We start from the raw sequence: 144179 nt of genomic DNA on the forward strand, positions 1-144179 counted from the left end.
TTACATCGGTTATTTAAGTCAATTTTAGCTTAATAAATTCTCCTTGTTTTAAGTAAATCTTTTGTGTGGACTCCCTACTTAGGTCACATACACTGAGCCAGTTTGTGACAATGGATAAACAGAATTATTGTCCCGATGGTGCTACCCGAGAGTTAACAGAATGTTTTTGTAAATTATCATCTGTGGAACATGAAAGTCTACCAAATTTACTGGCAATCTATAACGTGAGATATTTCAGTAAATACCACAAATGTGAACATCATGGTAACGCTAGAGGAAAAGTCAGGGAATCAGTCAGTAGGATTCATCTTCTGGGAACCATGAATGTCTCTACAAAAATTCAGTGCAATCCATGAAATGGGTGTGGAGAATTTTCCAACATTGCCATCTTTAAAAATCCTCAAAAACCTTCTCACAAACCAAATTTTATTTTGATTCAAAATTGACATTCTTGAATCATCAATTTATGTATTGAAATGCCAAGAGTGTATATTTCTGTACATCAGTTACGCCCACTGATCATGTGTTACATTGACTTTGTAAAAACGGTGAACCAACAATCCAAAAACTGAAGAAATTCTTGATAAAATGAAGTTGAGGGGCCGCATTCAACAACAGCAACATCTGTTTTCAAACTCACACAACTCCTGCAATATAATCCATGTCTCATTTATCCAGTCGTATGATCAGTACTTCCCACACATCCCACATCACGTGCACTTTTCTTGTTGCTGAAACCATACTACCTAAAACACTTGCACATTAACAGTCTTAGGAATGGATGAGTAGCACACATGGGCGAGTGCATGAGTTTGAACTCTGCTCAATGGATGGCACGAGCAGAGTTAAAAAAACATGCGCTTGATTCACTCGTGGAGAAGTTTTTTGGGTTTTTTTTTTTGAATATATGTTTATTATTTTTCAAAGGACAGAGAGACAGAAGGAAAAGAAGAGCATAGAAAAGAAAGATAACATACAGAACATAGCACATCTAAAATTATGATATCAGTCCATGGTCATAGTTAGACAATAAGGCAAATGACTAAAGAAAAACATTTATGAACAAATAGAAGAATAAAGTGAAGTATATGCAAACTCATATACATCTGCGCACAGTGAAGCATTAAGTGTGCTCCTTAAGGTATCTCAGTACAGGGACCCATGTCTTGTCGAACACCTCTCCTCTATCTTCGTTATAAAGCCTCAGTCTCTCGAGATGTAGTGTGTTGGACATTTCTCCCAGCCACAAGTCATATGTCGGTACACAGTCCATTTTCCACAAACGTAAAATCAGTTTTTTCGCAATCACCATCCCGAACTGAATAGCCTTCTTCTCATATTTGTTGGTAGAAGGTAGAACACTTGTAGCTCCCAGAACCGCTACAAGCGGGCTGGGTGCCAGGCTTTTTCCAAAAGCCTCAGAAAAACAGTGAAAAATGCTTTTCCAGTAAGATTGAAGTTTACTGCATGACCAGAAGGAATGTGAAAGATTACCTAATATGGATTTACATCGATTACATATGGGTGAAACAGTAGGGTAAAATCTGTGTAGCTTCTCCTGTGAATAGTGGAGTCTGTGTAGTATTTTAAATTGTATAAGCTTGTGTCTCACGTTGACTGAACATTTATGAACATTACGAAGACATTCCCCCCAATTCTCGTCATTCAACTCAATATTCAACTCATCTGCCCATGCCTTTTTATAAACTTCCGTACTTGGCAGAGCTCTCTCATGAAGGATTCGATAAAAAAGGGAAACCGCCCCACATGTGGCTGGGTTAAATTGGTTCATTGCCTCGAGAATATCATGTTTGCTCAGAACTTCAAATTTTTTACAAAGTGATCGTTCTATACGTAGCCACGCAGGGCAGCAATATGATGAAGAGGGGGGGCCTCTTCTCCACCAAGCAAGTATAGACAGATGAGCCGCCCAGTAATACATTTTGAAATTTGGTAGAGAAAAGCCTCCAGAATTTTTAGGTTTACATAACTGTTTTTTGGAAATCCTAATGGCTTTGTAATTCCAAATAAAAGGTATAGTAATTGAATCCAATTGTTTAAAGTAAGACTGGGGAATAAAACATGGAATAGACTGAAAGAGATGTAGGAAACGTGGCAATACAATCATCTTAATTGCATTTATCTTTCCAGCTAGAGAAATAGGAAGAGTCTTCCAAAAATGTATACCCTGCTTAAGTTGCTCGATCTTATTATGCCAATTCTTCCGTAAGAGGTCCTCAGGATCTTTCGTCACTGTTACACCAAGATAAGAAAAATTCTCAAAAGCCTTTTTAAAGGGAGTGGATTGTATATATGTTATATCAACTTCCTCAGAAATTGGCATTATCTCACTTTTGTCCCACTTCACAGAAAATCCAGAGAATTTGCCAAAGTTACTGATTAATGTTAAAAGATGAGGTATTGATGTTTGAGGCTGGGAAACAAACAAAAGAATATCATCCGCATATAGCGAGATATGATGTTCCTGTCCATTCATGTCAATAGGAGATATTACACGGCTTTTTCTAATAGTGGTAGCTAATGGCTCAATAATTATAGAGAATAAAAAAGGAGAGAGGGGGCACCCCTGACGGGTCTCACGATTGATTGCAAAAGGGCATGAAATATTTTGGTTGGTGATAACAGAGGCCGTAGGGCGTGAATAAATGAGCTCAATCCACTTCATAAAGGAGGGTCCAAATCCAAATTATTTCAGCGTAAACAGCAAATATGGCCACTCCACCTGATCAAATGCGCGCTGTGCATCTAAAGAGATCACTACAGCCTCCTTTGTGTGTTCTGTAAACAACACATGGAATAAGCGGCGCAAGTTGAAATACATGTCTACCTGGCATGAAACCTGTTTGGTCAGGATGGATAATAGTACAAATGTACTCTTTTAATCTGTTAGCTAAGACTTTCCCTAGGATTTTGGTTTCAATAGGCAGCAAAGAAATAGGACGATGAGAAGAGACCAAATTAGGGTCACGACCAGGTGACCAAAATTGGGCCCATACACATTTATCAAAGTTACTGGTACTGAGTTTAGCTCCCCTTTAACTAATAAATATCTGTCTCTTTCATCAGAAATAGTTTGTGTATGAACAAAAGGTATTTTTTTCTTAATGAGGATTGCCACTCCTCTCGTTTTTGTACTGAAATTTGATTGGAAGACATGTGATGCCCAGGAAGGACATAATATTTTTGCTGCTGTTTTTTTAATATGTGTTTCTTGAAGGAAACAGATATTAGCTTTGAGTGTATGCAAATGCGCGTATACTTTTCCTCTCTTGAGTGGGGTATTCATCCCCCTAACATTCCAGCTGACTAATGTAATGTCACTGTGCTTACTTGGCTCAGCTAACATAAGTAATACCTAAAATGTAACATGACCATGGCAAAAAAGGAATATACAATAAACGCAAAAGACAGATGTGCTAAGAAAGAGAGAACATTGAACCAAACACACGAACACACTACAAAAGGAGAACACACCCCAGGAGCGGCGTTTCCATACCCCACACAAGAAGTCAAGGCTGAACATAGGCGCCGAATAAAGGCCCACGTTAGCGTATAACTGCTCACCTCCCTTCACTCAAAGGAGGGCTCCACCTCACGAATGAGTAATAATGAAATGAAAACACATTTAACCTCACCCAACTCTCAAAAAACAGTCCAATATTAGTCCACATCCTGCCCCGACCTGGTGTCTCAGTCCCAGTCCTGCACCTCTCGACTCAGGAATTTTTCAGCTTCGGCCGGGGTGTCGAACGTGCCTGTGCTGTCGTTCACCGTGACCACGAACCTCACTGGGTGCCTGAAACCGCACCGTATTTTCCTGGCTCTGCACTTCTCCCTGATGTGTTGAAAGGCCATTCGTTTCTTCATGGTCGCTGATGTTAGGTCAGGAAAAATGAACACAGGACGCCCGTCATACTGCAGCGGTGCCTTCTCCCTCGCCAGCCTCAATACCAGCTCTTTTACCTGGAAGCGGTGCAGCCTGGCGATGATAGCTCTCGGTTTCCCGTCTTTAGCTGGCGCTGCAAGTTGGTGGGCCCTTTTCACATCCACGGGTCGATCAAAATGCTCCTGTCCCAGCAGCTTTGGTAACAACTTGGCGACAAACTCAGTTGGCCTGCCATTTTCATCTTTCTCTTTTATCCCGATAATGCGGATATTTTGTCTGCGGGAGTGAGCCTCCAAATCGTCTAGCTTAGCCTCCTGTAGCTTACACTGGGATGCTAGGCTCTCGTGTCGCCTCTCCAGCTCGTCCAGTCGCTTCTCGTGTGATTCCACAGCAGCCTCGGTCGAAGACACACGCTCACTGACGACTGACAAAGCTGAATTAAGGCTGGATAGGGACTCTTTAAGTTTGTCAAACCTATCATCCACGGCGTTTTTCATCTTATGTATTGCTGCTAAAATATCTTCGTTTGTAGTCGGGGCTCTAGCGCTAGCAACAATGGTGCTAGCTGCCATAGCATCTGCCTCCTCAGTGATCTCCGTCTCGGAGTAATTTTCGACAGAATCTTCTCCGAAGGGCTTTTTTTCCGGTCGGAGCCCCTTGCCTTTTCTTGACATGTTGTATATATCGCTACTGCTCAGCTTATGACTGCAAAAATTAAGTCAAAATCTTTCGGGTGAGGTGAAATAATTGTGCGAAGGTGGAGCTCCCTACACACACGTCTACTCCATACCGAGGTCCGCCATCTTCCCACTCGTGGAGAAGTTTTAAAAAGTTTTATAGACAATACATGTGTTGGGGATGATGTTTAGGATGCTGACTATACTGCACAAGTTGTGTGAGAGTTTGTAAACAGATGTTTTGATATAGTTTTGCTGTTGTTAAATGTGGACCCCATTTAATTCAGTTCATCAAGAATGTTTGTCTTTGTTTGATTCTGCGTTTAACACGGAGGAAAGTGAGAAAACCAGTTTCCCTCATGAATTCAAGATAACATAGGATGAGTAATTGATCTACAAATGTTCATTTTGTGGGTGAAGTATTCCTTTAAAGAGTCCTAATTTAAGTTGTTGCTGTTGTATAGAGAGTGAAAGTAAAAAAACATGTATAGTTTTCCGACTTCCAGATATCCGAGGGCAAAGTTGGTACAATTTAGAAAACTTGAGGATGGATCTCACTGTGCCACATTATGCCATAAGCTTGCCTCCCATTCCCAGCCCGAGGGATAAAGTGCCCCTCTGTGTGGAATGAGCTAACAGTGGGCTACCATGAAGTGTGCCCCAGAAGCTCAAGTGTTTCTCTGTAGCCAGAGAGCTAGCAGGAAGTGCAGCTCGGGTGCCTCTCCACTCGTCTCATCAATGCAGCTTTCATTCTCCCTCGGTGGGGCAAGATGGAAGCTGTACAAAAGGACCACTGGTACTTCGTGGTACTCATCTTTCTTCCTTTTCTTAAAGGTATGGAGTTTGTATATCTTTTTATATTTTACAGTAGATTGTTTTTTATCTGGCAATATTTCACAGGACAACACTTTTATTGACTGTTGAAAGTGTCATTCACTGTTGTCTCAGAGTATTCAAAAAACACAGTGTAGATATTTTTAATGTAGTTTCATCTGTGCGTAATCTAATCAGTCTTTATTCCACAATTTCTTTTGCTTTAAACTGGCCGGGGAGATGGTGGAAAAGCTTGTTATTGTAAGTTTGGCGAGACATTATTATTCTAAACCTTCCAGAGCTCTCTCAGGGGCATCACTGGACTTGAAATCAGTTGTCATTCAGCTCGGATAAGAGGCTTTGAAAACTTGGAAGCTTGATCACCAACTATTGTCAGTTGTGTTTATGTGTACTGGCTCAAATTAGCCTAATTACCATTAACTGAGGGATGGCCTCCAAGCTGTGAATGGCTGTGTTAATCTTCAACTAGAGGAGATTTAGGGGGGAAAACATGGCCTTTTTTTGCTGTGTTGCAGAGATGTAAACAACATTTCTTAGAAGTTTATGACTCTGAACTGATACATGTAAAGTACGTGCCCTACGAACTGGTTGTTCTCGTGCAGTTGGATTACTGGTTTCATTTATGCATCTATATAGACGTCATGATTTCTAGATTCTGTCGAGACTGATAAATTTAATGAGCAGAGAAATGTGCTTTATCCAGTTGCTGTCCAGGAGATGGAGGCTGCCACAGTCCGTCTGGAGGAAGGGATGATCCTCGACTGCTTGTGCCCCTGGGACGGCAACCTCAGCATGGTGTCCTGGACCAAAGTACCAGACAAGGATCCGGTAGCTGTTTTCCATCCAGAGTACGGAGTGGCCTTTTCTCACCATTACCGCGAGAGGATAGAGTTCCTGAGGACCACACCTATGGATGGAAGTATTTCCATGAGGAACGTCACTCACCAGGATATCGGGGTTTACCACTGCTCTGTGCAGACCTTCCCACAGGGCCCCTGGACAAGGAACATTCAGGTGGAAGATTTAGGTAAATGACACGGCAGAAAATACTGAGGTGGAAATTTTGAGCTATATTAAATTACAACACCCCTGCTGAATGACTAAAAATAATTATGTTGTAACTTTTTATAGATTGTGTCACTTCCATCACACATTTAATTTTCATTCTCTCTGTGACGAGCTATTTCCTGTAAGCCCTCCATCTTCCTGTGTTCACAGACGAGCCCCCAGAAGAAGACAACAGCGCAGAGGCCCCCACTCCAGAGGTAATCAAGACGGACACAGAGCTGTCGGCGGAGCAGGACAACAACCTCACCATCAGCTGTAACCACGAGCACAATGGCACCGTCTACCAGGTCATTTTGGAGAAGATGCCGCACGGCCAGCCCTGGGGCATCATCGGAGTGTGTAAGAAGGTGGAAGGGGGCCTGGTGGGCGAGGACTACAGCGACAGGGGCAGGGTGAGCTGCGCCGACAGCCTGGATGTCAGTCTGCACCTGACAGGTGTGGTGCCGGAAGACGGTGGTTTCTATCGCTGTACCTTCAGCACAGATGCAGGGGTGCAGACCACCACTGTGCTGCTTACTGTGCCCCCTCCAGGTACAAACACAGAGGCTCAACGCTCAGTAGTTAACATACATATTCAGTATTATACAACCTGAAAGCTGGATGATAAATACTATCTTAAACTTAAATGATTTATGGATGTGAATACGTCTCAAAGAGTAGTTGATTAAACATAATGAATACATTAAAAGAATGTTAATCTAACACAACACAGCAGACTCAAACTCACACCTGCTAAAACCACAACATCCTGTGGAGCGTCTCTCGATACTGGGAGATGTGTGTGTGTGTATGTCTGCACACTGTGTATATGCATTATTGTGGTGTATCTATGAGTCACAAGCACACAGAACTCTGAAGTGTTGAGGTCATTCACCACAAATTAAGCTGCACCTTTTAACCTGTTACTGTGTTACATGGAAAACCCGTTCCTTCAGAGCGCTCTTCTTCTCTACGTTTTCAGGTGGAATCAGCTTGTCTCTGTACATGATGTATATTTACATCGGGGCTGGAGCTGCTGCACTTATTCTGCTCATTGTCATTATCATAGTAGTCATGAAGCACAGGTAAGATCCCACAGTGTGTTATATCTTTAGCAAACATACTCTAGAGCTAATTGACATAAAGTGCTCGGATATTTACAGTTTGAAACAAAGAGCTAAGTGACATTATCAAATAGCATTTAATTAAGTGATTTAACAAGAGTCAACAGCTATGCTAGCTCTCTGCTTTAAATTAAATGCTAACGTCAGCATGCTAACATGCTGATGTTTAGCAAGCAGTTAATGTTTACCATGTTCACCGTCTTAGTTTAGCAAGTGAGTATGTTAATATGTGCTAATTAGCACCAGATGCAAAGGACAGCTGAGGCTGACGGGAATGTGATTAGTTTTGCAAGTATTTCTTTATAAAGGAAGTCAAGCTTTGACCCAGTTATGGTGCCAGATGAAAAGTGGGGGAATCGCCAAAGTCAGTACGATATCTGTACCAAGTCTGATGGCAATTCATCCAGTAGATGTTGAGACATTTCACTAACAAAACAGAAACCCCTTAAAATGAAGCCAGTAGTATGTTCACAGATTTCAACCCCCGCAACCAAGGAGAAGTTTGTTTGTCTTGTTTTACTTAAAGAGTTTAAATACGCCAAAAGAGATCAAAATTACAGTTTCAAAAGAAAAACCCAAAATTAAAGGGATGTCTGAATAACAGAAATGACTGTGTTAATATAGTTTTTCCCTACTTTTCTGTCCTGTACACATCTTTCTCTTGGGATCCCTTGTGGGGGTTTGGAAACACTGCATGAGAAAAAACTCAGCAAAGATATTAGGATTCATCCTCTGGGGGCCTTGAATCACTGTACAATCCTGTGCAAACACTCCTCCAAGGTTCCCCTTGTTAAAGAGATCGTTGATCTCAACGTGACTCACCTGAGACCTGTACTACGAAGCAGGATTCTGAGTTAGTGAGGTAACTTCAGGGTTAACTCTGGGTTTTCAGCACTGTGAAGCTGGTTCTCCTTTTACCGGGATAAATCACCATAGCAACATATGCTGAACAGCTAACCTCATCATCAGATCACAGGCTGTCAGCATCCCGACCTCTGACCAATCAGATCACTGAAGAAAAAAGTATCCATGGACAAAAGAGAGGAGCCTATATGTTGTTGTTCCAGGGATCTATTTCCACTGGTTTTAAAACAGAGCTTCTAACAAACGGAGAGATTGTTTACAACACTAGACACATGATTGTAGCAGGATTTGAACTTTTAAATTTAACTCGCTGACTTTTACACTCTGATTCCATCACTACAGCTCAAAATAACATGAGACACCTGTGTGATGAGAACTAGGATAAAACAGATAATATTTTATTGGTAAAATAATCCACACACTGTTTATCAGCTCCTGTTATTATAAATGCCACATTCTGATCAGATAGACCTCATCAGCCATTAACTACGCTACTTTAACACCCTTTACTTCAGTAGCAGGAACAGTCTTTCAAACTTCAGCGATACCTGCACGTAATTTAAGTCTTAGCTGACAGTGAGTTTTTGGATGGTGCTTTCAGTGTCTCTAGATTTTCCGTTTTAAGATTACAGAGCATCATTTACATCCCACACCATTTCACTGTCTCACAGTCCTGGCACTTTTGGTATCGTTTCATCACGTATGCAGCCTACTTCATTCATGGTTCTCATGATGTCGCTCTCCATTAACACCCCCACCTCTTTCACATGAATGCACTGGTGGCTGTATAGGAAAACCCAGAGTTGACTGAACTAGATAACCAGCTTTGTAGTACCTGTTATCCGTTTAGAAACTCACACAGAAGAAATTATCAGGAGAGTGTGACATGTTCCTTTGTTGCACCTCCACTGTTATTTGCTTACTTGTTGTCCCTATAATCACCACAGGAAGAAGAGCAGGAGAGAGGAGTACAGAGTCAAACTGCACCCATCTCAGAGACAGGTGAGCCTCACATTAGTCATCATATCTACGCTTGTGTTTGCACTTGACACTTTTAAAGCCCTCCCATACCTTCTTGTTAGACATGCACTTAATTATAAACCTGTTCAACTTTATTAATACTAACAATTAATATTATTTGATACAGCACATCCTGTCATCATATAACCTGATACCCTGTATTTATGCTTGCTGACGTAACTAATGCTGCTTTACAATAACTGGCAGTGTGATGGCTTTTTGGTAACGTATAAGAGCAGCTTGTCAAGATGTCTCCAAACATATTAAATTGAATGAAAATATAATATTGTATCCTATAAACTATAATTGCAACACTTCTTTAAAGTGACGTTATATTCTTATTTCCGAAAAGGACATTCAGTTCTACTCAATATAACTAAATTAAAAGGAATTTGTCACCTATTTGATGTAATAAAATCCGTTTAATGTAATGAGCTAATTTTATATCATCATAAAAAGCATATTTCAGTCCATTCAGATAGACATCTTCTCACTTTCTGCCCAGCTCAGTCATTACTTTATCATCTGTCACACTGTCCTTGTCTAACACTTCATATACTAATCAAATCTACCTCATATTCACAGCCAAACCTCTATGAGAACATCTCTGTGTGTCCCAGGATGGCAAAGAAGTCCAGGCAGATAAAAAATTGCCCGGTCTATGCCAACCTACAGACTGTACGATCACACAAAACCAAACGCCAGCGTCATGATAAATGAGCATATGAAAATGTGACGTACTGCATAATGTCAGTGGGGATTTTTTTTGTTTTGTTTTGTTTTTTTACAGACAAAGCAGATGCATGTACGGTGGTGTCAGAGAGTATTCAGGCCGCCTACAATCTGCATCCATAATGACAAAGTGAAATCATGTTTTTAGAAACTTTTGTAAATTATTAAAGAACAAAAACTGAGATCTCTTATTTAAATAAGTATTCAGACCCTTAATTCAGTACTTTGTGGAAGTCTCTATGAGCTTTGCACACCTCAATTTGGGAAGTGTATCCCATTCTTCCTGGCAGCTCCTCTTAAGGTTCATGAGATTGGATGGACAGCATGAGTGAACTGCCTTCTTCAGGTTTCTCCACAGATGTTCTATGGGGTTTATTGGCTGGGCCGCTCAAGGACAGTCGCAGACTTGTCCCAATGCTTGGGGTCATTGTCATGCTGAAAGGTGAACCGTCGCCTTAGCTGCGCTCTGAAGCAGGGTTTCTTCAAGGACCTCTCTGTATTTGGATGCATTTATCCTTCCCCCGATTTTACGATGTTACCACCACCATGCTTGATCATAGGGATGGTATTAGCCAGGTGATGAGCAGTGTCTGGAGTTCGCCAGACAAAGTGCTTGGAGTTCTGCCCAGAGAGTTTAATTTGTGTCTCACCACACCAGAGAATCATTTCCTCATGCTCTCAGAGTCCTTTAAATGATGTTTGGCAAACTCCAAGCAACGTCATATGCCTTTGACTCAAGACTGGCCTCCATCTGGCCTGATAGATGACACTGAGATGGTCTTCCTTCCAACACGTTCTTCCATTTCTGCAGAAATTACGCCCAAAGCTCTCTAATACCACTTCTCCATCAAATCAGCTCTAGGTCTTGAACTGGTTATGTCAGGGTTCCTGGAACCTTTTTGTTAGCTACAGAACCAGCCCCGTTTCCACCAGTTTTGAGTGAAGCCATTATAATTCTGGATGCGTCATCAGTGGAGGACGTTGCACAATGCACAGGGAAAGTCAACAGTAGTAGCAAGACAGTGGATCACATTGATTACATGCAAGCTTTTGCTCTGCTGGACCAACTACTGATGATAAGAAGACAATTTCTAACTTGACTTCTCCATTGTTACCATCTCCATCTTCTCTGTCCAACCTGTAGAATGTGACACGCCCCCTGATTTTGTCAAAGTTTGCTCTTCAGGTCAAGGAGAACCTGCTATTTTTTGGCTTCAGCTGGGAACCAACTTCTCAGGTTCCAAACTAGTTTATTTTTCAGTAAAAATGCTCTCAACGTTTCATAATAAGGTGTGCAAACTGGAATGGAGCCCATCTCCTGTTGATGGAAATGGGGTATTGGAGTAACTGTTGGGCTCATGGTCATATCCGTGACCAAAGCTCATCTTGGGCTCCTCAGTTTGGCCAGCTGATCAGCTCTAGGAGTCCCAGTGCTTCCAAACATCTTCCATTTTACAGTTAACCTTTTGCTAAGCCCCGCCCCTTTAAGATGGTATGACAAGCTGCCGGAGCAAGCAAACCAGCCTGAAATGAAGGAAATCTGAAACGATTGCATTAGAGTCAATGGAGCACAGCTGTGTTGCTGAGCTGGCCCGGTGCTACGTTATGATTGGCCAGTCTGTGTCCAAGGGCGGGACTTAGCGATGCGTCAATTATTGAGGCTGCTGTGCTCCTGAGAACACTTGGAGCTTTAGAAATGGTTTTGATACTCTTGCCCTGATTGATGCCTCGCCACAGTTGTATCGTGGAGGTCAACAGAGAGTTCCTTGGACTTCATGGCTTGCTTTTTGTCCTGGCATGTAGTGTAAATTATGAGACCTTATATACAGAGGTGTGTTCTTTTCTAAACCACATGATGTGTGTCCAATCAATTCAATTTGCCACAGGTGGACTACAGTCAAGTTCTAGACACATCTGAAGCATAATTAAAGCAAACAAGATGCACCTGACCCCAATTTGGAGTGCTGCTGCAAACGATCTGAATGTAAATAAGAGATTGCAGTGTTTGATTTTTAATTAATTAGTAAAAATTGTTTAAAAAAAAAAAACATGCTTTCACGCTGTCATTATGCCTTTTTTTGGGAGTTGATATGTGGTCAAATATGGTAATTTTATCCATTTAAAATGACATTACAACATGATAAGGTGTGTAAAAAATTAAGGCGTCTGAATATTTTCTGAAGCTGCTGTTTGTATATATGAGCAAAAATAAGCATATATTGACAAGCACTGATTATAATTATTTGATTTTTTCTTTCAAATAAGATGCAGGGATCACACTGACACTGATTAATATTCACACTGTGAAATGAGTTAACAAGCCAGTGCTCATGTAAGTCTCACAGAGCTGACGGGTTTGTTTGTGTCCAACCCTGCTCCCAATAATTAAATGTAGTATGTACTTCATAATTACTGTTGAGGAAATATTTGTTTTTGGGCAAAACAATATTTGACAGTAACCGTCATGCTGAAAGAGCAGACAAAAGCCTGTATAATCATTCTTTTCACTTCCCTAACCCCCGAGTAAAACGATTGACAAAAGCCTGTGTAATTGCTCTCCTTTTACTTTCATCCCTCCTGGTTTCCATTCAAAGCTTGACAATGGTGTCTAATCATCTAACGGAAGAGAAAAGCAGTCACTCAGCACTGTACCATCACTTGAGACTGTTGCTTTCCCCAAAGGGCTCTCTGTCTGGGATGGCTGCATTCTAGTTACAGTGCGCTCTTATTATGAAAGCTAAACTCTAATTAGATAATCCTGTGCTTCTGTTTATAGCTCCTTACACTTTATCATTCCACTGTTTATTGATGAATGTGTTTGTTCTTTTTTTTCCCTGCGTTTTACGTAATTAAAAACACAAAGTCATTTTTTTATAAGCTGTCACAAGTTTTCCAAGTTGTATTTATTATTTTTTTTTATGATTTCTAAGATTGCCTGCTTGCTATATGCATCTGTGAGTCAATATTTAAGTTTTATGGTCGTACCCTGAAGCGGTGTGTTGTTTATGTTTAATGTGATTCATTTATCTCCATAGAAATGGAGGCAGTGGCTGAGGCAGTAATGGATATACAGGCTATTCTGCTAGAAAACAAGACAAATGTGGACAAGCTAGAAATGTGGAACATAAATGGACAATGTAGTTTGGAATCACACGTTTTTGCCTTCATTCTCTCATCTCGCTGTTCCTGGCAAAACAGTAGAAGCTGCAACTGTACATTTGACTGTGGTACTTGTGATGCTGTGTGTGCGACCAGCAATACTGAAACTGATGTGTGTGACTGTAAATGACTCACTGTGATACAAATAAAACAATGTCATAGCCATTGTTGCAGTGATTTCCTGTGATGGGGGAGTGTGATAAAAGGAAAGAGAAAGAATCATTGCACCGAAGACTACAAACTATTTTCTGGGAAACCAAAGTGTTTTGTGTGAGATGGAAGACGCTTTGTGTTTGTGCTTAAATTCTTCAGGTAGAAATTAAACATTTTGGAAAATTTGCTTTCTTGCCGAGAGTCAAACGAGAAAGATTGATACCACTCACCTGTAAATATGAAGCTACTGCTAGCAGTCGGTTAGCTTAGCTTAGCACAAAGACTGGAAACAGCTAGCCAGCTCTGTCCGAGGTTCACAGCAACATCGAGGCTCACTAATTAACATGTTATAAGTCGTTTGATTAATCTGTACAAAGTGTAAAAGCGACAATTAGTGATTTTATGGAGGGTTTGGCAGATTTTATGGACTAAATGCAACTTCCTAGAATCCTCCTGTGAGGTCTCCATGGTAACAGTAGGGACTACAGGAAGTTCCTGTGCCAGGCCAAGAAACAATCCTCCATAACACCACTAACTGTCATCATAGACTTCCTAAAAGAAGTGGACATAGCCACCATGTCGTCCTCCATTGGTTTGTGGACTACTGTTTTGAAGCCTTGAGTTTAGCATTTTGGCCGCTGCCATCTTGTTTTCTTGGAGCCACAAGTGACCATATTTGTACGAGATGGAGGATCTGACTGATAAGCACAGCTCAGCCTCGCTTCTCCATAGACCACCACTGTAAAACTGTTGACAGGACACACTGAACTTCAAACATGTACAACAGGTAAACACAAAGTAAGGTCTGTAAACTGAGCAGGAACTTGTGGGTGGGGCCAATTGGAGGAACACTACTGCACATATTCAGAGGGGGCGCCATACCGCCAATGTAAACCTGGAATGCCATATGCACCAAGCAAGCAATTCTATTGGATTTAATAGGTGCCATCTTGGGGTCCAGTATCTAGTTATTGTTATAGATCTGAAGCTGAAAAGCCATGGAAACTATGCACACAAGTTTTAGGCAACCAAAACCTTACAATTAACTTTTATGAACTGAAAACATACTTGAAAGGGTCAAAGTTCTTGGTCAAAGATAAGTACACGGGCAGCACCCAAATACGAGTTCAGGGTTATAGGCCTATATTGATGTAGTCGCAACTTCAATCAAAAGGTAGCCACGCCCCAAAGCATTCTTTAATTCGTTTATTTTCAGTACCTGCTTATCCTGTTGGAGGTCATGGGGGGGCTGGAGCCTATCCCAGCTGGCATTAGGTGAGGGGTGGGGTACACCCTGGACAGGTCACCAGACTATCACAGGGCTGACATATAAGGACAACCATTCACGCTCACATTCACATGTATGGACAATTTAGAGTCACCAATTAACCTGCATGTCTTTAGACCGTGGGAGGAAACTGGAGTACCTGGAGAAAACCCACGCTGAAGGAAAGAACATGCAAACTCCACACAGAAGGGCTCCCTCACCCCCGAGCTCGAAACAGGAACCCACTTACTGTGAGGCGACGATGCTAACCTCTGCCCACCATGCCGCCTCCCATAGGCATGCTGTGCTTTATTGTTAACTCTAAATGGGACTATAATCTACAAAATGAACATCATGTTGTATTGTAGAAGACTAAAAGCTAGCATTTACAACCCTAAAGTCATTAGGAAAATGTTTAGTGAGGAAAGAAATCAAGTGAGAAATAGGAGTCACCCCCTGCTGGCCATTAGGAAGAATGCATTAGCTTGACTTTTCAGCCCTTACTTATTTTATACACCCTATGATTGTCATTTTACATATGATTTTGGAACATTACTATATTGGTGCTGGTAGGTAGACTACATTACCTGTGAAAAGAGCCAGCCTAGCTATTTCTCCTCCATTTCTAGACTCTGTGCTGAAGTTAAGCTGGCTGCGGGCGTCAGTCTTCTTATTTAAGTGTCGAATAATCCTTCAATTGAATGTTACTTACCTTAATTCAACACTCCTATTTGGATAACGAAATATGTCGATACATGATAGAACATTCAATTTATTACCTTTTTTATCATCAAAAACATTACATATGTACATTTAGTGAAAACTGTAGTCCTACACTCAATGTATTCAAAGTGCTATTAACATATAACCTGACAGTAACAGAACACAAAACATGGCTGACAAAAACACAATCATATACTGTAGTAACAATAACAGAAATCATGACGACACGTCAAACCTACAAATAGGTGCATGGCTACAATAAACAACAAAACTTGCAAATGATAAACACAGTCAACTAGAACTCTCTCCAGTCGTCTCAGTTAGTACTGCTCTAACGCTCCAGATGTAGTGGAACTATTATACATACATTTATTAACCACACTTGAGCTAAGACTCAGGACAACTAGGGCAGAAATGTGGCCAGATATGTCGACAACTATCTGTTACTATGGGCTCTGTGATGCAGACACATTTGTAGATGGGCACTTTGAGGCTCAAATTAATGTGAAGGCTGAGATCTTTTAAATACAACATACAAAATAAAGTGACTGACTGCAAAACTTCAACACAAAATAAGTGTTTGTACTTGTACCTCCAGTTCAACAGGACTCTTTCAACAATTAAAACACATAAAAATAAAGTAATTAAGTTTGACTTTAAAGGACTGCTTTGCTGCCTCAGACTGATTGTCACTAGAATCAATTTCAGAGTTGTCGCTGGACTTTCTGGATTCATGCCTTTCTTTTAAAAAAAAATCATGTAACAAAAAGCACAAACACTTTGACCACAACCATTGCCAATAGACAACAAGTGTCATTCTCAGCTTTCTAAAAGAGCTCTGGTTAGGTCTCATGTTTCAGGTGTGACATTTCACAGCTGGGTTGACAGTATTTAAGAGGAACTTAAGACTTCTCAAAATGTTTTGAAGATACAGAGCTGAACTCTGCCCACAATGGTAAACTCAAAGCCCAAAGACAGCGCTTTGGTTAGGTCTCACACTCTGTGGTCTGTGTCGGAAGGCACTTCTTACTCGAAGAGGACAATGCAGAGAGCATTATCGTCACAGCGGTCATGAACTCAGTGACAAATGTCACGCACATGCTACAGAAAGCATTCACTGAAAATATTTGATGGGTTTTGTTTGTTGTGGATATTTCTTTGTAGTTTCTGTTGCTTGTGGATGGAAAACAATATAAGATAGGTCTCTTTGGACACTGGGAAATACACTTAAATGAGAAGATTGACATCACTCTCATGTTTGTATGCTAAATATAAAGTTACCACTAACAGCTTGTTATCTTGTACCCATTTTCCACCAAAGTTAGCACGTGTACACAAGTTTTTTAAACATGGGAAAGGCTGCTAAAACTGGACGATAGACTCTTTGACCATTACCGGTAGACCAGAGCTGTAAACATGACACTGAAGCAGATGACTATGATTTTCTGGGTGTTTTTTGTTTGTTTTTTGCTAGTGTGTCACATTCAATGTAACAGACAAACCAGAAAACAGGTTAGTACGAGCCCACGTAGAAAGTAAATAGCCTGACTAATGGGCCATATATGGGATTGTCCATGGGTTCCATATTAGCCCCTTGCCCATTACCCACACGGGAAGGTCTACCCAAGTGGGCCCCACATGAGTTATGCTAGGGCTACCTGGGTACCAAGTGGATATGAGCCTAAAATGGGCATCTTATCTGGGGCCCACTTAGGTAAACCCACCCATATGGGCAGTTGGCATGGGGCCGATAAAGAACTTGTAGACAATCCAAAATAGGGCCCATTTTTAAGCCCATTAACTACCAACATGGACCCTACATACCAATAGCCATGTTTCCATCAGCCTGTTTAGATGCACATCTAGAAGTATCGCATCGGAAAATTATGACACCAAAATTCAAATTAAAATCCCCTGATTCGCAAAAACTAAAATACATTCGCTTTAGCTGGGTTTTGGTTGATTGAAAAAAAATGTTGATTCGCAAAACGGGGGATGGAAACAGTTATGTTCAAATCAAGTCTGACGTAGCGCACCTCTCTCCATGGTGATATCAACACTCCGGGTCAGGAAGGCGGTAATGCATTTACAAGCTGGTTGCCAACTGCCAGAAAACGTAGAAGAAGAAGAAGAATGCAAGACTTGTTTTGTTTCCGGTTCTGCGGAAAACTCACACAAGTTCGTAGTTCTCACCAAAGTCCGTACATTTAACGTAAACACACAAGATTCGTATTTCTTTTAATGCGCATTTCCCAATGATTCGAATCCCTTTTGGATGGAAACATAGCTAATGTTTACTGGGTAAACAGTAGAAAGCAGCATGGAGGCCAGTTAAAATGTCGGTGCAGACTAAATTTGGAACAATGTTTCGCCACTGCTTGAATGGGGAAAGACGGTATTTTGTGGCGGCCTATCATTGCATTACTGGCAAAGGGGCAAAATTTGAAAAGCTAATCGGATCAGGGCTGATCGGCTGGGGCTGATAACTACCCGTGACTACTGCAGTCATTTGACCAAGAGTAACTGCCAATTATAACCTTTACCATCAAACAAAAAAGCCAGATGTTAGCAAGTGTTGTGTGGTTGGAAAGGGGCTGTAGTTAGCTTAGCACAAAAACTGAAACGGGGTGAACAGCTAGCCCAGAAATCCACCTACCAGCACCTCCTAAGCACACTAACATGTATCTCATTTGTTTATTCCGTACAAAAACCTAAGTGTAAAAACAAGTTGTGGTTTTACAGGTGCAGGTGGATGGACTTTGTTAGTTTTAGACAGAGCCAGGCTAGCAGTCTTTATAATAAGCTACGTTAGCTGAGCTAAGCTAAGCAGCTGCTATCTGTTGCTACATATTTAACATACAAACATAAGAGTGGTTTGGTTTTCTCATCTCAATCTTGGCAAGAAAGCAATTTCCCAAAATGCCAAACTATTCTTTTAATGCCTTTTTGTGTGTATTTCACTGAGCATAGATTTCCTCAGTGAAACATTAATGCTAAAATTTCTGTAAATTTAAATCTCGTATGAACATAATATACCAGCACGGCAAAAATTACCAAGATGTTTTGCCACAATAGGCCTTTGTGACAGCAAACAGTTTGACCTGTATTCATTCATGGCTCTGTTGTGTTCAAGTGCTCCAGCGTGAGTGAGCCAACATGTAGGACACCAGGAACCTGAAATTAAAGCAGCTGGCCATCATTAATTTCATTAATTACACTGCACTTCCCACTGTGACAAGTCAGAATGTCCTCTGTGAAAAAGGCCTATCTACATCTTGCATAAGTCGCCCCATCAGATCACCAACATCTCGCTTCCCTCCTTTTTGCTAACGAACCAGATACTGTATGTGAGGCTGGAGAGGAGCTGGGGAGCTATTAAACTCAAATAGCCCTGCTAGTGTAATGTAGGGTTGGCAGTTTAAAGCAGAGGCTGTGAGAAGGTTGCATTCGATCATTTCTGACATGACGGTCCACTCCTGTATCACTGAATTACACTTCTGAATGACTTTTTCCCTTTGCTGGTTGTAACCGATTAAGGGCTTTAGCTGATTCATCACTGCCATCAAAGTCAAGCTGCTCCTGTGTAAGGCATTGATCAATTTCACATTCTGGAGAGGGAGCGAAGTACAGTAAGTGTGGGAGGGTTATGTGTCAAAAATGGTGGCGTTTCTCTTGAAATGGCTGCTGAGGCTGCACAATGTTGGAACGAGCCGCGTGTGATTTCATCAACTTCAGAACAAAAAGCTTTTTTAGCATTGTTTTACAGTGGGCCTTGGTGTGTTTGTACCTCGAACTTCTTGTAGTGCAATGATTTAAAAAAAAAAAAAAAGAAAGAAAAAAGAGGGGGGTCCTGCTGGCTTCAACAGTAAAACGACAACATAAAACACTTTAAAACTACACTTACAGGATTTTTGGTGTGATCTTTGAAGCTACTGCTGCTGTCACACAACTCACACAGAAGAAGCTCCTCTTCAGGATCCTTTCCGTGCGCCACTCGCTCTACAGTTGACACTATAGTTTCGACAGGAAATGATATATTACACATGTCACTATACATATTTCTACATCCTCTCTACAGTGGTGGGTAAAGTGTCCAGTTTTGGTGGAGCAACTCTCTGTCATTGAAGGGGTCTCAGGCTGCAACTGGATTCACAGCCACTAGAGGGCGACGGCGCCTCTTCCTGGTGCTGGCTCTCCTCCTGCTCATCAGACAGAAAGCTGGGGAATGTCTGTGCTCGAGGGATAAAAGTCATTGTCAGGCCGCTTCCTGTGTGGGGAAAAAAAAGGATGGAGAGTCAGTGGAGCACTTAATTTTAGCAGGATCTGATTCACTCAACTGGACCTTACGTCAAAACAATATGTCCTGTTTTCTTCAGCAATATATTTATGGCACAACTGTTGCTTAGCTACTGTCCATGCTGAAATCTGTATATACAAATGAGGATTACAAGAATAATCCTGGCATTCTTCATTTGTGCAAAATTATCTTTTCTGGCGTGGGTGGTTCTCAGATAATACAAAAATATAAAGCCTTAGTTCATGGGAGGATGATGAGAGAATGGGCACAGATATGCAAAAGGCCACACCATCTCTTACAGAGGCAAGACACAGACTTTGTGGTGGTTTTGCCTCTTTTTTTGTGTCTTTTTGGGGCAACTCTGAGTCTTTTACTGGTCAGTCTCTTTCTGGTTGCGATGTGTTAATTTAAGTGACATTTCGCAGGTGAAGGCCCGTGACACTTTGGGCTCCCGGGCCTGTCAGCTCGTTCAATAATCCATCCATGCCTGAGATGCACAATAGCCTCAGATGTGATGGAAAATCACCCCCGAATAAACAACCTCATTCCAGAGTGATCTACGCTGTCTCATCTTTTTTGGACTGTCTGCCGTCTCCCCTCTTTCCCCTGCTCTCTCCCTCTCCACCTTAATTTTAATTAATTGGACCAATTTGTTCTGCAGTTCATATTGGTTAACTGCACTGAGAGGGAGTAATGGATACTTGTGGGTGGAGGGCCGTTCTGTGCAACTGTGAGACCATTAATAATATATTAGGATGCTGTTTGGAGATGTGCACGGCGAGGTAGGTTGAGGATAAAGTGGCTGGCAGGCTGCTGATCATGCACCGAACAAGGAGGAAGTGGCCTGTGATTAATATTTCAGGAGGTGCAAAAGCTAACACAACAGCGTTATCAACTCTAACCTATAGCATATATGGTGCCTACTGATACAGCTGGCTGCGAGGAGCTGCTGCGCGTCAATACGTTTCAACTCAGTTTACCTCCGGAGGTTAATTGAAATTTGATTAACAAATTAAAATTTGACTTTGTTCTCTGTAAGCCGTCTTCTTCCGGGGCTGCATCGACAAAATTGACAAAGAGATAATTTTCTCTTCTGCTGGAAGTGTTTGTTAACAAATATGATTTTAAGCTGTGCAAATCATTCCTACTACAGTATAGCGAACACACACACACACACACAGTCTTTTCTGTGTGTGTGTAGCCAGCAGCACCAGTCATGCTGCCACCAAAGGGAGTCAGGCTCAGACCAGGAGACGCACTGCCAACTCACTACGACGTGGAATATAAAACATGACCCAGTCAGCCTGGCAATCAATGTCAAGTGGCTGTGTGAACGCGTGTCAGAGCCACAGAGAGTTGAACAAGAAATGTGTGTGAGGAGAAGTAGTAGTCGACTAAAACGAAGACAACGAGAAGGAGAAACACAGAAAAAGCATTTTCCTGTGCGAGTTTAGGGAACAGCTTGCAGGAGGAAGCACAGAGGGGCTGGTGTGGGTGTGAGCCTGAGACCACAACAGTACCAGCCATAACAGGTGAGTCATACACACACACACACCTCTGTCCCCTAGTCTTCCACTACTCCCTGAAATAAAGAAAAACAAGATAAGGCTCCAGCTTAAGGTTTTAAATGCAGCTCAGTTCATGTTCTGGAGAAAAACACTGCAGGTAAAAAAAAAAAAAGGGGGGGACACTTTCTCTCCTCTCCACGTTGTGCTTAATAGATTGCTGAAACAAGTGGTGTGCAACCAGGCATATCCTTTTCAAATCTTTGCCAAGACAATCCCTCTCCCCAACCAAGGCCAATTTGGGTTGGAAAAAAAGAGGCAGGGAGCCCAGTGCAGACAGAGAGGGTGAAGCAGATCTCATCATCTCCTCGGCCATAAACAGCGGCGTTTGTGTGATGCCAGACCCCCGACGAGCGCCACAGTTTTTGGACGCAAATGTAGACACGCTCACGAGGAAAAAAAATAGTAATAAAAACGCAGAGAGGAGATGGTGTCAGCATCCCTCCTCCTCTTCTATCCCTATGAGAAGCAGACAGTGATTTGTCAGTGCCTTTTCATTACCAGGGAAGGTCATGTCATCCTATCTGGCCTGGGGTGGCAGCTGCTGGGCCGGAGCAGACAGGACAGGCAGGGAAGGCACTCACACACACACTCATACACGCACTGACAGATACAATAGTGGACCTGGACACACAAGCAGCTATTCATGCAAGCATGTACACACACACCTGTCTGCACCTTCCTTCACAGTGCGATAACCCAGATGGCATCCCAGTAACAGCTGTAACCAGAGAAAGAGGCTGCGTGTCTCATGAACTCTGGATTATGCAACGCTGCTGACATCCAGCTCTGTGTCGTTTGTGTGGTAAACCAGCCAAAGGAGCAACAATACAGTATAAAAGATCACTCCAAGTGCAGCCTTAAAGGTCCAGTGGGTAAGATTTCAGGGGATTTTGTGGCAGTAAGGTCTGCAGATCACACACACCTGAAAGAATTCCTTCAGTGTTCATTGTTCGGGAGGTTTTTTACCAGGCACCGAATTATCAAACCTAACACACAGGACCTTAAATATTGGGTCAGTTAATATCATCCCCAAATCATGCAAGACGAGAGCTGAGATTAAAAACTTTCCAAGCATCCGCCAGGAAAGAGACCAAAACACTTGAACTCAGTTTTACCTGGCTGCGATGAATTTTTCATGCGATTCACTTTTCCTTGCATCTACATCGACTATATTCCTTGTCGCCTGTTGCAGATAAGATAGTGTTATCATCCTGTTCTGCTATCATCTTGTCCCCGTGCCTTTGATACTTGCTCCCTCTCTGTAAAAAAACCCCTCTCGTATCACTCCCAGCCGATCAAACTAAGAACAGCGCTCCATTCCATTAGAATTGCTAATGCTACGGCACTAAACTGCGGAGCACAATGAAATGCAGGGAGAGAGCGAGAGTGTGTGCGAAATGGCAAAAGATTACATAAAAATGGGTCCAAGAAGAAATACAAGCATTCTTGTCCCCTTTCCATTCCACTATTAGAGCTGGTAATTGAACCATTTCCGACAGGCGTGGCGCCTTGCTTTTTCAACTCACGAAAACTTTAAAGTGCACTTATTTCTATGCATCAGCAAACTCGGAGAACACAGCAGTATCACTGAAATGCAAAAGAGTGAATAACATTAGGAGAGTAGAGGTGGAGCGCGGTAGAAAGTCGAAACATTGTCTTAGTGTGTAGTTTCTGGAGATTAAAACATCCATCTTTGGTTTTACTTAATTAGGTGAGCTCTGTGGGGGAGTTTTGTTTCATACAGCCACATGATCAAGGCTGAGTGTTAGTTTTTTTCCACACCACATCCCCCTCTGTTTCTCTTAAACAAAACACATTTGACAATTATTACTTTCAATTACGGCAAACAAGGCTTTTGGGGATGTATTTTTTGAGACATTTCCAAACAAATGAAAAGCAGATGTGAAATATATTGAAATAAAATAAAAGTTACAGTAGTGTACTTCACTGCCAGGTCCCCCGTTAACTGAGGCAAAGAAATAAACAAATAGGTGGATAAACCCTCGACGGGACAGGAAACTCTGTTCCTTAATTATTCCCCCGTACCCGCAGGGTATTTGAAAGCAACCCGAGCATGACTCAGCAAATTGACTGTGCTGATTGGATATTCATCATGCACGCAGTGATACAGCCAAGGAGCAAAGGCAGCCAGCCATCGTAATCTGAAGTCCTGATTTCTTACCTCTTTTTGCACCCAAATCATTATTACAGACAAATAAATGAATCTCTGAATTCCTGTTTAACTGCTGCTGTAAACTGGAAACATCATAATTTCACAAGGTGTTTATGCTTTCCTTGAGGAGATTTGCAACTATATACTGCATACTTAGACTGAGACTGTGGGGCAAAGTTATCTTTATCTGTTTGTTTTTGTGTCTTTAGTGTGGATTTGTGCCGATGTCAAAAGCTTTTCCTGTCTTTTTCACTCTGCTCTGTTCCCTGATATCAACAGTGTTTCTGTATCTGCTTAATTATTAATTTCAGTCCAACGTTTCAGTTTATTTGATGCATTATCAATCAGCTGTAGAAATGACACAAGCTTGTTTAGTTTGTATAATGGGTTCATAGGATTACGATCTGTGGAAAGGTGTTCACCCTGCTGTAAGTGTGTGTGTGTGTGTGTGTGTGTGATGTTTTTCTTTGTTGTTATTCTGCCTGGGATGTTGGAGTAGATCAGCTGCTCAGCAGCTCAATCAAGCATAGTGCAAACAGGTTTGCCTAATTACGTCCTCTTAGCAGGGAGGGGCTGGGCTCTGTTAAGTGTAGGAAGATATACACTCTTCCACTTTATTAGATACACCTGTTCCACTGCTCATTAATGCAAATAGCTACTCAGCCAATCATGAGGCAGCAACTCAATGCATTTAGGCATGTAGACATGGTCAAGACGACCTGCTGAAGTTCAAACTGAGCATCAGAATGAAGAAGAAAGGTGACTGAAGTGACTTTGAATGTGGCGTGTTTGTTGGTGCCAGACGGGCTGAGTGTGATCTACTAGGATGTTCACACACAACCATCTCTAGGGTTTACAGAGGATGGTCCCAAAAAGAGACAATATCCAGTGAGCAGCAGTTCTCTGGGTGAAAATGCCTTGTTGATGCCAGAGGTCAGAGGAGAGTGGCCAGACTGGTTCAAGATGATAGAAAGGCAACAGGAACTCAAATAACCACTGGTTACAACCAAGGTCTGCAGAAGACCATCTCTGAAGCAACAACACGTCCAACCTTGAAGCAGATGGGCTACAGCAGCAGAAGACCACACCAGGTGCCACTCCTGTCAGCTAACAACAGGAGACTGAGGCTACAGTTCACACATTGTTGGGGAGTAGTGAGAGACATGGAAGTGAATTTGTAATTTAACTACATTTTGGGGTGGCTTGTTGGTATTTCAACTGCATTCAACTACTAACACTACAATCAATTTTGGGCCACAAAAGGAAAGCACTGATTTTTGTTTTTATTTTACCATTGCTTCTCCACTGTAACTGAACCCCCTTTGACCAGCCCCATCCCCTCTTCTTTCACTCTGACCACTGTGACAACAAGCCCAAGCAAAACACCTTTGTGTGGTGCATGTGCAAAAGGATGGGCTTTACTCAGTGCTCACACAGCGACAGCGTCATCATGGATAAACCTCCTGAATGTCAGCCTGAGGAAGAATCACAACAGCCATACTTCAGCAAATACAACATGACATCGACTTGCTCCACTCCACCAACAGAATCTACGTTTTTACTGTGAGCTATGCAAGGTGAGAGACGGCAAACACAAATCTAAGAACACATATAAAGGCGAGTGTATTTACACTGACTTTGCTAGCCAAATTAGCAAAGTTTATGTGAGTGAGCCACTTTGTAATGACACATACAGGATGGACATTATATGCAAAACCAAAGCTGACACTCCTGCACTTTCCCATGAATACTTTTGCAATAAACTCAACTGTATTACTATTGTATTATATTTGTAATAGTTTCATAGTACATTTGCAGATTCATGGACAGACTCTCGAGGCGCAGCCGGGGGGAGGAAGGGGTCCGGTTTGGGGAGCTAAGAATTGCATCTCTGCTTTTCACTTATGATGTGGTTCTGTTGGCTTCATCGCAACATGACCTCCAGCATGCATTGGGGCGGTTTGTAGCCGAGTGTGAAACTGGTGGATTGCCGCCTCTGGGTTGGGAGACAGTTACTGCCTCAAGCGAGGGAGTTCAAGCATCTCTGGGTCTTCTTCATGAGTGAGGGTAGAATGGAGGGTGAGACGGATCGGTGGTTTGGTGAAGAGGGAGCTGAGCCTGAAGGCAAAGCTTTTGATTTACTGGTCCATCTAAGTCCCAACCCTCACCTATGGTCATGAGCTCTGAGTAGTAACTGAAAGAATGAGATCGTGGATACAAGCGGAGGAAATGAGTTTCCTCTGTGGGGTGTCTGGGCTCAGCCTTAGAGATAGGGGAAAGGAGCTCGGACATCTGGAGGGAGCTCAGAGTAGAGCCGCTGCTCCTTCGTGCTAAAAGGGGTCAGCTGAGGTGATTCGGGCATCTGATCAGGATCCTCCTGGGCGCCTCCTGTTCGAGGTGTTCCAGGCACGTCCCACTGGTAGGAGGCCCTGGGGCAGACCCAGAACATACTGGAGGGATTACATATCTCATCTGGCCTGGGAATGCCTTGGGGTCCCCCAGGAGGAGTGTCCCTGCAACCCGGCCCCAGATAAAGTGGATGAAAATGGATGGATGGATTTGCACTGTAGGTAAGATAGTCCTGCAGTAAATGACATATTATACTCGGTGTGTTTCTTGGAGCGCCCATGGATAAATTGTGATGTCAGCAGTGACAAATAAATGTTGTATCAATGATTTCTTAATTATTTTTGTGTGATCTGGATGCTTGCTTGTTTTGATCAGCCTATATTTACCTGGACAGGTGGTAGGTTATTTCATTGTAGTTCGATCGAAATTTACAGGTTTCTTTTTATCTCTTTGCTTCAGTATTTGTGTGTGTGTTAAATGCCACTTTTGTTTCACTACTCCTGCATATCTACTTGGCTCTTCAGCATCCCTTTTTAAAGTTTTCCGGTGCCAAGCCGCCTCATCTTTCCTTTATATGAGGTGGCAGTGCTACAGCCGGAAGTCTAATCTGTGAGTCTCAATAAAAGCTGCATGGCTGTTGATGAATAGTGGATTCAGAACAGATGGTTTTAACAGTAGGAAATTGCAAGTCAGACTTGCATTGGACCGTACTGCATGATTTCTCTTTAAAAACTGGAGGGTTGAGTGTGTGACAGGAGGAGGTCCAGAGAAATGTGAAGCTGGTCTGAAGTGTTTATGAAAACAAAGAGCTAGATTGGCAAGAATCTGAAAAGCTCTCTTGCCATTTCGCAGGCACTTTAGAGAATCAAAGCTGCAGAACAAATATGGTGAAAACTGACGGAAAGTTACTGAGGATGAACCTCAATACATGTCTGCATACTGAACTTAAAACCATCTATACGTCAGTGTTGTTAGCCTATAGCCTGTTTTATTTACATTTTGGTAGCCTGGTTCCAGACCATAGACCCCGCCCACTCAACTGAGTAGGCTTGCATCTCTGGTCTGGCATACTGCAATGAATTTGCGATTTATCTCATCCAAACGATGGACGGACCAATGAACGCCGGGGGTGTGGGCGGGTCTAGCGATTAGCCAATCAGCGCCACACTGATGTCAAGCTGTACGCCAGTGGGTAACTGGTGAGGATAGCAACAATGGCGACCGCTACAGATCCTACAGAGCACATTAACGATGCTATCGAGGTATTTCGCCACTACTCGCGTTAATGGAGGACCAAATTAAGGAAGCTGCTAAACTGGATTTAACAGCAATGCAGCCGGGCGTGCATGACAACGGAGACATTTTAAACGGGCAATTCTCGCTCGTTTTCGGCACCCCCGAGGCATGGATACTAATGACGTCAGATTCTGGGTGAGTTGTTGATCTCTACTGATTGGTTAGGGAAAAATCAAATTCCCTCCCCCTTGTAAATCGCCTTCAATGGAAGCCATGTCAGACTGAAGGTTCTGGGAGCTTCAGTCTGACACTCAGGCTAACATTTTGGCAAATGTGCATCATGAAAGTCATGCTGCTTTGGCTACCTCTGTTTTCACTGCACAGACAACAGTCAGTTATTGTTGGTACAGAAGGAAAAGTCTGATTCTGATAAGTATGAGCCAAGAATTGAAGTTTCTTTAATGATGTCTAAAAAGAGTTATGGAAGTGTATTCTTTATAGACAAAATCAATCCTGGTATCAGTGTAAAGACAGGGAGGTGTTAGCGGTGGGCATCACCAGACGCCTAGGATGCAATTTTATCACAATACTTAAGTCAGGAAGCAATAATATTTCAATTTAAAATGTTTTACAATAACATATATTGCAATATATTTACTTTTTAATTGTAAATTGTTTTTATTAAGGCTGCCCCTAAACGTTGCTGATTTGAATCATTAGTCGTGACCTCGCAGTCGACTGAGATTGTTTCAGGTCGAGCAGTCATTTTTTGTTTTGTTTTGTTTTGTTGCTAGTAACTGTGCTGTGCAGTGTACTTCTGGGGACATTTAGTTCCCCCGATTTTGCTACAGAGAGAGTGCTCTTGACTTTCATGCTACTCTTTGGCACAGACAGCTGCAGACACAATGCAACAGCACAGAGGAAGAGAGACGCTGCACTGTAAGGCTCCGAGATAACATTATCTTCTCTCGTCTGCTCAAAAATGGCGAATTTACAGCTCAATATAATACATTCTCTGGCTTTTTCTTTTTCATATATCTACTGTTGGCAAAAAATGTTGTTGCACTTTTCCGATCTGTCGTTAGCACAGTTAGCTTGTTTACTATATTACGTGATTGCACTGTCACACTGAGCCGTTCAAACTTTTAAAATCTTTATGGGAAAAAACTGAACTGTCGAATATTTGTTAAACATACAAATGTGATTCGACTGACATTATTCTGAGTCGGGTACCCCCAGACAAATTATGTCCCCAGAGGAAAATTTGTTAACTAATGTCTAATATCTAATGACACTGGTATATTTTTTATCTATAAAGCAATACTGGGCAAACTCCCGGCCCACCTCTGCACCCTTCTGTGTGTCAGCTCTGGTAGTTTCCAGCTACGCTCCTCCAGGTTGTTGCTTTTTAAAGTACCCCAGGTTTTTAACAGATCTGGGGAAAACTGCATTCTCCTACTCTGCGCCATGGACATGGAACAATCTTCAAAAGATCTAAAATTCGTAACACTTGTATCCATTGATGAATTTAAGGGCATCAAAAAGAATGTGGTGACGTGCTTGTTTTGCTTGAGAGGACACTCTGTTTGAATAGTTGTTGTTTTATGTTGTATTTGTTTCATTTTAAATGTGTTTTGATTGACTGCTACTTTGGCCAGGTCTCTCTTGTAAAATATTTTCAATCTCCGTGGGACATTCTGGTTAAACAAAGGTTAAATAAATACATAAAGTTTTCAGTCAGTACATCTCAATTCAATCATTTTTATTGCAGCAATGTAACTAGTGGACTGAGAGAAGAATTAATTTAATTATTCTAGTAGGCGACCAAAAGTTTAACTTGACTTTGGCATACTAATAATTTATGTGATAAAGAATCGACACTTTGCATCCATGTTTTGATGCAATATTGCAAGGGATAATATTGCGATCCTATGCTGTATTGAATTTTGTGAATTTTCTTCCACCCTTAAGTGGTGTGTGTGTGATGTCTGTGAAAAACCTGGACGAAGTCTGTGTACTTTCAGAATGCATATATAAACATATACATTCATATTTGTTAACATCCCTTCTAAAGACGCAGTGCTGTTGGAACATGTAAGGTTATGCTGAGCAGAGAGCAGCTCAGAGAGCAGAGGATGTAAAAGAGCTTCAGGGAGGTGGAGACCTTCTGCCAATGAAGAATCAATGCAATTACTCTGTATGGCTCTCCTCATCTAAGACTGGCTCACAGCCATGTTAAAAGCAGCAGCAGCAGCAGCACTCGACGTGTGTGAGCTCCTCCTGACATGCCTTTCACGGTCTGAACATCCCGTGTCACAATAGGAGTTAAACTCCTGTCGCTCCCCAGAATCACCTTGTCGCCCCCCTTGTCTGACGAGACCTTTTCGCTGCGTCCTCAAACACACTGATGCATTCAATTTATTCATGGGAAAGGAGGGGGGGGAGATAATGGTAGCGCTGAATGTGTATGAGTGGGAGAAGGTGGAGGGTTGTTCTGAATCGGGACAGACACGCGGAGAAAGTGTGGGAGGACCAGCGGAGATGCCAGGGTGATGGATGAGAGAGAAGCTCCTCTGCTCACCAGAGTTTGGAGAGGAAGAGTTGAAAAAGGAGAGTTTACAGAGACTGGGCCTATAAATAATGACCCTGAGGTGCACGCTTCTCTGTTTAGTGTAAATAAAAAAAAAAAAAAACATGTTGATGTTTGTAATGGAAGACATACTTTGCTTTTGAGCTTATCGTGCCATAATTAAATGATAATAATAATAATAATTAAAAAATTAATCCAGCCTTAGGTTTTCAAAAGAAAATTATGACGTCAGAGCAACTTTCATCTTCGCCTTGCGTTCTGTTTTGCTCTATCAGTGAAAGCCAAAAGGCCCATAATCCTCAGATAAGTCTACTAATCAACTAATACCATGGACAGAGTGTAATCTCATCAGCTCACTAATCACCTCTCTGCCTCTGGTTCTACATCAAGACGTTAACACACACACCCTTTATGTTTACAGTAAGTGCACGCAGGGGAATGAACGCTATAGGGCACCTGCTGCAATATTAATATATTTGGGGTGACATTGATCGCTCCTTCCCTCATGCACACACACAAACACACACATAGACATGAACTCATTTGCTTGCAAGAACACACACAAATTATTTTCCTCCCCCATGATTTAATTTTAATCACACAGTGCTGCAGTTCTCCCAAGTTTTGAGGGAGCATGCCACTGGCTGTTGCATGTGAACCCAATGTTCATTTCACTATCATAAGATAGCTCTAATGTCCCTTCCTGGAATTTGGCGGTACATCCAACCAGCCTCATATCTGCAGACCACATGTAACCACACCAGATCAGGACCTCCGTATCCAGCACTTTCACCTGCAAGATCATATGAGACCAGCCATCTGAACAGTTGATGCCGTATGGAAGCTCATGTGCATGCTCATTGTCCTCTCTGTGGTCTTGACCTGACAGCAGTTCATCATTGTTGTAGCAACTATACTATCGATGATAAAGCCACTAAGAGGCTGAGTAGGCTCTTTACTGTGACTCGTTCAATAAATCCATGCTGAAGTGGCGTTTTTATGATGATTTATTGAGCAAACATAACAATGTTTAAGCAAAATGAGATGAAACAAACTGTCATCTCACCAAACATAGGAACAGTGTTTGTGGGGGGTCGTTACAACACTAAATGAATAAATACTTATACCATAAAATAGACATCAATGAAATACAATTAGGGGCGGCACGGTGGTGTGGTGGTTAGCACTCTCGCCTCACAGCAAGAGGGTTGCCGGTTCGATCCCAGGCGTAGGAGTCCTTCTGTGTGGAGTTTGCATGTTCTCCCCGTGTCAGCATGGGTTTTCTCCGGGCACTCCGGCTTCCTCCCACAGTCCAAAGACATGCAGATTGGGGACTAGGTTAATTGATAACTCTAAATTGCCCGTAGGTGTGAATGTGAGCGTGAATGGTTGTCTGTCTCTATGTGTCAGCCCTGCGATAGTCTGGCGACCTGTCCAGGGTGTACCCTGCCTCTCGCCCGATGTTAGCTGGGATAGGCTCCAGCCCCCCCGCGACCCTCAAGAGGATGAAGCGGTTAGAAGATGAATGAATGAATGAAATACAATTAAACCTGAACTATCCAGCAATAAATCACAAACTTAAAGTCCACATCAAACATCAGCAGTGACCATTTTCAGAAAAAGTGACAATTGGCATTTGGCATTTATTTTCCTTACTGCCGTTAAAAGAAAATATCGGCGCCAAAAACTCACCATCTTTGTCTAAAAGCCGCCACACCAGTACATGAACAGGTAAAATAACGTGAAACCACACCCAACCCTGTGCCAGTTACAACTACCAGAAGTGAAAGTGACCAAAAGAATGCCTGCAGCCCAAACAGATTTGTGCAGTTGTGAGGCTGGTTGGATGTACTGCCAAATTCAGGGAAACAACGTTGGACACATCTTATGGGGGTTAACTGGACATTAAGTTCATTGCCAACATTTTTAGTGGACAATCCTGCAGTCAGCATGTCAGCATGCTCCTTCAGAACTAACACTTTAGAGTGTTCTTTTACTGTGACCATCCCAGGGTGCACCTGTGTAGTAGTGACACTGTTCAATCAGCATCTTGATATGCAACAGGTGGATGGATTATCTTGGAAAAGGAGAAGTGCTCACTAACACTGATTTTAACACATTAGCGACCAGAATTTGTGACAAGTTTTTGTATTGAATGCACAAATAAAGTCAGATGTTTAACTTAAACCTGTGAAAAATGGAGCAAAAACAAAAGTATTGCTTTTAAATGTTTGTTTGATGTATTGGGGATGACTTTTATCTCTCTCTCTCTCTCTCTCTCTGTCTCCCTCCCACACACACACACACACACACACACACACACACACACACACACACACATAGAGAGATATGAACCCACTGCTTTCAAGAACATACCAAATTATTTTTGTCCTTCATAATTTAATTTAGATTATGAGGATGTCTGTCTCTGTTTTTATTGTTTATCACAGAAAAAACGGCTCTGGCTCAATTCAAAACTATTTTTCAGTAAGTTCTTTCATTATTAAATTGAAGACGGAAACTAAGATTCTGCGCTAGTCTATTATGGGATGATTTCAGACTTCAAAGCTAAACACATTTAATTTGGAATTCAGAGGTTTCCATGTTATTCTCGTTTGAATAACAGCCCATATTTAGAAGGTTTATTTGTAGATGTAAACCAGCTCCTATGTCTCCCTGCCTCTCCACCTACCTGTCTGTCCTCCACCTCTTCCACAGTGCTCCACACATTACCACTGATAGGCAGGTAAAGAAATAGCAACACCGTGCATATGATAATTAGTGACTGCATGCCTGTACCTTGGTAACTGTAGAGATCTCCCACGCTGTTCTGACGCGTGATGTGCTGCCAGTAGGCGCTGCGTGGCAGGGAGATGGACTTGGTTAGCGTCTCTCTGGGGTGGATCTGAAACAAGACAGAGAAAGCTTACAGTGTCTCTCACTTCCTGTCACTCTCAGTCAGTCACTCACAACAGGGGAAATTGCTCTGGGTGTGTCAGTAAACAGAAAGCGCTCATAGTTTGGTATGGCATGTTTCCACTCTGGATGGCTGTTTGGCGGGCGAGATGAGGATTCATTTGGGATCATGATTATTGTTGTGGTGCTGGCTGATGTGTTTTAGAGTTTTATTTGTGGCGTGAAACTAAAGGCTTCATCGTAGAACCAGGCTACTTCTGGAAATATATGAAAAACGCCAATATTTTAGAGAAAGGAGCAGAGTGAAGCCGAGTGAATCTGCATTTTCTCACCCACTCTGCGGCGGCGAGTGGTCAGTTTTGTGTAGCTATCCGTGTGATTTATAGAGCTGAGGGTAAATGCTGCATTTGGAAACGTTCCCAAATGGTGGGGTCCAAGAGCATGGCCATATGGTCAAGGCTCATCAAACACTAGGCAGGCCTACATAAATAAAGAATACAGATGATAGTGGGGAGGGGAGGGGAGGAAGGACGGAAGGAAGGAGGGAGGAAGGAAAAGGATGGACGGGTGTTGTGATGGAAGGAGGGAGCGGAGGCCAAGACCGTGGGGTGTCAAGAGGGCTCCTGGTCCAAGGCGGCTCTTTGGGGAAAGACTGGACAGCGGTACCTTGAGAGAAAAGTGTATTCTTATGTGTGTGTGTGTGTGTGTGGGAACGTTGTGTGTGAAAATCATGATTTATTGCCTTTGTGTTCATTGGTTTCTAAAATTAATTCTGTGAACAGCCTCAGTGGCATTGTAGTTTGATCCGCCTAAACCAAACAAAGAAACCAGTGAAACAATACAGACATTTTTAAACAAAAAAAATAGATGTATATTTTAATATTTGTGTACGGATGCAGTCTTTGTACACAAGAGTCTTGCTCTGTGTTTCTACCAGGATTAGGAATAGCCGTATGTGACGCACGCTTTGCACGCATTCAATAATTATCCCCGGAACAATGGCGTGCTGACACTTGCACTCATTATTAGCTGTTTGTAATGTTGGCAGCACAAGAATAAAACCGATGGCCTCGTTGCGAGCTGCTGTGGGTGAATCAGACAAACAAGCAAAAATGTAAAAATGTACCTGGGAGCTCTTCTCCATCTCCTCCATCATCCTCTCATGCTGCTGGGCAATGGCCAGCGTGGCCGAGTGGACCCGCTGGTAGATCATCTCCCCCTCCCGCGTCTGGAACGTGAACAAACCCTCTCCTGTGTCACACATCCTGCGCCAGGAACACACACACAGAGACAGAGAGAAGTGCACACGCTTTGATCGTGCTCACTCTTGGATTGCTGATTTACAAAAATGCATGCTTGAATGTGCACTTACAGGGAGGCGCATTGATATAATAGCCCACTGAAGTCAAACACACACACACACACACACACATGCGTGAGTAGATATGGTACACAAACAAAGACACACATTCACAGAGACACCTGTCACATCAATGCCTGAAGGGCTCTGCGGCAAATGCTGATATCCTGGGATGTTTTCGATATCCAAACTTGCTTTGTTGAAGTTTTTATGACATTTCCAAAAGTTTTTTTTTCTACCCCTCCCACCGCTAACATTTCAATCACTGACACACACAAAACAACACAAGCACTTATCCTCATGCACACACACACCTTCCGGACTCAAAAGTGAACCAGGTGGAGTCTCGTCCGTATCTGCGCAGGGAGCTGAGGGGCCACATGACAAGTTTGAGGCGTGCGTTGTGAATGTCCCACAAGTAGATGTTTTCGTGGGTGATCTGCATGGTGCACTCCCCGTAGATGTCCAGATTTGGGGTGGGCATTAGGTACACGTTGAAACGCTCTGGAAAGATTCACAAAAAGACGATTTTAAAAAGGGAACAGTGGCAAACAATGTGGAGAACTCTGAGATGGCTATTTACATCCAGTGTTAAGGGGTTGGGTCACAATAGTTTTGGTTTTGTCCACGTTTCAAGACGTATGCCTCTATCTCAGCACAATGGAGGTGAATAGAATTTTACTTTTGGCACTTGCAGCACTTAAAGCTGACATTTGAACGATACATCTCTTTGCAGAAACATCGTCCCTGTTACCTTCGATAATCATCAGGACACACTGTGAAATGTTTTCAGGGAAATTAGGACAAAGCCTGACAGAAAGTATTCAGACCCCTTCACTCTCTGCGCATTTTATTGTGTTGTAGATGTAATTTTAAATGGATAAAATTGCCATTTTTGCCCATCTATCTACACTAAATAACCCATAATGACAAAGTGAAAGTATGTTTCTAGACATTGCACATTTATTAAAGAACAAAAACTAAAATCTCTTATTAGGTATTCAGACTCTTTGCTGTGGCACTTCAGATTGTGGTCAGGTGCATCCTGTTTGCTTTAATTATCCCCAAGATGTGTCTTGAACTTGATTGAAGTCCACCTGTGGCAAACTGCATTGATTGGACAAAGGCACACAACTGTGTGTATAAGGTCCCACAATTCACACAGCATGTACAGGACAAAAACCAAGCCATGAAGTCTTATGCCCAACATGCCATAGAAGACTTTTAAAGGATTAAAGTCTGACACCCTCTTGCATCCAAAGATAATATAAGTTTTTAGTGCTGCTATTACACCAAATTCCCTTTAAGAAATATGACATGTTAACAATTCCTTTAGTGTCCGCAAAAACACATAACTCTAAGAATGCTGCTGCTCTCCCTGCCTTAGAGTGCTTTCACACCTGCCCTGTATGGTTTGGTTGAATCAAATTCAAGTTCATTTGGTGTGCACCAAATAAACCGGACTTAGACTCTATTGAAGAGGTGGTCTCGGTCCAGTTACAAATGAACTCTGGTGCGGTTCGTTTGTGGTGAGAACATGTTCCGATCTCAATCTGAACCAACTGCAGTCACATGGCACATAGTTTAGGTTAAACATGAGCATGTTACAGTCCTGGAGGATTATTAATGTGCACCTCCTCCTGTACTGCTTTAATATGCACATTCAGCACATCCAGTGCATCAAAACATTGTTTTCTAGTTGGAGCCGCGCCTCGTTTTCAAACTGTATGGTTTGACTAAAATGAACAATGACAGCAATATAGTCCACGATGAGCAGCGCTAAAATCAACCTGCGTAGTTGTCCCTCCATTGTGACATTAGAAAGTGTCACATTTATCCTGCAAGTGTACTCTTCTTCAACGATTTGTTTACTTCCTGGATTTTTCCCACATGGAAATTCTGACCAATCAAGAGCAGCTTTATCGCGCACAGCATTTGTTCTGGTCCACTTGTAAATGCTGCTGTGAGAACACGAACCAACTCTAGGCAATTATACAACTTGGTAACACAATCAGTCCCTGATTCGGACCAAAGCAAGAAAACTCTAGGTCTGAAAGCACTCTGAGGCTTTCCGTGTAGGCGAATGGAAGGGCAGACAGGTGTGCTCTCTGCCTTAAGACTTTCCATACAGGCGCATGTAAGGGCGGAGAGGTGTGCTCTCTGCCTTAAGACTTTCCATACAGGCGCATGGAAGGGCAGACAGGTGTGCTCTCTGCCTTAAGACTTTCCATACAGGCGCATGGAAGGGCGGAGAGGTGTGCTCTCTCCACCTTAGGCTTTCTGCATAAGCCTAGGAAAAGCAAAGAGGCCCCAGAACAGAGCCATACTGCCAAATATAATACTGCAAATGGAAATAAAGTTTTCTTTGACTAAAGTGGTCCTGACTGAACTAAAATTTCTCACTGAAATGAGTACTGGTTGGTGGGTGAGGTACACACCAATTTAAAAACATACTTGTTTACCCCACAACTCCACCAGTTTCTCCTCCTTTTCTACAGTCCAAGAGAACAGAGACATGTTCATGTTCTTGCACCTCCCTAGAGTCCCCTCCATATTTAATGTCTACCCAGTTCTGCTGCTTTTGTTTGGTTCTGGAGAGACCACAGCTAATGGTTGCTGCTCACATCACTGAGCTCCAGTTTTTGTGTGGGCCAAGACAAAAAATTTACGATAACATTAAACGTGTGATTTTCAACGTCAAGATGATAAAAAGACTTAAGACAGCTCAGACTGAGTTTTATGACCACCTTAGACAAAAGGATTGAAATCACAGGAGCGTGCACCAACTGAGGTAAAACTCTCATGATTATATTCCAACTCTGAAAAATTGTCTGCGACCGTGTGATCGCATCTCAGGTCATTTGGTGTAAGGCCGGCATTAGGAATAGTGGCGAGGCATAGATCAGGGCAAAAGTCTGAACCCATTTCTAAAGCTCTGAGTGTTCCCAGGAGCACAGTGCCAAGTAGAGTATAACAACCCTTTAAAAAGGGTATTTTAAAAAGCACTTTACCTGACTTCACCTGCAGTGGGTCTAAGTAGCCATCCAGTGAGCTAGACTGGGATCAAGGAGCCAAATCTGCCCATTCACATTAAACTAACTCTGAGGCAGACGGAGAGGAAGAGAGGAGGAGAGACAGAGAGGGAGCGAGTTCTCCATAATCTAAATTAGTTCTCACTAATTACGCTTAATGATTCAAAATAAGCCATGTGTCTGCAGTGGATAGAAAATGGCAATGTCATAGTGTGGCGTATTTTTAGGGACAGTGAAAATGAACTCTGATCTAATTATCGGCCCCTGCTGTTTGGGGAGGGCTACTAATTGAAACATGGTTGCAGGCCGAAGCCTCTTGTTTCATTCAGTCATCCAGGCAGCAGAGAGGCACTGGCTCAGTGTGTCTCCGTAACACACTGCTGCAACTTTTGCACAAGCACCAAACTTCTACCACAACAGAAGGGAGAGGAATTGTGTTGTTACAGTTCAGTCAGCTCAGTCAAAAAAAAATGTGTATTGATATCTTTTAAAAAAAATGTGGCCAAGTTATGTTGAAGAATATAATTTCACTTCACGGCGGCGGTGATATGAAATGGGCTGAAATGACGGCAGATTCTTTTCAATTACTCGCCCTTTTACAACTTTAAACCGCTCTTCTTTGCCTGTTGCCTTTTCAATTTCCTCTGCGAGTTTACAAATTACACAGAGAATGAGCTCCAGTGTGATAGCAGCGCCCTGTTGTCTCCTCTCTTTTCCATTTCCATTTCCTGTGAGTGGAATATGTGGGGAAGCACATTTATTTCACATGGCTTCAGGAGCCATAATCTCATCCATCTCTGTGACAAGCTTCATTATGAGGGAAGCCAGTGATGCACAGCACTTCTCATTAGGGCTGGAACAGAGCCCCGACCACAGCCTGTGACCTGTGCTCTAACTCACACACACACACAGATTTCTTTCAACACACACACATCCGAATGTACCTCTGAAGTTGAACCAACATGTGCTAATGTAGCTAAAGACTGTTACAGGGGACTTCAGATCAGACATTGGCCTAATTGGACAGTGGCTGTTCTGCTCCCCTAACCCTCTGAGGACTCAGTTGCATTAACACATGCGGGCCTGGACTGCAACCGCTAACTGCTTGGTGGCGAGCTGAGTGTGAGAGATTGACCCTGAATGGCTGTCTGTGTTAGCAGGGACTAATTGGGCACTCACCGTTCTGCTCCCGCTGCACCCCCGCCGCTAACAGGTCTGGCTCTCCCAGGCTGATGTCGTTGAGACGGCTGCCCAGGCACTCCACGCACAGCAGCTTACACCATTCCTCTGCATCCAGCTCTGCACACAGCGACACAGCATTAAGGCATGTCCATAATCAAACACACACACACACACCTCCTCCATATCCAGACCTAATAAAACACAGATCATACCATACTACAACAACTGTGCCTTTAGTGTTTACACACGCACATAAATCAACGAAAGAATTTCAGAATAAAATGCCGCATGTTCAGAACATGAGTACTGCTAACAGTAACCAGGGGGGAGAAAAATCAATCCAATCGATCGGGTGCAGATTAAAAGAGGAGGTGGGTTCAGCAACAGCCAAAGACAGATGAAAGCGAGGTCTCTCCTCCCTCTCCTTTGCCAATACTCAGTTCTAAGGCTGCACATTATAAGTAGTTCTGCTGGAACAAAGTGGCCACAGCCGAAAATGAAACTGGTGATCACCTATTCAGTCGATCAATAAGCTATTTTCCAAACTGAAGCTGCTTGTTAAGTGGACAGGAAATGAAATGAAAAAAATAAATACTTCAACAGAATGAAATGATGAGAGGAAAATACACACTTATTTGCTTTGGTGTCAAAAGTTGGATGAGATAACTGACACCATGCTGATGTCTGTGCGTTAAATAGGAGGCTAGCATGAGTAGCCACTTAGCTTAGCTTAGCTTAGCACAAGGGTGTAACAGAGAGCCTGGTAACAAATCTGCACACCAGAAACAGCTCACTAATTAACACATTATTTCTTGCTTGATTAATCACTACTGAAGCCGGAGCACAACATGTTGGGGGTTCTAAAGGGGTTAGGGACTGTTGGAAGTAGCTGCGTATCTAGTGTCGGCCATTGGTTCCCAACTGGTCCAGCCACAGGGTCCAGATTTCATTAGTCATTAGTTTAAGGTCCACACAGTTTAATACATTCAGCTTCATACTTGTGTTTGGCCATGTCATCAAGCTACTTTGCTGTCTGTGTTAAGTAGCTGTTCCTTAGTCACTCACTCTACAGCAGGAAACTGCACTTGCGAGTTACTTGCGGTCCATTTAGAATAGACCTGCAACCCACTTTTGGACCCCCATCTGCCAGTTGGGAACCATTGGTGAAAGCTATGATATGAGAGTCATAAGTGTAGACTTTGGGGGAGACGCAGGTGACATGTTCCCCTCAACAGGGGTGTGGCACCATATTCTGGGCCCCTGCAGTTTTTGTGGGCCCCCTGTTGTTATGTCTCTCTCACGCACCTTCTGAACCTTTTCACACCTTTTTTTATTTTAAAGTCAGGTCCCGTTTATACGACAACGATTTCAACTGAAAACAGTAAACTTTAGTTTGGTTTTGGCCGATCGTTTACACAACAGCGGTGTTTTGGGTGCCTGAAAACGCAACATTTTGAAAACGGGTTCCAGAGTGCAATTCTTTGGAAACAGCACCGTCTCTGTTGTCATGTAAACTTGCAATACGCAGTTACTGTGAAAACGGAGACTTTTCGCACACGCGCATTACGGTTCCAGTCACTAGGCATGCGCGAGAAAGTCGACCATCACAACATGGCGGTCCTGAGCTCTGTTTGTGCCGCTCACCCTGTTGAATTTATCATCGCTTCCCCATCATAGTGTAGATTTATTGTAGCAACGCCACCTCGTCGTCCGTCCAGACAATCATTCGTGCTGTTGCCGTTTTGTTTGTTTATACATCGCCGCTCTGTAGAAGGAAGCATAAGTGTCACACCGCCAACTACTGGCCTGGCATGTATACTGCAGCGTTTTTGGTCATTTTTGCGGATCTGTGTGCACGGCGATTGTTATCAAAACGTTGTCGTCTAAACGCGGAACGCGGAAAATGAGAAATGATTCGTTTTTCAGTGGATCGTTTTCGTGTGAACATGGCCTTAGTTTGCTTTCTCTGATCTCCTTTTCATGGGGGAAAAACATGACAATGTATATTAAGAGCAGTCGCTCACTTGGCTATAGCTACATTTGGAGAAAAAAAAACCCCCAGTGTAAGGCTGGACTAAACCATTCTGCGTCTTTATGGGGTGAGAGGAGCCTCAGAGAGCTCCCCACTATTTCTTTTATACAAAGTTCGGCCTTTGAACTAATTTATTCAGCCAATTTTTTTTTTTTTTTTTTAATTAAGCTTTATTTAACCAGGAAGTCCCATTGAGATTGAAAGTATCTTTTACAAGAGAGACCTGGCCGAAAGTGGAAGCCAATAAAAATACATTTAAAATGCAACAAATACAACATATAATACTGTACAAAAACTATTCAAACATAGTGACCTCTCAAGAAAAAAAGCACGTCTCTGTCACTACATCCATTATGATGCCTTTCAATGGATATAAGTGTTTCTAATTTTAGATATTTTTGAAATTTTAATTTAGTTATGGCACTAATTACTAAAAAAAATAAAAATAAATAAATACATAAAGTTGCGAACTAAACTTTTTACTGCAGGCTTTTCAAAGGCCCCCCTCCCACATGGGCCCTGGGTATTCAGTCCCACTTTTGCCGCCACTACGACACCCCTGCCCCTCAATATTTAGAACATGTGCATTTGTCCCACCCCCCTATAAAAACATGGAGGTAGCAGAGGATTTTTTTGACAAAATGAAAGACATTTACACTATAATTTGATGCAGAAAAGGCACAAATTGGTGCGCAAAAAATCACCAGAATGCAGGAAATTAAGTGTTTGAAAATTTCCACCCCCCCCCAAATGTTGAAACCAATCCTATGCCCTTGATGACAGTGTTATCATTAAACTCTCTGCAAGAAAGCAAATGAAGCAACATGGAACTATTTGTTTAAGCGCTCACTGTATAGAATAAAGCAGAACAACTATGATTATATGAATATTAAAGCATCAATCTTGAGGAATTATATCTACAGTACAGCATAAAGGAGGGGGGTGGCATTCATTGTAAAATTAAATGTTTTAATTAGAGGCTAAGTGGAGACAGATGATTTCACAAGTCAAATCAGGAAGTCTCTGCAGCAGTCTGTTGTTTGTGAACACCATTTCACCTTCTTGTTAAGTCAGGAAAAAACAGTATTTACAATAGAGAGGATTTCCAATTGTCTCATGTGAGCATTTGGTGAGAGTCACTGAGGTATGAAATGAGGCAAATGCTGGAGTTGGTTATCTTTCTGAAGCTCCTTAACTCCAGGCCCTGTGGAATTCTGGGATATGTTAACTATGGCCAGTGATGTGTACAGACACACTTATGGAAGCACTTGAACAGCAGAGTGTTTCTGTGTCTATTAATCTAAAGGTGAATGCATGCTTGTGTAACATATGTGTGTGTGGAAGTATTTTCATTCCATTCACTTGAAACTAGCTTGTGTGATAGCTGACAGCCTGTTTGTCAGATCAACTGTAGTGTCCAATGGGACAGATCTACACAACTTTGCAGGGTGAAGGAAAGGTCTGCCGCTGCCTCAAGCACTTCATTCACACAACAGAAAGCAGAAATACAGATGCACACTCACACACACACACACACACACACACACACACACTGAGAGGCAGCAGCTCTGCACTTTAGCTCCTTGCTCATGCCTCCCCAGATTCGGCTTTCTCATTCAGAGTTGCCATGGCCTTTGAGTGCCTCTAAACTCCCACACTTTTAAGGCCAGTGAGTGGAAAATCGGCTAAACAAACACTTCATCAGCGCAGAGGCAGCCTCGCTCGTCTGTGTGCCATGCATGAAGAAATATGGTAGGAGGATGTCTCTGTGTGTGCGGAGGTGTAGGTGTGTGATAGAATAGGATGGAGTAGCATTTTTTTTGTTGCTGGAGAACAACAGAATGAGGCCGGAGTGAAAGAATAAGTGAGAATCCAATCAGGAGACTGTCAGGATGGAGTACAATCGTACGCAGCTGACACATTATTCAATCTGCAGGTCACACTGTCTTTATCTCTTTTTGCATATTTTGACAGACGCACCCAAAGCACACCTGTCAAAAAAATGTAAGCTCTGTTACCGTCTTTTGTTCAGCATTTCATTAACACTACACAACATGCCACTGCGTGGATGCAGGCATCAGAAGGTTATTTTTAAAAATAACATGTCATGATATCATCATACTCCTTTTTTTTTCCTCTTAAAAAACAACAACAACAAAAACAGTCACCACTTCAAAACTATTTGGCTTCGTTTGGATGGCAGCCCTCAAATAAGTTTGAGATTTGCTTTCTAACTGCCAGGTTCAGTTTTCAGATCCAAACTCCCATTGACATCGCACAGTAGTGGGAAGACTGCGTGCCAAATTAGCATCTGATGTAGGTAAGCTCTCATGTAACCTGACCCAGCTAGACCTGGCAAATAATTCAGCTCTGGAGTACATTTGTACTCTTTCACTATCATCACAAAAGGTCCTAGAAAGCAGAAAAATAAAGTATTTTACTACTAAAATAGATGGCAACCTCCTTCCTGGACTTATGACTTTTTAAAAACGTAACTTAAAGGTCCAGTGTGTAAGATTTAGAGGGATTTAGCGGCATCCAGCAGTGAGGACTGCAACCAGCTAAACTTGTTTAGAATTGCTTCAGTGTTTGTTGCTCAGGAGGTTTTTATCGTGGGCAGATTATCTGATTATCTGAGGCCAAATTATCTGCAGAGGTCTCCTCCTCCTCAAAACAAATGGACCAGGTGATTTAAACCGGTAAAAACACTAATAATGTTTCTCTGATGCTACCTGGCAAATGGAAGACAGGCCACTAGTCCAGCACCAGTTTTTTTGCTCACATTTTTCCTCTGATAACATAGGTTCCAAATGTTCAGAAGGTTTCATCGTGAGCCGAATTATCCACTGACTTCTCTTCTTCTCTAAAACAAACAGACCAGGGTTCTCATTTATAAAACAATGCATAGGATCCATACTAAAAATGTATGTAAGCGCATTCTTAGCTCCACTCCGCTCCACTCCATCATAAATTTTATCCCGCTCCACTTGCTCACCTAACCTGTAATCTTCTATTCACAAATAAAACATGAGCTTGGTAGATTCTCCGGGGAAGCCCTCTCCCCACAGTTAGGGACCATTCTACACGGTACCGCTGCTTCTCTTCTCAGTTTCTTTTCTGAAGTACACAGTAAACTCCTCGCTCAACACAAAATCCTTCCGCTCCCTGCTCAGCTCCGCTCACATGCTCTGACGTACGCCATGAACAAAAGCCAAAAATGGTGTGTGCCGAAAAATATTAGACAATTTCTACAATCAGGTTTCCACCTCACCATCTGTGTCATCAATTTCCCATCCCCAAAATGTTCGTAAGCATGCATCAAAGTTTCTCCTATGAAGTCTGTTTGTACGTCTCTTTCAGGCCTCGTTTTGTGCGTATACAATGTTTATTAATGAGACCCCTGGTAAATTAAACCGGTAAAAATAGTTTGATGTTACAAATCAGTGTTTCTCCGATGCTGTTTGGCAAGTGGAACATGAGCTACTAGCCCAGCACCTGCTAATCTTTGCTCACATTTTTCCTCTGATAACACAAGTCCCAAATGTTCAGGAGGTTTTCATCGTGAGCCAAATTATCTGCTGAGGTCTCTTCATCTCCAGAATTAGCAGACTAGGTTATTTAAACCAGTAAAAACATTGAATAAAGCGCTTTCACATAAAAAAAAAAAAAAGTCTGTGTTTTTCCTGACGCTCTCATCGTGGAGGGGCTGCCAACATGAATATGACGGCCATGCTAATACGCATAAAGCCCTGTCTAGAGTCAGAGCTTGGTTTGTCTGTTCTGGGCTACTGCACTCTAAAAAATGACTCTAAAAAATATATGTTTGTGGGGCGTCGGTAGCGTAGTGTATAGTGCCGGTGCCCCATGTACAGAGGCGACGCCTCGCTGCAGCGGTCGCAGGTTCGATTCAACCATTTGCTGCGTGTCACCCCCCGCTCTCTCTCTCTCACCCCATTTCACTCTGTCCTGTTCATTAAAGGCAAAAGCCTGAAAAAATAGTCTTTAAAAAATATATGTTTGTTTCATTAATGTGTTTAAGTCAAACTAAAAAACATTTTTGAGTAGGACGGAATTAAAATAAATAAGTTAGAATACCCTAAATAAAATAGTTTGACCACTAAATATCAACAGAACTTTTGGATAAATTGTCCATTTTTCAAGGTCAAAGCAAATCATGTTGGTTTGTCAGATTATAAAAGGTTCATGGGATTTACTCAATAATGCCAGAGTTGGAACTACTTAAAAAGATGCATGCAATTTGTCAATGTAATTTTTTTAGGTTTAGGTTGTAATTTGTAGTGTGTAGAAACAAGGCAGCACAACATGGCTGTCTCTGTAGACAAAGACCCACTCCGTATGTAGATATAAATAGCTCATTCTAAGGTACCGAAAACATAATGACTCTTGTTTTAAGGTGGTATTCAATTTCTAATATACCCCCCTAAATCCTACACATTGGATCTTTAAATAAAAAACAAGTTGCATGAAAATCCTTAACATCATGTATTTCCTCATACTGTGGTCATCATGTGGATGTCTAAACCAGGTGCTGAGTGCGGGGTGTAAATGTAAGGGGATTCCAGGAAGTGAAGGACTATGGGAGGTCATGGACGCAGAGTGATAGAGACATCCATATGGTGGTGTGAGTGGAGGGGGAGGCAGTGTGCATGGAAATGAGCCAAGAGAGAGAGGAAGAGAGAGTGAGTGATCATGGAAAAACAGAGTAAAGGCAAGGAAGAGTTCACCACTCCCAGTTCAATATTTCCCCTGAGGGTGACTGCTACACACGTGCGCACACGCATCCACGAGGCTGGAGTTAAAATGGAGACGTTCATCCTCGTCTGCTTATCGGTTGCATCCACCTTATCTAGCCCCCGGCTTCCTGTATGCCAGCTCCCTTTATTTGCACCTTAAGAACACACTGTTGAATCCCAACCAACCGTGTGCAGATCATGTGCCTCTTTGGCTTCCTGTCCACGTATTAGAGGCAATCTCTATTGTTACAGTCCATAATTGGGTTGCAACACACTGCAAACGATGCCCAATATCGTTTTTCATACCTGCAGTATGAAAATCAATATTTCGGAACAGATCCTCCCACTTCTTAATATAGCGGCAAATGAGCATCACTTGGCTAAACTCCAATTCTCCACTGCCTCTTTCACCTCTCCCTCTCTCTTCCTGCCTCTCACTGAAGTTGTTTCCTCCTCCGCTTCTTGACAAACTTTTTTTGCAAACCACACTCCACTTCTCATGCAGCATCTCCTGACACACATTCACATCTTTGCATGCAAAAAAAAGAAAAAAATCCCACAAACACCCTAGCAGCCAATGCTTTCCACACTCCACTGCTCCACTGTAGCTAAACAGGCTAATTTGAAATCTGAATTTGGGGGGGAAAAGGCGCTTACCTGATTCACAGGCAAATGTCTTGGATGTGTCGTCACAGAAGATGATCGCCACGGCGTGCTTTTTTGTCTCCCGTGGCATCCGGGTTATGTTCTTGATGTTATGGAGCTCAGTGATCTAAAGAGGAAGGAGAGAGTGGCAGCAGCACGTTACCTTGAACGAACACAGCCAGGAGCAGCAGCAGCAGCAGCAGCAAAGGCTTAATTGCCATCTTGCACCGACTTCGCTGAAAGTGCAATAGTAGTTAGAGGCTTAGCGTATAAAGGATGGCAAAGTGAAACAGAAATCTTAAGGGACAGATAAATAACAGCAGTTTTTTCCGCTGATTACAAAAAGCTCTTTTTTAAAAACTAAGAAATCATCCGCACTGTCAGCTGGTTGCAGCGCGGTGGTTGCTGCAGTGGTGTGTAATGTATTGCTGAAAGCACTTAAATGTGACCTGATGCTCGTACTGTATACTCTGTGCATCCACGGTCCCAGTGCCTCTCCTTGAAACTGATTTTCCAGTCAATAGCAGGGGGAGTGCGATCAAAAGCATCTAAATCACTTTACCAGGAGATTGATTGTGAATGGAAAAAAACGAGAAGATTACATTTAATTGAATATCACCCGCATTTACAGGCCATTTTGTTCAACAGTCTCCTCTGTGTTCACTCTGCCTGGGAGATAAGGCCCATTACATTATTGTAGTCCATTGTGCGCTAACTGTGGGCCCTTTGCCAGACTGTTGGGAATGAATTAGCTGGGCTCACTGCCCGTATAGTAAAGCATGGCTGTTTAAGGTTAAAAGACCAGACCTAATAACACACACAACATATGTGGACCACAGATTTCTTTGCTCGATAACATTACATATCATGCATTTCCCCTCTATTGTCAGATATCCTCTGCACAGCGTTCACGGACACTTTTAAAAGCAAGGAAATAAAAAAGGAAACGAGAAGGGAGAGGAGGTTATGGATATTGAAAGACAGCAGATATTTTTCATTTGTAACTTTTTATCCTCTTCAAAGATGGTATCTAAATATTTTATATAAGATGAGGTGATTTTTTTTTTCCTCCTGTGAGGAGGATACAGGATGTATTTGTCCTCGGGCAGGCCGTTCATACATATAACTGACACAAAGCAAGCATCAACTGTGGGAATTTCTGAGCCGTGAATTCCACCAGCCTCTCATCTTCTTCTCTGTTTGTGTAACTGTGCATGTTTTAGTCCCTCTTTGTGTGTATGTGTGTGTGTGTGTTTGTGAGGCCGTGTGTCTGAGGGAGAGATTTGGGTGCATTCCCAGCCCGAGGCGCGAGAGTCCGAGCAAAGTGAATCATTTGTGATGAGACCTATTCCTCGTCTCCTCTCGTCTTCCTCTCTCTCCGTCTTCCTTCGAGTTTATTCAGAGGTGTAAGTTAAATCCCAAACCAGGAAGACGATGAGTCTACAGCCGAGCTAGCAGCGGCTCTGTGAGGCTCTACGTAGGCACAGCAGTGCTCAAAGTTATACGCTAATGTCAGCTTGCTAACCAGTGCTAACATGCTGATGTTCAGCAGGTACTCTGTACGCTGCTGGTTCTCTTAGGGCTCTGGCAGACCAAGCCGACGGTCAGCTATCGGTCAATGTCAGGCCGTCAGTGAGCATCTGTCGCCCTAGTTTTTACTGTGTGTCCCGCATTGTTGGCACTAATTAGTCATTACCTGCTTTATTTCTGCCGATTTAGCATGTTGAATCAGCGTTAGAGCCCCAATCACTCTGACTGGCTCAGTGCACGAGAAGAGAGGTGGAAGTGAGGAAAGCAAACAAACAGCTAAAGTCAAGAGGGCATGACATAGAACCAAACTCATTATATGATCCAAGATTACTTGTTTTAGCCACTGAGCTCTGTAGTAAAACCTGTTTGCAATTGTCTGTGTTTCTGTTCACTAGCGCACAATTTGTTCTTTCAACATTGGCTTGTGTTGTTAATTTTCTAACTGGTGTCTTGAATCTGTCCTGTCTGCCTTTGCAAACCTTTTTGAATGACGAGTGCAGAGTACAGCGTTATTTCCTCTCACGCAGGCGCAGAATGCACGTGCAATTTGGCCGTTGGCTAGACTTTGCAGTGTGTTCAGGTGCAACTTTTTAGCTGAGACACAGGCGACGTGAGGCGACTCAACATTTGGCCTTCGTCGCCACTAGTTCTTTGATGTTGGTTTGGTTGTTGTTGGGCCTTTAGTTTAGTATATTAGCATGCTAACATCTGATCTGTAATTGAGGCTGATGGAAATGTTATTAGTTAACAAATATTTAGTTGTACACTAAAATACAGGGCAAATTTTGACTTGATGGTGTTAGATGAAAGTTAATGGACCAATACATTGATTACAGTAGATTCTGAGAGGTAGATGATTGTCGGTACCAAATTTCCTGCCAATCCCTCCTGAGATATGACACAACAAGGCTGAAATGTCAACCTGCTGGTGGCACTAGAGGAAAAGTCAGGTGATAATCAGTCATTAGGATTCATCCTCTGGGGAACATTAATGTCTGTACAACATTCAGTGCAAGCTATCCAGCAATTGTTGAGATATTTCACTCAAAACCAAAGATGTGGTCCAGCCGACCAACTGCGCTATATTCTTTGTTTTCATTCATTTTCCTTAACCGCTTATTCTGTTGGGAGTCGAGAGGGGGCTGGAGCCTATCCCAGCTGACATTGGGCGAGAGGCAGGTTACACCCTGGACAGGTCACCAGACTATCACAGGGCTGACACATAGAGACAGACAACCACTCGCACTCACATTCACACGGACAATTTAGAGTCACCAATTAACCTGCATGTCTTTGGACTGTGGGAGGAAGCTGGAGTACCCTGAGAAAACCCACCCTGGGTTCAACCCAGCAACCTCTTCTTGTGAGGCAACAATGCCAACCACTGCACCGTCATGCTGCTTTCCACTAGAGGAAAAGTGAGAAGATAATCAAAGTCATCAGGATTCATCCTCTGAGGACCATGAATCTCTGCACAAAATTCAGTGCAAGATATCCAACAGTTGTTGAGATATTTCTCTCAAAACCAAAGATGTGGTCCAGCTGACGAACTGCACTATAGTGTGACTGAAACCATCTACTTCCACATGCACATACTGTGTTTAGGCATTTAAATACAGATCCATCTCTCCACTTTAGCTGCCTCTGTCAGGAGCTCAGGAGAGCTCAAGAAGTGTAGCGCACACACACACAAGAAAACAACTTTTCGCAGGGCTAAAAATATTGCTAAAAATATTCAGGGATTGTTTTACTGTGTGGACCAGTGCTTCTCAGACAGAGAAAAAGGCACAGAGAAAGCGAGAGGGAGCGGAGGGGGAGTAAAGGGGATATGGAGAGAGAAATAAAAAAGTGGGATAGAAAGCCAATCCCCTTTGTGTTGATTCTGTAAATCAGCCACCAGTGCAGCCTATTTCCTCCCAAAGCACTGCAGCGTTGAATGAAGCCCTCAGACGGGACCTTTCTTGATCTTTGTGGCGATGCATTACCAGGTGCACTGGTGCATGCGTGCACTCATCGCTCACTCCGGCGCTGGGTGTATGAGATGCCTCTGGGAGGAGGTGGTGGTGGTGGAGGGGGGGGGGGGGGGGGGGTTACAGCCACACAGAACACCCCGTGTGACAGCATGATGCAGTAGGCAGGGAGAAGCTTCATTCACAATACACGGCTGGTACTGTAGCAGCGGGGGGATGCTAACAAAGTGGATCTTAAAATCTTCCGAGCTTGTGCGTGCATGCATTCAGGGAGAGACTGAGGTAATTTCCACAGTTTTGAGAAATCCCCAACCTAATTCATAATGACACGATAACAGACAGCCTGTTAAAGACTACGAGATCAGCTCTCCAACTACAGCAACATGGCAAACCTGGTGTCAGAGTCCCCTATTATCTGCTCTTATCTCCTCTCATTACTATAAAACACTGTTCACGGCGCTACTCCTTTAACATCGTCTCCTCTCACCATGATAATGAGCCATAATTGGAGTATTTCAAAGGGCTTAAGAGGCGGGGAGAGATATATATACTGGATTATTACTTTCAAAAGGGAGGGAAAGGCCCAGAGGAGAAGATAAGGTTGCAAAATGTGTCTTAATGGATCCTTAACTCCATCATCTGTGGCCAATGGATGGAACTTTTTATATAAAGATGAAAACAAGGTTCTTGGTAAGAGTGTGTAACACAGTTCAGTACTCAGGATCTACTCCATAGGTTTAATATTCTTTATTTTGTAATTGTAAACACCCACCTTGAGTAAGATAATCCTACAAAAATGCTGCGTTTTACTGCATCACATTCATTGAGATCAATTCAAATCATAACCTCACTGGAACGTGTTTTCTGATGTTTTAAGAGAATACATCTAATGCCCAAACACAATGCCAGGCTCCTCATTTTAGGTGGGCGACCATCGGCGTCAGATTTTATCAGCTAAAGCTAATTAATTCCACCAGTTGGCCAAATTGCAAAATGAAACTCTTGGCTGTTGTCTGGTGAATGTGCTCTGCATGCCAATGTCAGTAGCATTTAGACTCGGCCAGAGACTGTTCCCTGGGAAGTGACACACCAGGTTTAATCTCCTTTTGGTATTCAGGAAGACAAGCTCTAAAAATCGAGAACCACTGGAGACTATGAGTACCCACAGGAGACTGCATATATGGTGTTATTTATTAGTGGCATTATCAGACTTCAAACATGATAGGTGGTCTGATGTGGCATTAGACAAAAGGTCAGGGTGTTACCAGATCATTAGAGATCACACTGCGGAGATTATGAATATTGATTTCTAATTTCATGGCAATCTGGTCACTACAGGTTGATCGACTAAAAGGTTGACGGACGTTAATACCCTTAGGCATAACCACTAGCAAAATACATGTTAATTTAAACCTTTTGCTTGGTGAAACATGTCTTGTTTCCTACACATAAAATAAGTATTCATTAAGATGCATAAGGCTCAAGACAATAAAACAGCCACATACTTTATTTCATACTTGTTTTTTTCCAAGCACTATGTAACTTTGAGTTTAGAAATGTGCCTTAGTTACAACACAACATGTGGTTTAGACTTGCACCAAACAACACTGGTTTCTAGATCTACTTAAGGTCCAATGTGTAGGATTTAGGGAGATATATTGGTAGAAGCTGAATATAATAAGCATTTTTTCTTAAGTGTATAATGACCTGAAAATAAGGATTGTTGTTTGCAGTACCTTAGACTGAGCCGTTTATATCTATATAGGGAGTCTATAAAGATCGCCATGTTGCACAACCATGTTTCTACAGTAGCCCAGAAAGGAATACCACACACTGGCTCTAGATAGGCTCATTCACATTTTTGCATCGGCCACCATAGTTAGCAGCCCCTCTGCAGCAAGAGTGTTGGATATTTTACCAGTTTAAATCACCAGGTTTGTTTGTTTTGGCAAAGGAGACCTCTGCAGATAATTAAGCTCAAACCTCCAGAATGACTGGATCTTAACCTCTCAGAGAAAAAAGGTGACAACATATAAGCAGGTGCTGGGCAGGCGGCCTCTCTGTTGAAAAAATGTTAATTTGTAATGTGAACCTGCTTTATTCCATGTTATCACCGATTTAACTCACTAGGTTTGTTTGTTTTGGAGAGGAAGAAACCTCTGCGGATATTTTGCGGTAAAAACCTCCAATACTATGAATACTTACGAAATTTTAATCAGGAGAAATTTCAGTTGGTTGCAATCGGCAACCCTCACTGCTAGATGCCACTAAATCCCCTAAATTTCACGCATTGTTCCTTTAATGTGTGCGAAGACATCTTCAAAACATCTTAAGATGTTTAAGATTGATTTTTACACATTCTTTTTTTTAAATCTATGATGTTACCTTGGATAGGAGGATTATCAGTCATGATAATACAATAGACTGTATTAAAATTAATGGATGTAGCCACCGTTACCCATTGGTTTGTTGGACTCCCTTTTTGAAGTACTGAGTTTGGTATTTTGGCAGTTGCCATCTTGGATTTTTGGAGTCAGAAGTGGCCTAAGATTTGGACAAGAGTCTGGAGCCGTGGAGAAGCAAGGGGTGGATCTGATTGAGAGCCCGAGGTGACGCCTAGTAGACAGCCTGTCACTTAAAGCAGCCAAGCCTTTAATTATGCACAGCCCCCGTACAGCTGTCATTATGTTGAAATTATGGGCGGCTTTGGTTCAGAGATAGAGTGGGTCATCCACCAATCAGAAGATCGGCCATTCCATCCCCGGATCTTCCAGTCCGCATGCCGAAGTATCCTTGGGCAAGATACTGAACTCCAAATTGCTGGTTGTTCCATTGCTGTTAAAGCATGTGAAGGTGTAGAAGGTGGGACGGTGTATAAAAGCCTCGGCCACCAGTGTGTGTGAATGGGTGAATGTGACACGTAGCGTAAAAGTGCTTTGAGTGGTTGGAGGACTAGAAAGGCGCTATACAAGTGCAGTCCATTTACCACTTCCACCATTGGCTACAGAGACCAAAGCCCTTTTTTTTTTTGTATCAGTCTGTAAACATGTTTATTTCTGCTGCAAAGTTGGGTAGTTTAACATGGGGGTCTATGACTTGCTTTTGAAGCCTGCCTCAAGTGGCCATTAGAAAAACTGCAGTTTTTGGCACTTCGCATTGACTTCATTTTCCTGTCCTTGAGGTCACTGCTTGGAAAATATCAGTTGCAGCCATAAATTACAAAATGACTGCAGATTAATTTACTGTTTGTTATGTAATCCAACATCTAAATGAATCAGAATGATCAAAATTTAATCTGTATTGTGTTTCAGTCGTGTGTGTTTACCTTGTGGAAGCTCCTGAAATAGGCTGCCTTCTCATCTGGGTACTTCTCTAATCGTCGGGGTCCTTTACTGGAGGCCTTCTTGAACACCAGCCAACACCTCCGGAAGATCTGACAACAGAGAACAGTAGCCCCGTTACTGAAACACAAGTCTCCCGGAGCACAGACATATGTTTTAGTAACTGAAGATCCAGACAACAGCAGAACACAAACAGACTGCACAGAGAGGTCGACCCCCTGTAACCACAGAATAATAAATAAACCAGGAGAACCTGACATTGTACTAACAGGACAGAAAAATCAACTCCTGCTCTACCATAGCAAAAGAACAGAGAAATCAATGCCAGCTACCATCCTGGAAGTCAAACTCACTGCTAACTACTAAAATCCACCTCAGCAAAATGCCCGAACATCAAAGCAATTGAACTCTTTAAAGCAGCTGTGAATGTTTTTTCCATTGATCAAAATATATATTGGCCTCAGGGTTAATTCACGTCATTTACCAGTGGAAAACACTGACATAAAGTACATTAAAGTGATTCTCACCCTGATGAGAGTAAAAGCACCAAACAATAGATCTGAGAAAGGAAATGAAACTATTACGCCTCATGAATCAAATACATCCGACAATACATTTTTGGAATGTATCTTATTCAAATGTTATGATGTCGTTATTAATGGATTCAGATGATACACTGGTCTGTCTATGACAGCTGATCGTGCATTATCAGAGTTTTAGGACTTGAGTAAATGCTTTCATTTCAGTCAATGGCAACTGCAGTTACTCTGCCTTTGACTGTATGCATGGGGTCGATAATGCTGAAGTATTGTGGGCTCACAAGTTGTTCAGATCGCACGTACAGAATACGTTATTCTCAGTCTTCTGACAAATAAATCATGGGATGAAGGATTAGGAAAAATACTTCAGTGGTTGTGTGTTTATATTGAAGTTCTCAGTCTTGTCAGTCTTGTCAAGGCATGTACAGAATATTTTGACAAGCAAATGAATGAATTGAGAACAGAGAAAGGGGACACTCCTGCTGTTTGATGGTCTGATGCTGAGAATTTGGTTTGATTACATTAAAGTCAGAATCCTCACCAGTGCCCTGAATCTTATGCTGTGTCTCAAATCGCGTACTTCTGTACTTACACTTAATATTTTGAGTGCATAAGTGCTTTCACACTGAGAAGTATGGAAAAATGCTGTGCACCATGAGCACCCGGATGGTGCACTCAAAATGGTCAAGAAGTTGAGTGTGGAACTATGGACACTTCTCGCACTCAATGGTCGCCATCTTGGCCATGTAGAGGAAGGGGAGGGACCACTTTTTAAACTGGAAATCGCAACCGTGAACGTTGCTGCATTGTACAAATACATGTGTTTTTTGCACTGAGCACCACTATATTGTTGTGGGGTATAAGCCAGCAGTATGTTTACTGGGTTAATTTAGCAGTCTGTAATGAGTTGGTACCGCGAACAATAACGCGAATGCTAATGCTAGTTTGCTAACTAGCTAATCTGCGGTCGCCATTTCCAGTAAGTGCACAACAGCCGTGTTTGGTTTGAGACAACACTACCCTGTCGAAATTCGTGCACTGTGTCAATGAGTACATAGTGCACATAGTATACTACATGGAAGTGTACTGGAAGTACGCGATTTGAGACACACCATTAGAACTCAATAAGCTACAATCACCAATACTGCCTTACAGCATATGCTAAAGGAACATGGAAAACAATAAGTAAACTAGGGAAATAGATATCTACTTTTAGGAAATCTATATATTTTGCCAGGAGAGAATTTTGGGTAATAAAAAGAAATCATTTGATTTATTTACAGACTTTTTGTATAAATTAGAATCCAAACCCTGAATATTCCCTGAAATACCTCTAATGGGAGGTGCCCAGGAGGCATCCTGATCAGATGCCCGAAACACCTCAACTGACCCCTTTCAACGCAGAAGAGCAGCGGCTCCCTCCGGATGTCCGAGCTCCTTACCCTATCTCTAAGGCTGAGCCCAGCCAACCCACGGAGGAAACTCATTACGGACGCTTGTATCTACATTCTCATTCTTTCGGTCACTACCCAGAGCTCACAGGTGAGGGTTGGGACGAAGATGGACCAGGAAATTGAAATCTTCACCTTCCAGCTCAGCTCCCTCTTCACCACGACGGTCCAGCGCCCACATCACTGCAGAAGCCGCACCAAATGGCTGATCCATCTCACAGTCCATTCTACCATCACTCATGAACAACAATACAAGATACTTGAACTCCCTCACTTGAGGCAGTAAGTCTCCCCCAACCCGAAAGAGGGCAGTCCGCGTGTTTCCGGCAGAGAACCATGGCCTCAGATTTGGAGGCTAAGGGATGTTCTTTCTCTTACATTTACACGGAATTTTTAACTTTGAAAAGCTGACTATTCTAAAACTGCACAGAACATCAGACACCAACGGCTACCTGCCCTGGACAACATCTTCACCTCCCGGTGCCTGCAGAAAACACATAACATCCTAGAAGACTCCATCCTGCTCATCACCTGTTTGATTTATTTCATTGTATGTTTGTACAGTGACAATAAAGATATCTGACTCTGAATCTGAATAACCAAATCGTATTTTAAATTCAAGCTGTCATGATCCTGGGTTTATGTTCTGTTATCCTATGGCCTTAATTTAGGAGTTTCCTGTTTGTGTTCTTCCTTGTTTCATGTTATTCATTCATGTTTAATCTGTTTCCTGTATTATTTTCTAGATTCTCTCCTCATATGTCGTGTCTGGCTTTACTTCCTGTCTTTGTGTGTTTTCCCGCCTGTTTTCTGTCACACCTGTCTCGTTAGTCCTTCCCTGTTCCCACTTCCCAGAGTCTTCCCTTCACACCTGTTCTGTATTAGTCTTGTTTGCTCCACCCTTGTTGTTAGCCAATCCCCATTTCCCTCCTTTTGCCCATGTCTTCCTACTCCAGCTGTGTCCCATTCCTGTGATTAGTTTTCTGTGTACATACACCTGTGTGTTTCCCTTTGTTCTTTGTTAGTTCATCTGTGTCCCTCCTGGGTTCATCCTGTGTTTTTCCCGTGCTCATCCCTGTGTTCTTGACGTCGTCCATGCTGCGTGTCCTGCCTGATACCTTGTATTTGGATTTTTTTTTTTTTTTACCCGAGTTCATCATATTTTTCCCTGTTGGTTTTCAGTTTATTTTTGTTCTGCTTTCATTTGGACTTTCAATAACCTGCTGTTTTTTATCAGCTGTATTAAAGCTCGCTTTTTGTTGAAATCTCAACCGGCCTGTTAGTCTGCATTTGGGTCCTCCTTAAACTGCTACGTGACAGCAGCAGCCGTTATGAGCATTACACAATATCTTACAAAACATGACGACAACTCACTAAATGAAAGTTGATAAATAACATTTACTGAAAACAATTTTGGGGGAAATTCTTCATTCATTCATTGGGTGAATGCAATCTCATAAAATAATAATAAATGTAATATTTAATTTAACCGAGTGGTATTTCTACACTGCTACAGCAGTGTTCTCTTTTGAAAGCAAGCTAAAAACATATCTTTTTTCACAAGCTTTCCATTTGGTGTTAAAGTGTATTTTATTTGTGGTAGGAATTAGTAACAGTATAGTTATTATTTCCCCTTTTTTATGAATAATGATAATAATAGCTTCTTATATTGTTTTTTTTTTTATCATGTCCTTGTATATAGTATTTTGTTTGTCATGTATGATGTATCTTAAGCACATTGAGTTTATGCTTGCCAAATGTGCTATGTAAATAAAACTGACTTGACTTTTGATGCCGACTAGCAAGGGAAGCAACGTTCACTCGACTAATCAGCTAATGCGCACATTATTATTTGCAATAGAGCAGAAATGTGCTGTAACGGCAGGCCTTAAACTGCATTTCAGTATATGCAGGTACATAATAATGTTCCAGAACAGAAATGAGAGCAAATGTTCAAAACATCTCAAATTCAACCAAATAAGTCCTACCCCCCCGAGATGCTTTAGACAAACTACACTCTGCTGTACAAGCCTAACAACTTTATAACTGAGTTTCAACCTAGAGTAATGTGCTTCCATTTATTAAAGCCTGTGGAGCACACAGTCACTTTCTCTTCCTTGTTGCCACACAATGTGAACACACACACACACACACACACACACACAGACTCCGTCTCTCACTACAGCAGATTACTGTACATTGTATTGATTACTGGACCACAGTCTGGCCCATCGACAGGCTGAAGATGACACAAATACAGGGTGTTGTATATCGGACTGCTTCAAGGTCAAATCATGAAGAGGGACACAAATGAATGCATACAACACACACATATATGTGAACACACAAAACACTAACATATACAGTATCCCTCTCTGCAATTTTCTGCATTCTTATCACATGTAGACTACATATGCATGCACATGCTTGTTTAAACATCTGTCATTGTAACACTATCTATCATGGCAGTCCTGCGCAAGCCCTGCAATCATTATGAGAGAAGATGAACTGCCCTGTTTTCTGTACTGATACGTTTTCCAGCTTACACAATGGGTTTTTAAATGCTCCAGAAGAATTTCCTCAACCCATAAAGAAACACTTTATCCCTCAGTTTATATGAAACATTTAAAACCACCACAATGGGAGATACATAGTTTTCTCCGGACAGAAGCATCCCTGAGGATCAATGAAAAGAGCTGTTAATATCATTCCACTGTATTACCCCGCAGCAATGCTTTGGAAAAGCCAGGATTCCAGAGCGTAACCTTCCTCTTTACACTGCCAGTGTCAAGGTGTAAAAAGCCAATACAGACAGTGCAGTGCAGTTGAGAGGCAGAATAAGTGTGATGGCCAACAGCTTATGAGTCCTATGTGGTTGCCTATCTTTAATAGTGGGACCCTTCTATTTCCTGGCGCAGACAGCCGCTATCACTCTGCCTGATGTATGATTGCCCTGGGCTGCATGGTTGTGTTGGGGAACCATGGATGTACGATTAATTTGTTTACTCAGCTGGTGTACTTCATAAAAGGCCCACTGAGTTGAACTTGGCACTTTGCAGTAATTGACTAGAGTGGATCCCTAGGTCCTTATCGGTCTGCCTTGATGGGCCTCCATTCTAGTTAAGTGTTGCCCGGGCCCATTATAAACAGCAAACAACACAAAATAGCACACTACACACGCTCTAATGCACAGTGGATCATTCTCTACACCCACCATCCATAAAATGCTTTAAAGAAGTAAAGAAACAAAGGAGCGATAAAATCTTACTCAAAACTGAACACACTGTATTTATTTCCATATTGACGCTTAGGAAAATAAAACAAAACTGCAGCTTTGACACAAAAACAAGCACAGACGTGAATCCCTTTTGACGATGGCCATTACCACATTTGCGACTTTTAAACAGTAAAATTAAAGCTAGCCTCAATTCCCCTTTGGGAGCTTGAGTCAAAGCAATGCTGCCTGCTTGCCGCACACAAAGTAATTCACCCTAGGAGTGCTCAGATTAAGTAATTATACCAGCACAAAAGCAAGCTCAGTGAGATAGCTCGTGCATAATAAGAACTAGGGGGTATGAATGGAGAGGGCTTAATTTTGCCTGTTCCACAGTTGTCAATGCTTTGTCAAGGCAGTCCTATTCTCAGGCTGCTGGTGGGTCTTATTCAGAGGCACTCTAACACTGATTGTAATTACACAGACGTGAATGAGACTCTCTGCTGGTTTGGTGCAACTCATTTACTGCCAGAACAGTGTAGAGTACACTGTTTGGCACTGAAATCCAACTCACCAGTTCCAGAAAAAAACAAAAAAGTAACGATGAAGAGGACAGTTCTGGTGAAGATAAAATCCTGGTTTGTGCTTTGAGCTGTCCCCTGATTACTGTTTTGTGAGAGCAGTTCCACCTCCACCCACCCTGTAGTACACCTTTGGTCAATTAAGCAGAGCAGGCATAGCAAAGCTTTTAATACACAAAGTTTGGGGGAAAAACATACCCCTTGCATAAATTAATCTACAAACCAAATTGAATTTGGCATGTTTACAGAGGCAAAATGACAGGCTTGTGACCAAAAAGCAATGCTGCCTTTGGCTTTGATTACTGGCCAGTCGATCTGGTTTCCACAGCCTCTGTAATTCTGATTGCCCTGTAACTCATAGACAAAGTCATGTGTTTGATTACATTTTTCATGTTAGGTCCTTTGCACTGTGAATATTTGATGCTACTAATATATACTACTAATACTAAGTTAAAGTACTTCTTGTTTGTCGCCTAATTTATTTTACTTTGAAGGGTAGACCAGATAAAAGAGCTTAGCAATAGTCAATTCTGCCAGAAATAAAAGCCAGAATTTCTCTCTTTGTGTCACACTTTGGCTGTTTCATTTCTTAGTTCATAAAAAAAGCTGTGCTGGTGACATTTCCCACATGAGCCAGAGATTTTGGCTGTGGTCAAATAGTCTTTTTGTTCGCTTGAGGAAGGTTCCTAACTGGGTAAAATGACCCAAAAGTATCTAAGCAGCTGTGACAATAACAGCTAGTCGAATTATCTAAATGCTTTCAATGCTTTCTTTCTTACCTCCTTTAGCATAGGGTACACTGGACCTCCTTTACAAATGGAAAGGAGATGATGCGGACCATTCATTCTTTGCCACAGTATCATTTAATATGATGTACCATTCAGCTGTTCACAAAGAAAAGAGATATGTCTGTCTTGCATAAATTTTACAATTACTTTCATACAATTACACTACTGGGGATTCATGTAGATACATATGAGTGGGCAGGAGGGTAAGCATAAGCAGCCATTCTCAATGTGACAACCATTTCGTTTTACTTTTGTGACTTGTAGCCTTTATTCCTTTTTTTTTAAGTAATATTGGGTTGTCCACATTTGTAGAGCTGGTATCTCATTTCATTACTATTTTTAATTAGTTAACAATAAATTGCAAAAAAAAAAAAAAATATGAGTGACTCTTCAAATACTGTGTTGAAACTAAAAAACAAAACAGCATCTAAGATGAACTTTCAGTGATCCATCTTCTGAACAGTGTAGTTTTACCATGGCAGACCCAAGTCAGTAACATCCGCTGTTGTATAATTATATAGCCTCGTGTGAGTGCAGTCAGATTCTTGTAGCACCATGGTTGTCCTTTCGTAAGTTCTTCACATCTTTCCTTGACCCCATGACGTTTTTGATCGAGGTTGAGGATAAATGTTCAGGAAAAGACACAGGATACAATTTGACTATTCGACCGCAGTCTTAGTTCCTTGTCAGGGCGATCAAAAGTTGAGTTATATTCCATTAATCTGGTTGAGCTGTAAATGTATTGTGATCTCCAGTCACTGAAATACATCAAAAAAGGCATCAGAAGGTTCTGTGTCATCAGGAGACACAGCCACATAAAGCAGTATGTCATCAGCGTATGGGAAGAGATTCCATGTCGCCTAATGACTCCATCAGGGAGTACGTCTGTAGATTAAAAACTGCTACTCCCAAAATAGATTACTGAAGAAGTAATACAGAAATATATATGAGTTTTTTGAGAAATAAGCATCCAATTAAAAAGACGTTTTTTTTGCCAGAGAGATGTGTAGAAGACAGTCTACAGCTTAATCACTGGTATTTAAAAGAACTACCTTAAAAGCAGAACTCAGATCAAGTCTGCTGGCACAAGCTGCTCCATCTGGCATGGATGACTTCACTGACCTGGACTCACAGCTGCTCTGCTGATATTTGCTCACAGAAATCTGAGAATGCACCAAAATTTGAGTGAATCCATTGAACTCTATAGATAACAGTGAGCAGCAGGTCCACTCACCATGTCTCCATAATGTTTCCTCCTCAAATTAAACAGCCTCTCAGCAGGGGTCCTCTGAAAGACGAAATATGAAATACGAAACCTTTCCCATAAGCCTGATTGGCATGTCTCAGTCTCAAAGTCTGATTAATGAGTGAGAGGCTCATTAAAAATTAGTCAGAGAAGGCTGTCTCTTCGGCACACACGCACACAAACACACACACCTCACTTAACATGTATCTGCTTAGAAAGACACATACCCCCATCTCAACACTTCACAATGAGGAGTAAAATGTAGCCTCGATATGCAAGTCTCTTAAAGACAAAATTATTCATGCGATCCACTGGTCAAAATGGTGCTCTCAGTGAATGTCAAAACTCAGCGGGTCACGAGGATCACAAAAAACTCAGATGGCTCACATCAAAGGGAAGATTTTGAAAAGTCATTTTTATTGTGTATTCATTTAAATTCTAGGAGGTGGGATGAACCCACGGGGCCACTGGAATCCAAACGAGATTGGGTCATTAAAATTTAACACTTCATTAACACAATCTTAGAATGATTTATTAAAGAAAATTATTTTTTCAACACAAGTTGCCCACGATTGTGCCTGGTGTGTGTGCATGTGTGTCTCTGTCCTCTTCATTAATAAGTAAACAGACCAAAAACAGAAATGAATATGAGGAAAACAAAAATCCTTTCCTCTTTATGGTTTAAAAATGGGCCATGTCTTTGTATCCATGAATGTTTGTATGTGGATTAGCACAGCAATACAATATAATACAACCACAATGCAACTTTCAAGGACGAATTTAAGAATGAACTAAATGTAAAAACCTTGAATTACCCCAAGAAGAATTCAACTACTCAAAGCTTTGGGATTGTTCAAGTGATTGGACTTAATCAGAAGAGAACATATTTTTCTGAATCATGACATCACAAATGTGTGTGCCAGTAAATTGTGTTTGTGCTGTCAAACAGGACAACCAAGTGTGACAAGAGGATCAACATTTTTCAATAGCAGATTATGGAGAGCATCTCATGCCACGATATACAATGTGAATATGAAGAATATGTGTTTTACCATATTCTACTGTACCATATATGGACATCCTAAATATAGTGTGGATTATTATTATTAGTTTAAAAACATTTATGAGCGACCAGAAGGAAGCCATGTCTGATAAAAGGCACATGACAACATCAGAGGAGTGTGCATATAAGGCAGATAAAACAAAGACTGGACTCTCGGTTCCAATGCAAAACTCTGCATCTAAAAAAAAGCGAGGCTAAGCTCATAATCCATGTAAGCTCTCTTCCATGAAAAACAGCAGTGGTGACATCAGTTGTAGAAACTGAAAGACTTGTAAGGATACAGGAGAGACTGACTGGAGTGAAACTGTTGATGAGAACCTGCTTCAAAGAGCTCAAGATCTCTGCAGAAATCTTTTTTTTTTTTTTTTTTATGCTTTTATTATTTCATTGTACTTTGGTATAATCTAAATAAAGATAATTTATTCATCTTTGATTATGACAACCAACAGCATCAAGTGAATTCAGCACTGAAATGAATGTGTAGTGGCCCAAACAAAGCCACAGTTTGAATTCCATTTAAAAATGTAAAATTGAATTTCTTCAAAATTAGTTTTCACTGTAGCACTACCATTTCAATTTGACAGACCTTGTGCAAATGTGGAAATTGGAATGGGAACAATAGCAAAACTTGCAATTCCAGGACTGTGTTTTCATCTGATCATCATGCTGTATTTTGTGTTAGTCCAGCATCGTTACACCAGATTAGTCTGGAACCTGGGTGTTATTAACAGCCCTATATCAAAATAACTCTGGGAGCCAGAGGTAGGAGTAAGTCACACATGTGCAAGTCATCAGCATGTCTCAAGTCAGAAGGGCTGTATACACGCCGCATCTTTAACCACCTAGAAAACACAAGGTCGGGCACTGGGTGCTACTCTTGTGCCTTTTTTGTGCCAGCTTTCAAAAGCGTGGCGGCAGGTTGCATCTGAGGTTGCTAAGCAACCTCAACAAGCGCAGTACCATAGCTAGTTTACCTGAAACCCTGAGTGCAGAGCTGATCTTCTTCCAGGCGCTGTTTATAAGTGTATGGGCATATCGTCCGTGGGACAGATGTAAAGCTCTGGCAGCCCTGCACTAAAATGATCAACGTCTCCTCAATAGTTACCACAGACTGATATCTACGGAAGAAGGGAAAGATATCTGTTTGCTGTGATTGGTTGTTCCTGGTCACATGACTGTGTTCCAAATGTTGAATTTGGTTTATCTCAAAGTGCCGCTGTTGCACCCTGAAAAATGGGTGCTTGGCAACGCGTGCACGCAGTGACGGCGTCTCTCTGGTGTTTAGCGTGTCTAGATTGAAAATAATGAATTCGTAGGCGCACAAAATGTGGCATGTGTATGGCCCCTTGAGCAAGTCCCAAGTCACTGTGGTGAAAATCAAGCAAGTCAAAGTCAAGTCCTTGCTATAGGTCAAGAAAGTTGGGTTAAGTCACTGGTCAGGTCAAGCAAGTCACATGTCAAGTCAAAAATGCAAAAACATTTAACGGTTTCAGCCTCACAAATGTGAGGATTTTTTGCTTTTTATTATGGAATCTTTTTTATCTTGAGGTTTGAACTGTTGGTCGGATGACACAAACAAATGGTGAAGCTCATGCTGCTACTGTACATATTGCCATTCCTCTGAGGAGAGCTGTGGGCAGGAGAACAGGGCTCTCATAACGCAGGCACAAATATCAGCTGGCGGGTCCTCCCTTGCTGCGATATATGCATCATCATATTTTAAAAACAAAACATAACTTCTCTACATTTAGAAAAATACAAATATTAAATAAAAAAAGTCAAGTCCTTTCAAGTCATCTGTCTTAAGTCAAAGTCAAGTCTAAAGTCATGAATCCCAATTCAAAGTCAAGTAGAGTATTTCATCAGTGTTAGTCTAGCAAGCCTCGAGTTGGACTACAACGTCAATTTGTCTGTGAACAAGCCTAGATTCTGATTCGGAAAGGCCCTCAACAACGTTCCTCCTTACTAAGCTAGGTTTAGACTCACTGTAGTGTCTCTTGAGTGAGCCAAAAGTGATGTTATCATGTATTTTGTGTTAAGCACAAAGGCTCTGCAAGCTGTCAGTCATCGTATCAAATCCGCCCCATGTCGGATAAACGGTTTTGCTTGGCCCGGTTTGGGCCAGGTCAGGTGGAAATCTATCTGGACATGAGGGGGACCAGATGTATCTGCCAGAGCAAATAAAACATGAGCTTTTAGATTCGTCTGGTTCCCAGACTAATTTTGTGTAGGCTGCCGCTAAAAATGTAAGAAATCTGTTTTGTATTCAACCTACGACACTAAAACAAATTGAGAAAAGTCAAAAGGGCTTAATGCATTCTGCAAACATTATAAAATATACAAATACGATACTCTCTCTTCAGTTCTCAAAGTGCATCTCTGTGAGATCCTACACTATCCAAACACAATGAGCGCACTGCCACACATTGCGAGGCAGTGTGTAAACTGGGAAGCAGCAAAAGCAACGAGCTGGAGAGAACATTTCAAGGGCAATCCCTTCACTTTTAGGCAGGTCTGTCTGTGGCAAGGAAAACACTTCAGGAGGCACTTGGCAAGGTGCAGCGAGTTCATCAACACCAGCTCTACTACGACAACCACACTGAGACTGTTGTTCGGGGGGACCGGAAGAAGGATTAGAGCCAAAATATGATCATAAACAGACAGATGGAAGCAGATTGTTGGATGGGCTCTTATAAAAGGTTGAAAAGGAAACAGAGAGCAAATCTGCCTACATATAAAATAACCTTGCTTTATGATAGTGTCATGTAATGTAATAATAAACGCCATAAAGTTTAACTTGGGCTCCTGACAGGTGGTGTTGTCAGACGATAGTGTGTGTAAAACCCAGACTGAGAGGTTTGGTAGAGAATTTAGGAAGCCAGACACCTCATGGACATCAGTAATGAGCTATCTCTGAAGCCTTAGTCATTTTCTGTAAGTGGCCTCAAACACAAAGTCCATTCACTTCATGGAGCATTATCAAACTTAGGCCATTATTAAAGAACTGTCTCGCCTCTCAATAAAATATGGCTCCTATTTCCCCCCACAGGCAAAATCACTTGTCATTTGGATGAACTGAGGAACTGACTGAAGACCCGAAAATGATTTCCAATGACAGCCCGCTTCAGGTAAATGACTAATCACATGGCGGAATAAAAATAGCCGCCTGTGAGAGTCTCGGGAGTGAACACAATTATAAAACCTCAGAGGCGCACACGCATTTATTATTCCTAAGGTATTTGATGAGAACTAGGAACAAATGTGGGAAGGGTTTGTAACCTCTCTGTGATTCATGTGTCCTGCAACTATGATTTAAAGATGATTGCTGCTGCACTTACTGGCAATACAAGACATGAGAGCACTTCAATCAAGGTAGTCCTGCGACACTCAGACATGATGATAACAGGCCAGATTTAGCAGGCACTTAGCATGTTGAATACTGAGCTGTTTTATAGCAGGATTCTGAGCAAAGGATTTAATCTTATAATCACATGGACGAAATAAAAAAACATCAGATACAGCAAGGTTCTGTCTGTGTTTGTGTTTTCTGTTAAAGTCCTAGCAGTAGTGTGGATGAAGTCCTCATTCTGCATAAGGTTTAGTGTTCCCCTGGTGATAATGACGCCTGATGGACTATGACAGACCGGGCCCGACAATATCAGCTCCTGGTGCTGGCAATCAATTTCAGACGGCGGCGAGGTCTGTGCCGCGGTGTCCATCTTTATAATTTGATTTGTTATTCCGTCGGACAGTTGTTACAGCAATCATTGCAGCGATCACTCCGCCAGCCACGACCCCAGCCCCATCCCCAAATCCTCTCTGGACTGTTCCACCATTTCAACAATCCTCCGCCAAATGCCGTCGACTAAAAAACGCTCGTCTTAATTGCACCACTGCTCCCTCTGTTTCTCTCTTCCCTAGTTGCCGGCTGTCACCTTTGACTCGATACATAACACCCCCCGCCCCTCCCGTACAGAAATATATTTCCCGCCGCATCTAAAATGTTTGGACATCCCATAATTTTATAATTCACCCCTGACTACAGCTGTTGGCAGGGTGGCGAGCCAGCCGCGCCCCAGTTAATCATAGATTACTTTATCTGGGCCATTCCAAATCCTCATGTGTAATGCAGTGCTACCTCAGCAGCAAGTAATCACTGCCCCCCCTCACTCCATCCCAAACACACACACACACACACACACACACACACACACACACACACTCCCCCTCCTCACTTTCTCCCGAGCCTGATTCGTCTCTGTCTCTCCTCCTGCCCTCCTGTCGTCACCCTCTCTCCTCTAAATTCCTCCTCTCCCATTCCTCATCTCTTTCTTGTGTCTATGCATGATTGGACATTCTCATCAAACATTCATGAGCCAAACTGGTCCCGAAATGTAATATTACAGTATTAGTAACCCTTATTTTCCCTTGTTAAGGCTGTGACTGGGTGGCATTGCATGCGTGATCATTCATAGCTGAGAACTGGATCCCAGTCACAATGTGGCATGAAATATGAAGGACAACAGGTTACAGCTGATTCCTCACCCAGAAGGAGAAATGTCCATCTACCCAGTGTGACAAAAACTGCAAGGGCAGGTGGTATTAAAATGACCGTGTAACTGACAGAAATAAAAGAGGACCAGCAGGAGATTGAGAGAAAGCCAGGAGGGATATAAAAAAGTGTATGAAAGAAGGAAACAGAAATGAGAGGCCAAAAGAAAGTAAGTTTGGAGAAGTGGAAAAGATCATGAGAGCAGCTGTCGGAAAAGGCCAGAGCTACAGAGGCCACTGGCTGCAGCCCAACATTAAGATTCATGATGAATTATGTTTGTAGTCAGATCATGATGACTATCTTTTCCTGTATCGTTCTTATCGCTCTTCCCCTCATTCCAAATTTTTCAGTGTTTTGGTGCTTCCACTTGTCATGCGAATACTACTGTGTGGAGTGCAGGGGAAGCATTTCTACTGTTGTTTCTTACTGTGAAGGGAGACAAGGGAGATGTTTGACCCACGCTGAGCAACGCAGCCTTGAGCAGGGAAACATTAGTTAAAATGTCACACACTGTGCAGAATCCAGCCATCACGGCTACTGTAGCAAAGCTAAAAAAAAAAAAAAAAAAGCACAGCACAAAAATAGCAGCCAAATTATTCTGAAGGAGATGTAGGTCAATATTGAAGTTTCTCTCTCAGGTGTGAGGGAGCAGAGAGGAGTAGAGGGGAGTTTTTTTTCTTTCTATCAAGTAAACAGGGCAGCATATTGCTTGTGTCGGCTTAGACGTCCAGCATCCACCCTGGGGTGTTGGGCATGAAGGGAGTCAAAGTGTCAAAAGCTAGGACAAAAGGATTACACCGCAATCATAATCCTATCATATACCAGTGCAGTTTCATAATGTTGCTTACTTCAGTTAGTCCGTCGTATATTTTAGCCGCTATTGATTCTAGTGACACCGAGGTTGGCAAGCACTGCTGGCTACGTTCTACAAGGCGGCCGCATGTGTAAAACATTTTTACGGTGGGACAATTTTGCTTTAAGTCATCATTATGACAATTGCCTGCTCTTTAAACCATCCCTCATCCAAACCTCTTTATGTGTTACAGCTTTAGTCAGCAATCCTCTGCACACACACACACACACACACACACACACACACACACACACACACACACACACACACAGCAATTTCCATTTAATCCATGTACAAGGCTGAAGCGTTCACAGACAATAACACGCAGACAAAGAAGGATTTGACTAAGGCAGAATACCCTCGCCGACAAGCATACTGAGCCCACCGTAGACAGAGAGCAACAATACGGAGCCGTGTTATTTTCTTTATGAGGCTGGAATGACTTGTCCAGTGCTGTGTATCCTCGAGGCAGGCTGAATGTTAAACTGAACTAAATCCATAAATGAAGAGGAATGGTCTGCATGCATAAAACTCCATTTAGGTCTACTTGTAATGTAGGCAAGCCCTTATTTTTCACTTCAGTATGTTGGTGCTGGCGTCGCCGGCGGCTTCCAGATGAGCAAAATTAGCATCTAGGCCAACAGGTGAGGGGCTGTTACATGGAAACCAAATGCAGCGCCTCAGAAGTGACCGACTTGCCTCTGTGGGAAGAGAATATAAAGTAAGAGGATGAAAGGAGCTCCTGCCCACAACCGTGATGCAACTCCACCAATTGCTTTGCTTAATTACCATTAGCTGACCACTTGATTATCATATCAATAAAGACTGTGAAATCGAATGAGGCACAGACCACTGCGAGGTGTCCAGGAAATACTTGCATGTTTAGCAGGATATTATGAAACGCAGAGTGTTTTCCAGGACACTTTGTGCGAGCGTTTGTTATTTGAATTTCATCAGAAGCCCTAAAAGCAGTAATCCTCGTGCACTGGTGCAGTCATTCCCCCCCGAGGATTAATTCTAAAGAGGTACTCGCTCACTGATGTTCGGGCCGCTTCGCTGATACGGTTAGCTGGGAAAGCAGCGGGCTCTGTGTCTGCAACAACTATTCACTCACAACCAGAAAGCAGAGATTTGTGCTCCCTGGAACTAACTTGACTCAGCCACATGTGGTCTGTGAATCAAAGGAGGACGCTGGGGAACAAACACATGTGGAGGAGGGAGATGTGGAAGTGCACTTCTGTGTCAAAAGAAGTGGGTCCGATGGAGTTGGTCATATTGTTTTTGTCTCATTTCCCCCCAAAGAACACACTCCCTTGGAATAAGTGGGCTGTGATTCGGTGTCAGTGTGCGCCTCAGCATGAAATCATTGAGGAATGCAATTATCACTTCGCCCAACAGACATTTCTCTGAAATGTGAGTGAACAAGTGGGAACTTTAAGAAGGGAGGGAGGCGTGTGTGCGAGTCGGGTAACACCAGTTAATGTTGACCCCAATGTGTGCTCCCAACTTCAAACTCTCCTTTGTTAAAAGTCATAATCTGCTGGCATACTTATGATTCACGACGGGTCAAAAGTTTGCCATATTAACTCTTCTTTTTTCTATTATATAATTCACTCCAATAACCTCATGTTTTCAATTGTTTTATGACTCTTAAGAGCCATTATTTTCTCCATTATGACCTTTAAATGATCCGCTCAAAGTGCCACTGCCAAGGCTACTATTGTGTGCTCCATTTCCCTTGGCAGACCTTATCCAAAATTCATTCCCTGAACAATAATTCTTGGGGAAATATTAAAAGCTGTTTAATAGAAAGGGGATCAGATTGCCTTGGCCTACACTCGAGGTCATTTCGGCTCATTAGAGCGGAGTGCGAATTTAAAAAGAAGGGAGGAAAAAAAAAGCAGGCAGCTTTGCGTGCAACGTGAGATAGTCAGCCGTAGTGTTTCATGCCGAGGTGGGCAGGTACCAAACTGTCACCCCGGTGCGCAGCGAGAGGTAAACTGTCACCTCCTTACTATTAAAAGAACTCCCCTGAGAAAGAAAGAGGGAGGGAGGGAGGGAGAGTGCAGTGTACAAACTCATCTCCAAACAAACAGAAACAAACAAAGCTCCCACACAGACAGGTGACACAAACTGCCTGATTTTTTTTCTCTTACACAAGGTCAAGGGTTTTTTTTAACAACGCATTAATAATACAGAGCCTGACAATTAGTGCCACATAAAAAAGCCTTGTTTACTCGACAGCCGGGGCTAATTTACATTATTCAACAAGGCTATTTGCTTGCATTTAAAGCAGATCAGGTGTAATATTTCATTATTTTTATAGCAAGGCCGTAATAATGTGTACCTATGTATTGAGTAAATTAAGAACACAGACACAAAGACAAGCCGCTTAACACACATAGACACGCAGCGGAGGCTATCTTTGGCTGCAGACTGTACTCAATGTGCTTGGCAAGCAGGCTGATGAAAGGTAACAGCAGGAAAGAACTCATTATAGATCGTGATTCAAATATAAAAAGGTAGGAGGGACTTTTTTCTTTCTAAGAATAACTTCTGCTCCCTTTTTGAGACGGTATTTACAAATCTGACAGTCAGGTGTGACAACTCGTGTTAGAAGACCTGGTTTGATACAGTTTCTCTGGATCACATGCTGGCTCAGTTTAACTGTGGAAGCAGTTTAAAAGGGACGACTGACTGTTATCATAAAACTAGACATACTGATAGGGATGCATGAGATAGATTTTTTACAGATATCCAGTATGCCAATATATAACAACTCATTTGACCTATAACCAATATTGATTGTGATATATCCACTTTTGTCCCTACCTAATTTTAGTGATCACCAAGTCTCTTCTGTAGTGGAATAACATCATACAGTGTCGTGATGGCCCACCAGCAGATGGAGACATGAAATACAATACCTTTCAATGTATGTAATGTTCATTCATTGTGAAGAATAAGAAAAAGCATGTTGGCCGACTTTGATAGCTCATTTTAAAGCCAATATCGGCCAATACCGATGATGGCCCGATATTATTGTGCATCCCTACCCACTGATACTCAGGGTAGGCGATATGGCCAAACTCCATAACGTTATATGTAGTTATAGTATTAAACTTTGTAATGATTTTTTTTTTTTTTTGCCATTTTGGACAGGACAGATAGTTGGGGGGGGGGGGTGACATGCAGCAAAGGGCCACAGGCTGGATTTGATTTTCTGTAAATTGAGTTGAGCAATGATTTATAATAACCATACAATACTTCATCAGTTTTGAGCTTCTATACAAACAAAAAACAACTGCTACAACACTTGAGTTAAGAACAACAGACTTTAAAAAGTAAAATTCTTTCACAGTGGAAGCTTTAAGGTTCCTGATGCGAGTTGGGTACCAAACTTTTAAGGGTACTGACCATGGACTGTAAAAATAATGGACGTAGCTACCATGACGTCACCCATTAGTTTGTGGACTCCTGCTTTGAAGCCTTGAGGGCCCTGTTTAGATGGTCTAAAGCGGGCGGTGGAGGGCGCATAATCCATGTCGCAAGTGTCATTGCTATTTAGATGCAGGCGCAGTTGTCATTTTCACGCCCTGCGCCCTCATCGTCTAACTAGCAAAAGAACTTGTGCTTCTCTGGGTGTGTTGGTCTAAACATGAGGAGTGGTCAGGCGCAGTCATGGCACGTTGCTAGTTAGATGGCGTAAAAAGCAAATGCACCAGTGACCAACAAAAACCTGGTCTAAAGTCAACGGCGCAGTATTTCGCTGTTAAACAAGTTAGCAATATGCGTCTCTAGGCGGGTCTAAAACGCGCGTGCACTCTGCTCCAACACACACGGAGCTGCCACACATATGCAAAAGATAACAAATAAAAATATGATTACAATGTGAAAGGTTATTATTGTGCACATTAAAATATTTATCAGAAACACGTCTTAATGGTCAGTCATTAATCAGAACGATCTAATCGCAGTAATAATGATCATCATAATTTGTAATAATGACAAATGAAATTGTGAAATTATCTGACCAATCAATCATTTTTTTGATTGAAAACCAAAGCCCACACATTGCATTTATTTTAACATGTTATACTAGGCTACATTATATTATATTACTATATTGTTATCTGAGTGTAGAGAGGACACACGTGCAAATAAGAGGCAGAACACAGCTCTAGGAAACTTGTGAAAACAATTAACAAACGTGGGTGGGGGAGAAAACGCTGAACAGGTCCTAGCTGCAGGATCAGCACCTTGGGGAGCTCCATGGCAGTCCTGACAGCTGTGCTCTGTTATATGATGAAAACAGGTTTGAATAATAATCCACAGATATTTAGTAAGATCTTTCTTGTATTAGTGATCCCACACCTGCTTTACCTCGGGGAGCTTAGGTACCTGTCTGCTGTCCATGTAGATCTGGTTCTGATGGGCCTTCACCTCCCACACGAGGAGATCCGTCTCCTCAGCTGTAAAACGCTCACTCTTTCCAGTTGGTAGGTCCGCCATCTAACTAGCTCTCCGCCATGCGCTCCAATCGCGCCTCTTTAAAAGGGAATGAGAGGTGACACTCTGATTGGCTTATTGAATGATACGCCCAAAACACACCCATGACTAATTCACAGAGTAAGTCCAACCCTTTTAGACTCTCCGCCATGGTGCACAGTCTAAAAACGCGCTGTCTAACTAGCAAGTGACTGGGACACGCCCATGAGACGCACGCCTGCCGCTTTGCATTTTAGACCATCTAAACAGGGCCCTGAGTGTGGCATTTCAGCCTTCGCAATCTTGGATTTTTGGAACCAGAAGTGACCATGTTTGATTAAGAGGCTGGAGAGATGGAGGACCAAGACGAGGGTCTTCCTGAGAAGCTGAGGACATTATCGGCACTTTTACGCCTTGATAAAATGTAAACATATAAGTTACATTAACAGTCATGAACAGGGAAATTAGCTGTACAGACCAAAACCACTTTTTGAAACAGGCTGTAAACGTGTGGAAAGTTGGGCATTTTAACATGGTGGTCTATGAGGACTGACTGGCATCTGGAGCCAGCCTCAAGTGGCTATTCAGTGAACTGTTTTTGGTACTTCTGTGCTGCTTTCATTTTTCAGCTTGAGGTTGCCGCTTGGCACCTACCGAATTACGTTAGTACTACTGAGTACCAATTGACATCAAATCAATTGGTGCCAAATTTCAGAGATAACGACGCTCCATGGAGCCACCAGGTTCAGACAGGAGGTGAAAGCACCACAGAGTGCCCCAAAGCCCGGAAGCCTAAACTATCACTGTAGCGCCTACAGTTTCAGTGTCTAGTCTATTTTCTTTTCTATTTTATTTCAAGTAGCCTGGTGTCACTGCTGTTTGTGATTGTGTTTTTTAAATTATGCACTTATTCCATGTAATGTCATTTGTTGTGTCTAAACAGACAGACAGACAGACAGACAGACAGACAGACAGACAGAAAGACAGACAGACAGAGGCTTAGTTCTTTTTATGATTAGAAAAGAGCAGAGGAGCAGAATTGCTTTTTGGCTGCAGCTTGTTTAAAAATTACATTTTTGTTATTACAGACAGAGTTAAGTGCTGAAAGGGTACTGGTATCGTTTCAAATGTGAACAGTACCAAACCCTATTCCTGAGAACAATATTTTCAACGTCTACGGCTTCACTTTCCTCCTCTATGTCTGCCAAAATCATGCTACATTGCAAGAAGGCTGGATTCACAAGATCAGAAGATCACATGAGAATCCAGTTCCGATTTGCCACATAGTCTGCACCAAATAGCTTCTACGGTAGGAACCGTATTGCCAAATCTCTACCGACATCTGAGGGGATTTCTGACAGGTCTTTTTTCTCTGATATTCAGTTCTAAATTTAACGGCACAGAAAGAAAATCACCGTGGAAGCTGGATTTTCACCTATCTGACACATAAAAACACCCATGCATGTGCTCATATGCAAATGCGAATAAACACAATGCCCACACACTGCATGCACACACATACACACAGACACACAAAGTGAAAGTGAGCTTAGCTGCAGAGTAGAGTCCCGAGGGCTGGTCTGTTGATTAATGAGGGGAGGAAGGCGAGGAGAGGAGGATGAAGCAGAAGTGTTAATGGAGCTATGATAGATTCCTCTAGGCCTGGTGTTTTATAGGTGAGTCTCCAGTGTATCTGCACGATGTAGCAATATAGTGCCACAGAGAACCATAAAGCCGCAGCCCTGCGTGGGAGGTGAAATATGTGGATCAGATGGACTTGAATAGAGAGCAAAATATATTCACCTTTCAAAATCACACAGCTAATATTAAGGGAATTCATTTAAATATAAGTGAACTATATCAGACTGACATTTCTTCCAGCCACAAGACAAGAGCACCTCAAAATATGTTTAATTTCACCAACTTAATTAAAAATGTCTGAGCCGAAAATAACAAAAAGGAGCAACTATCCTCTTGTAAAACACTACTGAGACACATATGCTAGGCTAACCAACATGGCAACAAGTGACAGGATAATTTGTGAACATCCAATTAAGCGCTGAAGGTCACATCGCTGAAACGTAATATTTAACGGCTTGAATAAATATTTTGAGTCAACACTCTGTCTGCAGTTCATTGTCAGGGAATCAGGTGGAGGAAAATCTGGCAATGAAATAGTTGGAAACGGAAACAGTCTTTGCCTTTTCCCTAAATAACCACCTGCTGACTTAAAAGAAAATGGGAAAAAAAAATTTTTGTTCGAAAGTCTTTTGTTGCATTTTGTAATATTGTATTTGTTTGTTCTGCAGTAGAGTTTTGGGCCACTTGGGGGCAGCAGAAACATGTTATAAACATGCCACTAACATAGTTTTTAATTGACTGGGAAAACTTGGTAGCATACAGTTGTCTATAAATACTTTCTGCAGATAGAGGGCAACATGAGGCATTTATTTGGAGTCATGTTTCTAGCCACACCTGCTGTATGTACGTCCAATATTATCCTCCTTTTAGTTTTGAATTTGGTCTCTACCAACTCCTGATGGAAATATCTGCCTCTTTAGCCAATGAAAGCTCCACTACAGTATGTACAGCAGCTAGCTGCTAAGGCTAAGTTCACACTACATGACTTTCAAAGTCATCAGATCACTGTATTGTTTACAATACACAACTTTGTCTTTGAATCACAAGTCTTGAAGTCGGTTTTTAACACTACAAGATCTTTCACTGAGAGGAATCCCCAGTGAGTATGTCTTATGATGCACGGGTTGAACCACAACCCTGGGTCAGAGGGCCTCAAAAAGTGACAAAGTCTCAAGTAAGTTATTAGGCATATAACTTACAGAAACATTGCATGCAATAGTCCACCTTCCACCTTGTCTTCCCCTCCTTCTCAAACACACACAAGGAGGAAAGCACTAGAGCACTGCTTGTCTCTGACCTCAACCTGTGTCTATCACTCTCATTGGCTGTAGCTCGCCAACAAAGTCCCTGACAGCTCCACTTATTCAGCATGCTAGATACTAAGGGACCGTCTGCAATCATCAGTGAGCCAGAGTCAATGGCGATTCGTCTCTGATCTGGGGCTTTTGTCCGGAAGCACCAAAATTTGTCAGCAAGTGGAAAATGGTGTTAGGCAGGTGGTGTACAGTCCTTTTTTTTATTGTTGCTGTAGACAGTTGCCAACGATGCTGATGAGAGTGGTCGGATTTAACCAAAACAGTAAAGTTGCCTGCTGTAAAACCAAAACAATGAGCTGAAAGCCTCTCTGTGGAGCTGAGAGGAACTACAGCATTGGGTGGTAATTCTCTGTAGCTTTCACCTACCAACACGTTCTCACTCTGACCTCATCACATATCGACTTTTGGTTATGGACTTTCCACGTCCACATACGACGTGCAAGGTACCCTGGGTGCGTTGGCTGTTGACGTTCTGGGATGCAGGGTCAAGTTCTGTCTGTTACATGCATTGTCTTCTTTCAAAATACACTTCGGTTTTCACAGGAAATTTAACATTTACATATAGTTTTTTTTTTCAAAATAAATGCAGTACAACACTGTGAACTGACTTTTTTTCCCTTTTACGACAGAAGCAAGTGATTAGGTTTAGGAAAAAAGAACAGGGTTTGGCTTTAGAATCTTACGGGACGCAAACACCACTCTCAGGTGAAAGTCAGTGTTTGTTGGACCCATCCACCACCCCTCTCGCCCACCCCAGCTCAACTTTCACCACCTTAACTTCCGTCTTTGTGTCCCTCTGATGCCCCCGAGTGCCGGTAAACTATAACGACAACTGGCCACGTTTAATAATAAATGACACCTTTTTCCGTTGATTTCTGACACTGAAAATCTGCAACTTTCGCCACCTTAATTTTCGTCCTTGTCCCGTTGTGTTAGACGCTGCAAGTCACTGCCCAAGCAACCAAGTCCAACTTTCGCCACCTCAACTTTCGTCCTTGTCCCGCTGTGTTACCTTCTGATGCTGCAAGTCACTGCCCAAGTGCCGGATTTTGACAACATCAAAGTGAGACTGGGCTCTGCCTACAAATACTCATGTGATTCATTATCATCATAGAAATATTGATAAAGCTGCTTTAAATTAAATGTTCCTTTCTGTTCTCTACCCTTAATATCCTGATAATAGTGTGACTGAAAAACAGGAAACTGGAGCAAAGTGGAACAAAGATTTAAACATGGTTGGGTAATGTGCTTGTTCTCCCTCTACTTTTATTTATGCTGTTGAATCAAGTGTCTTGCCTGTTGTCAGGGGGCAGGGTCTGCAGGGATTGGAAAGATTAAATAGCCATGAAGAGAGTCCTCTTCTACTGAGCTGTGACTTCTCCCCCAATGGGATTAGAGAACTTTGCACTTTACAAAGCAGCTCATCAGAAAACATTGGCAACACAAAGCTGTTATGGACAGCGGCAGCTTGGTGTGACATGTGTTTGTGTACGGATTTCAGGCAGAGGCGAGACAGACAAGACAGCGAGAGAGGGAAAACGAGAAAAGTTGCTGGGATTGAAAGAAGAGCCCTGTGTGGTGTTTCTGAGAGCATGACACTGAGTGAGGACAAGTGAAAAGAGTGTTGATACAATGGGGCATTATTAGCAACCGGTCTTTTTATGGTGCATTACTTAATCAATTGGGTTTTAGACACTACGAACTCCTAATAACAGCATCTGTCCCTGTTCACGACAAAAAGCTTTTTTTATAATTAGGAACAACAGGAATCAATGATGTGAAATGTTCAAGTGGGGTCCAGGCAGAGATTTATTTATGAAAGCGACTATATAATAGAGTCACATTTTTCACCATGAATAACGACTATTGGGGTGTTGTTCCCATATCCTGCTCTAGTTGCAATTCATCAGGGCCAATAAGAGCTGGTAATTTGTCTTCAGGTCTTTGTCTGATGGAGGAAGCTGATGAAAACCAAAGGAAATGACCACACGATGTATAGCCCTGCATATCTGTGAATTAATGCACCGAGTCGAAAGACATCTATCACAAGAAGAGCTGAAAGTAGGCTACATGCACCCACAAGGCAGGAATAAAATCATAAACAAAACAAGGCTTATTAAAAATACTCTATCTGCAACGGTTTCAATTTCTATTTGGCAATCAGAAAGATGGAGTGGAAAACACGTCTAATTACGGGCACTGGCTGCAAGAATCTAATGATCTGCTAATTGATATAATCTGATGTCTTTTCACAAGCCCAGTCACATTTCTCCACGTTGTTTGGAAGTCTCAATTGCTACAAGTCTAACTGACTGTGTCTTCTCTGCGCTCCACTGACAAGTACAGTTCCTGGGGTGAGAAATTTCCTGACATCCACCATTCTGGACGGCCTGTCATTGTTAATAGTGAGTGCATGGAAGTGGCAAGATCCTATCTTAAATGGCTGTGCCATCTCGGACAATAGACGCATTGTTCTCCACTTCTTTGCGTCTGCTTTGGTGGGTGCTTGTGCGCCAACAAGGGGGAACATACCCACACACCATTACAATGCATGCTGTCCACATAAAGGCCACTGGTCACTGAACACAAATGCCCACTTGTGTGACAAAAACAGCTGAGTGAGACAAAAGGGGGGATAAAACAGTTAATAACTGTATTATCTGTAGACAGAGAGGAGAGCAGAGCACCACTGGGTCCAAAAAAGTACTTTAAGAGTAATAACTCTTGATTTTGTTCTCATACTTAATGGCTAGAAAATGCTTTATTTGCACCATTAATGTCTGTATCAGTGTAAACTGCAAGCTTAGCATCAGACTCAGATATTAAAGGTCTCCAAAACACAACATTTTAACATATTTATTATCACTTAATATAAATCACAAGTTTCTAAATAGTTGTTTTCTTTGACCACAGACTGTATTTAAAGTTGCTTGTATACAAAGTGTCTCTACTTCCTCCTGACTGTACAAAAATAAAGCCAAAATGTCCTGGATAGCTACTGCCATCGCAACCTTGCACTGGTGATGTCATTTGGAGCCAGAGTCTGTGCAATAGCAACCTCCGGGTATCACGTTCCCGCCCATACACCTGTCTAACCAATCCTGAGCATCACTATTGATTGCAAGCACACCAACTGACACACAAAACTGTCAATCTTGAAAATAAAATTGTGACAAAAGCAGCAGATCGTGTGTTTGGGTTCTTTTTTTTTTTTTACAGATGAATGTGCCTGAGATGAAGCAAATGCCGATGATTAGTGCGAGTCAGAGGTCAGTGTACGATAAACATTTCTGGCACTCAATTTTGATGCTAATAATATTGTGTTACTTATCTTGTGTGTTAGCAAGCAAAAGTAGTTAGAAGTGAGCAAACGAAAACAACTGAGCATTTTTCAGGCTTTTAAAATAAGAAAGTGAACGAGCCTCAGCAGCGAAGAATACACAGAGAGTAGCAGTGTGAGCACCGAGTCTTCTAACGTTACTGCTGCTAGCATTAACATTACAACGACAGAGACTAGCAGCCAGCTACATGTCCAGGATCCACCCGCTTTGCAAAGCCATGAGCCCCAGGATTATGATGATATTGGAATTGATGCGGAGGCCGCTCTGCAGGAGTTTGATGCAACAGGGAGACGCAGAATGAACTTCAAATATGTAGGGATACTACTTAATTTGATCTCTTGCTCGCTGAGTGAGTAGACTGTGTATGTCCATGTGTGGTAACCTACGTGTAAAAGGTACCCTACAGGTGGGCGGACGGTGCCTGTGCGTACTATGAAATACAAACCTGCTGGCGCCACTGATCATGATGTCAAACTCACACCCAAAGGAACACTTGAACATACATCAGCTTGATGGGGACTACCTTAAATGACAGAAAACATCTTCGGGAAAAATGTATTTGATGTTTACTGTGATCTTTTAGTTTGGTCTATGTCCCATCCGCTAACATGGAGGGGGTGGGGTTTATGACCTACACTGCAGCAAGCCACCAAGAAGCAATCCAGTTCCGGGGTACTGTTATGTCATCCATCTTTATAAAACAGTCTGACCAACAACCTAAAACCCAATCATAGGCAGCTTATAGAGATATAAAACAGAGAAAACCTGCAAATCTTCAAATGTGAGAAGCTGGAACCAGAAAATGTTTGTCAAGTTTGATCAAAGAAATAAAAATAAAAATAATAAAAGACTAAAATTATTGATTGATAATCAAAACACATACAAATTTTCTGTTGATCGACAACAGTATTTACACACTTCATCTCCCACCAACAGAGCGAAGATGGAAAGATGCCCAACTTTCCCATTTATCTCATCAGTAAACATACATAATTAATGCTGAACCGCAGAGCCCGTATAGCTGATAGGAGTATTACATCACGTAATTCGATGTGCTCAAACAGTCATAACAAATTACAAGCATTCCTTACTGTCGGTGTCCGCTCTACTGAAAGCACTGGAGATTGTCACACAATAAACTTCACTCAAACAGTCTTACAAGACCAAAGGTGGCAAGGTTCCAGTAAGTACCGAGCTACAGTAGTCGTCATTTGTTTTTTCAGTGTTTAAATTATTTGTTGGGGTTATTTGTCCCAAAACAAACTGTATAAATACGCAATATTGTGAAATGGTTCTCTCGTAAAGAAAAAAAAGTAATTTTAAGACCCCCCGAATCACTTCTCTAAATCTATAAACAGCAGAGTAACCCATCTTTTTGCAAATGATACCCTTGTGTTTGGATGATGAATAACTTAAGCTCTCAGTCTGCAGCTCTGATTATTGGTTTACAGATTATTTGTTTACGTCCACTCTTTTGGCTGATTGTATTTTCACTCCTCCTCATTCTGGACCAGACATAATGCATTTTTAATGCGTTTTTTGCTTTGACATTTCTGGTTTGACCAAGGCGCTCTCATAACTGCACTTTGATGGCAGCAGAGTGCAACTTTGTCCTTTTCAATTTTATTCTTGCTATTCTGCATTACATTAGCAGTCTATCGTGTGTTTAATAACTAAGTTAGTTTGTTGGTTTGAAACTTATTTGGGCTTCGAGATAAGACAAAAGTTAAACCAATTGTGAAGTCCAGCACATTTTAAGATATCTAACAGCACCAGGATCTCAAAACATGTTTTCCAGCTCACTGTTGATGTTTTTAAAAAATCAACACAGAGCACAGTCAAGTTTCAAAATATCAACAGTGAGCTGTATGGGGAATTTGGGGATTTGGTCCACTGTTGGGCACCAAAATAAAATCAGGAAGAAAGCAAGGTAAGGTGGAAAATATGACTGTCATCATATTTTTAAAGCTGCTATATCCCATGTTTTAAAACAATTGATCAAATGACTGTGTGTAATATGAAAGGGGTCACATGTTATCACAGTCCCAGAGTATAATCATCTGACTCTGCAGTTACCCTCAGCTCTAATAGTGTCTTTCAGCTGATTTACAGCTCACAACTCTAATTTATGCTCTGATTTTGGTCTCCACCATCTCCTAGGGTAAATATTAAGCTCTTTAGCTGATGTATGCTCCGCTTTCATCACCAGCGAAATGCTAACTTAGGCGGAATTTATATTTCTGGGTCAAAGTGTGTGATTTATCCTGGCTTCATATGAGCAGAGGAAATCTGGTTGCTAGGCTAATTTAATACAATGTAAAACGCCATAGGCCTGTGCTAATAACATTAGCATGTTGTATTTGTGCGGAAAATGTGAATGCTGTGAGTTATAGTGAAGCTGATTTGTGTACTTGTGTTTGAAATTGTCTCTATTAAGCCATGTTTAATGTGTGTTTAATGTGTGTTTTGAATCAACTAAAGGTTACAGCATTTCACAGAAACCTCCACCGCCAACTAGTGTTTTGGAGGTGTAACTGCAGACACACCACCGCACAAGCATAAATGCTCACAACGGCGTAGGTCACGTGCGTAGAATATGGCCTAGGGTCTGCAGCACAAGTATAAATCCCCCATAAAGGGATTATGAGAGCTTTTTTGACCATAAAAAGCTTCCTGTTTTATCGCAAAATGACACCATGAGAGAGGCGAAAATGACTCAAAATAGTAAAGTTACTGGCCGTAAAACCAAAACAAACTAAAAGCTGCTATAACTTCAAAAGCTGGGTGATAATTCTGTGTAGGTTTGTCACTACGTGCGACCCCTTTTACATCTGAGTAATATGTGATATGCATGTGAAATGTAGTGATTTTAAGTATCAAGAATGACATAAAATTACAATCTTCTGATCCTATTCTCGGTGCACATTTGGTATTTGTAAAACAAGTTAATTCTGATTTGATTGCAGGAACTATTTGTCTTGGTGAAAATACTGTGTTGTTACCGGGGTGGGAAATGGAATTTCAACAAGAATAATCTAAGTGTGAAGTCTATGTGTGAAGCACTCTCTTAAAATATTACATATTCTACCTCTAGGCCGACATCTGATCTACAGCTCCTTTGAAGTGTCAAAACATGTTTGTGAATGGAGAGAGTGAATGGCAGACAGACCCACCTGCAGCAAACTGAAATTGACCGTTTTTTAAAATTTTATTTTATTTTTAATTTTTTATTTTTGTTAAGGCTTGAAGAGAAGCTGAACAGATTGTGTGTGTGTGTGTGTGTGTGTGGGGGTATTCAACAGCTGACCTTTTCTATTTACCACAGTGATGCTTAACCTGGGAAACATGTACCTGGTCTGAGACTGACGCACAAATTACTCAAAGGTCATGTTATTCAGCTCGTCAAGAGGAGTCCATCCCGCTGATAGCATCGCTGAAAGGGAGAAAGGAAGAGCTGCGTGCGTGATGGCGATATCGCACTGCCAGATTTTATGTTTTTCTCAGCGCAGAGACACTTGTTTTTGGCACTTGTCAGCATTTAGTTTGTCTTTATGTAGTGAAAAAAAATACTGTATGGTACAAAGCCACAGGATTAAAATTAATTGAGAATCCACACACTGTTCTCTGGCAGCAGATTGTTTACTTGTTTGTCGGGTGCATGTGTGTGCCAATTCTTCTACGTTGAACCAAGCCAATTTTGTGTGTATGTGTGCGTGCGTGCCTTTGCACTGTGTCAGGGGGAATAGCCTGTTGGGGTTATGGAGGGTGCAGTGTGGGGTGATGAATAGGATGCTTTTGTGCTCAGTCTCTCAGCCTGTCTGCAAACCAGTGAAGGAGAGAATAGTGGGAGAGAAAGGGGGATGAGGTGAGGGGAGATAGCCAGATAAAGGGGAAGAAAAGAGGAAGGGAGATAAAACGAGGGGGGGGGGGGGGGATGAGAGAGACACTGTGAAGTGTGGGGAGTACAGGTGGGACGTGAGGTGAGGGAATGGGTGGAGAGGTGAGGAAGAGGAGGGGAATGTGAGAAAGGAAAAGGAAAGAGAGACTACTTGTGCATTCAAGAACACTGCACCGTTGTCTTTTCAGCCAACAAAGAGACAAAGAAGTTGGCTAATGTAGGAAATCGTTGCCATTCATGTCGGTGGAAAAAGAAAAACAAATGTCCCAGAGAGGAAAAAACAGAAGAGAAAGTGCCCCGCTTGGTAATTTTGATCACTTGGCAGAACACAGACGTGACCTCGTGGCCTCAACCTTCACACATGATGGGGTTTGGAAATGAGCCAATCATATTGACAGATGCTGATGAGTTCAGCCAGAGCTGTTGGTGTTGGTGTGGCCACTTTAATATCGCATAAAGAGAAGCATTCGACTGTACTACTTTCTAATAAAAAATAATGTATAATACATTTTAAATGGCACAGCATTACAATAGAGACCTGGCTGGGAGCATTAGAAGGTCAACTGTGATGCAAAGTCTTGAGATGTGATATTTGAAAGACCTTTAAAGCGAAAAAAAAAAAAATTAAAAAACCATCACATGAGGAGGAAAACACCCAGGACCTTTCCAGCCTAACTCTGAGAATGTACATCCAGCTGGACTGACAGGTTGAGCTGTGAATGGAGCCCTAGTACTTTTAGGGTAGGTGTGTAATGATCCATCGTTCATATTATAGATGCAAAATTAAAACATCGATCCAAATAATCATCTTTAAGACATATATTTAAAATTCCCAAGGCACATCTGTGTCACCGTCAAACAGCACCAGGCAGATGATGGCGAGCAGCCAAAAACATGACAATGAGGATATTTACTCGCCTCTCAGGAATAAATCAGCTGACTGGAAATATTTATGATTTCAGAGAAAAGACTGGTCAACAGACAAAGCACATGCCATATATTAAATAAAATACTCTACCTGGCCGCTAACTTGTTGCTCTCGCTATGGCAACATTAGCTAAAAAGTATAAATAATACATGTCATTTGTTACGTTATGAGCAGAGGAAAAGCTCACCAACCACGAGGCTAATTTATGCAACCTGAAAGTGCTTATGCTGATAATGGTGACTGCAAAAAAAGGTCAGCTTTACTGCACTTTACTGGTTACAGTTGACAACTATTTATGTGCTGTATTTCGGTTTTATGGCCAAAAGCAAAATAGAAAAGGGGCGGCAGCTTCCTCTGTAACCTACTGTGTTAAAGGACCATATGAAACCATCTTGAATCGATTGCAGGCACATGATTTGAATCAAAATGGTACTGTAGCAGACTTATAATTAGGGCTGCAACGATTAGTCGACAAATCGATGACTAATCGACTATTAAAATAATCGGTGACTATTTTAGTAGTCGTACTTTTCACAGAAAAGTACTATAAAAGTACCCCAATTACTCTTATTGCAGCTTCTTACATTCAAATATTGGCAGCTTTACACGCTCTCCCATGACGGTGAACTAAAACCCGTTTGCGTGAGTATGAAACAACACATTAGATGACATAATTTGGGGGTTTGGGCGAGACAGACCGACATTTTTCAACATTTTAATACATTTTTTGATAAAATGATTAGTCGACTAATCGAAGAAATAATCGACAGGTTAGTCGACAATGAAAATAATCGTTAGTTGCAGCCCTACTTATAATGCCAGCAAATATCGTTTAGTTGTCCACCAAATTAATATACTGTCATAATTGATTTTTGGTACCAACTGAAATGTCAAAAAAACTTAAAGCTGGCATCTAAAGCTTGGTCTTCAGCTATCATAAACTGAATATCTCTATGGTTTACACTTTTGATAGATAACGACAAGTGAAGAGATGTCACCTTGGGGTTTTGGAAACTGTGACAGTAACAAACAGTGGGTTTTCTCTATTTTTAGACATTCAATAAAGCAAACAAAGAATCAAGTAATCATGAAAGCACATAAATAATCAGCAGATTAATCAGAAATGAAAATAACTGTTAGCTGCAGCTCGACCTGCATCAAATGTTTGGTCAGATTTGTGATGTTTACTCGTTCTTTGATGCGATACTTTCTTATTTAAATCAGAATAAGTCTGCCAGTTTTAAACTGTTTTTGATTTAGGCAACATGTTTATACATTAAACATTCAAAAAATTTGGTTTCACAGCTGAATAGATAGTCAATAAGATGATCAGTAGGTAAAAGGAAAAATTACTCTTCAGCAATTTTGATGATCAGTTGATAATTTGGCAAGCAAGAATTGCCTAAAATGCACTGGTGTCAGCTTGTGAAATGTAAGTTTTTGCCTTACATAAAAGCAAATTCTATTATTTGATGGTTATTTTTTTATTTATTTTGAGGTTTTGTCTTTGAGAACTCTTCTTTTCTGGCATCTTACAGTCCAAACATTTAATTAATCAGTTGAAAAAGTAATTAACTGACTAAAAGGTCTAGTCAGTAATCTTTAGTTGTGGCCCTATTTAGGATTATGTAGAAATCTCATGTTGTTTTGCTGTCAATTAAACCCAGGTACCATATCAGAGAGTACTGAAACATTTCAACCTATACCCAGCCTTAGCAAAAGGATGGACCATGGATAAAGGTCTGCAGTATGTTGCATGTTTGGCTGCGTGTTAGTGATGAGGAATGTTAAGAAGCAAAGTGGTCTGTGCATCTGCCTGTCCATGTTACTAAAGCAGAGTCTGGGTCTGTATGCATCCAGTATCCCTCTGATCTGACTTTCTGTACAGCATATCAAGTGTCTCTTCACAGCCATAAACATTATTGAGCTGTTGTGTCAAAAAATGAGACAAATATAAAATATAAATATATTGAGATCATGCTGCAAAATAGCCACAGCTCCAAACATCTTCCTCCATGCATGTGTCTCACATTTGGATTTTCCATCTCCCTCAAAACACAAGACAAAACACTTGAAATTAAGCCATTTAGCACTGATGAGGTTTTTTCCCCCACAGAAAAAACAGAGAGATGTGCTCCATCAGTGCCTGTTGATTCAGGCACACAGATACCTCACTCCTGCTCCATCTCATTGTCTCACTCTCGGACTGATTCAGAATGAGAATCGGCCTGGAATAACTAACCCTAGCGTGGACGGATAAATACTTTCTGTCTACCCACACCGGGGTCCTCTGAGGCCATCGCAGCATGGCTTTTCTATGATGAAACAGCAGCAAGCAGTGGAGGGCTGAGGGAGTGGGCGAGCAGGACACAAACTGTTTTTCTCCACAAACAGCAGGATGAGATGTGGAGCTGGCAGAGATATGGCATCCATACCTCGAGCACACAGCCAACGCAGCGTGCGTCCTCACTTGCTTTGCAAAGTCACACACACACACACACACACACACACACACACACACTCCTTTTCTGAATGCATCTAAGTAATGGCATATGCAAGAAGTAAATAAACTGAGCCAACTGTATGTGAGCAAGCTAATTTGCATGTTAACAACAACAAATATCTTGCGCTTCCATTTGTTATATTAAGCTTGTGTTGTGCGAGTCCTCCAGGGGCAGCGTAGAGGCTTCCCTCTTACTCGACAACACTTACGCTCAAAGAGCAATCAAAGATAACCTCAGTGGCGGCAAACAATAGTAGAATAGTGTTGATGAAGCCAGGTGATGATGTGAGGAGGCAGACATCATTAGCCTCCATCATCACACTTCATCAGAGGAGAGGGAGTGCGCCCGCTCTGTTGGCGTAATGAGCTGGAAGCATGAACAAAAGCAGATGGCTTTATGAGTCAGACAATAAGGCGCTCATCATTGAATATATATCATTCATTTCAATTTAAGCAGTCGGGGCCATTTTTCCTCCTTGCTGTACCTCAATGGGAATCCATTATCAGGGCAAATTGAAGGGCTGCCATCGCACCGAATCAGCTGGATTTCACTGAGACTTTTCACTGCTGGGATTAATTCATCATGATTTAAAGAGAGTTTAAGTACAGTACTCAGCTGATGGCAATGTGTGTAGTGATGAATGGCATTCCCAAGGCTCCTATTATGCTGTACGTCCCAGAATCTATAACACAAGGTGTTAATTAGCGTGCACTGTGATGAGGAGACTTATGGCCTGTGGTGCTCGATTGTAAGTGACCCTATCAGGCTTTTATGAGACTTTTGCAGTTAGTTTTTATTGCAGCATGTCCTTATCTCTTATATGACTACAGATTTAGTTGGGAAAAGTGTCACATGTCTAAAATTTGCAACCCAACAGTCAGAAATCTAAAATCAGCCTAACTTCCTCAGTGAAAAATGAAGTTGCAGGCTGGAAATTGAGAACAAAAAGAGGGAATGTGATGCACAGCTACATCCACATGACACCAGCTGTCAATCACCCAGACTTTGCCAACATCTCAGTGTGTGCACAAGTGTGTTTTTGCACAATGCACAGAGAGAAACTTGGCTTGTGCTGCTCTAATCTGTTTTTCCTCTTGAAGAGCTCACAGCAGGACGGCTGCCTATGGAGCAATTAAAGCCTCTTTCTTAATCCAGCCGCCCCTGATGCTTAAACCCCGCAAACAACTGGAACTCCTCTTCCTCTTCCTCCTCCACCACCAACACCTCCTCCTTCTCCTCCGCCGCGCTACACAGCAAGTGCAACAGTACTCACCCCCAGTTTCTTACTCCGTATCCTCACGTATCCCTGTTTGACTATGTCGTTGAAGTTGGAAGCCATGGTGAGGGGAAGCGGGTAGCTTCCTGCCCGGGGTGGAAAAATAAAACAAAGTAACCTTGTTTTTGGGAGGCAGGGTAGCGAAATGTTTCACTTGAGGGTCGGTCGGTGAGACATCCAGCAGCAGGAGAGAAGAGGAGAGGAGAGCGGGCGGTGGGCAACCTGCTCCTGTGTCAGCGCTCAGGCTGCCCGGCTTCAGCGGCGCGATCCATCCGCGAGAGGAGGGAGATACCATTCGTCAGCTGATTCACTGGAGCCGGAGAGGAGAGCAAAGGAGGAGAGCACAGGAGAGGCGCGCTTCCTGGACCACACCATCCCCGAGACAGTGAGGGGGGTGGGGGATAACTGCTGCGCAGGGAGGGAGGGATATTTAATCCAACACTTGGCAAAATATTTTTCTCTCTACTGTTATTACTCTAACAGTGTCAGTACTGCAGCTGACCACTCATTCCCCTATGTCTCCAGTGGAAAAGTTGCCTGTAGCGGGTTAGTTGACACTAGTCGTCTTGGTCAACAGTTTCTGGAACCTGATTGCTCATTTCTTTAAGAAATAAGCTCAAGTCTTAGAGCTGTTTTCAAACTTCAGTGTAAGTATTTGGGAAATGTGCCAACTGGGATAATAAAGCAGGACAGATATTTAATTCAAACACTACTAGCAGGTTGTGTAAAAAAAAAAAAAAAAAAAAAAAAGCAATAACCAGAATATGGCTGACCAAAGCTGGATTTATACTTCTGCGTCAAATCTGTGCTGTACCCTACAGGTCCTGTCTATACGACAACTATTTCAACGGAAAATGGTAAACTCGTCATGTTTTGTCTGTTCGTTTACTCGACAATTGCGTTTTGGGTGCCTGAAAACCGCAACCTTTTGTCTACTTTAATATTTTATCTTATTTTATTTTAATGTCTACTTTAATATTTTATTTGACTTTATTTCATTGTCTATTTAAGTATTTTATTTATATCTTCATCTTTATCTCTTGTTTCCATTCATGCTGTATTTCTATTTCTACTTTGCACGGAGCATTGGAACAAAAACAATTTCCCCCCGAGGATTAATAAGGTATTCTGAATCTGAATCTGAATCTGAAAACGGGTTTTTTGTAAACATGCAATTTGCATTTCCTCTGAAAACGGAGGCTTTTGGCACATGCGCATTACGCTTCCAGTCACGAGGCATGCGCCAGAAAGTCGACCATTACAACAACAATGGCGGACTCCCGAGCTCTGTTTGTGCTGCTCGCCCTGTTGAATTTATCAACGCTTCTCCAAAAAAGTGTAGATTTACTGCAGCAACTCCACCTCGTCGTCCGTCCAGACAAACGTTCGTGCGGTTGCCATTTTGTTTGTTCATACGTTACCGCTCTGTAGAGGGAGGCGCATGTGCATGCATACTACAGTGTTGTGGGTCATTTTTGCTGATCCGTGTGCACAGCGATTGTTATCAAAGTGTTGTCGACTGAACGCGAAACGATAATGAGAAACGATTCTGTTTTCAACGGACCGTTTTCACATAAACATGGCCATAGCCTGATGTGCACCTCCCCAGAAATGTCATTTTTTTGTATCATTCTTTCATAAAACAACACTGTAAAAAGGACTTAATATACAGTTGATTATACAAACATAACAGTAAATACAAACACAATAACACAAACAGAAAGCCAGGGGGATAACATATTTCACAGAGATATTAGACGTACAGATGTCATCTGTCTTAGTAGCCTTTTTGTTGGTCAAATCAATAAGCAGTTTTATATAATGTTCAACATCCTTCAGAAAAAAGAACAAAAACAATATGAGGTTTATTATTGTTGAACTTACATTTATGGATAAAATACTTTGCCAAAATCATTACCCAGTTAATTATAAACAGTCCTGTCTTCTTTTTTTTGGGTACTTGAAGAAACCGAACACCACATTTTCCCATATAAGTCTTCAAAGATATCCACGATAATAAACGAGTCTTCAACAACCTTTGAATGATAGAAATAGTTAAGGAAATTTATGTTATGGAACAACAGACTTTATCTCTGAATAATGCCCCTAAAAATGTGGAAAAATATTGGAAAAATGTAAATCATATTCAGCTTTGAAGTGATCTTTTATTTATATGTTTATTCTGTTTGGTGAATTTTGGTTTATTTCCCTTAGTGTTAAGACTTAGAGTATGGACTATAGCTTATGAATCAGTGGAAGATTTCTCCCTCCTTAAAATACCCTGGATTTCCATGAAGCAAAGTCATGAGGATAATGGATCATAAGGACCTTTGTGATGTTTTAATGTCCATGACCATCCTTATTGTGGACATAAAGGACATGGACATATCCGTGATACTACAATGTAACCTTGCTTCTCATCATTTTCTGTTTTACAGGATGTTAAGCATTTTTCCTTCCCCCATGATGACCGTGCCTGTTGTCCTTGCGTTTGTCTGCTTCTTGTAAAAAATAATAAAAAATAAAGTATAAAGAAAGAAATAAGCTCAGTCACAACAGAGTGCCCCAGGGATGATGTTTTTTCTGTAGGCTGACGCAGAAGTTAGCATCGCACTGGTTCCCTTCTCAAAAAGCCTCTGTGATTTTTCCATTGGATTTTGAGCTGTTGCTGAAAATAAACTCTGTGGCAAACAAACATTTTCTGATACTTACAGGCAGTCTTCACAAATGAACACCACTTTCAGGATTATTGAAGCCCAGATGCAATTGCTCAAAGTTGAAGCTAACGTTAGGCTATAAACAAACTACACTACATTCACATGACCTAACGTCACCACCATAACAAGACTTTAAAGCTGTGTTCGGCACGTTTTGTAGTCTCATTTAGCCACTCGTCTGCAACCGCCTGTTTTAAGATAGATAGAAGCTTCAAAGTTCATGAGTTTGGTATTACATGACGTATTTTATGCCACAGAACAAAACATTAAAGTCTGTTAGGCTTGTGTTAACCACAGACCTTATTTCAGGCATCTAACCATTAGGCATTCAAAAAAAATCATTGACTTTGAGATGAGAGACCCAGGAGTGCGAGAATGCTAACTAATTTTCAGGTTTTATGACTCATTCCTGGTACACTCTATATCATGGCATATTAAAAAATATATAATTTAATCTTTGCTTTGTTGCCTTTGAAGGAAGATAGCACATTATTCTTCCAACAAATAAAGAAAACTAAAGGGTTTTTTTTTAGTTTTTGAGGCTTATCCTTACTAGCTAATATTAGCCATCATAATCATTTGGTCTAGTATGACCAGTTGCTTCTCGTGCCATAATTTAAACCATTTCCTGACATGTTAAAAACTTAACAATTTTTTTACAAGATTATTAGAAAAAAATCTGCAGATAAAGTAATAATAAAATAATCAGTCGCAGCATTAAAGGGAAACGACACCCATTTTCAAAATTAATTTCAGTTCTATCCTGCACCAAGAGTTTCTCTCTCAAAGGTCCAAAGACAAAGCCATGTCAGCTATGTCACCTCACTCAACACGACAATGACAACAAATACACAGCTGGTCCGGTGGGGTTACAGCTAATACTGGGCACGTGTGAGCTGTGTTGCTATGGATACATGCATTAGTCCATTTGAAAGCATGGCAAACTGACCAAACTCAATCAAACACAGACTGAACATATCAGATCTGACCAAACATCTCCAAACAATTCAAACAGGGACAGACAGGCATGGCACGCCAAACAAACATCTGTGTTTGCTGGAGAATGTTTCATTAGTGTGCCATGAGCTTGAGACAGTCCGAAAATGTTAGTGAACATTAATAACTCTCTCTCGAATCCAAAAAGTAGACAGCTAAAGCTCATGTCATCCAGCTTTAATATTTTTAGACACGAGGCTTTAGGTTGTGTCTGGGAATGCAACAGTGCATAGGTGGAGATTTTGGGAGGGGACGCCGGTAGCAGAGGACTTTTATTTGACAACATTAAAAACATTTACACCATGAATTGATGCAGAAAAGGTACAAACTGGTGCAATTAACTTTTATTTTCTCCCTCTGCGCCCTTGCTACAGTGAGTTGACAATAGCTTCATTGTGCATGGTAGTGTAAGGTTAACAGGACGCATCGATGCTGCCCGCAAAAGCCTATTTTAATATTTTTCTATACCCTGTACAGGCCAGCACTGTGCTAAGTTTGGGAACTTGTGGTCATTCATCATTTTGATCACTAAAATATGTATAAGCAAGCGCTCAAGGTCAAGATCAAGGTGCTCCTCTTGCACATTTGTAACACTCAAAATATTTAATAAGACCTCTTCTTGTTTAGTGAATTTCAAATGTAACTTTTGAAATCTGTAAAAACCATTCATATCCTGGCCTCCCCTTTCCCCCCCAGCAATATGTTCAAAGAAAATATGCAAATGCACAACAGAGCCCAGTGTTCAGACTAATTTGCAACACAATTTTTTTCACCATTCCTTTTGATTATTATTACCTGTCTGAGTATGAATATCATTTCCATATTTTTCACCAGACAGCCTGCTAATAAGGAAATACAAAGGAGAGATTGCGAGTGTGTGAGCACCGTGTTTTGTCATTATTAGGTGGCCTTGAATTGATGTTGTTTCATTTGTTGAATAATAAAACCAGATAGTCCAGTGCCCCATTAAAGGATCAAATAAATTGCAAGCAAACCAGACTGTACAAAGCAAACAGCCACCGCCTGCAGCTTGTATATTGTAGGTACAATGCTGCAGATTGGCAATCAAAAAGCTCTGAAAATAAAAAGCACAGAAACAAATTTTGATCCCTGCCAAAGCTATAATCCTGATCGGGATGTAGTGAGAGGCGTAGCTTGGGTTGTGCGATTGCAGAGAGTGAAATCCTCGGTATTAGGGAGCAGATGGCTCAGGTATATTGATATGAGCGGCTGCCGTTACTTACGTTGATTAAAATGTGGAGAAGAGATGGCTTATGTAACAGAGTTATATAAACAACTATATGATTAAGTGAAGATCACTTCCAGAATACCTCTTCACAGATTCTGTTATCGTAAACTCCTCAATCTAGCAATGAGAAAGCGACGTAGATTAATGTGGCAGCATCAGAAAACAAAGAAATGAGGACACAAATGTTCTATCTTTTCTCGCTCTGCACAATTATCCTGTTGCTCATACTAATGTATTTACTTGTTGTGTTGCCCTGGAAGAATATGTCTCTGCTGAGAAAGAGGGGGGCTTTGTTCGCTGCATATAGATGGCTGCCACTTTGACGAGTGCTATTCTGTCAAGTGTCGGCTTTTGAATACAGAGGTAAAACTCAGTGTCTGTATTTTGTGTCCTGTGCATCACATTCACAACGGCGTGCAAAACAGCAAGCCGCCGCCCCTCCAACAAACAGCTTGACTTTGATAGTCTTCATATCTCCCTGGAAGTGTCCTCGAATTTCAGACTTGTCAAAGTTGTTTTGTCTTCATAATCCTCTTTGTACAACATGGCCCCGTTCCATTCCCGCTGCCTTGTCATCCTCTCTCTAAGAAAACAATGCTGACAGCGACAATGTCTTTTCATTGCACTAAATATTGTGCTCTGGTGTCATTACCGAGAACTGTCCTAGTTTTGGGGAAGTAATTGCCTGCTGTGATATGAGACCAGCGACCAGTTTAGCCTCAGTTGGTCGCAGGTAGAGAGGCTCAGCGTGCGGGCCGCCACACAAATCAGCATATGGCCCTGACATACATGAACGGCTGCCAATGGGGTCAGATGTGTTGAGAGCGTGGGGAGACCTTCGTCAAGGTCACGAGCGAAGCAGCCAATATCTGCTGAGCTGTAGGAAACAACTCTTGTCCAGTATGGGCAATTTATCAGGTATTGACCTCATAATCATCACCATTTTTCATAGACGTTCCGCATCACGTATCCAAGTCCCTTCACGTCTATGATGATTAATACTAGGAAGACTGAGCTGCTCACAGAGAAACCATGCCATCCATTAAAGCACTTAAGCATTCCAAAAAAAGCACCCCTGAATTGTTTATTTAGTCACAGCCGAGGCGAAAGCAAACTTTAGATGGTTTTGATGGTCTGGTGAAATATTAAAATTGCCTTTGCATTAGACGCTTTAGCTCGTTCGTTAGTTTGTCTCAGTGCTATTTGGCGAACGCTCACGAGCGCGAGCAGCCAAATAATTAACACGTTCTAAAAAGATACGCAGGGGTGAATGAGTGGAAGAGGGGGAGAGTGGGAGAGGGAGAGAGAAATGCCTCTCCACGCTCAGTTGTTTGCCAGGTAAGCATTTTTACATGTGGGCGGAGGAGAGAAAATAGAGATCACACAGGCAGAGTTATGGTAATGTTCTGCTCCGGGTTCCTGTGCGCAAGCTTTTTACAGCAACCCGTATCAGCCTGATATGTTAATAGGCACAATGGGATTTGGGTTTGATTAAATGTCAATGCCTGGAGGAGGGAGAGGAGAAAAAAGCTAGTGTGGAAAGAGAAAAAAAAGTCAATTTCTCAGAATAAGAGATGCAGGCTGTTCTGCGCTCAGTGGGTCCTTGGCCACTCAAGGAGGACATTGGTTAGTCACATAATATAGGACAGCTAAGGTTGTGGGTAGTCCCAGAGGATCAGGCCATGACATGTTTGTGATTTACTCCATAACAGCAAGAAGTAGAAGTGGTTGGAGGGCCTCTCTGTCCTTCTCCAGAAGGTGAGTCGTGAGAGTGGGCGATTCGAGAGGGGTCCTTTACTTCAATCACAGATGAGCGTACATGAGTAGAGCGTATAAGCCTATTACAAGGGTTCCTCGCATTACCAAATTAACCAAAAATGTTATCAGAAGAGCCGGGGATAAGATTTAATTTGCAGCAGCGTGTCCGCTTGTGCAAATTCATTTGCAAGGCAGTCCGGCAGATACACCTTTCATGATTGTCCGCTTTAAATTCTGGCTTATCTACAATGAGATAAAGTCAGCATTTGCATTCAGAGGAGATTTATAATTGTAAATGAGCGCATGAGTCAGAAAATGAACTTTAGAAGTAAACTGGGTAGGTGCGCTAATGATCATTATGGTAATGGAGGAAGATGAATGGTGAGGAAAGTGAGTGAGGGGGGGAAACAGGAAAGAGATGCAGACAGATGAGGGTGAAGCAGAGGGGAAAATACAAAAATAAGAAGAAGAGAGAGCATGGTCGCAGTCAATAGAAAAGGCTCATTCTCAGGGAAAGGCTATACCTCCTGCTGGTTTGATCCAGTCTTTGTGTCCTAAATTGGGGTCCATCTTATGTCACAGTGAGGCTGAACCCCGGGGTGGATCTCTGGAGACGTGGCTGTTATGCTGCTGTGGCGTTTCTCATAGAAAGCGGCTGGGGGGAGGCTGAATCCACAGTTCATCACACTCTCTTGGAAGACAGAGGAGTTAAATAGGTGCCTCCCTCCAATGAGAGTGATGAGACGCCTGTGTTTTTTTTTTCTCTTCAGCTTCTTTTTCTTTCATGCCAGGGGCTGAATTCATCAGCTTTGTACGCCAGTCTTGGATCACTGACCAGGTCCTTCATGTGACCATCTCATTCATTTTAATCGTCTTTCATACTCAGAGACACTTGATGAATTATGTTCTTCTGATTAATTCATATCAGGTCTTTGGGAGTTATAATCAGTCTTCATAAGCATCTTTTAAATTCAATTTCACATATTAGAACCATTATTATTTTTGTTGTCAGCATATTCATTTGAAATTATAAGATGGCATCGTGACCTCTTTTGAATACTGGTTTGGACTGGTTGATTTTCTGACTGTCTTTATCTCTCTTTCACCCTCCACAGCGAGGGTCAGCCACAGTCCAACACATGCACAGTGGATGAAAATGAGAAAATCCTTGGCAATAAACACCATTGTGATGTCATCATATATTTTTAAAGGATGGTAGAGAAGTGAGAAGTGTGGGATAACACCCGATAGAGTCTATAGACACTGGTGGTGGTGATAAATGAGGAGGATGCAGAGATCTGGATGATAAGAAGAGGATGGACTCAGACCTGGGCATTGAAATCAACCAGAGGTGAATGTGTAGGAGGAGGGTCGTGACAGCTGACAGCAAAGATATGATTGGCTGATATCAGCTGATAGATAAGCAGAAGGAGAAGGAGAGAACAAGTGGCATAGATAGTCTTCCTGATGACACTTAACGCAGGCGTCATTCAACCACATACAAAGGGATTCACGCTGAGGGACACCACAGCAGGGCAGACACTAAATGCCAAGAGGGTGTAATCCAGGGTCTTGAAAGCCACGATCTCGCTGTGCCACCCTCCAGTGTCTGATCCGCAAGCTTTCTAAACACAGTGTAATTATACATCCATCAACACATGTGGTGCCGTGTCCCCCTAACTCATCACAGCCTCTCCTGCTGCAAACAGAGAGTGGAGACAGACAAGCGTGGCTAATATGTGTGCCCTGTAGAGGGCAATATTGTCTGCTGCGTTAGGGGGAGTACTTTGAAAGGGCTGTTTAAATGTCTTCATGTTTCCACTGTATGATAATGAGATCTCTATACTTGTTCAATAATTTAATACGGTGATGAACGAGCAGCATATAGGTTGTGTGACAGGAGGTTAATCTTGCTGCGGAAAAATCAGCCAGTTACAGTGAAAGTAATTTAACACATGCCCCAAACAGAGGGGGTGCTTTATGGTTTGTTGTGGCTGAAATACAGAAGGAGACGTCTTTACTGGCGTGCATATCATTTAATATGACAGTGCAACAAATGATCAGGTGCACTTTTACGGATTTCTTTGCAGAAGGTGTCTCCGCTGTCCCTCAACTCAGTGTGAAAGTAGTTTGAACAAGTATGATCAGAGTGGTAGCAGTAGGGTCACATTTGGCTGTAACCGCACCTTGAGAGCTGCAGGTTATTGGCTTCCTTATTTAATCTGACAGATTTAATATAAAACAGGTGATGCTTGTGCTTTTCTCAATGGCCGTGGCTTGTGGGCCCTTATTCGGGATTGGCAGAAGCACATGACTCCAGTCCTCACCGTCCAGGTCGGGACAAAGCTACTCTTTTACCTCCAGGGCCCGCTACACAACGGCTCATGTGTGAGCATGGAAAAAGAGTGGAAATCAAACCTCCTCTGTAAATACACGAAAGGTCAGCGATGACGTCAGAGTCCGGGGACAGCCTCCTCCGTGATTTTGCGGCCCATCGCCGGCGCCTGATTCGTTGTAGCTCTTTATATTTTGCACTCTCTGCTCCCTGACCATGATCCCAATATAAATACACTGGCACACTTCTGTCATAGAATTGTGTTTGGTGTATCGCCCACTGCTCATGAGCCTGTCTTCTGTGCTGCTGTGTGTTGCAGGCAGCTACAAAAGGAAGAATCGTTTTTGCTGACTCGTACGAAAACTTGAAAACAAACTTATTCTGGGATTCCCTTTGATGTAGTTTACCATGAACTGTAGTTTCTCATGACTTTTTTTTTTATTCATTTTTCATGCTGTGCTCTTCTCCCACTACCCCTGAGCCCTCCAGGCCTTGGCCCAAGACTCTCCCACTTCCTTTTTCTTGTATTATGACTGACTGCAAAGGAGTGTGTGCGCCCATCTACCATGCATGGCCTTATTGTTCGCCTATGACCCTAAACTGTACTGTATATGCAGCTTTTTGAGAGAGCGCCTTGTTGTCTTGCCAGGCATTTTATATCTCTGTTCCTGTTCCTCTTCAACATTTATTTTCCTTCCCTTTGCAAACAAGTGTTTGTTTTACACACAGGTTGTCTGATTGCGCCTTGGATAGGCATGGTTTGAAACTCAATCCATTTCCTCTATTATCCATGGCTTTGTGTGTGAAGATTGATGCCACATTCCTGAGCGGTAGTTTTGTTATTATTGTTATCATTAACACAATCACATGTGGAGGATAAACAGGAAGCCTCGGCCCATTTAGACGGCTTTGTAGAAATGGCTCTGACTGCTGTGAAACACTGATCAATTATCCGCAGATAACTGGTAGGCTTAAAATCTGGCCCAGGCAGCAAGACTTAAACTCCTTCAAAAAGGAGAATTGAATTGGGTTCTGTAAGTGTCCACATGATGTGGACTTGACATTATTTATTCTGAGGGGCAGATCTAACAGCAGTGCAGTCTGGGAGGCAGCCAGCGCCTCCTGGAGAGGTACTGTAAGCACAACTTTCCCTTCTCCACAGTGCCTGTTTTTGGAAAGGCTTTTACATGTGGCCCACATCTGCATCCAGAGCATAAAACTGCTTCACTGACACCCATTTATACAGGAACAAATGTCAGTGTTAGTGTCTTATGTGTGCAAACTGTTGACAATAAATCATCTGATGTGCAGTTTTTCCCCCCCTTGGTAATAAAGCGTTTAAAAATATGGCTGTAGTCCCGCCTGTCACGACAGAAGTAAGATGAATGTAGGTTCGGCATTGTGCGCATGCAGAGATGCCGGTGTACAAGAGGGAGGCAGACAGTGAGAGACAGCTCACATGTAAATATGGAGATGCAACTTTGCCAGATGTTCTTGATTGGGTTTTCAACTCACCTGAGTATACGTGACTAAAGTCATCTCGCAGGACCGAAAGCTCTTAACTTTCAATCAAACAAAGGATCCTTTTTTCTTGGAAAGCAGATGGAAGAAAAGAGGGATTGTTTGTATCTGTTAAATCCTCCTGCAATTAACCTGGTACAACAGACCGCCAAAGTCTGACATGCTGTTGTAGCTGCAGTACTCTCCAGAGGCACTTTTTTGTTCCAGGACTCAATGTGCACCACACATTACACATTATACCTGCATACCATAACCAGCCATGTGAAGGTCAACTTTGGTTGGACAGTATTAGGTCACACTGCTTGAACCCCTAGACTGTATAAAATAATGTAAAACAGAATAATGACGTGGCTACAATGACATCACCCATTGGTTTGTGGACTGCGGTTTTAAGCCTCAAATTTCAGACATGTATAACTGCAGACACACTCTGTTAACGTACGCGACACACCCCTACAAACTGCACCCACCACTAGAACAAGACAAACCCACCAACGCGACAGTCATCTGAACCCTGCCACATGCAACATTGTGGTGAACAAATATGAGGCAAACATAGCACTTATACACTTTATAGTTCATACCATGTGAAGACATTGTTCACGTATAAGAAAAAAAATATAGCCATTAATGCCTCTAACCTTAACTGTCCATCCATCCATCCATCCATCCATTTTCAACCGCTTATCAGAGACTGGGTCGAAGGGGCAACAGGCTGAGCAAAGTACTCCAGACGTCCCTCTCCCCAGCAATTCTCACCAGCTCCTCCTGGGGGACCCCAAGCCGTTCCCAGGCCAGACAAGATATATAATCCCTCCAGCATGTTCTGGGTCTGCCCCAGGGCTTCCTACCAGTTGGACGTGCCCGAACACCTCTAACAGGAGGCGCCCAGGAGGCATCCTGATCAAATGCCCGAACCACCTCAACTGACCCCTTTCAATGGGAAGGAGCAGCGGCTCTACTCTGAGCTCCCTCTGCCTCTCTTCAAACTAACATTTCCAAACGCTAGCTTAGCATTTTCTTTAAGCCTTAGCCTTTTGTGTCAAGGGGCAAAGGGGGCTGATCGTGGACTTATATGTAGGTATGGTGGGCAAGATGTGTAGCTAGTGGGCGGGTCATGTAGCTGTTCCAGCCTCAACTATAACTCCTCATCAAGTGTGGGCACCATTGTTGAGGACATTTCTGCTGTTGCCATTTTGTTTTTTGGATCCATAAGTGACCATATTTGGACAAGAGTAGTCTCTATATACAGATTCTACATCTGTAGGCAAACCCTGGAGATCTTGCCTCCAGAAGAAGAGCAGAAGAGCCCTGGTTTCCAGTTGTAGGCTGTTTGTAGTCTGTGTGATATTGACCAATCACGTTTGAGCCGGCTGCAGTTGTTGCCAGGTTAAACGGTCCGTGCGGTGAACTAATTGGCGTCACTGCAAACTCTGAATCCATCGCAACGGTTCAGCATATTTACTTATATATATAAATGGAAGTCGGAAACAGAATTCGCCTCCTCCGCCCAAATCAAACTGGAATGCCAAAAAATTGGGAGTCTGCCCCCAGAGGCTGTCTCACCGTCTGCCGGAAGTCAGACGCCGAATACAGCCGATGGGTTCCGAGAATGGGACAAGAGAGCTGTGTATGAACAAGGGGTGGATCTGACTCAAGGAAGCAGCGACACCTCGCAGACAGCCTGACACTATAATATGTCTAACTCTAAGCCTTTAGAAAATGTAGGCGGGTGAGTTATATGAAAATTAATCTCCCGCACAGTTAAGAATGTTGAAATGAGGCTTCTTTTGTACCAGGCTGTAAACATGTTTATTTCTGCTGTAAAGTTGGGAATTCTAACATGGTGGTCTATGGGGATTGACTTCTTGAGCCAGCATCTAGTGGCCATTCAAAGTACTGCAGATTTTGAAACTTTAGCGCTGGCTTCATTTTCAGCAGGTTGCCACTTTTCTAGTTTCAGCATCTGACTGGTCTTGAGCGCCAATCTGACTGCGTGCTATGAGATTTTCAATTTCAGTCAAGTGGTTGGGTGGGTTGGTCACAGGAGAGCCAGTTGGTAATGAATGGTTATTATAAATCAAATGTCTAAGATTTGTCAGAGGTTTGTTTTAAAAGCACGGAGGCCTAAAATAACTCAATAATTATATGAGTCACCTTGCCACTCAGGAAAAGCTTATTTTTTTCTCCACCAAAGTACCCACTCCATCTTTGCAAAAACACATTCACAGTGTGGCTATGTACATGTAATATTTTTGGATCATGAGGGGAAAAAAACCCACTCCCTGTCAGATTTTATGTTTTGTTCATCTGCCAAAGTAAAGGTTTGACAAGAAGGAACACAGTCATTACCACTGGCAACCATAACTTTTCACCTCGGCGCTGACGGCTTCCCTGACTGCATCACTGCTATCTGATTCCCATCCAACCATAGTGGGACAGGCGGCACAGACATTGCACATAAACAAACAGGTGAGCGAGTAAAAAAATACAATTAAACCCAAATATACAGCACATGCACACACACACACACACACACACACACACACACACACACACACACACACACATATATACCACAAACAAATGCAGAGACACATTCAAACTCTGTCTGCCTGCCTCTCTGTCTCTCTCTTTCCCTCTCCTCAGGTGTATATGGTCTCTTTGACACAGTCTGCCAGTCTGCTGCCATGCAGCGCCACATTTAGCTCTGCAAAAAGAGCCAGACTGCAGCTGAGCAGAGCACAGTGAGGAGGTTATTAATGGCCTTCCTTATTTTAAACGACAGTCTGAAAACACTGGTGGCACCATGCAGACCCTGCGAGCTGCAAGCTTGTCTTTCATCCCATCTGTCTTCACGGCACTCAGTCTCCTTGGTCCTAATGGGCCTGTGGCTGTCGCTCTGTCAGCTTGCTCCTAATGCACCCTTGTCTGTCTGGTGGGTCGTAGAAGAAGACACACAACAATCTATCAGCATCAACTGATGAGTTGCACCTTTTCCTTAATTATATGAAGTCATGCAGCATTTTTTTAACTACATTTCCAACAATGTTTTAAAACTGCTGCTGTGAAACTTTTTTTTTACATGAAACTTTGATTTTTGTATTATTTTTATAAACTCTAAAAGTTAGGAAAAGATTAGACACACTGCAGACGGTATCCCAATGTCACCCTCATGAAGGTGTCAGTGAATCAAAACTTCACGCTGTTTTCCCTACCCTTCAAGTTATCTCTCTGCCCTTTCCTCTGTCCCCCACTTTCCCCTTTCTCTATCGTCCTCATCCTCTCACCTTTCATTCTTCAGAGCCCCTGAACGCCACCTCTCACCACACCCTGCTGTGAATTTTGACATCTGTCTGATGTATGCCTCTCTTTTTCTCTCACAGGACCTGGGCGCACATGGACGGCCTATCAATCACTCGGCAGCCCCTTCTCCTGCAGAGCTCAGCCAATCGTGTCATCTAAACATGATGTGTCGGAATGTAAATGAGTGCGTGCGTGAACGTGTGAGCATGCACACATATTTGAACATGACGTTGTGTGAATGTTTATGGACATCTGCGCGGTCTAAATCAAGTAACACAGGTTGTCAACCTCTTGCAGACACGCACACACAGCTATCTCCCTAAGTTGTTTTCCATATGGTGTGAGGGTCAGTGTGCATTGAGCATACACTCCCCCACATGTCCAATTAAGTCTGCTAATGCAGATAGATATGTAATTACTATTCCCACACATGTACACTGATAAAACTCATAGAAAATTCATTGAAGAAGATTGCATTTATATTGTGTCAGACTGGTGTCACCGGGCCGGTAGCTGTATATTCATCCCATCATGTAAGATTTAGTAGCATTTGCCTGGGGAATAACAAAGACTGGCAGCTTGAGTCACAACCTATTGCAGCCCTCCAGACATCATAACACTGTCGGACATGGATATGGTGGAACCCATTACGGGTTGGTCATTTTGCTCCATTGCTGCTCAGAAGCAAATGAGGAGTGACGACTCTGCTCCCTGGTGACTGACCTTAAAAGGAAAGCTGGGACATTTAAAATCAAACGCTTCCGCTCTCTCGAAGGTTTGAATGAATAACCAGTGCGGATATTGGGTAGGGGGGTGCCACATCCTGTGAGTCTGTGACGCCCGTAGTGCAGGCTTCTCCCTCAAATGGAGCAATGGATCTGGAAGTCTAGGGGATTGGGTTCAGTCTTCATTCAGCCCACGAAAACCTACCACTTCAGCGACTCCCTGCGGCACTTTGATCTTTGGCTCTGCATGCTTATCCATTGGGTTAGAGCAAATGTGAAATGACTCATTGCCAATGAGGTTTTAGAGCAGATTGTCAGCTTTAATATGAGGGTATTATGGCCCATATCAGATGAAGTGCTCCAGGACCACTGACAGCCTTCCCAGTTTCAGAGTGCCAATATTTGATCGTTTTAAGAAGCTATGTATGTGTAGCGTTTTCTTTTTTAGACTTACAAGGAGAACATTTTGTGTCAGAGTCTGCCACTTCAAAATACTCATCCCAGATTTATCTCTGACTAAGCCTGAGGTGAAATGAGTCCGCGGCAGTGTGGCCGTTGAGGTCGGGATAAACTGGCACAAGTAAACATGAGTCTGAGTTATGATCATGTTACTTACAAGAAATCTTCAAGACTAGGAATGTATATGGAGCACCACCCTATCCCCACAGCCACCGCAGATTTACAGCAAGAAATCCAATACTAACAAAAGTTTGAAGGAGACATTTGTCAGTGTCTAAGCTAAATTTGACACTTTATGGATTCACCAGTTTTGGGGCAGTGTCTCAAGGGTGAATGGTTGTGTAGATGTTTAGTTTAAAAGGCAAGTTGATATCCATTAATAGATAATAAAAGCCAAGTTTTTAAGAGTTTTTAGATAAAAATGCCTTCCCAAACTCATGCTGACTTTGAGTGATTTAAATGCTACAAGCAAATGTCTGAGAGAGAACAGTGGTGGTTGTAATATTTTATTGCAAAATGGACTTTTCCTAACAACCTGAGGTAGGAAAATATATATAACGCACAAAGAAACAGTGACAAAAATACAATTAATTGCCCTTTATATTGATTGCAGCTTGAAGCATGAGCAAATATATCTGTTGTTAAAAAAAATCACCATTCCGCTACATACTGTATGAAATAAAACGGTTGCATAGTATTGCTTCTGTTTATCAATGTCAATGGAAAATGAATAGATATGAACTGAAAACATATTTCAGGGTAGCAACATCCAGTTTAAATGCAACGCACGATGAAGTCTGGCACATGGTTTTGTTAAGAGAATGACAGCTCTGAGGGATGAGTGTACTTCCCGACCTGCAGGGAGTTTTAACTAAAGCGTTATCTGAGAAAAAACAACAACAAAGAAACAAATCCCATCACACTGGCAATTACAATGACAATACAAAATAAAACATATAGCAGCATACTTTATAAATCATATTGACACAAGCATAATCATATAAAAATAAATGCATTACAATTTGTTCCCCAATCATTAAAAAAAGTACAAAATATGTCAAGACACCACTCCAGAGCACCAGTAAAAATGTGCCAGACTTAATACAATAAATTGATATTCATCCTTAAGTGCCATTATATGTTATATCATAGGATTTCTATAATCAGTATTCATACAGAGTTATTTTTAAAAGGGCAAGGTAATGGCACAAAGACAAAACAGGCGTAATACTATTTACAAATATGTACAACAAAATATTCAGAGATATTTACAGTTATTAAATTTCCCCGCTCAAGATGACAAATTGGAAACTCAAAGCGAGTGAGCATTGACAGTTTCTCATTGTGTATGTGTCAAGTTTTCGTTGCCAGGTTTACGCTGTCATGGAGACGACCTCTAACCCCTGGAGTGTAGCAAAGCCAGAAACATTTCAGTCATTGAGTTTGACAACAGGGCTTGATTACCGCCTATTCAACAGCCCAAGTGCGCTCTCTGTTTGGTGAAGCCGCCCTCTGGGGCACTCAAATCACAGCGAACACCCGGAACGCCTTCCCTCCAGGAGGGTTTTGAAGGCTGCAGGGGAGAGAGAGAGAGAAAGACGAGGGAAAGTCAGTCTGGGTGCGGCATGTGTCAGATACAGAACATGTCCCAGCCTTTTGCTGAGAGACACTGATGACATACACACACAAACAGATAGACTTCACTTTTTACAGAGGGACGTCCACGTCAGTGTGTTGTCTGACACTCTGATGACAGATAGGACACAAACAGACAGAGGTTGAGGCTCCGTGAGAAAACAGATAAACCACCCATTTTTACATAAACACAGGGGACCTTCATGTGTTAATCCAACAGAGACAGACATGTTGTGAAGTTAAAGGAGACAGATAAATGATGGGCAGATACTAACAGACGTCAGGCATCTCAGCAAAGTGACAAAGATAAATGTGGTGGAGAGAGGCAGGGGAAGAGAGGGGGGAGGACAGAAAGAGAGAGGGAAGGCCACAGAATAAATGAGACTGTGTCTGTGTTTGTCCTCTACACAGGCCATGTTAACAACAGTCATTCTGCAGACCACAGAACAAACTGCAGACCACAGAACAATCCGAAGTTGGTGCAATTTAATATCTCTCAAAAACTAGAACAGACTATAGAGTATGTGGGTCAGTTGAGCTTTAAACAGAGGCTGGTACGGACCTGTAACCTTTATGCTGGTGTAAAGTGGTACGCCATGGATTCAACACATGCTCTCACTTTATTAGCACCAGTAAAGTCTTTTTCTAGGCGATCACAAGCTCCCTACTTTGTTAACAGTTAAGTGTTACTCCCTTTCAGTCACCAAGGGCTCATTGTGTAGGAGGATGGTGACAAACATATACTTGATGGTGAGAATTGTAATAATGATGAAATAATTCACAAATTAAAACAGCACATTGTTCAATATCAAAGGAGCATTAATGTGTCTCCTTATTCAAAAAGTCAAACCTTTCTTGTCTTCTTGATGCAGAACAGTTGTATGACCTCCTAGAGAGGCACATTTTTACACTCAGCTTATATTTGAATTGGTATTTTATTGCCTGGCTTAAGCTTCTTAACATTCCAATAGCCACCATACAAACCAATGACATCCCTTGTTTCCTGCTCTGTGTTAGCAGGTGACACCAAACAGGATTGTTCACTGTTGCCCCCCTTCTCTTCAGAGCAGAAACGGACAAATGATGGAGTGATTTAAACAAGAATATACCTCTTTGCCGACGATGCAGTGCTCTACTTTCAAACCTACTATTTCCTATTTGAGATCCTTTAACCCAGTGGTTCCCAACTGGTGGATTGCAGTCCAAACTGGAATGGACCGCAAGGAACCCCAAAACCCCTTTTCTCCATCTCAACTTCCTTGGTTCCATTGTACCCTCCTTCCTTCAACCGACACTGGACGGCCATAAGATTCCACCCTCCACCTGTCCACAACCCTCATTTCTCCCATCATTGCCCGCACTTTAATTACTTCCCTGTCCCTACATCCCCTTATGCCTCCATCCTATGACCCTCATCCCTTCATTCCCACATCCCTTGATCTTCCCCCCTACTTCCCTTGACCCTCATCCTCATCATTCATTATACATAATAAACTGATTGCAATTTTTAACTCCATTGGCATGGTCTTTGTTAGTGATAGTACAACAAACTTCCAGTACAGAGCTTTTATTTTGAAGTGCTGTTTTCTGCTGTAGAGTGAGTGAGTAACTGACAGCTACTTGACAGAGACAGCGAGCTAGCTCAACAACATGGCCAAACGCAAGTATGACGCTGAATGTATTAAACTGTGGGACCTCTAACTAATGACTAAAGAGAAATCTGGACCCCATGGCTGGACCAGTTGGGACCAACTGCTTTAACCTATATGTATGTTTGGCGCTGCCTTTGACTATGAGCCTTTTATGCCTGGTATTAACATGCATCTTGGGTGATCGGATCACAAGTGAACAGCACTAAATAAAAGTGTAAACAACCACAAACACCATTTGTCGAGGTGGTCTGGGACGCATTTGACCGCATATCTTTTGTAGTGTCAAAGCTAATGCGCTCTGATACGTCCCCGACAAGGATGTAACAAGACGCTGATTTAACGACAAGTTGGACAAAGTGTTGGGTGACCGTCCATTGTTTTCCCTATGGAAGGAGGCAGTGAATTCTGCTGACAGCGATATCTCTAGCTGTACTGAGTTCTACAGGCGAACATGCTAGTGAGCAGCTAGTGAGAGTGTGGAAGTAATTACTGTGCATAGGGCCCTTTGACCTTCTAGTGTAAGTGACATACGCAGTAACATAATCCGAACACAAGTGGTCAGATGGAGAGACATGATAGACAGGCATGATAGAGACAGGTGTGAAAGGCAATGTGTTTGGGCATTTGTGTTAAGATCACCGAAACACATGTTAAGACCAGTTGTAAACAGATGCTTTGAGTGTCACGTTGTTAGACAAGGGTTAACCGTTGGGATAACTGTTTCCTGTTATTATTTCTGTAAAGGTTGCTGGTTACAAATATGCTAAGCTTACCCCTTCTAATATTCCAGGGATGTTGGGTTTACTTGCAATGATTCTCACTGTAAATTATCAACATGGTAACTCCAGCCTCAGTAATTTGGTCCCTGTAATGGCTCTGATGTAGAGAGTCTGTGGTTTTTCTCACTGTTGTGACCAAACTCCTACTGTTTCAGAACAATTAAACACTCTGTACCTGGAGATAATTTAGAGGCCAATTTAGGTTACAACTACTGCCTTCATCTATTAAAGTCCAGATAATTTATTTTTAACAAGGCTCAGGTGACAAGCAATCCAGAACACTCCACCCAAACCTACCTCGGACTGTAATGGTCTTGCAAAGAACATGTTCTGCATGACCTGATTTTCACTTGTATGCATTCACAAAGTGTGGTGAGACAGACAGGAGACTGATTTGACACACGTTTGCATGAACAAATGAGAAGACATTTCATAAGGAATCCATTCATTCTCTATATGCTCTTTCGTCAGCTTGTCCATCTTAAGTTTATCCACCAAATTGGATGGACTGAGCTATAACTGTCTACACTGTAACCTTATATTGATCCCCTTTGTGTTATATGCTGGCAGGATCCCTCTTCCTCAGTGCAAATGCTTTGGCTATTCACTGCTTTGCATTCTTGTTTGTTTTTTTTGTCTTTATCTGAGCCACTATATTAAGCCTTAGACCCCTTGTCCGCTGATTGCCCTTTCTGACTTACCACTAAAAAACAAACCTCTCCCACAACTACATTAAGATGCACTCATCTTCTCTGCACTAATTGCCAAGCAATTAATTATTTTAAACTGGAAGCATGCTAATCACCCTCCCATGCGCACTGCATGAGAGATGTAACGAACTGCCTGCATCTTGAAAAGATTAGGTTCACAAGGGAGGGCAGAGTGGATAAATTTCTCTCTACCTGAGAGCCATTGATTTCTCATTCCTCTTCTCTGAGCCTCAGCAAATTAACCCCTTCACTTCAGTTGGAAGACAGAATACTGACATAGGACTAGTAACCTCCTTAAACAATCATGATGGTATGCCCTCTGATATGTTCTTTGTTGTTTTTGTTGCACAATTATCCCTGACAGTTTAAAAAATCCCTTTTCACACACATAGTAATAGCCACTAAGCTCAGCATGGTTTGATCATGTACCCATACCTCTCTGAGAAAATGCCGTTTTGGTATGAGGCAACGTAGTGTTTCCGTTTGTCCACTGGCATCACATCGATGTAACCACCCACATCATTCCTGATGACTCCAGCGTGGACTGCTGCTCGGCATATACTGGACTTCTACAGAGGTATGCAAGACGAAAGGTGAGGTAAGAAGTGTTGACTCATTTCAGTCTATAATTCAAGAAAAACGCTGATGACCCTGGTGGAGAATTTAGCTTAAAAAGGACTTACATCAGAGTATATTCTGGTGCCGATTACTCTGGATATGTGAGGATTCTCTTCTAAACAGTTTCTTGGACAGTATAACCTAAAAATAGAACAGTTGGACACTTGAGCTTTCATGAGGCTGGAGAGCTTAACGTGTGCACGCAGGCAGACATGAAGTGAAGTTCATACCTTGGACAGTGTTTGACAGGCTTTTCATATGAACACATCTGTGCCACTGTGGTTTCACATGTGATGGCTTTGACTGTAAGATAGAGTTACAGTATTTCAACGAACGCAGTTGTAGCACAGCTTGTAATGAATCATTTCCCAAGAAATGTCACATAACTATAATTATAGTGTCACGTTACCGTCAGACTTACCTGCTACTCTGGAAACTGTGAAGGAATTGGCACTTAGATATTTCCTGTTGAGAGAAAACACACAGCGTTGATATAAGACTTCATTATTTTCACTTACTGTGAATACATTTTACCAGTCAAACATCGGCATATCATCATCTCACCCAAGAGACTGGACTCCATTCTTGTTGGATTTGATGAAGAACTCCTTTCTGCCTTGTCTTGTTACATCCATCCATCCTCCGTCATTATCTATGACACCAGCATGTAGACCCGCTCTGCACACACTGGATTGCTGCGAATACAATGTTATATTTACAACATCATTTACATTGAAGACTTTGAAGCAAGTAGCACTTCAGTGTCTCGAGGACACTTTGACAGGACACACAGCGGTTAATTGGTATAATATTGACTTCATAATTTGGATTACGCAGCCTGAGGACTTGTGTACTCACCATTTCATAGAATACTGTCCCAACTACTTTTCCTTTGGCATCGAGGCACCCAGCTGGGCACTCGTATCTGTGGAGCAATATGAGGAACATGAGGTGAAATGAACTGTATACTTCATTTTGGGCTGCTGTTGTTTTTATTATATTTCATCGGAACTGTACCTATTACATGTTGTTCCTTTACACTGATCTCGGAGCTTAGTGTCACAGGTCACAAGCTGAGCTGAAAAAGAAAAACATAAAGGCCTTTCAGTGCTCCGACAGGAACCCACAGGCATGAACTGGCTGCTCTGATGCAGACGACTGCTTTCTAAAGGCCTGAGCTGAGTGAAACCCAGTGATTTTTGTTGTGATGCTTCAAGAACCAAAGAGAAGGATTCCTGCAACAGGGTTCAGGGTGGTCAGCAATTCTTGAGGAAGCGTCTCATCTTACAAGCGCAGGCCCGTTTCGCTGCGGAGAGGAAGCCATTTAAAAACCACATCGAGCCCCTCTCACCCCTCAACCCCTCTCAGCCGGCCAAAAGCAAACACACACTCAGGGGATCATGCTAAAATAGACCTCCCCTCCCTGCTCCAAAGAGTGACTTGCAATATTAAGTACACTTCAGAAACTGTCAGGGTTAATCAGGGAGATGACAGATAAAGGCTACAGAACATCAAGGCAATTTAAGATAAATTGCAAGAAAAATATTTCCGGTCAAGGCTCATTTTTTGCACCATTATTGCTTGTTCAGCACAAATTCTGTGCTATTGACCCAGTTTTTTAAAACCTTTCTCTTTCTTTTAGATCATGTCCTGTATTTTTTGCCATTCTGTGCACCTCCCAGCCCTAAACCAGATCCTACAGCCCCCCATTTTGAGATGAAACTAGATCCAGAATAAACAGTTAAATGGCAGCTTACACATCTGCTGTGTGTTGACCACTTCATTCTTCTGCAGGTCCTCTGTGGGGGGCTTGGTGGGGGCTGGGGCAGGGAGACTGGGAGGCTCGGGCTTGGAGGCCCTAGACCAGGGTTTCTGTGGAGCGCGGGGGGCCTCCGGCTCAATGAAGTTGTTTTCTTCCGTTTCCTCTTGTGGAGGGTTGGAGCTGTCATCTTAGAGTAAAGTCACAGAAACAAGGTATAGTAAGCATATTTTCCCCCAGGCTTTCTGGCTCTGTCTTTCTCTATTTTCCACACACGTACCTTTGTAGCAGAGGTTGTCCTTACAGCCTCCTCCATAGCTGGGAGGACAGGCAGAGCAGGGGGTCCCGTGTTTGTAAGGTGAATGCCCCCACCAGTTTCCCCTGTTCAGGTCACATAACAAGAAGGGCTTATTGAAGAGGACTTGTCCTACTTAAAGGAATACTTCACCCCGCCATTAACCATTTGTATGTCATCAACTCATCAGGTATCACGTTGAATTTGCAAAGGAAACTTTGTTTTTCTTGCATGCCTTCAGTGAACGAATAATAATCCAAACACAAAAAGGGTCTTGGTGAACTGAAGTCAAAGGAAACTTTGTTTAACAACAGTAAAACTATATCAAAACATCCATTTACAAACTCTCACACAACTCGTGCAGTATAATCCAAGTCTTATTTATCCACAGACATTAGCCAGTGCTAGCTAGCAAGTTCTGTTGGCTTGTTTTAGACAATGGAGGAAGATGATGTGAGTGGTGCGTTCAGAAATACTCATTCCAAGAGTCAGAGCGCACTCTGATACAAACTGGACCGTTGGTAAATTCGGAGCGCTGTTGGAATGTATCATTTGGTTATCCAGAGCACCGCACTGTTAGAGTAGCTCAGTGTGCCAAGCGGGGTGAATGTGTGATGAACTTAACTGTTCATTAATTCATGTAGAAATATAACGCTCCATTCTTCAACCAACAGGGCTCTCGTTTTAGTGTAGAGCGTCAGACTGAATCTACAAACGCACCATGTCAGGTCACTCACTCTCTGTGACCATAAGCGTTACTTGAATAAGTAAACACTGACCAACAGGACCAGACTGGCCGACCTGTATGCTCTCACTCAGTGGATGGATTATTTGACAGGATTGCCAAAGGTGGGATGGCCAGCCTTGTGGTTGATTACTGTGCCAATCGTAGAAAGGAGGACGACACTTGATTTCCACCAGTTTGCTTTGCTATCGAGGCTAATGTTAGCTAATGCGCTAAAAGAGAAATCCAATATTTGTTTTTGTCTTTGTTTTTGTTGACGGGCAGTGGCGGCTGGTATGTAATCAAATTTAAGTTTTGAGTCATGACTCCTTCTATTCTGGCTCCCAATAACACAACAAGATGACATTTTAACACTCCTATGTAGCCTACAGCCCTGCCTCCAGCTAATGCAATTATGTCATTGTGATGTCGGCCCTAAAAGCGTCCGTTGTGTGACTTTGGTGTATCTGAACTAACCCTTTAAAACACCAATGTCACACAGTAACACAAACTAACTGATGGAGGCAGCAGTAGGTCAGCAGCTTCTGTGTTCAGCAAAGTAAAATTAGTATTTTTGTCAATGGAGTCTGGCACTGAAGAGAGCATAGATTAACTTTCACTTTGTATTCCGTTTCCTGTCCAAAAGGACTGTCTGTATGGGAAGCAGTGAGCATATGGCTGGATACTAGAGACTTGGATTACACTATATAAGTTGTGTGTGAGTTTTTAAATGAAAGTTCTGATATAGTTTTGCTGTAATTAAACGTGGACCCCTATGACTTCAACTCATCCAGAATTTTTCCCATTTTGGAGTCTTTGTTCAGCATGGAGGCATCAGAGGAAAACAAAGTATTCTTCAAGAATTCAACACAACACAGGGTGATTGACTGATATACAAATGGTCACTTGAGGGATAAAGTGTTCCTTTTAGCAACATGTATAACTGATATTTCTTTCTAACCCCTTTGTGTGATGACATGAACTTCAGCAATGAGTGGAAAAATGTTTAAAATTCAGCAGCAAATGATTATAAATTCTGTTTCAACCTGTGTGTCACTCATGAAGCTAAGAACATCACAACAAGTTTGCTTACTTTGGTGAATAGTTGCAAACGAGATAGACAGCTTTGGCCCAAATCTGTCCCCACACATTCATATTGTAGCACATGTTGATGGCACAGCCGATCCGACTGCTGGTGGCCCATACCAGCTGCAAAAGAATAACAAGACAGCTCATGAAAAACATAAATCACTAAAGCATGAAGTCTGAAGAGAATAAAGGGTGACGAAATGGTATGATCCAGACCTAGCTACCTGTGTATAATGAGTGCAAACTGGGCCAGAGCATCTGAAGGGGCAATAGGGGTTACACTCCTGAGGGTACGGAAAGGTGTAGTCTTTCACTTCATCATACCAGGCCTGCACATGGAACGTGGGAGGACGATACCTGGAGAGATGAGTAAGCGTACCTTTGATGACAGTGTTCCCAAAAAACATTTCTATTGTCGTGTCTCTGTTGGTGTAGGAGTTGGTGTTATGCGTCAACGCTGGTTTCTGCTGACTGCAAATCCTCTTTCAAGTGCAATCAAATGCATATATAACAATACACATACAGTTTATTAGAGCAACACAGCAATCTTGGAAAATATACATCTGAATGTTTATCAATCATGTACATTTACAAAACCACGAAATGTATTAAAAATATTCTTCAAAATGTGTTCTGAGATACAGGTGGTAGCTTAAGAGTGTCACAACTTCAAAGTAAGGCCTGACAAGGCGACTCAAAACCCTATAAGAACATTAATTCATACTACACCCAGCTATACAGCATATGCAGTTACCATCTGCAGTTAGCACCCACCGGTAACTACAGTAATGTAAACACATCTGCTGCCATTAAGCTTCTAGCTGGCAATCAAACATTTGCGCTCTCTGAATTAATTGCAGTGACCAAGGGCTGACACTGATTTGGCACCAGGTGCTGCCAGTTAATCTGATTAGAATCAGGCGGACATCTTGACTGTGAAGTGATATGATTAGATTTGGAACGAGAGGCTCTTTTGTGAAGTGGTGCTGTTTGCTCTATGGGGGACTGAGTGGACAAATGAACAAACAAATGAACACATGTAACAGATGTGGCAAATTCATATGAATTTGGGGGACGTATTGAAATGCTACCACACAATTTAATGAGTAGATGTATTGCATTTAAGGCTGCTTAATTGTTGACCAGCCACTTTATTAGGTACACCTTGCTAGTACCAGGTTGGACCCCATTGCTATCAGAACTACCTTAATTCTTGGTGTCATAGATTCAACAAGGTGCTGGAAACATTCCTCAGAGATTTTGGTCCATACTGACATGATAGCATCACACAGTTGTTGCAGATTTGTCAGCTGCACATCCATGATGTGAATCTCCCGTTCCACCACATCCCAAAGGTGCTCTATTGGATTGAGATCTGGTGACTGTGGAGGCCATTGGAGTACAGTGAACTCATTGTCATGTTCAAGAAACCAGTTTGAGATGATTTGAGCTTTGTGACATGATGCGTTATCCTGCTGGAAGTAGCCATCAGAAAATGGGTACACTGTGGTCATAAAGGGATGGACACAGTCAGCAACAATACTCAGGTAGGCTGTGGTGTTTAAACCATGCTCAGTTGGTACTAAGGGGCCCAAAGTGTGCCAAGAAAATATCCCCCACACCATTACACCAGCAGCAGCCTGAACCGTTGATACAAGGCAGGATGGATCCATGCTTTCATGTTGTTTACACCAAATTCTGACCCTACCATCTGAATGTGGCAGCAGAAATCCAGACTCATCAGACCAGGCAATGTTTTTCCAATCTTCTATTGTCCAGTTTTGGTGAGCCTGTGTGAACTGTAGCCTCAGTTTCCTGTTGTTAGCTGACAGGAGTGGCACCTGGTGTGGTCTTCTGCTGCTGTAGCCCATCTGCTTCAAGGTTGGACGTGTTGTTGGTTCAGAGATGGTCTTCTGCAGACCTTGGTTGTAACCAGTGGTTATTTGAGTTACTTTTGTCTTCTACCATCTTTCAAATCACCTTTCTTCCCCATTCTGATGCTTGGTTTGAACTTCAGCAGTTCGTCTTGACCATGCCCACATGTCTAGATGCACTGAGTTATTGCCAGATGATTGGCTATTTGCAGTAATGAGCAGTTTAACAGGAGTACCTAATAAAGTGGCCAGTAAATGTATATTGTATGTTTAATCCGTACTCAATAAAAAATGTTAGAAAGTTTTATGGGTAGGATAACGAGTGGATTTAATGCACTTATAGTGTTAAACTGATCTTGGAGGGTGTCCTGGCCAACTTCAGCAGTCAAGTGGCTGACATATGGGAGGGTCGTCAGTTTGATCTACTTCACCTGGGCCTTCCAGACGATAAACACTGGTCCAAGTGTACATTCTGTCTCTCCCTTTCTACAGCTGGCTTACACCTTGCATTGTCTTTGGTTTTGCACTGTCAGTACCTTTAACAGCACACATGCCACATGTCCATGCATTGACTTGCACTGTTAATATTGCTGGTACCACACACTTCATTGTTCATTTAAACTGACCTAACAGAGTGGATTTGTTTCAAGTAAATCTCTTGCATGGACTCTGTCCTTGTCATATTCCCTGAACCAGTTAGTTTGTTCATATGAATCCATCAAAGGTAAAACTGTGCACATGGCAGACAAGCTAGCGAGAAGTTGTACTAAGATGTTATCTACTGTTTGTTTAATCCAAACACATGAGTTTATGGTGCGTGATGAGTTGATTTCCTGCTTTTGACGGTGCGTGAATTTGAGTCATATGAGTAAAACACTCAGAAAAAAAGCTAGCAGATGTGCTAAACTCACTGGAATAACTTCTAATCATAACTTCTAAAGTGGTATGATTGACCAGTACATGTATTCATTTTGGTGTATTTGTAGTTGACAAAAAAAGCATCCGCTGTCATGATCTTGGGTTTTTGTTAATATTATGTTATTTTTTGGACTTCGTTTTGGGATTTTCTGTTTGTGCTCTTTCTTGTTTTCTTATTCATTCATGTTTAATCTGTTTCCTGTTTTATTTTGTAGATTCTCTCCTCATGTGTCATGTCTGGTTTTACTTCCTGTGTGTGTGTTTTCTCGCCTGTTTTCCATCACACCTGTCTCGTTAGTCCTTCCCTGTTCCCTGATTCTTCCCCTCACACCTGCTCTGTATTGGCCTCGTTTGCTCCACCCTAGTGTCCCCCTCCACACCCTTGTTGTAGGCCAATCCCCATTTCCCTCCTTTTGCCTGTGTCCACTTACTCCAGCTGTGTCTTGTTCTTGTGATCAGTTTTCTGTGTTTATATACCTGTGTTTCTCTTTGTTCTTTGTCATCTTTGTTCATTCCTGTGCTCATCCCTGTGTTCTTGGTGTCTTTGCTGCATGGTTCCTTGTGTTGTGTTTCGATTTTGTTTTACCTGAGCTCATCATATTATCGCGGTTGGTTTTCAGTTTAGTTTTAGTTCTTCTGTCATTTGGACTTTCTGTTACCTGCCTGTTCCAGATGTTTTTCATCAGCTTTGTCTCTGTTTGTGTCATTGTAATGTCATTTCTACTGTGTAATGTTGCCAGTTAATTAAAGATAGGCCTGAGTTTGCTGGGCCTTAGCCAACCATGGCAAGCCAACTGTATGACCCATACAGGTTTATTTTGTTCTTATCCACATACAATAAAAGGCAGCACAGGCTTAGACACAACAAAACGCAGTCATCACATCACAAACACACACATGCAGACTTTAAAGACCTTAAATGTTTTTAGCAAGGCAATTTCTACCCTCAACCCAAGTCTATCTCTGTATGTGCAGAGAGTACATCTACTAAATTACTGATTACCTTCCCCAGTGTGCTCCCAGGTTCTGTCCGATCTGTGGCAATAAACCGGCAGGTCCGTGCTCCCACAGACAGGTCTCGGCCCACTCCTCTGCCGTACGCTCCAACTCTGTGTCCCACACCTGCATAGGAGATGAGATGGAGAAACAATATGAAGTTGTTTTCTGGATTATAAATTGACCCAGTGCAAAGCAAAGCTGCTTATACTTCCTCTAATGGGTGATAAGATATACCAGTGTCACGTCAGAGAACAGCTAGTGTGAAACTGAAGATATTCATGGTTTGTTCAGCTGTCAATGATATGAGGATGTATTAATTATTACACACTGAACAGGGATTACTTATCATACACCATGATAAGTAATAGGGACTTGGAGCTGCTACAGCTAAGTAACTGCACTAATCTCTAAACTAAGTGCAGCACCATGTTGGTGTGTTGCTGCTGCTGCTGTATAAAGAGCTTTCTGACTCTCTTATTGCTGCACAGCTGACTTTCCCCAGATGGGTTTTCCCGTAGGATCGGGTGTTGTTCAAAAAATGCAAAAGCTGTTTTTCCTTAAGTAATACCTTCCATATGTCTCTGGTGAGATGTCTGGGTGCAAGCTTTTGTTTCACTTTACCTCTCCCTGGATTGCCCTCTAAGTTAAGTTTGGCTCTGGTTGGATACTAAGGGATCATATTCCCATTCTGGGTTTTCTGGGAATGCAAAGAGTGTCCTTCCTCTCGGCTGACCTACATTCTACCGTTAAAAAAAAAAAAAGTTAGAATAACACCAGCTGTAATTCCTCTGAAGGACACTGCATGTTCCTTTAATTGCACACCTTCACTCTCACCTTCAGTGCGGGATATCGAACAGGTTTCTACGGGAAAGGCTATTAGTTTGTGTGTGTGTGTGTGTGTGTGTGTGTGTTACCATTAGTACACCAGCGGAGGTGTCAGAAGTTTTCCCATTTCACACATTGGGCCCTGGAAGTCATAGCTTACCCTCACTGAAATCTCATCCGCTAACAGACACTAAAATAACTACCCCACTTCCACCGCCGCCTCCTCCTCCATCGTCCGTCACCCACTTTCAGTCCCACCAGAAACAACTGCTGTTCTCTGCATTATTCCCGAAACACACACACCTACCTAACAACAGGATGTCTGGCAGCGCTGCAAATTAACTCTTAACTCTGAGCACTCTCTTCAGCTCTTTCTGGGAATCCAGCGGGTGGCCGAGAGGACCTACTGTATATGTTTAAATCAGCATCGCCAAGGTAATATTGGCTGACTCTTCAGTGTCAGATTTCAACACAAAGCCTCGCAGAAATGTTGCATAACTTGCAAGAACAAATAAACCGTTGGAGGTGTGGAGTTTATTTTTCATTCATCTCTACACGTGCAAAGAGGGAGCATATTGGTGTTGCAACAGCCTCATTTTGTAGCTGCCTGTGGTTTGTCTTGCACAGTAAGGCGAAATGATGACTGACAGAGTCGGGGCTAGAACAGCACCGAGAAATTGTTTACCTGGAATTCTGTCCCTGCTCAGAAACGACCTCTATTGGCAGCAAACTGCAAATAAATGTCAGTATTGTCATATCTGGTATCCCTCTTCGCAATTATAATAGCTTACGATGCTGAAACAGAAACACTTAAGAGAGTTAAGCAGTGGAAGAATGCAGATGGAAGCCGTTCAGTTTCTGTCTGTCATTTTCCTCTTCAATTTTCTCGACAAGTGACCTCCTTGCAGGGAAAATAATCAATGTTTACACTGATAAGGAGATTGAAACACGTTGCATTGAGCTGTGGTAATAGCCAAACGATCTGCAAACCACAGTACAGGACATTCTGTGCTTGAGCGGGGACAGCACAGTGTTTTTGACCATTAATGAGCGGTTATGGGTCTGAAAACGTTTAAGTGTGGCCACAAGTACAGTAGCTCTCAAGCCAAAAATGACCAAAACTCTCTCAGTGGCTACAGTATGTCGGGAGGAGGGGTGATTACAGTTTCTATGATTTGTGTTGCTCTGGAAGCATGTCTTAAATAATCATAAATACAAGCAGCACCCTTCCAGCGGAGGAACTCATTCTATCATCCCCAAATTTGCAACAAACAAAACAAGCAGGCTCACAAAGTGTCGACCGAGACTCATATTTTTCAGCTGTTGTATCTGGTGCAGAGCGCAGCCGGCTTGTCAGGCTGCTGTTGTTTGCACAGTTAGCCCAGCAGGGGAGGCCTCATAACCAAGAACCCCCCCGCCTCCCTCCCTCCCTCCCTCCCACACCACCCACCATCCATCCTGACCACACTTCTGCAGGGGCCTGTAAAGAAAAACACGTCCCCTGCTAAAGTCTTTCAGCACAGTGCACACAGCATTGTGTATTTCGCTTAACACTTCATTTGCAGCCAGGTTTTTTAGGTGAGGGGGGGAGTGTTCTCTTCCTTGGTCATCTGGTTGCATTCCAAAGGGTATAGAGGTGTAGATCCTTTGCAAGTTTGGGTTTCCTGTTCATAATCAATGGTGCATGTAGAGAAACACTGAAAAAGCAGGGGAAAGATATGGGAACTGCAGATATGGGAAGCTGAGTTGAGATACATGAAATAATGACCTGACAGAGAACAGAGGAGAAGAGGCGATGAGACTGTGTGACAGAGAATACAGCGAGGCAAAGGGGTGACTAGTGAAAGTGATCAATAGTTAAATTGCCTGCCCAAACTACCACTATCATTTCCCACAGCAATAAAGACCATAAAGTGTTTCACGCAGTGCATTCCAGCTGACATCCACTCACATCAGAGGTCCTGGGTCTCACCATTGTCTCCCATTATCATGTTATAACAGTTTGACCAGAGCAGCATAACCACATATTACAGGCTTGACTTGAACAGAAAGTAGTCTCACTCACTGGGCCTCATTAGTCAGACAGGGGAGTGGTAGGAGTAGCCATCTGATGTACATGTGTTTTGCATCTCTGCAAAGTTATTTTGACGATGCTCCCTGAAGTATCTGTGAAATCTGCTACAGCAGGCCGTTCTTTCTAAGTGCATTTGGAGCAAGAGCTATGTTTACATTCCTGGCATCAGATCAAGCAGGTTCAGTGTGGGCACTGGAATCCCGCAAGGATACGCCTTGTTGGCTCCGCTGTTACTGGACAGGATACAGCCGGTGCAGGTGAGGCTGTGAGAGTGTCCAGCTTTGGGGTGTAAAGGTGGCATCTTTGCTATTTTTGGGATAGCGTTGTCCTTTTGGCTTCACTGGAGCGTGACCTTGGATGCAAACGGGAACACTCTTAGGAGCTGCGGTTATTTTGGAGGACCGAGGGGGCGGAGCCAGATGTTGTAAACATTCGGGGCTCAGTCCAAACATGTTCCCCTGCGGACATTTTTTTCCCCTTTTACAGCAGCTACATGCACTACTTTCCAAGTCATTTAAGAGAATAGAAAGCCTGAAAATATGTCTATCATTTGAGAAAAACACGATGGTTGCCAAAGAAAAAAATCCTCCTGTTGTGCCATCATCCTATTGTGTATCTAATTGTTCTCCAGCTGTCTTCATCATTGTGAAACCATAACACAACAAATGTCAAGTGTGACTAATTTTCACTCCTGACACCTAAAAGCAGGCAAAAATTATCTGTTTGTATTTTTAAGTTACATAACACAGGTGAGGTGGGAATTTGGCGTAAACAGCATTACTAATCTTGAAAGCTATTTTAGTTTTACTGCAGAGTTCAGAGTGAATGTTTAGCTGACAAATCTGCCACATTTAAATCCATGCTATAATAATCTGGGCTGAGCTAATTGCAAATTAAGGATCCCAAACAATACTCTGAGCTGAATATTTGGCAGACAGAAGAACATTTACTCAATTATAGTAGGTTTATTTAGGGAATAGCATCATAGAATTTAAGGATAAGTCTGGTATTTTGCACTTTGAGCCCCATTTCTGGGTTGTTTATGATGAAATAGAGTGGTTAAGAATTTGTATTTCCCCTGCCTGGCTCAACAGTGCTGCCTATAGCCACGTGTGTACCTGTCCTAAAACCACCCGAAACGTTTTCAAAGCCATGAAACTCACAGAGTGGTCAGTGGTGTTTGTTGATGTTCTAACATAAAAATCGTAGCAAACTGTGGTTTCCATGCGTGTTTTCACGATTCATCTCGATTGTTTAACTATTTTTTCAGCTGCCTCACATCCGTGTGTAAACTTCTGCTTGATCGTTTGTTTGACCCTGAAGCGTTATACACTCCAGCCCACTTGATGGCGATAATGCTCCTTTACGTGGGTGTCGCCAACTGGCAGGAAACCACTGCAATGTAATGGGACGCAGAAAAGAAGCAGGAGAAGAAGGTTGGCGTTGTGTTCAAAGACATCATCATCATTGTTTGCAAGCGAGTAATAATGGGCAAGTTTTGTGCGGTCAATGACACAGCACTGTCGAGCTGGCACTTTTGCTAAGCTAAAAGACTACAGTGACTACAACCTTGTCGTAAACAACCCCCTTTCCGTTTATGTTGGCGGATTACTACCAACAGACAATGAGGCCTACTATGGAAAATCAATGGATTAGACAAAATGTCAAATAAATCATCACGGAAACCACAGTTTGCTGTGATTTTTATGTCAGAACATCAACGAACACCACTGACCACTCAGTTCACAGGTTCACACATGGCCATAGGCAGAACTGTTAAGCCAGGCAGGGGAGAGCCAAATTCTCCGAGAAGGACCAATCGTCAAAATTTTGGTCCTAACCACTCGATTTCATCTTAAACAACCCAGAAATGGGGCTCAAAGTACAAAATACCAGACTTCTTTAACAATGTGGGCATTTACCATGAAACTTCAATAAAAAGCCTTGTCCTTTTATTAGCCCGGTGTGGCAACATATTTTGACAAACAAACGCCTGTCTCAATTAGAGGCCTGGTCTGGTTGCCAAGCAGTTCATTTTTATAGAAGTTCTTTGGATGTATAAACAAGTCGTTGGCTACAAACCAGAGCTTACATGGGTTAGCTGCTTCTATTGCACATACAAATATATAGTTTAAACTTTTGTCAATACGGAGATGCTACACATCATTAGCTCGGTTAGCTTCTCCACAATTCAATTGTTCAGTTCAGTTTACTGAAACTAGTATGAGCACCAACTTTTCATCATTTTCATACTACGGTATTCAGCTGCTGTAGAGACTAGAGAGGCTAGTAGACACTGGCACTTTCCCAGGGTGCAACCAGCTGACCAGCCCCAGGGGCAAACCCACGACACACTAAGGAGACTGGCCTATGAGCTCTGAGGTAATCCACAGGAGAAACTGCAGAAAGTTGCCACTGGTCGCTAATAATTACTTTAAAGTTAATGTACTTGGCATTTTTATTATTCCTTGCCAGCTTCTCCTAACATTGAAGCTGTCTGTTTCACATGCTTGTACACATTACCATAATTAAACATCTTGGGTAAAGTTAATTCAGGGCTAATTTATTCGTCTAGACCCTAATTATTGTCTGATTGGACAGCCACATTATCCAACAATGAATTAAAATGGCTGATGCTCGCAGCACATCTCTGACTCATCCCCGGCAGAAAACTGTCAATACAGCTTTATCTTAAACCACTAACATCGCCGCCACCTCAGAGCCTGAGTGCAGCCCGGCAAAGCCAAGTTAAACATCAAGGCAGGTAGGGCCCTTTCTCCCAAGATGCCATCTGTTTGTCTTGCAGCGCTTCAAACACTGACACTTCTCTGTTTATACCTGTGGGTCAACATTTGAGTGAGAGGCAGAACCGCTGCCCCCCCCCCCCCCCCCAAACTCCTAGATCCCCACCCCTACTGAAGGCGCAATGAAGCTTTGTGGATCGCTACGGAGTGTGAATGCTTATCCGGGGAATTTTTTGGGCCTCTGTGTTGGATAATGACAGAATGGGAACGGAGCCACAGGGATAAGGGAGCGGGAGGCAGAGAGAGAGGGGGCAAGAAAAGGAAACAGATGAAGTGGGGGGGTCGGGGGGGGGGGATTTGAATTGATGTTATCTCAGAGTCTCTGTGATGATTGCCACAGAGGGTCAGCCGGGTTATGGTTTAATACAATGGCAGACAATAACAGAACTGATGGGCAAATGGCGATGTATGTGCGCTTGTGTGTGTGTGTGTGTGTGTGTGTGTGTGTGTGCATCTGCATGCATGAGTGTGTAGGGAGAGCAGGGGAGCATGTCTATGAAGTCTTCCAGTACAGTGAAGCTGTGAGGTTTCTGAAAGGTGACAGCGGTTCAACACAGACAGAGAGAAAATCTGAGAAATATGGAGCCCCTTTCAAAATAAAGCGCAGAAAATCACTGAAAATCCACTTTACATGTGACCCGAGCAGCGTCTTGCCTGAAAGATATCGACATCTACAGGACTGCAAATAAGATTTCAGCGCGATCCTTACAAGTCATTGTCTCTTTTTACTTTGCGCCCCTTCCAAATGTCTCCATCTCTCTTTTACTCTTGCCTCACTCTTACTCAACCTCCTCCTCATCTTTTTTTCAATTATTCTGACACCTTTTTTTTTTTTTAAAATTCCCTCCGTCGCTCTGCCTCTCGTTTCTACATGTGACTCTCCTTTATCATTTTACACCTCTATTTTTATTTACTTGCCGTATTCTTTGCCAGCTTTCACTCTCTTTCTCTCACCTCACGTCCTCTTGTTGCATGCCTCTCGATATTTCACCCCTGGGTACCCCTGGAGCTTTAAAAAAAAAAAATACTCAGCCAACTGTAACAGGAGACAGTAGAAAGGAGCTGTGTGCTGCTGGCTCAGCATTTCTCCACTAGAGTGTGCCTCAACCAGAAGCCTGCCAGGCAGAGTGGTGCTTTCACACACGTACACACACACACACACACACACACAAGGGGTCCTCAAGTCCAACCTCTCAATTATACAATTACACAGTCCAGCAATTGCCCCCAGCAGGAACTGTTTATTTGCCTTTACCACTGAATAATGCTGCCTTTTGTTCTGTAGCTCTTTAAGTGGAGATGAAAGGATGATAAAACCTCATTACTTTCTGCACACTGTATTGATTTTTAACCTCCTAAGTACTGTTGGTGGCAACGCACTGTGGCGGTCAAGCAGTGCCTACACGTAGTGTATCTGGAGAAGTTCCAGATCTGCCGACTTTGAAAAGGCGTGGTATGCATGTGTGTGTGTGTGTGTGTGTGTGTGTGTGTGTGTGTGTGTGTGCACGTGTGTTTAGTGGGGGGTAGACAGCTGGTAAAACAAGCCACGGTGCCGTGCTCTGATTCTAATTGCACTGTGAAAAGTGATCTGGCGCTGTACACACACGTGATGGCCAACGGATAAAGTCAAACAAATCTCCGAGCATGAAAAAACAAAACAAAAAAAAAAAACACGGTAGTAGTGTGATCATTGGCAGGTTGGTGGAATTCTTTTCTTCTGGCAAAACAACCAAAGTCACATGGGTACAGATTTGTGTGTGTGTGTGTGTGTGTGGGGAAGGGGGGGGCCCGTGTGTGAAGGTGCTTAGATGCTGGCATGCTGCTTGTGTGCGAGCCAAGAGGGACAAGTGCCAGCCGGTCTGGTGACTGGGTCAGGTCACTAAGCTATATGGTCGACAAGTGTGCAAGACTCTTAGGGAGTTCAGAACGGGGTCAAAGCGCTTTAACACATATGCATCCTCCATCCTCCAACCTTCCACCTACCATGTACTCCATGTTGGAAGACGAAGGGTAAACCTGGCCTCTGAGCTTGTTGTGAAGGTCCAGGATGAGCTGAGCGTCACTGTCCGTAATGGCCCTCTTCCCCCTCTGCTTGGCCTCCCACCAGTCCCCGTCCTCGTCCAGATACTTGTCCAGAATCTGCCCCCAGCCAGTGGAGTTCGGAAGCATCACCATGGACGCGGTCGTCTGGAGCAGCAGGAGCAGGGACACGCCCCTCAGCCAATTCGGAGATGCACGCCTCATCCTGGAGATGGTGATGATCCTCTCAGACTCAGGCGGGGTGGACGGGGTGAAACGGGGAGCGGGCCAGCACAGAAAGACACTCTTCTTCTTCGTCGACAGTGTTAGCTGGCAGAGGAGCCGGGAGGAGAGAGCAAAACAGGATTATTGGACGGATTGGAACTGGTGTTCTGTATCAAATTTGCTGAATAACTTGGGTCAATATTGAACTTGGTGAGGACAGCGCATTGGCGTGCAGACACTTGGTTTGGTGCAGAGCCACGGGTAACCTCATGGAGTTCACTGGGGGAAAGCTGGCAGACTGGGAATGACTAGTGAGGGTGTGGTTTAAAGACATGACTACTGGTGTTGAACTTCCTTGAAGATTTTTACAACTTTTTTCCCCTCAAAATAAAAAAAGTAAAGACAAGCTTGGGAGCTGCTCAAAATAAATCTCAGATCACATTAAGCAGTGCAGCTGTAATAAAAGTACACAGAGTGATGCATAATGTAGCTAATGCATTCACAATACTGTATGTAGACATATATTTCCAGCTGGACTTTTTGGTATGCACACTGCAGTGCTGACAGAAGCTGATATAACGTGCCAATACCTAATGGAAAACGTGAAGAGTAATGCATATTGAAATAGAAATGGAGTGTTGTGATTTAATGTAGACTTTGGAAATAATTTACCTTTAATGAATTGGAATGCAGCCCGCTTCTTGAGATCTTGACAGAGATCTGGCTGTGAGGAAACTTCAGCAGCAAGTAGAGGAGGTAAAAAAGGAAAGTCCGCTTTGAGAGAAAGTTGCAGAGCTCAGGTGGAGCGGTGATGACTGTCGCTGGCTGCCATATGACATCAATCAAAGATGTGTTGTGGTCGCTTCGCTCCGTTTGAGTAAAGAGAGAGTGGCTCTTTCTTCTTTCGGGATTCTAGCACCAAAGCCGCTAAAGCATCACTTATCCACATTTTATCCTCAACTTGGCTGCGCTTTGAGAGAGCCGCCCCTGACCACGCCTCTGCAACAGGGTGAAACGGCCCACTCGGTCGTGCCAAGACCTCTGTGCGCGTCCGGGGTCGTGCGTATGTTCAGTGTGAGCAGAAACTTTTTTTCCTCCCCAGTGTTGTGCAAGTTAACCTCTGAAACCCAGTCTCTATTTCCAGTGCAAAAACACACAAGTCTGTAATATTCCTGCAGAAACTTTTAGAGTTTAATAGTGACGTTATTGCACTTATTTGCATGGGCGGATCATGAGACAATGGGCTCCTGGGCACAGATATATAAAGGGCCCCACCACCTCTCCTACACAGTAGCAAGACACACAGACTCTGTGGTGGTTTTCTGTATCTTTTTAGCCGTCATGGATGTTTTGTGGGTTTGTGTCTCTTTGTGGTGTTTTTGTGTCTCCTTGCTGTTATTTTGCAGTTGTTTAGATCTCTTTCAGATAAGGTGTCTTGTTGAGATCATCCTGTGTCTCCCTTGGGTTGTTATGTGTCTCTTTGAGGTCATTTTGTGGTCACTTGTCATTGTTTTGTGTCATTTTGTAGTTGTTTGGGTCTCTTTGTGGTGATGTTGTGTCTTATAGAGGTCATTTTATGTGTCTTTGCGGTCATTTTGTATCTCCCTCTGGTTGTTTTGTGTCTCCTTGTGGATGTTTTGTGTCATTTTGTAGTCATTTGGGTCTCTTTGAGGTAACGTTGTGTCTCTTTGAGGTCATTTCGTGTCTCCTTGTGGTTGTTTTGTGGTTCTTTGAGGTCAATTTGTTTCTCCTCACTGATGTTTTGTGTCTTTTTGTAGTCGTTTGTGTCTTTTTGTAGTTGTCTGGGTCTCTTTGTGGTAATGTAATGTCTTAGAGAGGTCATTTTATGTTTCTTTGAGGTCAATTTCTGTATCTTTTAAGTCATTTTGTGTCTCCTTGTGGTTGTTTTGTTTTGTTTTGTAGTTGTACGGGTCTCTGTGGTGTCCCATTTTGTGTATCTCTAAGGTCACTTTGTGTCTACCTCTGGTTGTTTTGTGGCTCATTGTCATGTTTTCTGTCATTTTGTAGTTATTGGGTTCTCTTTGTGGTAATGTGTCTTATTGAGGTAATGTTGTGTCTTACAGAGGTCATTTTGTGTCTCTCTCTGGTTGTTTTTTGGCTTTTTGAGGTCATTTTGTATCTCTTTGTGGTTGTTTTGTGTAACGTGTCTTTTTCAGGTCATTTCATGTATCTTTGATGTCATTTTGTGTGTATCTGAGGTCATTGTGTGTCTTTTGGGTCCCTTTCAGATAATGTTGTGTCTTATTGAGGTCATTTTGTGTCTCCTTGTGATTGTTTTGTAGTCATTTGCGTCTCTTTGAGTTAATGTTGTGTCTTACTGAGGTCATTTTGTGTATCTTTGAGGTTGTTTTGTGGCTCTTTGTGGTCAACTTGTGTCTCTTCTTGGTTGTTTTGCCCATTTCTACAGTTATTTTGCATGTCTTGTGTCTCTTTGTAGTCATTTTGTGTCTCATGTTGGTTTTTGTATGTCTCTTCATCGCAATTTTGTGTCCCTTTATGCGTTTTTTTGCATCTCTTTAAAGGTAATTTTGTGTCTTTTTTGGTTGTTTTATGTCTCTTTGTAGTCATATTGTGTCTCACTGTGGTTGTTTTTCCCCCTTTTTAAGTTTTCTGGGTCTCTTTGCAGTTCCTTTGCATGTCTTTATGTCCTTATTGCGTCTCTTTGTGGTCACTCTGAGTCTCTTCCTGGTTGGTACATGGTAATTTGAGTAACATTTTGCAGGTGAAGGGGGATGCACTGACACTTTGGGTCTCTGGGCATGTGCCTGGTAGCGATCCATCCATGCATATTGGTTCTGGTACTAGATCTTCAATATCCCTCTATAATCTGAAGTATTATAATACTGATAAGATTTGTATCTTGTATATGATTTCTGTCATTCTTTGACAATGTTTCATCCACAGAACAGTAACATGCACTTAAGGATTGTTGACTGACTGTTGCCCTCTTACCTGGTTACCGCTTTGGTCAAAAATACATTAATGTAAACCAGATCTTCCTCCTCTGTGGGGCCAGCCAGCAAAAGTGGCCCCATTCTCCCGTGGTCTAACTGTTCACAGGTGACTCCTTTGGGGGGATTAAAACACAAACCAACTCTCTGTTAATTCCAAACCCCCAACTTGTCGTCACTGTTTCCCCTCCCGCCACAACACAGTACAAATTCCATAATGGAAACAGGCAGGTTTTGTCTTTTGTCATCTGGTCATTTTCAGTGGTAGCTGTGGCACATGTGGAAACAGTAGCTAATCACCAGGCCTCTGTGTGTGTGTGTGTGTGTGTGTGTGTGTGTGTGTGTGTGTGTGTGTGTGTGTGTGTGTGTGTGTTTGCCCCCTCTGCAGACTTACTTTCCACAAGTGGAGACACAATCTTCTTGTATTTTACCTGACAAACATAATAAACCAAATGCCGGCCAAGCAGAACATGTGCCCGGCAGTGCTTTTGCTCTGTCTTTTTCAGTAAATCCCCTTGTTTCCATGGCTCCCTGATGTTTTCATGCTTTGTTTTTGGCCCATCGCCCTTACCCATCAGGTGAGTCAGGGGCTGAATGGACAGTTGTGTCTCTCGGTTAGAGATACACTTTAGCTTTGTGATTCATAATATGTGTCAGATTCAACACGGTTACTGGAGCCTGGGCAAGACATGGTGTGAGAGGACAGGACAAACTATTGCTCTTGAAACTGACATTACAGCCTACATTTTAAGAACCTTTCAATCTGTAGTTGAAGAAGCTCCCATCACTTAAGGTAAAGTCACATTCAAAATCTTACTTAAGTTAAAGTTCAGAGGAATAATCAGCAAATTGTAACTATCAAGAGAAGTTCTCATCCTGCAGATAAATGTCTCCTGTGACTGATATATATTATCAAATATTACAGTACAAGGGTTGTTATTATTGATGCATGAATAAGTAGCATTTTGCTGGTGTAGTTGCTTGTGACAGAGCTAGTTTTACTTACTATTGACAGCTACTTTAGTCCAGCTGTTTCCATCCTCGGGGCCTGGCTCCCTCCACTGGGTCACAAGATAAATCTGAAATGATTAATGCAAACCACAGATATGATGCATTTGCATTTGCATTTTTTGAAACTTTGTGTCTCATCAACGCTGTGGTTAACATGTGGGTAGGTTTAAGCACAAAAACCACTTGGTTAGGATTAGAAAAAGATCATGTTTTGGTTTAAAATACCCAGTTTTGGGGGCACAATGCCCGCTGGAAGTGTAGCAATGTCTCTGTATAAAAAAACAACTGCTTTTTGTGGCAGTATCCCTCGTGGAAAAACAGAGGCAAGTCACTGAAAAGCATCCAAGTTTGGAGGCTGAAAACACAGCAACGACAGTGACTGTGAAGTTTGTATTCACAATTTGAATGATTCTCCAGTCCTTGCTTTTTAAATAAAATAACGGATAATTTGACCTCTTTAAGCCTCAAGCAGTTATTTGAATTAAACAACCTGAGGGGTACGGAGGGGAAATGTCTCATTTGTGGAATTGCTAACAAATTATGGGCATCTAAACTCTTAGGTGATGGCTTGTTTGTAAAGAATCACAAGCCATGAAGGTTGGGAATCACTTAATCTGTAGTAATACATTGCATTTTAGATGCTTGTCATATGTTTTTTAATGGAGAATCTAGAAGTTAACCACTGACTGTAAATGTAGAAGCATAAAAACTAGAATTTTATACTTTGAAGTGTAGTAAATTATAACTTTAAAGTAACATAAAATGGAAATACCCAAGTGCAAGTACCTCAAAATTGTACTTATGTACAGTACTTGATGTACTTAGTTACATGCCACCACAGCCCTACATCAAGATACACCAGATCAGTGTGTACAGAGCACTGTACATGCATATAACCCCCCCTGCCCCTCTGCCAGGGCGCCTCTGCTGTCCAACCTACTTCTGTATATGCACCAGAATGTGATACAAGAGCTCTCACATTTAGGACCCACCGCATTCTGAACTTCTATAAACCCAGGGTTTACTGTCTGCTCCTTGGGTCAGTAGCAGGGGCCTCGGCCACAGCCCCAGCAGCGGTCCTCTCTCTGTGGTCAAACCCAACAGTCCCCCCTCACCCCCACCCCCCACCCCACCTTCCCTTACACCGCAGCTGAAATAGTAACTCTCCAACTCCCTGGAGGGAAGCGCCACCGAAAAACACTCATTCATCTGCTACAGAATTAATGCTGCTCTACATTTAGATGTGTGTGTGACAGGGAGGAGGAGAGTGCATGTGTGTGTGTGTGTGTGTGTGTTTGACAGTAAGAGAGTGAGAGTGCGAGGTGAGGCAGCAAAGGAGTGACAGGGTGCGTGTGTGTGTGTGTGTGTGTGTGTGTGTGTGTGTGTGTGTGTGTGTGTGTGTGTGTGTGTGTGTTGGTACACGTGGCTTCAAATATATGAGTCAATACATAAAACATGCAATTATTTTAAACACTCAGAATAAGTTTTATGGGCCTGGGATATGAAATGACTTATAATACATTAAGGTTAAGGCTGAAATACACAAAGACCGACTGTAAGAGCATGTCTCTGACCCTGACTATAAAATGAAATTGTGTGGATAAAGGAAATATTTACCAACTGCTCAGGGATTTCTGTGATTTACAGTGTGGTAATTTAGGTCAAGCCATCTGTAACAGAGGAGACATTCTCTGATTAATGTTTATTACAATGCCTGCCAGTAAATATACACTATTTGTGCCTGCGGTAGAGCAATATAAATGATTTCATGCCTGGGCTTCTTGTGTTAGCAGCCTTTCATGAGAGTTCTCCGTATCATCCCTCCTTTTTTATTGCATCTATTGTTCTCTATTGCTTCCTGGTGCACTGTCCATCTTAATATTTCACATTTTTACTTCCCTTTATACCTGACCTTCTCTCTATCTGTACACTTCTGTCTACACACATTCATTTTCCAGCCCTCTGCTTGTCTTCCTCTCTCTGTTCTTGCCGGCCCCCCCCCCCCCCCCCCCCTTTGCTCTCTCTATCTCACCCACACAGTCATTGTTAAGCCACGGGTCCAGATGCTCCATTCGGTACCTCCTCCATTCAGCATGTGGTCTTGTGAGAAACCCCGTGAACCCAGCAGAATGCATCAGCCGTGCCAGACTCTGCATCAACACAACAGTAGCCTCTGGACACAACAGCAAACCACACAAACACTCTCGAAGAACACTTTTTGTTGGCCCATGTTATCTGGCACGTTGCTCCCTAATGGTTCTGGTTGAGCTGAATTGAGGTCAGAGTGCTGGACCGGCGTCGGGGTGAGAATGGGAGTAAAGAGCATCAAGGTCATTTGGCAGACGTTCTACATCATTGCTTTTGTGACATTATCAGCAGTGTTCAGCAGAAGGCGGCCTCAGATATCTACTTCAGGTCAGTTTGGCTTTGTTTGTCTGCCTCTACCCCCTTGTGGTGAAGAGAAGCCAACACATCTGTGAGCACTGAATACATCATACTGTACTGAAAATGTCTCTGTGTTTGGTTCTCAGGTGTTGCACCAGGGTTGTATATAGCTGATATTACACTACCCCCATGTTTGAAAAAAAAAAAAAACACGGTAAAAGTGCCCTCTTGGATATCCCTTATGGTAGTTACACATGATAAAGTGCCCTCTAGGCTGCCCTACCAGTAGAGAAAATATGATGAAGTGCCCCCCCTGGGTGCCCTTTCAGTAGAAGAAGATGTTATGAAGTGCACTCTAGACAGCCCTTATATTAAGAAAACATGTTTAAGTGACCACTAGGCTGCCCTTCCAGCAGAGAAACGTGAGAAAGCGCCAGCTTTAGTGCCCTTTAAGTGGAGAAAACACGATCAAGTGTTGTCCAGGGTGCCTTTCCAGTCGAGGAAACGTGATGAAGTGCCCTTCAGGGTGCCCTTTTAGTGATGAAAACAACACTAGCTAGTACAGAAAATGTGATCAAGTGTCCTCTGGGGTGCCCTCCTAGATGAGATAATACAACAAAGTGCCCTCTACGGTGCCCTTCAATGGAGAAGACATGATAAAATGCCCTCTAGGCTGTCCTTCCAGTAGATAAAATGTGACCAAGTGCCCTTTCGGTTGAGGGAAACGTGATGAAGTGCCCTCTTGGATGCCCTTCCAGTCAAGGAAATGTGATGAGGGTGCCCCTAAATGGAGAAAACACGATGAAGTGACATCTAGACTGCCCTTCCAGTGAAGAAAATGTAACAAAGTGCCACCTAGGGTGCCCTTCCAGTCGAGGAAACATGATGAGGTATCCTCTTAGGTGCTCATAAATGGAGAAAACATAAAAAACTGTCCTCTAGGGTGCACTTTAAGTAGAGAAAATTTACAAGGTGCCCCCTTGAGTGCCCTTCCAGTGGAGAAAACACACTGAAGTGCCCCCTAGGGTGGCCTAATGCTTTGAAACTCTCTGCCTTGGATGCCCTTAAATGAAGGAAACATGATAAAGTAGCCTTTAGGCTGCCCTTTCAGTAGAGAAAACATGTTGTAGTACCCCCTTTGATGCCCTTTCAGTGGAGAAAATGAAGTGCCCCCTCGAGTGCCCTTCCAGTGGAGAAAACACACTGAGGTGCCTCCTTGGGTGGCCTGATTTAAAACTCTCTGCATGCTGGTTCCACACTGCATGCAGCTTGTGCCCTTTTCATTTGTTTAATCCTTGTTCCTCAAACAGCCTGCGTCCGCCACTGACACCAACATCAAATGCCATTCCAGTAGAGAAAACACCCCTCTAGGATGGCCTCAAAACGGAGAAAATGGGATGCAGAGCCATTTAGGCTGTCCTACATGCTGGAAATCTTGCTGCATGCTGGTGTCCCACCATTTGCAGCTTAGGTTGATATTAAGCTGATCTTTATGTGTAAAGTCTTTCCTTTTTGCTTTCCTCCACTTTATGTGTATTTCTTTCAACGCATAATCCTCCTCAGGTATTCCTGCCGGCACTGTGTGTGTGTGTGTGTGTGTGTGTGTGTGTGTGTGTTTAGCATTTATACTCCTGTGTGTTTACCCCAGTGTTGTCTGTCACAACCCGAAGAAAACATCCATGGCATCTTCCATATGTTCCCCCATATGCTTTATGTACACAGAAACATAAGGCCTAAGTCTTGCATATAAATACTTAGTTATACAGCAGACAAAAAAAGCCTGAACTAAGATTCACTATGTTTAATGAGCTAAAAATATACAGGTGGTCTTCTGCATTTCTTTTCGCAATAACATAAAAACATTGACAGCGTTCCACAGAGTCATACGACATACAGCAGCTCAATGTATGACACTGGACAGCAGTGGCTTTGTATGGATTCAGACTAATAACACACTGTTCAGATAACCACCAGGTGTCAGTGTCCTTCAACATACAATTAGCATGCTGTAACTTTCAGAGTGCATCTCTTTAAGGATCAGGTTGGAAATTAACACAAAAAACATATAACTAGTTGAAACTAAAATGTTTCAGGTTCTCCTGTTTTGTACCTCAAAGGCAGTTTTCTTGCAAGACTAGGGCACATATCCATCTCCACGTCTGTTACAGTACGACCTTCAGCCAACAAAAAGACTAAAACTTTGGTAAACCGATGCTGTAGAGAGACTGGGAGCTGGGGAATTGTGGGTACCCAAATTCTCTTTGTTTTATGTCGAATTTTATGGAGCTTCCATTTAAGTAATTCTTCCAGGAGCTCCTATTACACTGTGTGTTGAATGGATTGCTGCTTGTGGTGCAAACCGAGAAATTTCACAATACATGTAGACTGTGTTCTTGAGAGAATGTAATAATCATGCATTCTCTCGGATTTGATATGTGGGTTGGTTTACCACATGGGATGTCGACACACTTTGTCTTTTATATGTGAAGAGTAACTTTGCTGTAGTTGCTTTTATGATTTGATGTTAGAGAAGACATTTTGTGAATTTCTTGTCTTGATACAGAATATTACATTGGGAGTCATGTAATGCAGCAATACACCTTGAGACCGAAGAGGTCAGTGAACCACCGTAGGAGCCAGTTTTAGCATCAAAGCCTCCGTGAGCTTGTTTACAGGTATAACAGAGTTGAGAGTGAAGGAGGGAAGCCCATCTGATTGTGCAGTGCTTTCCCAGCACTGTGCTCCTGAGAGGACATTGATTTTGGCCCACATCTTGGAGCTGCAGGATGTCGCTCGTCTGAGGTCCCTGCGAGGCCCCGCGAGGAGGCTAACATGGCCCCGTCCAAGACAAAGACGACGGTAGGATATGGAGGGCAAACACAGAACGCGGGCTGCCTTTGCCTCAGTTTGTGTTCTTAGACTGAAGCAGAAGGGTCAAGTCTAGTCTGCCTCAGGGCTGGATGTACTGTAGATTTACCCGTATAGCCACTGTGGTGGGGATAAACAGTGCCAGGGTCTGACGTGTTGGGCTGACAACATGTCATTACTTTTAATGTCACATATGAGATGAATGCAGACTATACAGTTTTACTGCATGACACCAGCTTATGTCCTTCATCATAAAATGGAATCTCTATACTGAGGTATGCCAGATATGCTTTATTTATATTTTACTAGACCATGTGAGGAGCTTACTTTGCCAAGGAAAAGTCACCAGACGAGAAAAGTGACCATAACATAAACTGAACTGGTGTCTTATTTTATTGTGGCTGATGAATGAAGCATCAGCACGTTGCTAGCATAGGGAGAACATGTAAATTCAGCCGTGAAAACCTGGGAGAAATGAAATCCCCACGTCATGGCGGCACTCTCCTAAACAAACACCATTATGGACCAAAATAGACACCTGAGACACCGCAAATGATTTGTGTACCTAAAAAACTTTATTTTTGTTTGAAGTATGGGCATCCAGCTCCAAAGACGAAAGGAGTGCAAAAACGAGCCCTGCTGTTAACTCTGCTGCCCCGAGAGATTTATAGTCGCTAAAGGGTTTTAACAGCTACATGCCAACATTTGAGGAGATCCCAAAACATGCTTCAAGTAGCTGACATCAGCCTCTGGGAAACACATATGTCAACACACTCCCGCCTGACCGAAGCACATGTCAGAGGTATGAAGACAGCAAGACTGCTATAGTTTAGAAGTTATATTCCAAATATGTGAGGATGGTTTCTGTGCAGTATGTGAAAATGTGTCCAAGTGGCCTTAATAATAATGATTATAATGGAGGTAACATACTGTATATATCTGATGTCTTCTTTCATATGTCCTGCCAATACGTAAACATAATAAACATAATGTTATAAATAATATCAAATAAGCATCCTGAATATTCCAGCTATTCCAATTATTTTGAGATTTTGGGCAGCTATGGAATCCTGAGACCTCAATTTTGTAACTTTGAGAGGTTGGGGTCACTGCCTGAACATGGCTGAATAAAAACAAACATATCGAATAGCCTTGTGTTTCTTTCCTTTTGTAACTTGGAATTTTCCTTGCTCTATACTCCAAGATACGAATGTCTTTTTTGTCTGTAGGAACAGTCCGTCACACTTAATGGCCTGGGTGTAATGTTGCATTAATAACTGAGACTCAAACGAGCACTTTCTAATTAACAGCAAGCTTTGAGTTTGAACGATGCTGCGCCAATCACAATGGAGGGGGTGTGGCCGAGATGTGCAGGTGTCCCCAGGAAATGTGTACCTACAGAAACAGCAAGCTCCGCGTCCATAGTGACCGCTCCGCCCAAAATGCCGTCTCATCAACGTGAAAAATTTTTTTTTTCCCAGCGGATGTCTGAGTTACAACATAACTGAGCAAACTGGAGTAGTTTCATGTCGTATCCGACAACAGGAGGCTTTTAACAGATGATGTCCTGATGTTAGCTTTGCTAACTGTCCCTGTCAGCTTTGCTAGCTCACTCATGTTGTAACTAAGATATCCGCTGGAAAAACTATTTTATTCACGGACCGTTTATTGAGTTATTACCTTATTTTTATACAGTCTATGGTTATTACAGACACGGCTAACGTTAACAGCTAACGGTTAGCCTAGCTAATCTACGATAACCATGTTAATTACAAAACACACAGAAATAGTAATGTTTGTTCAATCATTGTGTTTATAGACTTAACAAACATCAGATTAGTCTACACGGTGATATAGTGACGTGAAAAATGTGATATGTAGCTAAACTCTGCTGGTTGTCTACCTGAAGTATTTGTAAACAACACGGCGATTCCCTGGGGGCACCGCGGGAAGTTAAGGGCGTGAGTGATCGCCGAGGCCCCTGCACTTCCGTTAGTCGAAATACTCCGGGCTGTGCCTCCAGAGGTAAAGGAAGAAAAAAAACTTTTTTTTAGGCTGACTGACGTATAAGGGCAACAAACCCAAAATGTAATGTCCTCATACTGTATGACGACTCAGGGTCACAAGATGACGTGATACTGTTCGATATGGTCAAAAACAAGCAATGAGAAGACCCTGAATTGAAACTGTATTGTCAGCTGCTGTTTCCAAGATCAGGAAGGAAATGTTTAACCTGGCCCAGCCAGGTTAAACATAAGGGCAATGGGACAATCGTCCAGGGGTCCAAGAGCTCTAAAGCGCCAGGACAAAAGTATAATATCTGGTTAGATCTGGTTTTATGTTAGCCTGTTCAGTGGTGCTGCTTGTAACAGTGTGACTGCGACCTGATGTACAGACCCTCCCCTCATTGGTTTAGCCTGCGTCACATTATGTTGATGCAAGTTAAAAAGGTAAAAGGTGATGCCAAATCAACGTCAAGATGATGTTGACGCAGGTGACATCAACAACAGTCACATAGCCTGCAAAGAAACATGACAAAATGGAGAAACCTGGAGGGCAGCTGAATGGGAGTATTAAACGAAAATTATAAAAGGATAGAGACACAGAAAATGGGTGGTTTCTTCACTTCTGTCAACAGCTGCTCTGCAAAGGCAGCTACTAGCAATGACAACAGCTCTGCTACTTCAGCCACGACATTTGTTCTACCGTCGAAAGCAGCCAGGACAGCGTGAAGCCCCCACCTTGTAGCAATGGCCCTGTTGTGAGCACAGCCTTTGAGGGAATTGGTGACGGATTGCCTGTTGAGACTGCAAGCTTTCACGCTCCCTGGGCCTGTTACGGAGTACGCATTCTCGGAACCCATCGGCTGTATTCAGCGTCTGACTTCCGGCAGACGGCGACACAGCCTCTGGGGGCAGACCCCCGATTTTTTGGCATTTCGGTTTGATTTGGGCGGAGGAGGCGAATTTCCGTTTCCGACTTCCGTTGATATTTAAGTAAATATGCTGAACCATTGCGATGGATTCAGAGTTTGCAGTGACGCCAATTATGTTCCACCTCGTTAGTTCACCGCATGGAGCGTTTAACCTGGCAACAACTGCAGCCGGCTCAAATGTGATTGATCAATATCACGCGGACTACAAACAGCCTACAACCGGAAACCAGGGCTCTTCCGCTCTTCTTCCAGTGGCAAGATCTCCGGGGTTTGCGTTAGACTCTACACTCACTGAATGTAGAGTCTGTATATGGAGACTACGGAGTACGCGATCCAGGAGGGCCTGCAGCCTTCCAATTCTAGGCTGCCAGACATCATGCATCAGTAATGGAGTCTTTACTTGCTCTTTCACCAGCGATTTACTTTACTGCCATCTCCCAAACAACCAAATTGTGCCAAGGAAATGGCTACTGTACTTTACTTGACGTCGACTGGCTCAGTTTCCTGTTATGCCTGCAAACTCCTGCCATCACAAAAGATATGTGAGTTAGTTGCCTTGGCAAGACACAGTGGTTCACAGTGGTTTATTTACTATTTGCACCATAGTTTTAGAAATTCAAAGCCAAAGTTAAATTCAAAGTACATGATAATTTCTCTTTATCAAACTCCATCTGCAGCCAAAGAGGGTGTTGTATGGCCCAAAGCTCCAGAGCAAGTAAGTAAGAGGAGCTTGGGTTAAAGTGTTTATGCTTGGATTATGATGTGAATATTGATATTGTGTATGATTAAATTTACAGTATTGTGTTTCTGCATTGAGCATTAACTCCAGCCTCACTCTAATGTCTTCAAGTTGCGGTGGCAGTGGTAGACTCTGGGGAGATTTGAGGACAGAGCGAGCCCTGGACCAGACACAGGCTGCATTTCCGATGGTTGAACTGCAAGGGGAGCAAAATAAACATAGTTGTTGCTCTTCCAACAGAGACAGGAAAAAAAGAAAAAAACATACAATGAATTAGAAAGAAGTCTGTCCCAATATCCCCCTCGAGGCGCAGAGAAGCCAAGTTTTCAACCATGCAGTGCTTGATGTCAGGGAGGGCAGAGAGGTTGTAGAGTACAGAGACGATAGAGGAGAGGAGAGTTCCTGCAGCTGCACAACAAACACCAGAAAACCTCCAAACCATTAGCAAACTCCCCTCCACAAAAGATTTATCCTGCTTTCTCAGTATTGTACTCACTCAAACTCTTTTTCATACCTCTCTCCATTATTGGAGTTGGATAGCTGCTTGCACATTTTGGAAACTGACTCCTCCGACCTCACCCTCTCCCTGTTAATAATCTATCCCCCTGCCATGGTCCCTATGAAGTCTCCATCTTCTTTCCAAATAAACGTTTCACCACCTTCACACTTGAGGGAGGCGAAACTGTTTTAGCAATAACAGTTTATCTGACAAGTCAGTAATTCACGTGTGTTATTAGGAAAAGTGGCGCACCTTCAGATGAGCTTACAGATGCGTCATCGTGGCTTCAGTAGGTGTTGGCACTGGCTGATAGCATATTCCAGTTGGATAGGATTTATTGCTGCAGCAACTGGAGACTGAGGATCTCTGTTTCTTCTCTGTGTCTTCCTGTTTGTGTTTCTTTCTCTCTCCTCTTGGTCTTCAGGTGAACTCTAGATTGTATCTTTCTTATTTAACTACCCTTGGTTGGGTGAGGAATTCATGAAATAAAGAACAATATTAGTACAAATTAGAGGAGGCTAATTTTTCTGAGGAAAATTAAGTATGCTTGCTGCTCAAGTACGGAAACAGTTACAGCTGCAGTTGAAATACAGATACTGATATAAGCACACATAGCAGCTAACATGAATGTGGTGAGAGACGGTGACGTTTAAGTTTAAGTGAAAGCCCTGAATGAAGTTGAAGCGTCAGTACTTGACTCAAATCTTAGTGACAGTTTAAATAAAGCTGTTTAAAGCTGTTGAAAGTTCAGTTGAAGTTCAAGCACTGAAAGGAGATGAAATGTATGTCGAATTGTGGGCGATAAATTGAGTTGTAAGTGTAGGACCTGGAAGGAGTTGATAGATGATGTCAGTTTAAGAGTCAGCTGCAGCGTAATCACTGCAAACGGTTGAAATAAATTGTGTATGAACAGTGGAAATTGTGTGAGTTAAAAGAGCTTAAGGTTTTTTGTTGAAGCCTAAAGAGATTTGAAGAGTTGTCTATGTGTAAGAAGTTGAAATTTCACCTGTAGACAACGAAATGGACACGGTCAAAATCTCAGGTGACATGGAAGTGGTAAAAGCAGTTGAAATGCCATTTGAAAAGAACAAGATTAAAGCATCTGAAATACCTGTCGTATCAATATATTCTCATACAGTGGTTCATATGATATGAAGTCTCATGTCTTAACCTTCAAGTGTCAGTCAAGTCCCAAGTTACAGTGAAGAGAATCAAGCAAGTCAAGTCAAGGCATAAGAAATTCAAGTTAGCTTAAAGACACATTCTCGCACCTTTCTTTATCGATTTGTGGTGACAGATGAAGTTCGATGTTGTGGTGGTCCTGTCTGTGATTTTTGCAGACCTTACCTACCTTCATGGACAACATCATTTTTGAATCCAAATTTTATCATTTTTTGACTAGCCTCCTCCCTGATAGCTGCCTTGAGCACTGGCTTCTTCCCATCTACTGCATCCTAGTAAAGTGTGATAGTTTGCATGCATTGCACTACAGATCACCCAGTCATGTTTCATGACTTATCAATATCTTGACCACTACAAATATTTATTTCAAAATAGTCAAGTCTTTGAATCATGAATATCAAGTCAAAGTCAAGTCTTATATCAGTTTTAATCAGCAAAAAACAGTCGAACAAATGCTTGTCGACCACAAAGGTCATTAGTTGACAAGATTTCATTGATTGCTTACTCACAAAATAAAAAAAAAAAACATACAAATGCGAAACTATTAGGAGCTGTGCCTTGTCAAAATAAATCAAAACTTACATGACTGGACCATGTGGGAATCTAATGTGAAAGGACAGACACAGGAAGAGGCCACACGTGTTAGTTTCCAGGGCTGGTACCTGCGGTTATTCCACAGGCTAGTTAATAACATGTCGGGCAGGAAATCCAAAGTGTGGGATCATTTTGAGAAGGTGAAGGACGAACCCAAGGTGATATGTAAACTCATCTTCATTGGTCGACTACAAACATGACGTATCATCTGAAACATGGAAGTAGCTACATGCCCATTAGCCCACAGCGTCATTAACAGGCGGCTCGCTCAGTGTGTGACGTGCACTTGTAGATAAAATATAGGCCTATATTAATGAAGGTTCATTAGTACGGTTTTGTATTTCTCTGTAATGTAGCACAGTGTTAACAATGTTACTGATACTATTCTTTCTCACAACTTCAACTCAAACCATTGTGTTGCCCCGCCCAAAATATATCATTTAATAATTACACTGATGTTGTAAACATGCAGGCGACTAGTCGACTAATGGCCCTAAATGACGACTACTGGTTGACTAGGGAAATTTGTCGTCGGGGGTAGCCCTAACTTGAACTTGAATTTATGTGACTTGAGTCGCCCACGTCTGCAAGTTAGCACCCCTACCAGACAAGTTAGGCTTAGGAAAAGAATCATGGTTGGGCATTGCCAAAGTAACGTCACCTCACATGCTTATGTAACTTAAAAATAACTCACTGTTAACTTTTGGTTTCAACACGACACAAACCCTGGTCTCCTAGGGTTAAAGTCCTGTGTTTATTTGACCCATCCACACATTTTTTTTCTTAGGATGATGGAGGCATGACTTGCCCTACTCAGATTGGCAAGAACTTCAGTAGCTTAGTTGGTTGAGTTCAAGCAAGTGGAGTGAGATTGGTTAGAGTGTGAATGTCAGGGTGAGCCAATCAGATGCAGAGTAAGGCACAGTGGGGCGGGTCATGACGCTCCTCCTTTGCTCCCATCATATGATCGATAACAGCCTTTGGCACATACAGTACATCACGTGATCACAGTCTCCTGGCTCATGATGACATGGGTAATATTCGAATTATAGTGCATTACTTTTTGTAGGTATAAATACAAACAGTAAACAAGAGCAGCCTGAAGCAGCTGCCATGTCAGTTGATGTAAAGCATTGAAAACAGTTGCTGTAAGCTGTTAAAATGAACTGTGTATGATCAGTGGAAGCTGCGTTAGAGTAGTAAGAGTAGAGAGTAAAAAAAATGCAGGTGACGTGTAACATCTGAAAGCAGTTGAAGTGTCAGCTGAGGAATAAAAATAAGTTCAAGTGTCATTAACATCATGGTGGGTGGGTCAGCGAAAGTGTAAGTGATGAAAGCTGTTGACATTTCATTTGAAATTGTGATTTAATGGGACAGTTGAATCTTTACACTCCATTTGCAGGTGTTTTCTGTTCTTATCCCTCGACCATCAGAGGCTGCTTTTTATCCCAACCCAAATCCATATCCTTAACCTTTGCTCTGCCTCCGCTACTGATGGATAAGCCAGGTAAATGTCAGCTGCAGGTTGCCTAACTCATCATAGCATCTTGCTCCTCATCCCAATGATGTGCCTTTTAAACATCCACCAATCATCTGTTTGGCTGCGGGTCAGGCATTTGCTCAGACAGAGGGATTTTTCCCATGCATACTAATGTGTTCCTCGAAAACTCTCTGATGGTTGATTCCAGGGAGTGTGCTGGTCTTTTAGGGCTGTCTGCACAGATGTAGTTTCTTAATAAAGTGCAGGAAGCGGTTTGAAAACCTCACGCTATGCAGAGTTCCGCATGAAAATGTATAGCGTTGTCTTCTAACCTGCCAAAGTGCGTTGCAGTGCAGCTAACGTCTGTAAAGGTGTTTTCTGCAGCACAGTTTGCACTTGAAGAAACGCAGATGTTGGTAGTCTCATTTGCTAATTTGTTGCTTGATGATGTGTTGATCTGTTGATGCATATATCTTTGATGCAGGCTGGCCCAGAACCACATCCTGAAATCCCAGCTGGAGAAAAGAGCAAAGACTGCAGCATCTGCCCAACACATCAGAACATTTATGGCTCTCCCTCTATGTTTGTCCTTACCTCTTACCAACTCTCTACTTTCTCCATCATCCTCTGCATAACACTTTAAAGCTGGAGAGCAAGAAAATGTCAACTTCTTTAAGCCTGTCAGTCTTTTTCCGTGCCCACATTTTGATTTAGTCTCTATGCATGGTAGTGACACACATTCTCCATCTTTCCTCTTCGAGCATTCCACCCTACTGCCTGTCTCTCCCTCTGAGGTCAATGGTTTCATTGGACAAACTCAAACAAGAGGGTCCCCTGAAACCCTATCAGCTGTCTGTTCATTTGTGTAGACATGGACGGACGGGGCCAAAGTCAACCTTCTCTTATTAGGATTCAGATGTAGTCCCAGCGTGTTTTCTCTTCTCCCTCTCCGCCTTTGATACGCAGGATGTGGGACTTTGCAATGGCACCGTTTTAATTGAAAGCGAAAGCTGAGAATCAAAGCGCCGCGTTGGTACTGTGGGCAGAACCTCTAATCAGTATCAGACATGAGGAAGGGCTCAGACAAACGCAGCCACAGACAATGGACAATGATACTGTTTAAGCCAGGGGCAAGGCACGGGTTGAACTGTTCAAAAAAAAAAAAAAAAAAAAGACACATTCAAAATAGAGCATTTTATTACAAATACAAAAAAAAGCGCAGTTCATTGCATAAATAGCTTGTTGTGAATGTTGATTTAAATACAGTCAGTGCGGAAAATGTTCCTATTCTGTAATGCGTTATTTCCCACTAAGGTCTGTGTCAACGGCAACATTTTTTTTCATGTCTCCATTACACTGCTGAACTGCCCTGATTTGTAGGGAAATTCTGACACACTTGCCAAAGTCAAAAGTGTTGCCAATATTATGCTAGTGCTTAGTTAATAGAAATGTACCAAGTTTCTTTATAGTAAATTTCCTTCAGCATCATAAAAGTTGACATGCAAATGAACTATATTCAGTACTTTTTAATTGTTCAGATATATTTACAGTCCTTTTACAAAAACAATAAAAAAAAATGAATATCAATTAAATATTTTTTTCCCATATAAAAATGAATAACTTACAGTATACTTGTTTTAAGGATAGTCAAGGTATAATGATTATCTACATGTACAAATAATAACAATTTCCTGGTATTTTTGGAAATTTAGAACAAAATTAAGGTGCACTTGAGTGCCTAACTCCGAAAACTACATCAGTGATCATAACAAAATATAAACAATGGATTTGTCCAATATATCAATATATTGGTGTGTAATATACAAATGTGATTATAAAACAGATGTGTGGGTCAGATGTGCTCTGTTCTGCATAAATAACCTGTGAAAGCATGAATTCTGTAATGAAACAAAACCTAATCAGTGCAGGTAAAAACTGCAGATGCACTGTGTGAATGTTGAAACAAGCAGGGCTATTGACAACAGAGGTGTCCAGTGGTTCCCAACTGGTGGTTTGGGGTCCAAAAGTGGGTCACAGGTCCATTCTGAATGGACTAATACACGTTTTATTTTTAGGTGAATTTCCGGCACAGAGCTTTTATTTTGAAGTGCCGTTTCCTGCTGTAGAGTGAGTGACTTATGGACAGCTACTTGACAGAGCCAGCAAACTAACTTAACAACATGGCCAAATGCAAGTATGACGCTGAATATATGAAACTGTGAGGACCTTGAACTAATCACTGAGAACGAATCTGGACCCCCTGGCTGGAACACTTGGGAACCACTGATCTAAGCCACCATCAGGCCTTCAAAAAGACCTTACAGTAAGAGTACTTTTGTCACAAATGGAAATTGCAATAGACTTTGAGTCTGAGGTGTGTTGTACCTACAGCAGCTACATCACCAAGCTGACACCGCCTGTGTAGGTTTTACCCTCTGAGGTCAAGAGCTTTGATCTTTATATCACAACATTCCTGTGAAGGCAGAGCACACAACATGAAGGTGTGATGCCCGTAGCACCAACGTGAGCAGGTATGAGCAGCCATGATCTTGTTGTGTCCTTAATTACCACATTGTCAGTGGTAACGAGTGAAACATGCAGCACCACATACAGTATCGACTGTGTTTAAGGACCCATCCTACACATAAATTATATTTCATCAATTCAAATGTAACAAATTAATTTACAGTTTATTTACAAGTCATCAAAAATCTTCTGCTGCCTTCAAATGTGTGTTTGTGTCTTTAAATAAGCCCATATATACAAAATAGTGTGGTCCACGACTGTTGTGCAAATCCTTACGGGATTAAAATAGTGTCTCTGTGGTACTGTCGGTTGTCAGCTTATGTCGAGAGGAAACCTGTGTTTATTTGAACCAGTGCAGGTAGTTTGTCTTGAGAGCGGGGAAGCACATGTTGTTGCTGCAGGAGCCCCCGTAGCTGGGAGGGCAGGCGGAGCAGGGCACGCCTACTTTGTAGGGAGCCTCTCCGATCCAGTTGCCCCTGAAAGACAGGAATATACAGACAGTGTCAATGGAGTCAGGGATGACTGGAGAAGTTCATTCCTTTTTTTCATAAGATTTGAACTTAAATCAGTAAATGATTTCTGTCTAAAAACACCTAAAATGGAGGGTAAATGATGATGAATGAATAAATATGGATTGTCAATATACTTATCATAAAGAACAAACCAGGGAAACTGTTTATTATCAGTTTCAAACATAAACTGTATAATTAAGATGGACAACGTGACAGCTTATTTAAACTCGGGTGGCTGTCTCGAGCACCCACCCACGGTGTAATTAACCATGGTTACCCGACTCTGGATCTAGAGTTGGACTTGGAGGGTTAGGGTGTTCTGCCTGATCTCCAGACCCTACGTTCGGGGAATGTATGCCGGACCTGATGTCTCAGTTGGCTAGAACCAAGAGGGCTGGCGTGCATATGGGTGTGTCAAGCGTGTGGTAAAGTTCTGGCTGCCTCTTGTGTCTTGCACTTCAGCAAGACCTTGCTACCCGTCACAGGGTGGTCCCCTCGCAGTGCTTAAGGTGTTCATGCAATATGTGGGTCACAGGTGAGGGCACTCTACAAATTATGGTGAAGCAGGCACTTCAGCCATCCTCGGAGCTTGGGACTTGGTGTCGAGTACAGATAAGCACAAAATAAGACAACGGGGTAATGACTCTATTAAATTAGCCAAAACACCTCTATCGCCCCCTGCTGGCTGGCTGCAGTTTTGCTCATAAACCTCGCCCCCTCCATATTAGTGAATAGGGCATGGGCTAAACTAAAAAAAATCAAAGTACATGTCAAATAAATTTTACCAAAGGTGGTTTCTATTATTTTAGGTAATTCTTTTTACGCTGTGCTCAGGTTATGCTCTGTTTTAATAAGTTATTTGATGCTATAAAAAAGGGGTTAAACGTCATGTGTGCCACTCGGTGTGCTCTTGATCAGTGGTGCTGCTTACAATTGGTTGGATCGGGAACTCTGTACTATCAAGATCACTACTGCCTATCTTGTGATGTCACCAGCACAAGATGGCAGCAGCCATATCCAGAAGAGATATGCCTGCTGCCATATACAATATATTGTTTCAAAGAGGCAAATAATGATGCTCAAAACAATCTAATCTTAATGTCCATTTAGTGGCTATTCTGGTGTTCTCACTCATATGACATGATATTCATCTAAAAATTAAGTTTACCCAAAAGCCTGTACAGCGCTCTGAAAAAAATGGAAATTTGAACATCTATAATTTCATGACAAACTGGGCTGCACATCTATCTGGTGAGGAAGATCATGTGATATGACTGAAAGCTCCAGAAATGAACAAACTTTCAGATGACATAAAAATCTGTACTTTGTGAGCAAATAAGAAAGAAGCATGTGTATCAGTGACACCTTGTGTAAATGGAAAACAGCTAAATGCAATCTTGACACCATCCAGTTTCAAGATGCCAGCTGATGTTAAAGCAGCCTCCAGTTTTTGACACACAGTGACCTCTGCAGAGCAGGAAGCCTGACCCAAGACTCACAGAAGAGAAGCCATGTTTAAAATACCAAGCAGCTAAAATAGGTCATCAGTGTCCTGAGCGTGTTACTCTTACATATGTCCCAAACCGGTGGGATTAAAGAACCTGGGTCACAAGTCAGTCACAAGTCCAAACGGGCTTTGATTCTTGGAATTTGTTTGAGAATTTCTCTTCTGTGTCGTGGCTTTGGTAATGTGGTACCGCTTCACAGGCTTGTATCGAGGTTACTTGAATCTCCCCAACAACATGGGTGGCATTTCACAACTCAGCACAGAACAGAGCCGTCTGTGTCGGGATTAAGCCTGTCGTCACCCTATCGTCATTAGGTTAACAGGTTCGTTGGCATTACAGTACAGTATACTTACTTGGGTGAGTAGTTGCAAACTAAATACGTTGCCCGTTTCCACACTGAGCCCCATACGTTCATGTTATGGCACGTGTGAACAGCACAGCCCACTTTGTTGGATGTTGCCCACACCATCTATAAAATAAGACAGATCAGCAGCCCGTTAATGCCACTGTTACACCGATTCATATTATGTTATACTGGTTTTATCAGTGTACCTGTGTGTAGTGGGTGCACATGGGTCCATAGCATCTGAGAGGGCATCGAGGGTTGCAGTCACGAGGGTATGGAAAGGAGTAGTCTTTGACCTCATCATACCATGGCTTCACCAGCTGGAGAATGGATCGATAGCTGCAAACAGAAAACAGACGTGCTCAGTAAACTACACTGTACATGTCATTATTCAGA

At 42.3% G+C, this 144179-nt stretch overlaps 4 protein-coding genes across 6 annotated transcripts in view; 1 reads left to right on the forward strand and 3 right to left on the reverse strand.

Moving 5' to 3' along the window:
- The first annotated feature begins 4585 nt into the window (after positions 1-4585).
- Positions 4586-13522, forward strand: cd226 (CD226 molecule). Of its 3 annotated transcripts, XM_049565729.1 has the most exons (7): positions 4586-4701; positions 5182-5418; positions 6122-6445; positions 6637-7017; positions 7448-7550; positions 9401-9455; positions 10059-13244. In XM_049565729.1, exons 2-7 carry the CDS (start codon positions 5355-5357, stop codon positions 10191-10193), a joined length of 1062 nt encoding a protein of 353 aa, XP_049421686.1. In that variant the 5' UTR covers positions 4586-4701; positions 5182-5354; the 3' UTR covers positions 10194-13244. The 3 variants fall into 3 exon arrangements, with proteins under 3 accessions (XP_049421686.1, XP_049421689.1, XP_049421687.1); XM_049565732.1 differs by lacking the exon at positions 4586-4701 and having other exon boundaries at positions 5217-5418; positions 13241-13522; XM_049565730.1 differs by lacking the exon at positions 4586-4701 and having other exon boundaries at positions 5217-5418; positions 12092-13244.
- Positions 13523-15568: 2046 nt separating this feature from the next.
- Positions 15569-86535, reverse strand: dok6 (docking protein 6). Its single transcript, XM_049565733.1, has 8 exons — positions 86159-86535; positions 52467-52574; positions 45654-45768; positions 38208-38327; positions 34311-34500; positions 33763-33901; positions 32520-32625; positions 15569-19774 (listed from the first exon to the last, which is right to left on the reverse strand). Exons 1-8 carry the CDS (start codon positions 86222-86224, stop codon positions 19626-19628), a joined length of 993 nt encoding a protein of 330 aa, XP_049421690.1. The 5' UTR covers positions 86225-86535; the 3' UTR covers positions 15569-19625.
- Positions 86536-101747: 15212 nt separating this feature from the next.
- Positions 101748-123154, reverse strand: crispld1a (cysteine-rich secretory protein LCCL domain containing 1a). Its single transcript, XM_049565013.1, has 15 exons — positions 122899-123154; positions 121966-122331; positions 114284-114402; positions 110713-110845; positions 110493-110608; positions 108661-108761; positions 108379-108570; positions 107639-107699; positions 107480-107546; positions 107186-107316; positions 107043-107086; positions 106852-106924; positions 106687-106762; positions 106439-106572; positions 101748-102800 (listed from the first exon to the last, which is right to left on the reverse strand). The coding sequence occupies exons 2-15, from the start codon at positions 122224-122226 to the stop codon at positions 102749-102751; spliced, it is 1560 nt and encodes a 519-aa protein (XP_049420970.1). The 5' UTR covers positions 122227-122331; positions 122899-123154; the 3' UTR covers positions 101748-102748.
- A 16941-nt stretch (positions 123155-140095) lies between these two features.
- Positions 140096-144179, reverse strand: part of pi15a (peptidase inhibitor 15a) — a 7681-nt gene continuing 3597 nt past the window's right edge. Inside the window, exons 4-6 of the mRNA XM_049565744.1 lie at positions 143990-144122; positions 143791-143906; positions 140096-141893 (exon numbers count right to left, since the gene is read on the reverse strand). Coding sequence (XP_049421701.1) covers positions 141758-141893; positions 143791-143906; positions 143990-144122 — 385 coding nt within the window. The 3' untranslated portion in view covers positions 140096-141757. The remainder of the gene's footprint in view (positions 141894-143790; positions 143907-143989; positions 144123-144179) is intronic.

This window comes from Epinephelus fuscoguttatus, linkage group LG21 (assembly GCF_011397635.1).
Source record: "Epinephelus fuscoguttatus linkage group LG21, E.fuscoguttatus.final_Chr_v1".
Lineage (NCBI taxonomy): Eukaryota > Metazoa > Chordata > Actinopteri > Perciformes > Serranidae > Epinephelus > Epinephelus fuscoguttatus.

Excerpts from the sequence above, each read along its gene's own strand:
- crispld1a (XM_049565013.1), bottom strand. The coding sequence starts at position 122,226 with ATGAGGCGTGCATCTCCGAATTGGCTGAGGGGCGTGTCCCTGCTCCTG. Across the intron at positions 107,317-107,479 it reads GGACAGTATTCTATGAAATG|CAATCCAGTGTGTGCAGAGC; the intron begins GTGAGTACACAA and ends TTGTATTCGCAG. Across the intron at positions 106,573-106,686 it reads GCACCAGAATATACTCTGAT|AAGTCCAGTATATGCCGAGC; the intron begins GTAAGTCCTTTT and ends ATACCTCTGTAG.
- cd226 (XM_049565729.1), top strand. The coding sequence starts at position 5,355 with ATGGAAGCTGTACAAAAGGACCACTGGTACTTCGTGGTACTCATCTTT. Across the intron at positions 6,446-6,636 it reads CATTCAGGTGGAAGATTTAG|ACGAGCCCCCAGAAGAAGAC; the intron begins GTAAATGACACG and ends CTGTGTTCACAG. Across the intron at positions 7,018-7,447 it reads GCTTACTGTGCCCCCTCCAG|GTGGAATCAGCTTGTCTCTG; the intron begins GTACAAACACAG and ends CTACGTTTTCAG.
- dok6 (XM_049565733.1), bottom strand. The coding sequence starts at position 86,224 with ATGGCTTCCAACTTCAACGACATAGTCAAACAGGGATACGTGAGGATA. Across the intron at positions 52,575-86,158 it reads TACGGAGTAAGAAACTGGGG|ATCTTCCGGAGGTGTTGGCT; the intron begins GTGAGTACTGTT and ends CTCTGTTGTCAG. Across the intron at positions 19,775-32,519 it reads AGATCTCTACAGTTACCAAG|GAAGCGGCCTGACAATGACT; the intron begins GTACAGGCATGC and ends TTCCCCACACAG.